At 35.4% G+C, this 121,896-nt stretch overlaps 2 protein-coding genes across 3 annotated transcripts in view; one reads left to right on the top strand and one right to left on the bottom strand.

Annotated features, from left to right (window-relative positions):
- Positions 1-1,633: 1,633 nt before the first annotated feature.
- Positions 1,634-96,864, bottom strand: LOC145283580 (uncharacterized). Its single transcript, XM_080132500.1, has 10 exons — positions 96,343-96,864; positions 69,146-69,277; positions 53,716-56,283; positions 41,165-41,298; positions 30,532-30,650; positions 17,475-17,618; positions 12,616-12,761; positions 8,049-8,203; positions 6,317-6,461; positions 1,634-2,796 (listed from the first exon to the last, which is right to left on the bottom strand). Exons 1-10 carry the CDS (start codon positions 96,689-96,691, stop codon positions 2,600-2,602), a joined length of 4,089 nt encoding a protein of 1,362 aa, XP_079988626.1. The 5' UTR covers positions 96,692-96,864; the 3' UTR covers positions 1,634-2,599.
- A 15,669-nt stretch (positions 96,865-112,533) lies between these two features.
- Positions 112,534-121,896, top strand: part of LOC145283578 (eukaryotic translation initiation factor 2-alpha kinase 3-like) — a 131,824-nt gene continuing 122,461 nt past the window's right edge. Inside the window, exon 1 of one of the 2 annotated variants that reach the window (XM_080132496.1) lies at positions 112,534-113,579. In XM_080132496.1, coding sequence (XP_079988622.1) covers positions 113,335-113,579 — 245 coding nt within the window. In that variant the 5' untranslated portion in view covers positions 112,534-113,334. The remainder of the gene's footprint in view (positions 113,580-121,896) is intronic. The other variant, XM_080132495.1, reaches the window with a different exon arrangement.

Raw genomic sequence — 121,896 nt, 5'->3', positions numbered from 1 at the left:
TCACAAGTACAAATTTGATTACAGATATTGTACATCTGGCTGCAACTGCCACCTCCAACCTTTGCCAGTCTGTCGTGTAGTTACATCCCATAGAGAGCATCTTGAATTGATCAATGTCAGTAAATGAATTTAACTTGAACTCAAAAGAATTAGAAAAAAATATTTTTCTACTGAAAGACCCATGGCATAGAAGATAAATTACTTGGTAAAAAGTTACACCGTTTTGAAGGTTGAATGTTCAAAAAATACAATTGTGAATTACTTAGAACTTTTATCCAGTCATGTCCGACAGAATGATATCATGCTACCTCTGTGGATTAAATACAGGGTTTCATTCAAAATTCTTTGCTGATTCCATGAATTGGACAAGGTACACTTGAAGGTTGGAGGTTACATTGACTGAAATGCTGTGCGAACAACAACAGTGGTCTGAATAATACAAATAATACAAATAATAATATTTCTGTTCATTAAAAATAAAAAAATATTAAAACAAGAAAAAAGAAATTCATTCAATTTATTTTTTACATTAACGAAAATATAAATTTAATTTTAAGCTTAAAAAAATATTTTTTAATACATAGAACGTAATTTGGCAATACATACCTAAAATTGATGATGAGGCTTCTTAATTGTATTACATTTTTTATTTTAATTGATTAATTAAAAATCAAATTTTCATTACAAATCAGATTTTGAGGAAATCTGGATATCTATGCAGAATAAGAACTGTGCTATCGTCAGAATTTTCTGGACAGTTTATGTAAAAGGCTGAACAGTGATGAAACACTGATTGGTTTATTATATGAAAAAAAAATAACTTAATATTTATTATGATTTGAACAAAAAATTTATATTCATGAAACTTACCTTAGAGTGAGTGATTTTTTGTTCTTAATTTGAATTTTCTTAAAGTTTATCAAAAAAATGTCCAATAATTATTCAATGCATTTTTGTTAACAAAAAATATTTTCACTTTTTAATTAATCTTTCATTAAATTATATTTGTAATATATTTTTCATTAAAGAAAACAAAAAACTGGCCAGTGTTTGTGAAAAAAAAAAAAAAAAAAAAAAAATCACGAAATTTTTATCCAGCACATTCCAGAAAAAAAAAAAAAAAAAAAAAAAAAAAAATTCACAAAATTTTTATCCAGCACAGTCCAGAAAATTCCAACTATTGTACGGTTCTTATATGGTTCTGTAAGACATATGGAAGTAAGTCCCAATCCTACAACTTCAATAGGTACTTGTCCAGAATCCTCCTTCCCTATAAAAAACCAAAAATAAAGCATAATCTGTATGATGTACATACACATGATGGAAAAAAAAAAAAGATATCAAACACAAAAAAAAAACATGGAAATTAATCAAGTAGTTATTTTTATAAAGAAAATCATTTTCAAAGAAATCTGAGTTTTTCCAATATTCTACCCTCCTCCAGATAGCTTTCTAAATCTTGAAAGTTAGAATTATTTGGTGTTATTTCCTTTGTTCCTTCAAGATGGTATCACATAATCGTTGCTGTCTGAATAACCAGGATATTTGATTTTCTTATTTAAAAATAAAACTACTTGATCAATTTACATTTACAATTTTTTTCTTTTCATCATGGGTACATACATCATACTGATTTTTCTTTATTTTGTTTTTGTTTTTTTTTCATGGGAAATTCTAGACAAACGCGCTTCAATGCTGAAGATTTTAACATCAAATCACAAATTTATTATGCCATTTCATCGGATTATTTCGCTTTCCACATTCCAGAATTCTTTTCAGTTGATTTAATCAGAGGAGTCTTACTTGTATTTGTTTCAGCATTCAACCTAGAGTGGTTGGCTTAGTTTCATTCAGAAAATTTGTTGCATCCCAAACAAATGCTGATCAGGCACAACAGTAGACACAAGTGTTAACCAATCACAATTTCATTGGTAAACCCCACAGAAGCGAGTGCCTAGGATCTGCTCAGTATGTTTCACTGTTTAGAGCCAGATTTTTAGCCGATCTCTTCATAATTTTTTCCAACCATGAGGAGGGGTTGGTTCAATGACTTTGTGGATGAAATTATCTGGGTCCCTCCTAGCCTAGATTTCACAATCATGCAAAATCATTTACACATCCACAAAATCATTGAATTGAGTTGCTTCTCAGGTTGGAAAAAACAATACAGACATCAGTAGAAAACCTTGCTCAGAACATTGAAACATGATACCGAGAAGATCTTGGGCGTTCATCTCTATAGGGCTTGCCACTGGAATTGTGATTGATTAACAGTTTTATCTGCTATTACGGTTAACTGTCGTGTCTAGTCAGCATTTGTTCAGCACACAGCAAATTGTCTGGATGGAGCCGGCTCAACCGCTCCAGGGTGAATGCCGAAAATAGTAAGAGTAATCGCTAATGAAAAGTTTTAAAAAATGTTTCTAAAGGAAATTAAAAGTTAACATTTATTTGTTAAAAGATGAAAAACAAGAAATATCTTGTCTAAAATGATGAACAGAGAAGATTTGAGGGAACCGTTGAAGAACTGCTGGAAGTGGTTTGCTAGAAGTCAAAATTGTTGTCAATTCATTGGATATTTGGTTAATCATAAGAAAAATTAACTTTTGTTAAAAGATGGAAAGAAATTTTCCATGACAGTTGGTTTTTTAGAAAGCCAGGATTTAAAAATCTCATCCATGGTTTTTCGAGCAGAAGGCTTTCCGTTGTTTACAGTGGGAATAATTTTGTCTGGTTGCACAAATTGCACAAATCTTTTCAGTTCTAAAAAGCTGCTGTGCTCGCTATAAGGAAGGCCTGAAAAAGAGGGGAAAAATACACATAATTAAAAACATAAAAATCAAAAACTTTTTTTTTTTATGGTCAAGATAGCATGTTCAACTGAGAGAGAAAGGCCAAGAAAAACACGAGAGGTGGTAAGGATGGACTAAAGAGAAAAAGAGATAAAACCTAGCCAAAGATAGGTTAGTTTGAAAGTTAATTTCTAAAAGTTGAAAAACATGTCAGGATGTAAAAAACATTAAAAAATTATTAGGTGCTTATTTAAAATCACAATTAAAAAAAAAAAAACCCCAAAAAACAGAAATTTTTTTATTACGTGCACACCCATCACGGAAGGAACAAAGATATCATATTCCAAAAATCATAAATTGATCAATAGTTTGTTTTTTACATAATAAATCCTTTTTTTTTACGACTTAACAAGTAAATTGTAGCTATTAGAAGGTCTGGTAATTCAACATTAGTTGTCTTCCCACTTATTTAGAGTGGATCAAACAAAAAATAGCTAATCAAAAAAATAGCAACTTAATTTTTTAATAAAATTTAAATTTCCTTAGTTAAAAAAAAAAAAAATTCATCAATTTATGAGAGTTTCCATGACGGGTACGTACACCAAAGTTTTTTTAATTTTTTTAAATTAGGTTAAATTCTAAATAAGAACTGATTATTATAGTGATGATTATCTATCTCTACTATTATATAAGAGGAAATTTGTGTGTCTGTGTGAGTTCGTTCTATATGAACTCTGAAACAGCAGGGCCAATTTTTATGAAATTTCACACAGAGTGTACTTTATGTATCTGGCAGTATTCTTAGATAGGTTTTGTATCGGAATGTCTTTGATAAACATTATAATCGATAATCAAAATAATCTAATTGAAGAAAGAACAGTCGATTTTGACCAAAGTTAATATTTTACACAGCCAAACATCACAAATGCATTTGAGAAGTTTTATTACCGTACAAGCCAAAATGCCAGAGACATACAATCAACAATTGATATAATAGGGATGCGTTCGAAATGCATGTTTCTGTGTAGAGCACAAGTGAAACATGATACTTGACCTTTTCATTTTAAGCTTTAATTCAAGCAATTATATATAAAAATAATTTTAGAAAAACAGTAAATTCTCTACAGTGCAATGTAGACTACAATGTATTGTGGATTAGGTCACTGTGAGGGTGCATGTGAAGCTTCTTCCCAGTGTGGGTCCCCAACTAGAGCAGGCAATCAATCGATTTGATTGAAAAAGTGGATGATTTCACTGATTTCGATGACAATAAAAATATTAGTGTGAAACATTTGTTGATCATCAGGTAACGTTGGATCTTCCTGCTAGGGATTAATATAATGATGATGATGATGATGATGATGATACAAGATACAAGTTGGGCTTTAACAATATTTTGAACTAGTGAACAGTTGAAAATCCTCAGTAATCAAATCAATTCTACAAGTGAAATGGAAAAAAAGTTTTTATGAGAGGCATTCCAAAAGTTATGCTCTCTATTTTTTTTGTTATTCTGCCCAAATGAATGAGAAGGGATTACAAATTGCATTGTTATGATGACTGAACTTATGCATTCATGACCTGAAACTTTCATCTCTCTGTTGCAGATATTGACGGTGTAAAACTCTAAGAAAGCAAGCTGTCATGGACGTGCGTCAGAAGCAGAAATGTGTCATAAATTCTTGACAAAAGTGCATTGAAAATGGTGGTGACTATGTAGAAAAATAAACTCTGGAGCACAAAAGGTCGCTCATTTTAATGGTATCACTTGCGTCTTTGTAGCTCTTCAACATTGAGTTAGAAAAAAAATATAGGAATTTTGGAATGACCTTCATATCAATGCATCTATCTGAAAACAGCATGATTGCTAAACACGTTACTAACCAACATTCTCGTACCCGCTCCCAATTTATAAACCTTTTAGTCGACAGCACATCTATTCTTGAACATACCACTACCAAGCATAAACTTCATATACTAGAAGCATTACTAATTAAAACTAAGAAACCAAATATTAATAAAATAAATTTCCATAATAGCAATGCCTATAAAAGTGACATAAATAATTATATTTAATAAGTGATTTACTGAAGAAAAAAAAAACAAAACAAAAAACAAAAAAAAACCCTTCTATAAATATCCTAAAATCAATTCAGTGTTAATTATCCCTGATGATGGATCTAGACAGATCTGAAAGTACTTGGGTCAATGACAATGACAGCAACATCAGCCAGTTCTCAATAAGAAAATTAGAAAAGTTTAAAAAAATATGAAGACAGAAATTGTCTGCGTCATTTAATGAAACATACCTAAATGAAAGAATGCTGCCTATATATGTGTGTGTGTGTGTGTGTGTGTGTGTGTGTGTGTGTGTTATTTTTGGTAAAATATGTTTTTTTAATTATATTTCACTTTTTGTGTATATCAATCCTTTTTGCTTAGAAGCTTAATGTATGTTAAATATAACAGAGCATACTTAAAATAACAGTATAGTTACATCCCAGGACCCAAATATTAATTTTTCATGCAAAACAGCTCCTCCAGCATGTTAAAATTTCAGGACATATTTTACAGATCCTTTTCATTATGCAGAAACAAACCGTTATTATTATGCCAATACCGCCTCTTTTCGTGCATATACTCGTCAGAAAAATTAGAAATTCTTTGTTTAGAAAGAAAAAAATGCATGACAATATCATGTCAGAAAAAAGAAAATTCATAGAAGACTTAACATCGTGTTTGTTCTGGCAGCCATCTGGGTTCATATGAATAGATGTTCTTAGATATATACATATTTTATAGAGGGAATTAAACCTGGAGTCTAAAGAGCAGAGTTTATTTTAATGTATTAGTAAATGTATTAAACAGTGTCCAATGTACTGTAGATATATAATAAGCTCAATAGATATAGGTATTATGTATATTTACATTGCGAAAACTACTTGCAAATATTTCTAGGAATATCTGCCTTACTCGCGACAAAAATGCTAGTTTTATTTTGATGTCTTTAACTTCTCCCCACCCCTATTTTTGCTGATGAGGAGACTATGTTCAAAGGGCAAAACCTTCGTCAAATTATTGTCAATACTTATTGTCAATTTCAATAAAATAAACATCGTTTCCGAAACGATCGTACAATCGAGTTGATTTTGTTTGTTTTTCCTTTTGAAACCAAATTTTTAATTCACAATTATGAATCGTTTTACTCAGTATATATAAGGGGAACATCTTTCTGTCTATCCTTAAAAAAAAAAGCTTAGCTTTTTTAAATTCGATCTGTAAGTATCTATTACAGATGTAGTGTACATGAAAAAGGCATGAAAACATTTCTCCCTGTGCCTTATTTCAGCATTCAAGATTTATCAATTTTCAAAAATATTACTTATAAAAGCATCCTTTCAGATGTTTTCAGTTTTATTTTGATTCAAATGTTTTTCTTTTTAAATTCTAAAAGTTCTAAGAACAAAAAGCAGGCATTAAAATATTCAGAAAAGAAATCATTTTTTTTTCTAAATCCATCTTACCATATAAAATAATATTGTCAGTCTTGATAGATGGTTTGATATCAGACAAGGTGTTATTTTTATCCGAATGGGTCCAACCAGTTGGTTTGAAGGCAATAATGCGATCAAATTTGTTTTTATATCTGATCAAGTGTTCAGACAAATTCTGCAAGAAATGAAAAGATTATGAAAAATACAGAAAATGAAGGCTTTTTTATTGTGATGCTTGTAAGTTAAAATGGGATTTTAAAACAAGTGCATTTTAAGTAAAAACATTATTACATATTTACGTCTTATGTCAAAATTAGTAAAAATTTATGTTTTAATTGTGCAAAAATGATCAAGTAGAACATTAAGTAAAAATAAAATAGATATCCAGCATATTTCTCGAGGCATTTCAGTGTTGCCTTATTCTTGCGTTTTCTAAATGATGATAGCTGATTTTCTTTATTTTTTTATTGCATTTTCACCCTAAACAAGGCACAATGCCATTTTGATGTACGGGGGGCTACTATCTGGGATATAATTGCAGGGATACTATGCAGGGAGTTGAGCAGCAAGATGTCTGTTTACATTACACTTGAACTTTTGCATGTCAGTACAAATGGAGAAGCAGGAACCTGGAAAGGAATTCCAAAGTCTATCAGCTCTTGGGAAGAAATTATTAGAGTAGAAGGGCTTCTTACATCTAGGGATCCCTGTGTAGGGTGGGATTTTGCTGCTTGTCGGGAGTATTTACATCAAGGGGGTAGAAGGGCTTGTAGTTCATTGGAATATCTACCATTAAAATAATACTTGTAAAACAGGAAGAGGGATGCAACATTTCATTGATGGGACAGAGGTTAAAGCCTAGCTAACAGTTTAGGACCTATTAGGTTGACGACTTTCTTTTGAACCATGTCCAGAAGTAACAGATGCACTAGCTCAAATGTGATTTGGCGTCCCCAACGAAACATGTTACAACAGATATTTTAACTGAAGGAATTTATCACACATTTAATTATGGAGATGAATTATTATTACTAGCAGGACATGTTAACCAGTGTTGCCCAGTGTAAGTATCCCCCCTCCCCCAACTGAAAAATTAAAGTATGGCTGTTGTTGTTGCCCAACCCCCAACCTCTTCCTGTTAAGAACGACTTTTGGAATAGACATCCCATTTTGGCAGTTGGGGGGGGGGGGCTGAAGCTGTCAAAATATTTGCCACAAATTTAACCTTAATAATCGCCATCAGGATCTCGACGCGCAAATACTATGAACCAACAAACAAATTTGATGGTTGATTACGGTTAAATTTGTGCTCATTTTTGCATCAAATTACTAATCATTATTAATTCCTAATTGTGTCGAACAGATACCATAATACCTAGTGTGCTGCACCTTATAACAAAAGTCCATACAATATTTCAGTCAGATCGGCCAAGTAGTTTCTGAGAAAAAGTGGAACAGACTAAAAGAAAAATAGATATTTTTATACGTCAGCATTTTACATTATTCTTTTAAAAACACAGTAGAAATACAAGTGGTGATGCATTAATAAATAAAAAGGAAAAGTTTGACAATTCAATTAAAAATATATAAATAACGATGAAAAATATAAGAAAGAATGAGAAATATTTACATTGTTTTTCAAGTTAATTAGTAATAACTTAATGTTTTGAATGAGACAGAAAGGGGAGGGCATATGAAGTGTAAAAAAAAAAAAATGGCAAAAAAAAACCCCAAAAAAACAAAAGAAAAAGATAAAGGTCACCTTGTAAGTAAGCAAATTCATTTTGACAACATGAACTTGGCATTCATTCAGATTCAACGAGACAAGACGATTCAGATGAGAATTCTCTTGACAATCGAGGATTTTTTTCTTTACTTTTGTCACTCCAATTTTACTTTTAATTGCTTTAGCGATTTCTGAAATAATACAAAAAAAAAAACAAAGAAAGTCACATAGAAAGCTTTGTAAAATGATGAAGCTAAACTTATCTTACTGCAGTTAAATGGGCTAGTATTTTGGGAAAGAAAAAGAAAAAGTTCACATAAAATTTGTCACTGTATTTCCTCCTCCTCACAATTTTCTCTCTCAATTTCCAGCACACGTCTGTCCCCCTCATCTCTGCCAACAGGCTTTTTATTAAAAAAAACAAATAAAAAACTGATTGCATTTCATTTGCATGTGTGTGCGGTTGGTGGTGTAATCTCATGTGATTCCACAAGACCACACCTTATAAAGCCACGGCCGCCATCTTTAATTACTCTCTCTCCCTCTCAGAACCCACCTGAAGGTAAGTCGTACAGCCATACAAAGCACACACATATGTAGGCTCTTGCTTCTTTGACTATTACATTCGACTCCACCCCACCCCCTGGTCTCAAGTGCACACATGTGGCATTGTGGACGAAGCTGTTTCTTGCGGACACTCCTACGAAGGAGGATAGGCTAGATTTCTTCATCTTCATCGGAGCTCTCAGAAGGGGTACTGGAACTATCTGCATCAGCATTAGGGTTTGCAGTCATACCATCATGGCTACGGAGAATAGGTCGGATCTATAGGTCATCGTTGGATTATTCACCATTTCTGCTACTCACCAACTGGTTCCTATTTAGGGTGGGTCGGACATCCCTTACATGGCGTGAGGTACCATTGACTAGCATGACCTGCTCACTGATGATGCCAATGATTTCTTCTCTTTGAAAGCTGGCGGTGCATCGGCTTTTGGGAGGCTTCACCCAGACAGTGTCCCCTAACTCATATGGCCCTCGTGTTTCCTTCCGATCAGGCAGACTGGCGTCAATGTCCTTGATATGCACTTGATAGCAATGGATCGCATTGGCGAGTGCACTTGTAGCAGTCACAGCATCCTTTGGTGTTGCATTATATCTATAGACCCCCTCTGTGATCATGCATTGTTTTCTTCTTGCCACGATCCTCTTTCCGCTTTGGTGGTACTACTCTGCTATGCTGTTGCAACTTAACACATATGCACATTGGGGTCTGAGCCAGATTCTCTACTCGTCTATGAAACGCCTGAACTCCCTACTGCAGAAGGCCATGTCGTTGTCTGTGAGGATCTCTTTAGGCGGCTCCCTTTCGTAAAATATGGATACCAATTCACAGATGACACTGGAGGAGTCGTGTCTTATTAATGGGCGCCAGATCACGAACCTTGTCGGTTCACAATCAATCAGGGTGAGGAAGTGTTGCTGCCATAATGGGTTATGTCCATACCCAGTCGGCTCCAAATCGTGTCTACGCCTAGCCAACCTTTTTACCGGGGCGGGGTCAATTGACTGGCATGTTTGGCATTCCTTGACCACCGCACTTTTGGACACTGACGGATTGGTCAACTGCACAAAATAACATGTCAGTCTCACTCCAGGGTGCCCACTGTTGTGGTGTATCTCCCTGATTTTGTCTGCCGCCTCAATAGAGGCAGCACACAGTAATGGTATTGGCTTAGCTTCCTTCTTCATGGCATCATACCATCTCTGTGGCACCCGAATGAGCCTATCAACAAAGTTTGCAATTTGAAATGACCCGTACCGCATCCACAGACAGGTTGTACTATGTTACCAGCTTTCTTACGATCTCCAACCTCCATCTGATCAGTATCTTGGTGGCTGCCTTGGTGCGCATCCTGATCTTGCCTGTCAGTGTGTCTGATATCCAGTGGTACACACATAGCAAATCAGTGTGTATGCGTAATTTCCCCGACTTTCCACTGGAGTGCTAGGTTGATGCCTTTTATCACCGCATCGAGCTCTGCCAAGTTGCATATGAGCAGCATCATTCGCCGTTCGCAACCAGCAGGTGTCCTCAATCGCAGCCCCATTCTTCTCCAAGAGCACACCAATCGCCAGAGAGCTTGCATTCACCCATGTTCAGTTCGTCTCGCTGTACGCATCAGTCTCCTTTTGTGGGGTCATCTTGTTTTACCCTTGCGATGGTCTCCTTCACCATGCGAACCAACAAATCGTCTGTTGTTTCATCATTTGGTGACTGCGCTTGCCTTCCTCTTTATGGTATCTATTGCTGCACAAGTCCATCCACACACTGGTAGGTGCACCACAAGTTTTTCACACAGGAAGAATACAGCTCGCCTCGTGAAGACATTGGGCACTTCAGGAACTGGGGGCATGGAACTGCAGCTCCGCACTCCCAGTTCTAGATCTCACTTGAAGGTAAGTTGTACAGACACACATAGCTTGCTTCTTTGACCATTACATTCAACTCCACACTTACAAAATATATGATCTTGGTATAATTGTAACATATTAGGGAACGTATATCAATAGTAATTAAATTAGCTAGTGTAAAATTTGACAAAGGTCACATTTAATGCATGTCATGATAATCCAGATTTGCAAAAACAGAATCATTCCAAAGGTTGATTCAAAGATAGCTTACATATAAGGCCAAAACTAAACGGCGTAGACAAAACATAGTTATGGGTCGAGATGACAAATGATGTCACGTTATTCAAGCTGAGAGAAAAAGGTTTTATAATGATTCAGTCTGTAGAAGCTATACAACAAAGATCACTAATAATGCAAGTGTGCCAGAAGTTACACAAAGCAGTTGGCCAATAATTTGCAAAATTTTGATAAACGCGGAGTGCAAAATGTTACAGCAATCAAACAGCTGTTCGCATGTCACCATTTCAGTTAACTACTTAACACCTAAACGAACATTAATCTTATTCTCTCCATAATAAAACCTTTAACAAAACTCAGCAAATGTCTCCTTGTGTCTTTCCTGCATGAAAAGAAGCTTATCGTATAGCAACCACTAGATGAAACTGATGATGAAGAGAAGCAAGTGTCAGAGATTATTATTTTGTATGAATATTAATGTGAACACTGGAAAGCATATGTTTATATGCTTTTCCAGTGTTCACGTTAATTCCTTCACCCTGAAATCAATACTTTTCTACAGGGGGGGGGGAGTCAGCAAAAACCGTCCTCTCATGACAAGTTCACTTCTACGCATGCGTCATACGACGTCGTAACCTGATTTACTTTAAATATTTGAAAAAGCGACACAATTTTGTCGACGTCGTTGCTTAGAGCGCGGCCTCATTATCTAAAGGTTTTGGGTTTGAATTGTGGTGTGAGATGTCTCTTTTTTTATTTTTTTAAAATTTTAATATTGAAGCAGCAGGATTATTTAAGACATTTCTCACATATTTTCAGATTTTTTAACATTCATTTTTCTGTTTTTTTTTTACTTCGCTTATTCTTAGGTTTTCATTAACAAACCCCCACCTCCTGCCGACCACACACACCCAAAAAACACCCGGGAAACGCCAGGTACCCCCCGCTAGTATATAAATAAATATACATTACTCTTCATTATAGAGTAGACAATAATTCATAATAGCCCAAAAAAATAAGAAACAGAGGAAACTTAAAATCATTTAAATTTTAAAAATGTGATTCTTGTCTAGAATTTAACCTATATTAAAAAAAAAAAAAATGTGTAATGATGTATGTACCAGTGACGAAGCAAAAATATCTCATGAAATCTGTTTTAATGTCTACAAATTCCCAATAATCGCTTAAAAATTATTTTTGATACTTATTCAGATTGGCACTTATGGCAGCAATTGAAAGTAAAAAAAAGTACAAAAAAAATACAGAAAAGTCTATGATGTACGTACGAGTCACGAAACAAAGATGAAATATTTAAAAAGTCATGTAATTTTATCAAGTATGTTGTTTTTTTATTCAAGAAAATCAAATTTTACTCTGTGTCGATAAGGAGAGAAAAGTAACAGTGATAGCAAACTCAAGGACAGACAACCGATTTTCATTTCAAATGAAATGTAAGATTAAAACCAAACAATAATTAAATGAGATAACGTGAATTTTTTTTTCAAGAAAATAAAATTTTCAAATAATGAAAACATTTTAGAAAAGTCATTTTATATAAGTTTAAAACAAAATTTGAAGAATATTAAAATGGCTTCAGCCTTCACGTACAGTAAAAAAAAAAAGACAAATTCGTTTTTCGAAAATTAAAAAAAAAAAAATTTTTGTGATCTTTGGAATATGCCATCTTCATTCCATGACAAGTAGGTACACAAAAAGTTTTTCTTCATTCTTGTTTATTACGATAAGTGCCAATTTGAATAAGCACTTTATTTCCTTTATAAAAAGAAAACAACTTTATCAATGTATACGATTTTTGGAATATGATATTTTCATTTTATCACTGGTACGTATTTCAAAGATTTTTCTTTATTTTTCTTTTTAAATATAGGAGGAATTCTAAACATGTCTAAATGTTTCTTTTAAATGATTTTTCAAATAAATCAAAATTTACCTAAAAACACTTTCTCTTTGCCAATTGTGTAAGCACCAACAACAATAAGAGTTTTGGAGTTCTCTTTCACAGCTAACTCTGCTAAGGAAACACTTAAATCCAATATGTCTCTCTGACTTGGAAAAGCATAACTTTCATTGCAATACCTGGTAAATAAAAAATAAACAATAAAACAATTTCAAACATAAATTTTCAAATATCCTTCAGCAAAGATTTTTTTAAAATGCAATAAGAACATAAGATTTAATTTTATATCACTACGTCTGCTCCAATATTTTTGCTATAATGAGAGTAGATATTTATATTCTGCTCACGTCAGCAAGATGTGACACAAGGTCAGAAAGTGGGAATGTCCATCCAGCATCCCTAAAGGAAGGGCACTCTGGCCTAGCAAAATCTCATCCTCATCAATATTATAAGGGTATAGCTACAAAAAATTTGAAGATCCTATTTATAAACAGAAGTGATAAGAACTGACCAATCAAATGGAGCCACACTCTGCTAGCAACCAATCAGAAACCGAAATCACTCCATAAATATACTGAATCTCTTCAGAATTCCTGCACCTAATTTTTCATCCCCACGCCGGAAGAAACTTCATCTTTGTCTGCAAGCTTTACAATTCAGGATTTCTTCTGATTGGCTACCTACCAGAAACTGCTGTTCATCTTCATCTGCAAATTTTTACAATTCAAAGCTTCTCTGGGTTGATAATGCCATTTTGATGGAATAGCTATTTTTCTTCTCAAACTAAAATGTTTTACAACTCAAAAATTTCTGAAACGTTGATAAAAAGAATTCTCAAGAATATAACTAAACAATTCAACATTATGTTTCTGCATTTTTGAGATGGAGATTGATAATCGCATTATTTGGATTATTCAGACTATTGATCTCAACTTTAGTGTCATTTTCACATTTTGGTCAGTGTAATCTCTGACCTTCATTAGATATATCTTGTCAAACTCAGGAGTCTGCACAGAATTTTGAATAGAACCCTTTATTTAATCTAAGAGATAGTGTAACACTATGTTCGTTGAGTGCTGGAAGAGGGGTAGGAAAAAAACAAAGCATAGATGACAAAAGAAAAGAAATTAGATTTAGAAAGTAATAGAAAGACTTATCAATAGACAATGGATAGGAATTTGTTGTTAATGGAAACAAAGAGAAATAAGGATAGGGTTTAATTCAGGATATGATGAGTGACCAGGTGACTGAATGGCCAATGGCCTCGTAGAGAACAATGGCTCAGTAGCCGTTTTGAGGGAGAAGGTTACTCTGAATCAAGGGAACAAAAAGAATGACACTTCACAAGGGGCGGCAGTCATGTGACCCAACCATTTGTGATCGTCAAAAATTACATAAGTAACGGTTGAATTAGAGCTTTTCATTATGTGAACAATCCTGATTAATCCCCAGTTGTCTTTCTGATCCAATTTGTTTGGTTGGTGATGCAAACTACAAGAAGGAAAAATAATTTCAGTTGAATGAAGAGATTGATAACATTTAATAAAAATATTGTTTTGTGAAAGAAACCATTGCATGGTGTAGAATAGTAGGCACCATTGTTTTGTCTTGGATATGACCCTGGGTTCGCGGTTGTCAAAGTTGTGTGAGTGGGAAAACTTCTGGTGGAAAGCAGCCTTAACGTAGCACATAGAGGGTTGATAAGAACACGGATATCCAACTGACATATGTGAAGCATCAACATCTGCGTTCTTCCTGTATTGTGTTTTGTTGTATTTTTATACTTGTGGACATGTGCATTCCCATCAATGGTCACTAGTGTGAAAATGACGATGATGGCATGGCCAAAATAAGAAGGTGAAGGAGAAAGCTACAGCACACGTTTTGGGGTCAGTGATTTGTCAGTGGGGTCAATTGGGGTCACAGTAGCATGCTCTTGTTCCATCAGCTGTGACTGAGTAGAAATCCTAAGTAAATTGCAATTGTATTTTGAGTGTCACACGCACGGAGGGTTGAACCATCAACCTCCAGAAGCGTACAAATTAGAAGTGAACTTTACATGAAAATAACACTCAAGGTGAGAATGTAATTTAAATAATACAAATTACCAATCCTGGTCTAAAAAATTCCGAAACATAATACTTTAATATTATTTTTAACAAAATAAAATGAAAGAAAAATATTCTGAGAAAAAATTCAAATTGATAATTTGTGTACATAAAAAAAAATTGTTGCCTATTTTTTAGTAAAAAAAATGTTTACTGTATTATTATTTGATTCTTTTACTTTATTGCTTAATAATGGAAGTGATTCATTCGTTGGAAAAAAGATTAGCATGTGAATTATTGTCAGCATTTATTTAAGTTGTTTTCATGGTTTGTTTAAATGTTGATGAGAGAGAGAGACAGAGAGGAAGAAAGAAAGAAGGGAAGGAAGGAAGGAAGAAGGAAGGAAGGAAGAGAGGAAGGAAGGAAGGAAGAAAGAGAGGAAGGAAGAAAGAGAGGAAGGAAGGAAGGAAGAGAGGAAGGAAGGCGGAGAGGAAGGAAGGAAGAAAGGAAGAAGGAGAGGAAGGAAGAAGGAGAGGAAGGAAGAAGGAAAGGAAGAAGAGAGAGGACGGAGGGAAGGAAGGAAGGAAGGAGGAGAGGAAGGAAGGAAGGAAGAAAGGAAGGAGGAGAGGAAGGAAGGAAGAAAGGAAGGAAGAGAGGAAGGAAGGAAGGGAGAAAGGAAGGAGGAGAGAAAGGAAGAAAGGAGGAGAGGAAGGAAGAAAGGAGGAGAGGAAGGAAGAAAAGAGCAGAGGAAGGAAGAAAGGAGCAGAGGAAGGAAGAAAGGAGGAAGGAAGAAAGGAGAGGGAGGAAGGAAGAAAGGAGAGGAAGGTTGGAAGAAAGGAGAGGAAGGAAGGAAGAAAGGAGAGGAAGGAAGGAAGGAAGAAAGGAAGAAAGGAGAGAAAGGAAGGAAGAAAGGAGAGGAAGGAAGGAAGAAAGGAAGAAAGGAGAGGAAGGAAGGAAGAAAGGAGAGGAAGGAAGAAAGGAGAGGAAGGAGAAAAAAAGAGAGGAAGGGGAGAGAAAGAAAGAGGAGCAGCCAGAGAGAAAGAAATAGAGTTATGTAATGGAATAACCTAACATCCCTTCATAGATGAAATGAACTATGGATATATTGACCCTATCACGTGACTGAGACAGAAGGAAAAACACAGTAAGAGAATAAGAAAATATGTCGAGTAACTCTTATGTCACATGTATTCCCTTATGAATAAACCCTTTTGTCTTTCGCCCATAACCCCGTGTTTCTTGTTGTATTCTTATTTAAGTAAGGATATAACAAATGGCGACAGGATTCAAATTCACAAAATGGAAACTTTAAGCCAAAAAGATATTGGACAACAAATGGAAAAAATACTGCATGGAAAAATTCAACTACTGAAAAAAAAAAAAAGAAAGTTATCCATTTCAAATTTCTTTTGTTTCATAAGAAGAAAAAAAATATGGTGGAAAAGAATGCATGTATGCTGTTGGTTCGGTGTCAATTTTGTGTGTTTCACCCCCCCCCCCTTCAAAAACCTTATCTATAAAAGAATGTTTTTTTTGTGGTTTAAAAAAAAACAAAAAAACTATTCAGTGAATTTATTTTATGCTTTTAACCTTTTGTTTTATTACTGTGTTAAAAAAAAAAGAAAAAATTCTTCAACATGGAACAATTAGCCGAGTTTACAAAAACTATACAATTAGCACTGGCTGCCCAAAAAAGCCAGATGGAATTTTTACAAAAAGAACAGTTAAAACAAAATGAAGTACTAAAAACAATATTAATGAAACAAGAAGAAAAAAAGGATTGTTGGTTCACTCCGGAAGGAATTGCAAATTCGCTGACAGAATTTTTATATGAACCAGCTAATGGCTCAACGTTTCCAGCATATTATCGTAGATACGAAAATATTTTTTCCAAACGATGTCAAGTCTGATCGGATGAAGAAAAAATTATTTTACTGTTGCAAAAACTGCGTTCCCATGAAAATATCAAGTATACCAATTTTATACTCCCAAAGAAACCTGAAGATATTTCTTTTAAAGAGACTATAGAAATTTTATCGAACATTTTCGAGGAGCGGGATAGCTTATTTTATACTCGTTCTAGGTGTTTAAATATTTTGAAACAAGATGATGAAGACATTATCGCCTAGTCTGGGAGAGTAAATGCCCAATGCGAGTTATTTAAGCTGAAAGACCTAAAAGAGGACATGTTTAAATGCTTGATATTTGTACAAGGGTTAACATCCTTGAAGAATAAAGAGATTCGTTCTAGGATATTATGCATTATGAACCAAGACATAGAAATAACCTTACAGAAAGTTACTGAGGAATGCCAGAAACTTAAATTTAAAATAAGATAATACTAGTATCGAAGAAAAAAATGTTGACAAAATACAAAGGATAAAGCAACATGACCACTATGTAAAAAATACTGTAAGACGTGTGGAGGAAAGAATCACTTCACAAAAGAGTGCAACTTCAAAAGATTGGTGGATTGAACCAGCTTCCTCCAAAGGAGGAAGTGTGAAGGGAATATTAAATTCACAGGCGGTTCTTAATTGCCTGTATATACCAATTCTGTGGGCTTTTGTTCTGTTATTTCTGATTTTAAGCCAGACCTACAAACAAACCACTGACCTTCATATTATAAATGCAAATATCTCATCACACGCAAAAGAGGCAGCATACACCATCTCTTCTAAAAAAAAAAAAAAGAAAAAAAATGGAGCGTAAAACTCTAGCAATTTAGTAAAAATCAAATTGCTTTCTCCGATTTACAAAAAATGAGGAGGTCTTATATCCCTGACATCAGGAGCGGAACATTTTTTTGTTTAACAAAGACAAACACAAATTTTTAATACTTACGTTGTATCCAAGAATAATTGGTGAATTTTAATATTTTTCAAAGCAGTATATTCTTCCATGATGGAATCGGCACGGAAATCGCCAGTGTGCAAAATAACTTTGTTATATTTTGTTTTGAACAACATCAATACGGCACCGGGACAACTGAAAAGATTTGGTTTGTACAAAGTTTTTTTAATATTTAAACATAAACAATAAAAAAAAATCTTGCTTTAATCTGCCATTTTTTTGTTAATTATTCACATGACTAATAGTAGCATTAATTATTAGCTTTTTCAACTTTCTGCAAGATGATCTCAAATTATTTCCTTTTCTAAAAAAAAAAGAAAGCTCTTAAAACTACAAAATCTTTTAAAATATTTCTCTTTTTTACTCAAACATCCTTACCTAAAAATATGTAAGAGGGAAACATAGCTTCAATTTTCTCTGAAAGAGACTAGAAAACTTATTCTGGTGCTTGTAAAGTGACAGTCGACAGATCAAATTTTTAAATGCATTGCTTTAAGCAAAAATAACATTACTTAGTTTATAGTTATCTTGAAAAAAGTAATATATCCCAAAATTATGATAATCCATTGAGTAGGACAACCATTATTGTGTTTTTTATAAAAATAAGTCTATCTATCTAGAGGTGAAACAGTACAGCAGCCATTAGCAAAGGTGAAACTGATGGAAAGAGAGATAAGCCAAGTCGGTTTAAGCAGAAAGGAAGATAATGCAGCTTATCAGTTTTCTAGTTTTTTCAGAGTTTCAATTTTAGAGAGCCATATTCAAATGTTATTCAAACGCATGTGCATATATTGCTTTTTGTTTTTTCATTAAAAATATATTTTTGATACAAATTTATGAAAACAGAACTGAAATTAATGTTTCTGTTTTGTTATTTAATTAAATTACCTTTTCTTGTTAAAAAAAAAAAAAATATATATATATATATATTTTTGATAAAATTTTTTTATATTTATGTAAATTAATTTTATCTAATTTAAATAATTTACTGTTTTTTGCTTTTTTGGGGAGGGGGGGTTAAACTGCCTTATCTCTCTTTCTACCTAAACTGACTTGGCTTATCTCCCTTCCCGCCAGCTTCTCCCATTCCTAATGGCTGCCGTACTGTTTCACCGGTAGTGCTAGACATATTTTTACAGAAAACACAACAGCAGTTGCCCTACTCAATGAATTATCATAATTTTTGGCTAGATTACTTTTTTCGAGATGACAATAAGTTAAGTAATATTATTTTTGCTTAAATCGACATATTTAAAAATTTGATCTGTCAACTATAGTTTAACAAGTACCTTTATTCTAAGTATATACTGAATTTATTGTAAGAAGCTGTCTATAAAAGTTTGTGTCATGTTAACTATGTGTATTTGAGAAAAATTTAGGTAAATCGATTATTATTTATTATCAAAAGTTAAAATATTAGATAAAGAACATTATTATTTGTCGGTATGCAAAATTAGCTTCTGTGCAATGACAAATATGTTTATAGATTTGGGAATTTAGAACGGGTTTTAAAGAACAATAAACAAAAGAATCAGAAATGCAACCATGACGATGTGAATATTAAAAATACTCAAATAGGTTTCAAAATAACAGGGAATAGAGAAAACGTGATTAAAAGTCACATGTTAAAAGATGTGAGTTGAATGACGTAATAGCAACCAAGAGTTAGATATATGCAGAATTAGTCAGTGATCAGGTAGACAGACAGACAAACAGTTGGAAATGGGGTCAGCTAGTGACACGGCCTTATGGCCCTGTATGCCAGGGGAAGTAGAATCTAAGATGCATGCAATCTTCCAACAGGAAAGCATTTGGAAAAGTTGTCTGAAAATATAAACAGAATGTCGATTGTTGTTCGTTAGGATGAATCATCTTTGCAGCTCTCATCAATCTCATCAATCAAGATCAACCGATAGACTAGGTATGTTCTCCTTTTGGCCTGAATAATTCCTAAGAAAGATGTTCTGTCCCTTTGTTTTAAAGAACTGTTTGTTTATAAAACACAGTATATCCTGTTGAAGCTGTATCTACATGTGTAATGTATATTTGTAAACAGTGATACACCCATCTACAAGGAACATTATGAAACACTAGACGACACAAAGAAGCTCATTATATACACATCCTTACACACCCACTACATAACATATAGTTAATTTAGTGTCATGCTCCCTTTCAAGGGAGTACAACGTAACATACTCTTTCTGGTGTCTACATACCAATGTGTCATTTTGCATGCGTTTGCATACACGAGTCTGTACTATGTTACAGTACAAATTCAATATCATGCAATAATGGCTGACTGTCTGGGAATGCTAAATGTAATTTTCCATAGAATAATTATCATTTCTGATGATCTAAAGAAAAACAAAATAACTGTTTAGCTTTTATTTTGAGTTGAAGCTTATTTATAAAAAATTTTATTTGGATTTTTGGTTCTTGTCCAGAATTTCCCTTACATTAAAAATAAAGAAAAATCTGTATGATATACTTGCATGTGACAAAACAAAAATGTCACATTCCAAAAATCACAAACTGATATGTAGTTTCATTTTTAACTAAGAAAATCAAATTTTATGAGTAAGTAAAAAGGAACCATCTTGCGTTGCAATCTTCAACAAACAAAGTGTGTTCGGCAGTGACATCACACAGACAGGAAGCTGCTGATCTTGCATGGGGAATAAGCACAAAAGATCTTTCATTTTTCACAGATAACAGGTTGAGGTTTTGGGTAGTTGTTTCTCTCCTCTATAGAAGGGGGGGTGGACGATATTTTATGAGTGTACAGGTTTGTATAGTACAAAGAAAAGTATAAAACCCCAAAGAGAGTTTTGAAACATATTTGCATATTATCTGAACTCAAAAACATACGCCTTTTTTTTTCTTCTAAAGTATGCACTACTTCTAGCTAGTCTAAAGTTAATACGTAACCCTAAAGGTATTACTTTTTGACCAAATTTTTAAACGAGTTAAAAATAACCAGACTTTTCAATTCGATAAAAGTTCCATTATAGCATATTTATTATGGGGTGGTCGAACATTCTGGCATTAGATAGATAAATCAATGTTGAATTTAAAAGAAATAAATAAAAATACAAAACTCACCAAGACTCCCCCCCTTACCACTGCCACCCAACATACCCTTTAAATATCGGCATAAAAGCAGACTGACTGGCTGGCATTCCTCCTCTTTACGCTATGAATTCCAAACTAAGTCGAACTCTATGGTCCCAAAAGCTAAGGAACTTTTCTGTTCGTAACTTTTGCAGCCTACTAATCTAAAAATACTAACATGTTTACTTTTTTATTTTTTCTCTTTTTCCTTATCACAGGTTTGATTTTAATCCTGAATATTTGTCTTGTTTTCTTATCATTTTCCTAAATCGTTTTTTTTGTCAAAAATACTATTATTAACCAATACTTTTTCTTATATTTAAAACGAGAAAAAAAAAAAAAAAGTCTCCCATGAAATTGAATATTTCCCAAATTATATTTGCATATTATCTGAACTCAAAAACATGCGGCCTTTTTTTCTTTTTCTAAAGTATGCATTACTTCTAGCTAGTCTAAAATTAATACATAACCCTAAAAGTATTACTTCTTAACCAGATTTTTAAACGAGTTAAAAATAACCAGACTGTTCCATTATAGCATATTTATTATGGGGTGGAGCTGGAACGGTCGAACATCTCAGCATGACCTAGATAAAGGCAAAAAGTATTCATGCATTAACATGGGAGGGGACTATCTTCAAGTACTACCCTAACCCGGGAATCGGGCAACTAAGTAGATATTGATAAGTCCTCTTCCCCCCCCCCTTTTTTTTTTTTTTTTTTGCTTTTACCATTTTTATTTATTTATTTATTTTTCTCAATGGAGAGTAGATAATGCATATGGATGTGTTATCGGCAGCTCCAGTAACTCTCGCTTCTCCTTTTTTGTCCTTCAGTCCTCATTTCCAATGAATGATTTTTCTGACAAAGGGTGAAGAAAAAGCTGCTTTCCAGGTCGGTAGTACTTTGTAAAGAGTAGCCTGAGATGTTGGAAAAATTCTATTTCTATGTCTATCCTTGTGGTCATGTCACTAGTAAGGGTGCTGGAGGTAAATGTTTCATCTGGGCTGACGTTACCCGCCTGATAGTCAGGGACCCGAACCTTGGATTAACCACTTAGGAGGCTGTCCTATCAGCAGGTGCAAAGTACCAGGGCTGCTGTATTGCCATTTGGTGAATGGATTCTGGACCATACAGTAGTTTCTGGTAGGGCCTCTCGATGCCATACTAGTGGGTAATTGTTACGGCTTTACCTTATGTGCTACAAAACAAAAATAAATAAATTTTCTTGTCTTTTTCGCTCTTATTTTCCCTCTGTCCTGTTCCAACCAAGTCTACCGACCTGCTCCACAAACACCAAAACCTCAACAATCATGACAAATCTCCAAAAAAGAAACACGAATAAACCTAGAACCCCATCTTCCAACGTAGACCCCTACTACCAGGTCTCCTTCTCCAACCTTCCAGAGGTTGAAACACAATTACAGGAGACGAAACTGAACATATTCTTTCTAAGTGAAACTGGCACAGGGCCAACCACTTCTCTAGACGAATTCATAATTAAAGGATACTCTAACTTAACATCTAAATCTGACCCCCAAGATCGCCATGGGCATGGAATATGTGTCTACATCAATGATGGCTTTCCATGTGGTAGGGATATCTCCAGAGAAGACCCTAATTTACCTTATATGTGCTTCCAGGTTGCACAAGCTTACACCACTGCATTTATATTTGCCCTCTATCGCCCCCAAAACAGTGGGGGTTACTATCTTTAAGAGCATATCTGAGAAAATTGACCACATCCTGTCTGCTCATCCTTCGGCTAACATTCACATTTGTGGTGACTTCAATGTTCATAATGTGGAATGGCTGACCCACTCAAATAAAACCGATGACGAGGGGAGGTTTTGTCATGATTTTTCCATTGCCTATGACCTTACTCAGATTGTTCCCGAACCCACCCGTGTGCCCGATGTTACCGGTCAATATGCAAGCCTTCTAGACCTTTTCTTCACAACTTCCCCTGAGCTATGTTCATGTTCCGTTCTATCTCCTCTGGGATCCTCTGACCACTCTGTTGCAGCAGTTAAGATAAAAATCTTCAGACGTACCTCTCCACCGTACTGTATAGCGATACTCTATGGCTGACTGGGATAGCTTCCGTACATTCATATCTGACCTACCTCTGCATTCCATGTTTAAAAAGGATGTGTCCTCTATAGTATCAGACCTGACCGAATGGTTAATTGTAGGCATAGACGGATTCATACCATCTGAAAAATTCCAACAAAAACCTAACAGCCAGCCATAGTTCTCCCCTGAATGTGCTGCTGCCATCGCGCACAGAAATCACTTTTTCCATAGCTACCAACGTAATAGATGTACTGAGACTAAAGCTGCTTTCAGGACTGCCAGCAACCACTGTAAAAGAGTAATAAAAAATGCAAGAGAGCTATATGCTCAGTCTGTTAAATCCAAAGTAGCTGAGCAGCGGCTTGATTCCCACCAGTTCTGGCAAATAGCAAACAGGATCTTGAACAGAAACGTGCGTTCTATCCCAACTATCATCAATGGACCTGAGATCATCTCGTCAGCATCAGACAAGGCCAAACTATTTGCAAAGAACTTTGCAGCTAATTCTACCCTATGCGACAATGCCCATCAACTCCCTGTATTTCCTCCTATAAAAGACAACACGCTATGCAACATACAAATATCTGTGAGTGAGGTCGCCAAGCTAATCAAGAACCTTGATTCCAGTAAAGCAACTGGCCCTGAGAGCATTCAAGTTATAGTGCTGAAAAAGCTCCAACCAGAACTTGCCCCCATACTTACAAAACTGTTTAAGCGTTGCCTTAAGGAGAAGTGCTTTCCAACACCCTGGAAAACCTCATCAGTATGCCCTGTATTTAAGAACTCAAGTGATAAGTCATCTCCCTCTCAGCACAGACCAATAAGTCTCCTGTGTGTCATGAGTAAGTTGTTGGAATCCATATTAAATAAAGAAGTAGTCAACCACCTCAACAGAAACAACCTTCTTAGTGACATGCAATATGGTTTCCGCCCTGCAAAATCTACAGCAGATGTGCTAACAGTTATATCACATGAGATTAGTGAATCTCTTGACAAAGGTTTCCTTTTCAGGTCAATTGCTCGACATATCAAAGGCCTTCAATAAGGTATGGCATAAGGGCCTACTTCACAAGATTTCCAGCTACGGTATTACTGGAAATGTTTTCTCGATCATTAAATCATTTCTCTCTGATAGGCTCATAAGAGTAGTGGTTGATGAGCAGAAATCAGAGGTCCACAGTATAATGCTGGAGTCCACAAGGGGTCCATCCTGGACCCAACTCTCTTCCTGATCTACATTAATGATCTTCCAAAACGCATACTTAAATCATTCGTTGACATCTATGCTGATGACACAACCATCTATGGCAACACATCAAAGCCAATGACAAAGTTCTCTCTGATTCTCCTCTGATCTTGAGTACGTGGTACAATGGGGGAAGAGGTGGCTGGTTACCTTTAATGCATCTAAAACCAAGCTCATCAACGCTCTGATCCCCATCTGGCATCAATTGAAATGAATGGCTCTCGTATTGGGGAGGCTCCATGTTTTGACAAGCTTCTGGGCTTGACCATTACTCCTGATCTGAAATGGAACACGTACATCAAATTTGTTGCCAGGGACGCTGGGAAAATTGTGGGATCCTTCTACCGCTCCAGAAGACCTCTCACTACTGATGCAATTCTCTATCTGTATAAAAAGTCAAGTACGTCCAAAGATGGAGTACTGCTGCCACATCTGGGCAGGAGCTGCTAAAAACAGCCTATCCTGCCTTGACAGAGTATAAAATAGACTTCATGGTTTGGTGGGAGATGCCTTTTCTCTTCCCTGCAGCCTCTCCCACAGAAGAGACATTGCGAGCCTGTCTTTGTTTATCGTTATTTCCATGGCAAGTGCTCGTCTGAGCTCCAATCTCTCGTCCCCCTTTGCCAATCTTTCACAAGAAACACTCATCTGGCTGAAACTACTGTCAATAATTTTCCCCACTCTTTATCTGTGCCTAAATCCAAACGTAGATTCCATGAGCAGAGCTTCTTTTTTTTTTTTTTTTTACACAGGCATCACCACATTATCAAGGCCAAGAGGCCACTCAAGGATAAGGGTTAAAGAGTGTACAGTAGAAATTGGAAAATATAGTAATCATTAGGAATGAAAATTTGGTAAATTTGATAACTTCTATGGAACGGCTCATCAAGAACTTATTTACGTTAGACTTGAACACAACCATATTGTAGTCAGCCGGAAAGCAGGAAAATGGAAGACAATTCCACAGGCGTGCAGTTCTAAGAAAGAACCTTTGTTCATGGAATTTACGTTTAGGTTTAGGCACAGATAAAGAGTGGGGGGAATTATTGATAGTGTTTACAGCTAGACGAGTGTTTCTTGTGAAAGTTATGGAGGGAGGACCATAGACTGAACCTCAGTCAAACACTTTCCATGAAAATAATGATACATCAGAGACAAACTCGCAACATCTCTTCTGTGAGATAGAGGTTGCAGGGAAGAGAAAAGGACATCTCCTACGAGGCTACGAAGTCTATTTTGAACTCTATCAAGGCAGGACAAGTCCTTTCTAGCAGCTCCTGCCCAGATGTGGCAACAGTATTCCATCCTTGGACGTACCTGGCTCTTATATAGAGAGAGAATTGCATCAGCAGTGAGATATCTACCGGATCGATAGAAAGATCCCACCATTTTTCCAGCGGCCTTGGCAACAGATTTGATGTACGTGTTCCATTTAAGATCAGGAGTAATGGTCAAGCCCAGAAGCTTGTCAAAATTATAGGCCTCCTGAAGACGAGAGCCATTCATTTCAATTGATGCCAGATGTGGATCAGAATGTTGATGATGTAAAGAGAAGCTTGGTTTTAGGTGCATTAAAAGTAACCAGCCACTCCTTTCCCCATTGTACTACGTGCTCAAGATCAGAGGAGAGAGAATCGGAGAGAACTTGGTCGTTTACTGTCTTAGATGTGCTACCATAAATGGTAGTGTCGTCAGCATAAATGTCTACAAATGATGTAAGGAACTTCTTTCTCAGAAGTGCACGATTATGGAACTCTCTTCCGTTTGCCTGTTTCCCCACCTGACTACAACTTGGATGTCTTCAAATCCAACATAAAAAAATTCCTAATAAACCACCCCCTTAAGGAAGACACCTTGTCAAATCTCCAATACTAATGATTACTACAATACTATCGCATTGATTACTGTACACGCAATAATCCTTATCCCTGAGTGGCCTCCGGGCCTTGGTAAGTGGTGACCCTCATGTAAAAAAAAAAAAAAAGTTTATATAACATATCTTTAGGAATATCTATGAAGGTCTATTCATTCATTTCATATAAATTAGAGGATTATATTGTTAACATTGGTTTCTCAAATATTTTTCTAGCTAAAATTCTTGGTTTTTGTCCAGAATTACCCCCATATTAAAAAGCAAAAATAAATTAAAATATGCATGATGAACATAACCTGTGACGCAATGAAAATATCATATTCCAAAAATTACATAAATTCATCAAGTAGTTTTCATTTTTAACTTAGAAAATCAAATTTTATGAGTAAGCAAAAGGGGACCGTCTTGTGTCGCATTGTTTGAAGAAACAAGGGCAGATAATTCTAAAACAATTCAAAATTGCAAGATCAGCCTTGTAATGCCGATGATTTCCCATTAATTAAAATTGTTCAAAAAGTATTTTCTCTATAAAAATAAAACCACTTGATCTATGATTTTTGAAATGATATCATTTCATTCCATCAAGATACATATGACATCATAAAGATTTTGACATTCTGAACATACTGAAGTTAAAATCAACTTAGCATTATGTATGAAATAGGAAGAAAACTTTTTAAATTAGTAAACATGCTAGTATTATTGGCTTATTTCCAATATGGCGGCCAGTTTTATTTGCATAGATGAATCTAGTAGTTGATAATAATTTAGTTAAAAATAATTTAAACATTTTAAAGACTTAAAATAATTTTTTTTATTTGTTCCACAACATTTCAACATCCCAGAATTTTATTTTGATAAATTTTCACAACCAATTAACAGATGTGACGATATGTCCCAGTTGAAAAATCCCCAAAAGAAAATCTGTCCTCAGAACGTATCATAAAATAAAAATGTGTACATGCCAACCGTAAAATCATAGCACTTTATCCAGATTCTGGACAGTAATTCCATTCCGTCATGGAATGTTCTCATGAGATTCACGGTTGACGAAATACCAGGCAATGAATAACGGAACAACACGGTCATATATGTTATACACACATTTATTATGCGTTAAAATTCAACAACCAAGACAAAATATTCAAAGGAAATAAGAATTAACGGAAACATGCAAATAGTGTCCAACGGATAAAAAATAAAGCGGGGGGGAGGGGAACAATACAAAACTGTTCAGATAAACATAGCCTCTTTTCTTTCCTTCTTTTCTTTTTATCTCCTTGTTTTCATGTGAAATAATGGTTGAGTCATATGAAGCAATAGAAATTATTGAAAATGAGAAAAACAATTCAGTCCAGCGAGTCAACATTTATGAAGTACGAGGGGGGGGGGGCAGACAATATTGAACGATACTTAGCTGTGAGGATGTACTTCGATGTTTATAGTGTAAGGCAGTCCCGCTAACCGATGTGCAATTCGATGTCCTTCGAAGTTCGTTTTTCCTTCTCGCTTATTTCTCAACCATCAACGTTCGGACGTCTCATTCCCACATATCTGAGCCAAGGGGCATTCGTAATTTTTATGTATTTCCTTTTCGGCTCCAGGAATAAGACTCAGTTGAGAGAGTCGCCATTTCACTGCATAAATCGTTGCTGATGTTCATTGCATCTTGTTGTCCTCCCCATTCGGGCATGTATCCTATTCCAATATCTCTTAGCCAAGGTGTATTCGCAGTCTTTGACATATTCCCTTTTTGGCTCGAGGAATGAGATTAAAGTTGAGTGACCTTCTAATTTACCAAGCGAATCATGTTGGCTGACATCAATTGCATTTTTATTGTCGACATTCGTTTGCCGATGTGATCAGCTCCATTTCTTCAGACTGACTCCTGTTTCTTTCTCCTTGCACATAATCCCTGCTAAAAGTCTTTTTTCTTCCTCCTTTTTCTCTGCACACTGCTTCGTTTGGGGTGGAGGTGGGGTTTCTTGTCGTGGCCTTGGCACGTGTCTCGACGAATGACTTGGTGGGAGAGGGAATGGGGATGGGGGTGTAACTCACTTCCTTTCATAGGTTCACGCGTGGATATTTCGTTGCCGAATGTTTCGATAGCAATGGGGTGGGGTGGAGGTGTCTGACCGATAGATATTCAAAATAAAATTTAAAGAGAGGGAGGAGGACGGCCACTTCTGCATCATGCCCTGTTTTCTTGTAACACAGAATTCTATTTTTTTAGACTATCACATATGAAGATCCTAAAAAGACTAGGGGAGGGGATTTAGAGTGAAATTTCCCATATAAATTTGACAAAAAATGATCCCCCTTCCTTTCTGTATCACTAACTTTTAAGGCAGTTTCCCCCTCTTAATCATTTGAAAAATTTTTCATACTGAAAATTTATTTAAAAAAAAAAAAAAAATTCTAGTGACTAACCCTACCACTAATTCTAGGTCCAAGTGACTAGCTCCATTCCAACAAACCTTCTTAAAAACCACACAATTGCTTCAAAAAAAAAAAAAAACGCAAACTAATAAACACTTAATTTTGGAAGATTAGATGAGAGCAATTGTAGATCAAACAAAATTTAATGCGGGTTTGTTATAGGTTTTATTAAAAATGTACCACTAAAAATTATGTATGATCAATGTACGACTAATTGCCCCTGCTGGTAAAAACAAAAAACAACTTTGACAGACAATAAACTGGGTCCATCAGCGTAAAACAATCTTGTAATAAACAATAAAATAAATTTACTCAGAAGTTTGGAGAGGTTATTTTTAGCAAATATCTTTTTAAGTCCATACCTAAAAAGTTATTTACTAAAGAAAACTCCTGACTTATTAAATACTAGCGAGGGGTACCCGGTGTTGCCCGGGTGTTTTTCAGGGTATGTGAAAGAACCCTGAAAATGTGAAAAAAAACAAAAAAACAAGTGCCCGTGAAAAAAAAACCGAAGCCTTCACGACGCGCAGTTGGAAAATAGTAAAGTGTTAAAAAAAACAGGTGCGCGTTTTTGATTGACATAACGGCGATAGGTATTCAGCAGTAAGCATTTTGTGCGGGACAGTTTTGAATGAGGTGAATAAATCGGTTTGTTTGTTTTTAAAAACCCGCTCCCTGTTTATTAGGAGGAGCGAAATGAAAGCTACAGTCTGATATGACAAAGTCGACATTGAACAAATGTTACTTAGCTCTCTTGAGACAACTGGCTTTCGGCCTGTGATTAGAGTCGAGTTTCGCTTTTTTTTATACCGAAAACCGAATGTAACGCGTGCCAATGCGGGAAATGTCGAATAATTGACGTTTGAAAGTCAATAAAATTAAATAGACAGGCGAGCTCCGTGGGTAACTCTGAGATATTACAATTTATAGATGATATAAAAAGTTTTAAGTTGTGAACCAAGTAAGCGCTTCTCTGAAAGAAGCCTTTTGTGGACATTGAGGAAAAGCGTACATACATACATACATTTTCGCTTTTATATATATAGATTACCTCTTAAAGGTGATCTATTGAGTCTGTTAGCACAAAAAAAAATGTTATTAAAATAAACAATAAAACAACCTTAGTAACAGTTGCGATTATTTTTGGCAAATTCTTAAAGACTAGGATTTTTTTTTTTCAACCTACTGTGCCACTGTTTTTTTATTTTTTAATCTTTGTAAAAAAATAATAAGTTTATTTCTTTATTACTGAAATAAAAAACAAACGAATTTAGTCACAGTCACAACTTTCAGCCGAGTTTGTTTTTATGGCAAATTAAATTTTACAAGTGACCTTTTTCTTTAAAATTTTAAGTTTGTAACACAATAACAATGTAACAGAAAATCTTTGTAAATAGAAGACATCCTTATTATCAAGTATTGCTTGTTCTTTAAATTAACTTGAAACTGTCAAAGTTGCTTAGACAAATTAAACCCTTAATGACTGAGAATTATTTTTTCCAATACAGTGTGCTAAATAATTGTCTCAGTCCTTTAAGATTTAATTAGACGTACATAAAATCGTGTTTAATTTTGAGTTGTGCATAATTAGTAAAATCAAGGCACGACTAATCTAAAAAATAAACTACTTTTTACAAAGATTTTTACCCTCCCCTCCCAAAAAAAGTGGCATACAGAATTGAAAAAAAAAAAATTGTTTCAGTCTTTAAGTTCATTATGTAAATAAATAGTTATATATCTATCTACTTTCTGCCTTAACAGAGAATATTTTTTAAAATAATTAAGTTTATGTAAATACTTTTTATATGAATGTAAAAATATATTGGCCAAAAAATAACCTCTCGACTGAAACTTGGGAGTAAATTCATTTTATTATTTATTTCAATAATATCACAACAGATTTTTACAATATTTTGTGCTGACAAACCCAGAAGTTCGTTCATGTAAAAGTTGCTTTAAAAGCAAATCAGCAGCAGGAGCAAATAATTATACGCTATTTAGTCGTACAATTTTAGTAAAGAGCCTATGTATGACTAAAATCCAGCATGACTAAATGTCTAATTCAGCTCCTGCTGATTCAAGCAACTTTACACATTGTTTCTATATGACAAACAGCAGGAGCAGTCAGTCATATATTGATTGGGCATAAGTTTGGTCAAACATTTTTAGTAAAACCCGGGTTGTGCCGCTCAAATGTTGAGCTATTTTCTTTTTAATGATTTCATGATATTCAACAGAAAATTTTAAATAGCAGATATAGTAGTAAAATATGTTTTAAAATAAATTTTTTAAAATTCTTACTGATTGGCATCCAAAAGCGTCACATTAACTCCTTCGATCACAACAGGACAGTAGAGAGGAAGTGGATGAATATATTCAGAGGCAATACCAATTGTGACTTTTAGCAAATTAGCAGTGACCTATAAAGAATCAAAATAATAGTTTCACATATAGTCAAAAACTTTTATATTTTAATGGAAATCGCACCAGACATTCATAAAGCCACTTATGTAAGGAGCTAAAATAAAAAAAAAACACTTCAAGGCAAAACTTGTCAATGTTAAATGAATAGCTTCCAACCCAGAAAACAGAAATTATTGCCCCCTTGATCAGAAATATCTCTCATAGAATATGAGGACTAAAGGACAAAACAAGGGAAGCAAGAGTTACAAGCATGTCAAAAGTAAACAAGGTTCACTTTCTACTCTCCATTATCATTATCTGGTTTTAGTATTCAAGGTGTTGGACAACACCAGGCAACATATCAGCCCTACTCTCCATACTGTCCGATCCATAAGGTTGATGCTAGTCATGGTGCATGCAGTCAAATCACTTCATATGCACTCAAGACAGGTTTTCCTTGATCTCCCATGCACCCTTGTACCTGGAGTATCTGTGTGTGTTGATGTGGGATGTGACACATTGCACATAGCCAAACCACTTGAGAAATCAAACGTGTAAAGCATTCCAAATCTGGAGCATGGCTGAAGGAAATTTTCTCCTCGCGTTTGCTACCAGACATCTGCCTGATCATTGCATGATCGTTATGCTGAAGGCATCTGAGGCTCATGCTTCACTACTGTGCAAGATGGTGGAGTAAACACAGACTGAAAAGACCTTGCCACAACTCCTGAAGGAAATGTGTCTAGATTAGTGACTTCCAACCAATGTGCCACAAAATGATTACTGGTGTGCCGCAAAGAACTTACAGGTAGAAGTTACAAGTTGCAATAGGTGAAAAATGGCTTTCACATTGTTATAACTGGAGTTGTTTGTATTAAATATTCACATATTACTTACATAATAATGTTTAAATATAATTATAACATTTGCATCAGTCATAAATAATCACTCTGATAATTTCATACTTTCTGAACTTAGCATGGGTAACTTCAAATGTTTAATATTTGAGCAAGGTCTTGTATCTGCTAAAGACGCAGAAATTAGACAAAGAATGCGAACAAAGTCTGGACAACCAAACGTAACATTACAAAACTTAGCTGAAGACTTATAAGTATCGAGTTACACTCTAAAAATATTGAAGATTAGATATTGCTCACATAATGGCTTCATGGTCGATCAAATGCTGTACAGTTTTCTTGTATCACCAACTGATTAAGTTTGCTTCATGTTTTCAGTAATTTTCTGCTAGGAAATGTTATGATCAGTTCTTATCACTTTTGCAATGCAGTTCACAGAAGTTATCGGAGCTGGAACATTGTTTGTTTTGTTTGGTTTGAAAGCGCCATTGTGCAGTCTGGTATCCAATCTTGGACATGTTTTCTGATGGTACCGAAAATCTGATGTGTCACTTCGTTGACACTGCTTTGAAAGGTTCTCAACATTTGTGTCAGTCAATAGAAATGCTTCAAAACTGTCTACACAGTCGAATAGATAGATTTAAAAGAGTTTCAAGTAACATTACAAAACTTAGCTCAACATAGGAGTTGTGGTAGATTTCAGCAGTCAATGAATCTTCCAATTTGCTTTTGCCGTAGACATAGTTTTGCACGACCCAGGACATGATTTTCATCACCAGTTTCTACCCTGCAATATGCATGACAGTCGAGCACACTAACGCCCAGAGAGACTTGATAAAGGTTGATTCGGTTCTGAGTGATACCGTCATTGGAGTACCAAATCACAAGGTAGCATTTGGGATGTTGGAAACGGGTGCTCAAAATTGAAAGCTTATTTGTTGTTGCAAAATCAACAAGACATTCTGCTTGAACAACGATTCCTGTTGGCAAACTAGCCAACGATGTGTCTCATATTGGTGTCTATAATACCCATGTGGCCATTGAAAACCACTTGCAACTATCACAAGACCTCATCATGATGGGATTTTACCCATAACCGCCAAGAAACTATTATAGAAGGCATCCAATAATGTCATCATCGGCATCCAGAGTGGAGGCAAAGACTGTGATGATGAATACGTTAAACAGTGTGGCACGTAAATGCATCCCAGCCAAGGAGTGTAGCATGTATTTGATCGCTCAAAGCAAGTACAACACAACAGTTGTCAATAGGACTGCTGTGGTAGATATGTTATGAAACATTTGGTTGAAGGATTTTAATAAATCTACTGCCTGGGTTTCCGAGTCCAACTTCTGAAAGCCAGATGATGGAAGGCAAGATCTATAAGTACTTGCAGTCTTCAGATTTCATCATTCTGGTATTCCAGCATGCAAAGTCGTGGAGTTGGCGGTAATAAAACAGTTATTTTATTATGGAAAAAAAAAAACCCAGAAAGCATAAATCAGGGAAAAAAGATAAAGATAAAAAAAAAGAAAAAAAAGAAAAAAAAAAGAAACGGCATAAATAACCTTGTATGATTCCAAATTGGTGTGTTTCCTCATAGTGTTCCTTGTGAATGCATCCGCTGTGGTGTAAATGGGGAGAGGGAAAAGGAGGAATCTAATAGAGAGAAAAGATGTTGCAACTTCCATTGAATCTAAGCGATTTTGGCAGTGGACTTTCACCGGAAAAAATATAGGAATGTACCATTGTCGAGGAACTGTAGAGGTGATAGGCCTATAGCAAACCTCAGATAATGTGGTACAGTCTGTACGCATTAAATTTGCATGTAATATCATAATTTTTAATCCTATTAAGGTCAAAGTTGGAGGGGAAAAAATGAGTTCATTTTATTTCTATAGAGATGAATATTTTTAAATAAAAAAAATAAATATAATATGAATAAATATTTTCAAATAAAAATATAAATATATATATATTTTTTTACATGGTAGTCACCACTTATCAAGGTCCAGAAGCCACTCGGGAATAAGGGTTATTGCATATACAGTAATCAATGGGATAGTATCGTAGTAATCGTTAGTATTGGAGATTTGATAAAGTGTCTTACTTAAGGGGGCGGTTCATCAGGAATTTGTTTATGTTGGACTTGGAGACATCCAAGTTGTAGTCAGGTTGGAATCAGGCAAACGGAAGAGAGTTCCACAGGCGTGCACTTCTAAGAAAGAAGCTTTGTTCATGGAATCTACGTTTTGATTTTGGCACAAATAAAGAGTGGGGGAAATTATTGACAGTGGTTTCAGCTAGACAGGTGTTTATCGTGAAAAAATTGGCGAGGGGGGGACCAGAGTTTGGAGCTCAGACGAGCACTTGCCATGGAAATAACAATAAAACAAAGACAGGCTCGCAACGTCTCTTCTGTGGGAGAGAGGTTGCAGGGAAGAGAAAAGGGCATCACCCACTAAGCCACAAAACTTATTTTGTACTCTGTCAAGGCAGGATAGGCTGTTTTTAGCAGCTTCTGCCCAGATGTGGCAGCAGTACTTCATCCTTGGACGTACTTGGCTTTGATATAGATAGAGAATTTTTTTTTTTTTTTTACACAGGCATCACCACATTATCAAGGCCAAGAGGCCACTCAAGGATAAGGGTTAAAGAGTGTACAGTAGAAATTGGACAATATAGTAATCATTAGTAATGAAAATTCGGTAAATTTGATAACTTATATAGAACGGCTAATCAAGAACTTATTTACGTTAGACTTGAACACAGCCATATTATAGTCAGCCGGAAAGCAGGAAAACGGAAGACAATTTCACAGGCGTGCAGTTCTAAGAAAGAAGCTTTGTTCATGGAATCTACGTTTAGGTTTAGGCACAGTGCATCAGCAGTGAGATATCTTCTGAAGTGATAGAAGGATCCTACCATTTTTCCAGCGACCTTGGTAACAGACTTGATGTATGTGTCCAATTTCAGGTCAGGATTAAAGGTCAATCTCAGAAGTTTGTCAAAACATGGAGCCTCTCCAAGACGAGGGCCATTCATTTCAATTGATGCCAGATGGGGATCAGAGTGTTGATGATGTAAGGATAGGAGCTTGGTTTTAGATGCATTAAAGGTAACCAGTCACCTCTTCCCCCACTGTACCACGCGCTCAAGATCAGAGGAGAGAGAATCAGAGAGAACTTTGTCATTTACCGCCTTGATGCTTTGCCATAGATGGTTGTGTCATCAGCATAGATGTCAACGAATGATTTAAGTATGTGTTTTGGAAGATCATTGATGTAGATCAGGAAGAGAGTTGGGCCCAGGATGGATCCCTGAGGGACTCCAGCATTAATACTCTGGATCTGATTTCTGCCCATCAACCACTACTCTTATGAGCCTATCAGAGAGAAATGATTTAATAATTGAGAAAACATTTCCAGTTATACCGTAGCTGGAAATCTTGTGAAGTAGGCCTTTATACCATACCTTATCGAAGGCCTTTGATATGTCAAGAACAATTGCCCTAGAAAGGAAGCCTTTATCAAGAGATTCACTAATCCTATAACCGTTAGCACATCTGCTGTAAATCTAGCAGAACAGAAACCATACTGCATGTCACTAAGAAGACTATTCCTGCTGAGGTGGTTGACTACTTCTTTATTTAATATGGATTCCAGCAACTTACTCATGACACACAGGAGACTTATTGGTCTGTACTGAGAGGGAGATGACTTTTCACCTGAATTCTTAAATACAGGGCATACTGATGAGGTTTTTCAGGGTGCTGAGGAGCACTTCTCCTTAAGGTAACACTTAAACAGTTTTGTAAGAATGGGGGCAAGTTCTGGTTGAAGCTTTTTCAGCACTATAATTGGAATACCATCAGAGCCAGTTGTTTACTGGAATCAAGGTTCTTGATTAGCTTGGCGACCTCACGCACAGATATTTGTATAATGCATAGCATGTTGTCTGTTATAGGAGGAAATACAGGGATTTGATGGCCTTCGTCGCATAGGGTAGAATTAGCTGTAAAGTTTTTGGCAATATACTATGAATAAATATTTTCAAGTAAAAAATAAATATAATATGAATAAATATTTTCAAGTAACAAATAAATATAATATGAATAAATATTTTCAAATAAAAAATAAATATAATATGAATAAATATTTTCAAGTAAAAAATAAATATAAGATGAATAAATATTTTCAAGTAAAAAATAAATATAATATGAATAAATATTTTCAAATAAAAAAATAAATATAATATGAATAAATATTTTCAAAGAAAAAATAAATATAATATGAATACATATTTTCAAATAAAATACATATAATATGAATAAATATTTTCAAGTAAAAAATAAATATAATATGATTAAATATTTTCAAGTAAAAAATAAATATAACATGAATAAATATTTTCAAGTAAAAAATAAATATAATATGAATAAATATTTTCAAGTAAAAAATAAATATAATATGAATAAATATTTTCAAGTAAAAAATAAATATGAATAAATATTTTCAAGTAAACAATAAATATAATATGAATAAATATTTTCAAGTCAAAAATAAATATATGAATAAATATTTTCAAGTCAAAAATAAATATATGAATAAATATTTTCAAATAAAAAATAAATATAATATGAATAAATATTTTCAAATAATAAATAAATATAATATGAATAAATATTTTCAAGTAAAAAATAAATATAATATGAATAAATATTTTCAAGTAAAAAATAAATATAATATGAATACATATTTTCAAGTAAAAAATAAATATAATGTGAATAAATATTTTCAAGTAAAAAATAAATGTAATATGAATAAATATTTTCAAGTAAAAAATAAATATAATATGAATAAATATTTTCAAAGAAAAAATAAATATAATGTGAATAAATATTTTCAAGTAAAAAATAAATATGAATAAATATTTTCAAATGAAAAATAAATATAATATGAATAAATATTTTCAAATGAAAAATAAATATAATATGAATAAATATTTTCAAATGAAAAATAAATATAATGTGAATAAATATTTTCAAGTAAAAAATAAATATAATATGAATAAATATTTTCAAATAAAAAATAAATATAATATGAATAAATATTTTCAAATAAAAAATAAATATAATATGAATAAATATTTTCAAGTAAAAAATAAATATAATATGAATAAATATTTTCAAGTAAAAAATAAATATAATATGAAATATTTTCAAATAAAAAATAAATATAATGTGAATAAATATTTTCAAGTAAAAAATAAATATAATATGAATAAATATTTTCAAGTAAAAAATAAATATAATATGAATAAATATTTTCAAATAAAAAATAAATATAATGTGAATAAATATTTTCAAGTAAAAAATAAATATAATATGAATAAATATTTTCAAATAAAAAATAAATATGAATAAATATTTTCAAGTAAAAAATAAATATAATATGAATAAATATTTTCAAATAAAAAATAAATATAACACGAATATTGTCAAGTAAAAAATAAATATAACACGAATAAATATTGTCAAGTAAAAAATAAATATAACACGAATAAATATTGTCAAGTAAAAAATAAATATAATATGAATAAATATTTTCAAGTAAAAAATAAATATAACACGAATATTGTCAAGTAAAAAATAAATATAACACAAATAAATATTGTCAAGTAAAAAATAAATATAACACGAATACATATTTTCAAGTAAAAAATAAATATAATATGAATACATATTTTCAAGTAAAAAATAAATATAATATGAATAAATATTTTCAAATAAAAAATAAATATAATATGAATATTTTCAAGTAAAAAATAAATATAACACGAATATTGTCAAGTAAAAAATAAATATAAAACAAATAAATATTGTCAAGTAAAAAATAAATATAACACGAATAAATATTGTCAAGTTAAAAATAAATATAATATGAATAAATATTTTCAAGTAAAAAATAAATATAACACGAATATTTTCAAGTAAAAAATAAATATAACACAAATAAATATTGTCAAGTAAAAATAAATATAATATGAATACATATTTTCAAGTAAAAAATAAATATGATATGAATACATATTTTCAAGTAAAAAATAAATATATGAATAAATATTTTCAAGTAAACAATAAATATAATACGAATACATATTTTCAAGTAAAAAATAAATATAATATGAATAAATATTGTCAAGTAAAAAATAAATATAACACGAATAAATATTTTCAAGTAAAAAATAAATATAATATGAATAAATATTTTCAAGTAAAAAATAAATATAATATGAATAAATATTGTCAAGTAAAAAATAAATATAATATGAATAAATATTGTCAAGTAAAAAATAAATATGATATGAATAAATATTTTCAAGTAAAAAATAAATATGATATGAATAAATATTTTCAAGTAAAAAATAAATATAACACGAATATTGTTAAGTAAAAAATAAATATAACACAAATAAATATTGACAAGTAAAAAATAAATATAATATGAATACATATTTTCAAGTAAAAAATAAATATATGAATAAATATTGTCAAGTAAAAAATAAATATAACACGAATAAATATTTTCAAGTAAAAATAAATATAATATGAATAAATATGTTAAAGTAAAAAATAAATATAATATGAATAAATATTGTCCAGTAAAAAATAAATATAATATGAATAAATATTTTCAAATAAAAAATAAATATAACACGACTATTGTCAAGTAAAAAATAAATATAACACGAATATTGTCAAGTAAAAAATAAATATAATATGAATAAATATTTTCAAGTAAAAAATAAATATAATATGAATAAATATTTTCAAATAAAAAATAAATATAATATGAATAAATATTTTCAAGTAAAAAATAAATATAATATGAATAAATATTTTCAAGTAAAAAATAAATATAATATGAATAAATATTTTCAAGTAAAAATAAATATAACACGAATATTGTCAAGTAAAAAATAAATATAACACAAATAAATATTGTCAAGTAAAAAATAAATATAATATGAATACATATTTTCAAGTAAAAAATAAATATAATATGAATAAATATTTTCAAGTAAAAAATAAACATATGAATAAATATTTTCAAGTAAAAAATAAATATAATATGAATAAATATTTTCAAATAAAAAATAAATATAACACGACTATTGTCAAGTAAAAAATAAATATAACACGAATATTTTCAAGTAAAAAATAAATATAATATGCATAAATATTTTCAAGTAAAAAATAAATATAATATGAATAAATATTTTCAAATAAAAAATAAATATAATATAAATAAATATTTTCAAGTAAAAAATAAATATAATATGAATAAATATTGTCAAGTAAAAAATAAATATAATATGAATAAATATTTTCAAGTAAAAAATAAATATAATATGAATAAATATTTTCAAGTAAAAAATAAATATAATATGAATAAATATTGTCAAGTAAAAAATAAATATAACACGAATAAATATTTTCAAGTAAAAAATAAATATAACACGAATATTGTCAAGTAAAAAATAAATATAACACAAATGAATATTGTCAAGTAAAAAATAAATATAACACAAATAAATATTGTCAAGTAAAAAATAAATATAACACGAATATTGTCAAGCAAAAAATAAATATAACACGAATATTGTCAAGTAAAAAATAAATATAACACGAATAAATATTTTCAAGTAAAAAATTTAAGCACTTTCACCGATCTGTTTCGAAAATAATTTTTTGTTTTGTTTTTCAGTGGGTTTTTTTCATTAGTTGAACTTTAAAAGGCACAACTTACCTTATGTTAATAAATATTTTAATTTCTAGAAAGAGCTGGCATTCAATAAAGTCTCTTTTGGGAATGAGACAAAACTGAAAATGATACAAACGTAACGTCAAACTAAATTTAAATATACTCATCATCATCATCTGTCTAACATCAGTTTCAGATGCTAAATAGATAGAGTAGCTCTCCTTAAGGTTACCTAAGAGTTATGGCTTCTGTACTACCAGTCAGAAACAGCAGCCAGACAACCTGTTAAACCTGTACCGTCAATATAAACATATATAATTATAGATTATTGAGTAGAAGGCTTTCTAGGGATCTCAACAGTAAAGGGGTGGGATTTTGCTGCTTGTCAGATTTGTTAATATAAACTAAGTTTGGATTCCAATTATATCAACTCTCAGATTCATTAAACAGAGAAACAGGACAAATTCTAAGCAACAAAATTAATTTTCTAAATATCAAATTGAATTACTCAGAGCAACTCGAGGGATTAATTGGAACAAATACATTGAGGTAATTGCCAAGGCTGCTGTGAAGAAAGTGGGCTCTTTCTACCATGCTAGAAGCTTACTTACAACTGAAAGTATTCTATATCTCTATAAAACCACTATTTGCCCATGCATGGAATATTGTTGTCACATCTGAACTGGTGCATCGGCCACTAGTTCCTTACTCATAGATAGGGTTACAAAAAGAGCAGTCAACCTAATAATAATAATGTCACACTGTTGGTCAAACTCCAACCTCTGTCCCTTAACTGAAATGTGGCATCCCTGTCCCTGTTTTACAAGTATTTAATGGTAAGTGCTTGGACGAACTCAAAGTACTAGTACTCCCTTAATGTAAATACCCTTGACAAATCTGACAAACAGCAAACTCCGACCCCTTCACTGTTGAGACCCCTAAATGCTTAAATAGCTTCTTCCCTCAAACTGCTAAACGTTGGAATTCTCTCCCAGGCCTCTGCTTTCATGACTGTACTGATATACAGAAGTTCAAATGCAATGTGAACAGACATCTTGCTGCCCATCTCTGTACATAGAATCTAGGGGTAGGTTGTATGAGAGCTTATCTGCAAATCCAGGCATACAGTCTCATTTTGGATGCAGTTTGGGATAAGAAATATGAATCAAAAAGAATTTTCGAAAAATAGCCACTTTTGACAGTTAGCACCCAAAAATCTGCTAAAATAGCCATTTTTGGCTATAATTGTCAAACAAAAATCTGCTAAAAAAGCCATTTTCGGCTATAATTGTCAAACAAAAATTTGTAACTCCTCTCCTCCTTTTCATGCACTCATTGTTAGAATTATTTTTAAATGACTTGCGTTGCAACATATCATAAATAGCTTTCAAAAGCAATTTCACTTTGAAAATCACACCAAAAAAATGCAGAAAAAGTTCAAATTTTGATGATTTTTCAATAAATTTGTACACGTTATTGGTTTCATTGCGCCCCTTATGATTGGGTTACATCAAGGAAGACATTGCAAAAAAGAAGGTATTCTGATGTGTTGCTGAACAACGTGTGGGAGCATACGTTTGGGAGCGACTTTGTAATAAGCAGAAATGTTGTGATTGATCACATAGACGGATAGAGAGAGAAGGAGAGAGAGATAGAGAAAGAGAGAGAGAAATAGAAAAAGAAGTAAAAAGTAAAAGAGTGAGAGAGAGTGAAACGGAGAAAGTGAAACAGAAAAAGAGAAACAGAGAGAGAGAGAGAGAGAGAGAGAGAGAGAGAAAGAAACAGAGAGAGAGACATACACAGATTATATATATATATGAGAGAGAGAGAGAGAGAGAGAGAGAGAGAGAGAGAGAGAGAGAGAGAGAGAGAAGGGCAGAGGGAGAGAGAGAGAGAGATGTTCTCACCTGACTGCAATAAATTGGTTGTCGAAAATTTTTCGTAATTCCCTGGTAATGGTCATAATGGAAATGACTAAGAAAATAAGCTCGGCAACCGGGAATCAAACCATACTTAAAAGCATCGACAGTAATTGCTGTATCTGAGTAAAAGAAGAAAATTTCATTTACAAATAATTTATAGACATTTTTCACATTCGTGTTCAATTTACATTTTCAAAGTTTTCAGATGAGGATTCATGATTTGGATTATTTGGATCATTCAAATTATTGTTTTCATCTTGGATGTTATTCTCACAAAAAGTAAACCATTTACATATATCCGGGCTTTATGTCACGAATGAGACAATTGCAAGCGATTTTTTTCCAAGTGGCAACTAGAAAAAATAACACTTATTTTTTTGGCAATTATGTTTTTTCATCAACAATCTTACAAAGCTCATTTGTGAAAAATGTTGTTTCAAACTTTATTTGTTTTTTAATAAAACAAAGAAAAATTATTGATACAATAAAAGGTTCAATAGAAGACTATACGCTTTTTTAATGAAGGCTGTTCAAAAAAGCATCTGTAGAAATCTTAACATAAAATCCAGTGCATACTCAGAATTACACTTATTTAAAATTAAATTTTTTTAAAAATCTTTGATATATGTACCTGTTATGGAATGAAAATGTCAGATTCCAAAAATCACATGGGTTTGGCTAGTAACTTTTCTATGTGGCTAGTAAATGAAAATAATTGTCAAAGGTTAACTAAAGATAAATTTGTTTGTAGAGCCCTGCATATAGGACAAAGTAAAAGTTATACACAAAATAATGGTGAAGAATATAAAGATTCAAAGGAGTACATATACGAGCGGCGTGCAATAAGTAATGCCCCTGACCCACTTCCCATAGCAGTAGAGCAACGAAACTTGGCACAGTTATTAGTCTTTCTCTACATAGGAACCACCCAGAGATATGCATTTCTCCCATCGTTTGATGCAGCTATGGAGACCGTTTTTGTAGAACACCCCAGGTTGGTCCTCCAACCACGACGTGACTTCAGAAATCAAGGCTGCATAATCTGGGAAACGCTTTCCTTTCAAAAACAACCTTATGGCTTGGAAGAGGTGAAAGTCAGAGGGTGCAAGGTCAGGAGAGTAAGGAGGATGGAGAAGGATTTCATAACCACACGCCTGTGCTTCTGATCTGGCGACATTCAAGTTGTGGACAGGAGCGTTGTCCTGCAGGAGGAGGGTACCTTTGCTGATCTTGCCCCGCCTCTTGCTTTTGATAGATTTCCTTAATTTCCTCAAAAGTGAAGCATAATAGGCTCCTGTAATTGTGGTACACTTTGTCAGGAAATCTGTCATCACTACTCCGTCCTGGTCCCAGAAGACTGTGAGCATGACCTTGCCAGCGGAGGGCTGCACCCTTGCCTTCTTTGGAGGTGATGAGTCCAAGTGCTTCCACTGCATTGACTGGGCTTTGGTCTCTGGATCATAGTGATAGACCCAGGTTTCATCCTGTGTAATCAGTCTTTTGAACAACTTTGACTCATCTTCTTGGCACATCTTCTAAAGCACTCGACACGTTCTCGCTTCTGGAATGGCGTGAGCAACCTGGGAATCCATCTAGCAGACTCCTTATACATATGCAAATGGTCATGAATGATAGTTTCCACAGACCCTGTACTAATCTTGACATCTTGGGCTATTTGACGAATAGTAATGCACCGATCTTCCAAAATGGCAGCCTCAACTTGACGGACAGATGCCAGAAGGGGAGGGGGGGGCGACCAGGTCTGGGAGCTGGTTTTACAGACTTTCGACCATGTTTGAATTCACAATGCCAGCGTTTTACAAGATCATATGATGGGGCATTATCACCATAAGTTTCTTTCATTTCATCAAAAGTCTCCTGTGGTGTGTGCTCTTTCAAATACAAAAACTGGATCACTGCTCGACATTCAACAGGCTCCATTTCACACCTGACTCAGTTCAAACACCTGTAAAACAGAAACCACAATTAGTTCAGAGCTGTAATTTGCTACATAACCCATAGAGATATAAATCATTGCACATGCAAAAGTTCAGCTAGATCAGACAACTGGAAGTGGGTCAGGGGCATTACTTATTGCACGCCCCTCGTATATTTTTTAAAGGTTTGATGTTTAAATGTTTATAACACATGTTTCAAACATGTTTGTCTCTTTAGATATTATTTTGAGAAAAAGATTTTAGTTTTGAAAAATATGATTTTAAGGAGAAAAAAAAAGGTTCAATCATCTGAAGAGAGCTATACAAGCTTGAAACGTGTTATAAACATTTAAATACCAAACTTTTTTTTTTAATGAAAAATAAACAAAATTTTTTAAATTAATAAATGTTGATAGCTCCACTTCTTGGTACTTTTGCATTTACCAACCTACAATTTCCACAAAGTTACTCGAGTGTACCAGGCAGATGATGGAGAGACCTAGAAACAGTCAATAAGTAGTTTTCTGGATATTAAGACACTTTTTTTCCAATATATTACTTAATGAATTTCAGTGGTTATCGCCATTCTTACATGGGGAGTGGGGTGTAACAATTTGTGTTTTTTGTAATAAGGCTCGACCAGCTGTTTCCGGTTATTCTCGTCATCTGCCGAGTACACCCAAGTAACTTTGTGGAAATTGCGGGTCAATAAATGCAGAAGTACTCACTTCTTTAAATATAAACTTTACACAACTAAAAGCAAGAACAGGCTCCTAAAATGTATACTAAAATTGTACACAAATATTCATTGTGCAACTGATATAAGTGACAGTTTTCTGGAGGTTGAAGGTTTAATTCTCAGTTATGGCAATACTAAGAATATAATTATGAATTACTTAAGACTTCTACCTGGTAATGTTTGACAGAATAAGAGCAAGCTAGCTCTGGGGATGTAATAAAAGATTCCGTTTAAAACTCCATACTGATTCCTAAGTTTGACAAAAACCTGAAGAATGTTCCTGAATTTTTTAGATAAGGATTGGTTATTTGCATCATTTAGATTCATTGGACTGTTGGTCCATTCTTGGGTGCCATTTTCACAACGTTTCGGTCAATGTAACCTTTAACCATCTTCAAATGTATCTTGTCAAACTCTGGAATGTTTCTGTCGAACTTGGGAATTTGGATGGAATTTCGAACGGAATCCTTTATTTACGTCATGAGGGTAGCATGCTCTCATTCTGTCAGCCATGACTGGATAAAGGTCCTAAGTAATTCGCAATTGTATTTTTTGGTCACCCACACTGCACAAGGACTTGTAATGCAGTGGTTAGAGTACTTGGAAAAATCAATTGTAAAAGTGATATTTTCCTAAAGGTTGAAGGTTCAATTCTCAGTGTGGGCAATTGAAAAATACTATTGCGAATTACTTAGGACCTCTATCCAGTCACAGCTGATGGAATGAGAACATGCTTCCTCCGTGAAGTAAATAAAGGGTTCCATTCGAAATTCTGTCCAAAATTCCTGAGTTCGGCAGAAACATTTTGGAGTTCAGCAAGATACACCTAAAAGTCAGAGTTTACATTGACCGAAAGATTGTAAAAATGACACTCAAGATGAGAACAGTAGTTTGAAGAATTCAAATAATACGAAGCCTGAAGGAGGTTACATGAAACTAATATTTAAGAGTACACTTTTGCACTTTGCACACCGGATTTCTGCAGATGTTGGCTCAGGCTCAACCGGCAACAGATGTAAATTACCAGAATATGCCAAGTGCTGATCAAGTTGATTAGCCAATGATAAGGTCATAACTAGGGCTGTGACAAACATAATATTTTTTTCATTCTTTTTACTCTCAGGTATATATCCAACCCAGTTATACACACTTAATCAACCAAGAATCACATCCGCCTACATATAAAATATATGCTATTGTCAGAACCCTAGTAATAACAAATGTGTTTAGCCAATAAAAATCGAAGCAGATGACTTCATAAATTGGAAGAAAAAAACAAACTTAATTTTTAATCACGCATAAATTTAATCAGTCTAACCAAATAAAAAAAGTTTCTGTTTATTTAAAATAAAAAAATAGTTATTCATGAAACTTACAGTAGGTTGTTATATTTTATTATTTTTCCATTTTTGTTTCATTGTAATTAATATTCGATAAATGTTAATTGTTTCCTAGTGTTTTTAAATTTGATCCGCACTTGGCATATTCTTGGCTGCAAATCGTGCTCGAGCCAACATCACAGAAATCCAGTGCACAAAGTGCAAAAAACTCATTTTATATTTTCAAATAGAAAAAATAATTTTAACATTAAAAAGAAAAACGAATTTGAACAAATGATTAAAATTATGAAATTGTTCGCTTTTACAATAATGCCATTCAATAGGTGTTTACTGCCAAAATTGCATGATAGACCACGGAAAATGCTATTTAAAACTTTTTCATAAGTTTAAATAGTATTTCCAATGGTCTGTTATACATAAGTTTGAAATAGAATTTTTATTGGTCTGTCATGCGTAAGTTTGAAATAGGATATTCACTGATAAACAAGCTGATTGAATGGATCAATTTCAGATACATCCAAGTATTTCTATAAGGAGGCTCTGTCTGCCAGTTTATCGCATTTACATCTAAAATAACATTTGTCAATCTGTGATACCAAAGTTGTAAATAACATTTTTGTATTTTTTGTACTGCACTATTTTTTAATAGTTTTTCAGGTTAAATTCAAGTTTCACAATATCTTTTTTTTATTAAATTGTAAGATGGAAACACAGAATAGTTACAAAACACCCTCCCTTTCGTATGTTAAGAATGGTTTTCGAAATAATGTTATTGTTTCAGCATGGTACCAAAAATACATAAGTACCAAACTTTTTAAATATTTTTAATCAAAAATTTTTTTTTTTTTTTTACATTTTTCATGTATTTTTTTTACATACATGAAAATAGACTTTATAGATCTTTTATAATATAAAATTTTAAAATTTCTTTAATGAAAGGTTTTGTTTTGTTTTTACATTTTTCATGTATTTTAATCAAACATCATAAAAAACATTTTTGTTTTTTTTAATAATTAAATCTCATTTCCAAACAAGACTATTGAAAAATTCTCATTTCCTAAAAAACGGGGATGATTTTTCAGCATATATTTTGGTTAAAGACATTTACAAACTTTATGTTATAAAAGATCTATAAATTTTATTTTTTATGTATGTAAAAGTTAGTTAAGAAGTTCAAATAAAGTTTGTAATGTAATTGAAAAAAATAAATAAACACCTTGTTTTTTTATTAAAAATAAAACATTGACGTTTGACTTAAAACATTGCCGGGGACTGCCATGTTCGGTTTTGCAGAAATAACGGGGATGCCAAAATAAATCAAAACCTAAAGTTTATTTAAAGGAGACCTATTTACTGCATATGTACTGAAAGACATGGACCAAGAAAATATCTGTGGAGACAGTCAAATTTATTAACACTGGTGGAATCCCCTGTTAATACTATGGTGGTTTCAACATCAATCTGTATAATTTATTACTAATATTACTTTTGAAATATTAAATGGCTGATAGAGTCAATACCATTAAGAAATAAAGCCTTTTTATTCTGTAAAAATACATTAAAATGCTCTCAGGGCTAAACAGGTAAATTTACCTTTAGTTGATATTTGACAACTAAATATTCTTGCTTATTAGCCAAATAGAAAAGTTACTAGGCAAACTCATGCAATATTATTTCACTCTAATGTTATGAATCAAACAATTTCAGATAAAGTTTAAATTCTTTAAAATGATACAGACGAAATTTGTGGGACAAATTCAAGAACAATTACATTCAGTGGTACTGTTACCTGGCAAATATCACAATTATTCCATCAACAGACAAAAGCCAGTTTGAAGATCTCAACAGTTTCAATATTAGTTGCTAAATTTGAATCAACCATCTAATAAAAACATTACATTCACTTTTGCAAGTGTCATTTAAAAAGTAACCATTAAACTTACTGACAAAATGTGCAGTTTTTTACGTTTTTGCAATAATATTTATGTTTATCAGTGTTTCTATACTTTCACCGTCACATTTTTTATTTCAGTTTTGTTGTTTGATCAGCTAATCTAAAATGTTTACCTACTTATAAGAACATACACTTCTTTTATGTTGACGAATATTTTTTTCTGAATTTAATAAAGAAAATTCAAAATAAAGAAAAGTCTTAATAGTCCCAATAATATAAAATGAACCATCAATCCTCATCTCAAAAATATACAAACATCATATCAAAAAAATCGAATGGATCTGGATTTATTGAAAAAAAGAAATAGATTTGGTGCTATTTGCGTTTTGAATTATTTTTGGATATGTTCGTTGGGAAAGCAAAAAAGCTAAAGATTTTTCACCATTTACCAATAACATCCAGTGTGAATGCACTTGAAGATGGTCGGAAGTTACATCGGCTGAAACATTTTAATAAAAAAAACAACCAAGTTGAAAAGAATAGTTCTAACAATTCAAATAATACAAAAAATAAAGTAAAATATTTTTGATTAATACAAAAATGTTAGTTTATTTGAAAAAACAAAGCAAAAAAAAACAAAAAAAAAACAGGAGTATATGCTTTAAAAAGTTATTTTTATAAATACATATATAAAACATTTACTTGACTTCTATTTTTGTATCTTAGAAGAAATAAATAAAGCAAAGTGTAGTATCTGTTCTGATACTACACTTTATCTTTTCTGTCCTCAGCTCTAAACTAGAGCAATTTTTAGTTTTGTCCCAGAACAACAAGCTTATTTTATTAATAAATGTTAGTTATCGCCCTCAGATAGGAGACACTTCAAAGAAACGCTATTTTTTAGGTTGATTTCAAAAAATTTATTTTATTTATAAATTTGTGGAAATAGTTTTTGGATTTAAATACTTGTTAAACATTAATTTCTAACAAATAATATTTCAAATTATGAAGAATTTTAGGTTCTTATTTTGAATTACACATTAAAAAAATACAAAAATACAGAATAATTAGACAAATTTCTGATGTACGTACTTGTCACAAAACTAATATGTCATATTCAAAAAAATCACATAACTTGGATCAAGTAATTTTTTTTTTTAAATAAGAAAATCCAATTTTACGAGGAAGTTAGGAGAGGATTGGGAGTGGCCATATTGTTTTAGAATGCGTTAAAATTCAAAGGCCGACAACTCCATTTATGGACCAGGCTATTTTATTAATTGCTAAAAAAATCGTAAAATTTTTTCTTTATTAAAAAAATACTTGATCAATTTATGTGCTTTGGAATATGTCATCTTTGTTCAATAACAGGTACGTACATCATAATGATTGTTCTTAATTGCATTTTTTAAGTAAGTGTAATTCTAAATATCCACTGAATATTATGTTAAAACTTGAAAGTATATAAACATTCGGATTTCTTCAAATGTTTTTTAAACAGCTGTCATTAAAAAATGAGTATATTGTTCTATTATTGTTTAAATAATCTGACTTTGCTCGTTTTATTAAAAAAAAAATAATAATAGTTAAAAAGACATTTTTTCACTCAGTAATGAGCTTTGGAAGATTGTCAATAGGTACCTCCAACGCACACCAGTTTTACGCCCCCCTCCCCATATGTAACATGATGTAACTATAATTTAATATTATCATCCTACCTTTTTTACCATTTAAAAGAAGAAGCTTCAAATAAACTGCTAATATTTTTTTTTTAATTTTTACAGCAGACAAAAATAATGAAAATGTGAAACAAAAATTGTGTTTACATTATTGACGCTTTAAAACGACGTTCCTATGTAGTGACGTTGTTTAAGCCGTAAACATACCCATGTTTTAAAAATCTAGCAAAAATCAAAATCATATCTTCCTGAAATTTTTTATATTTATTCATTACTAAATAAACTCACATAATAAAAGTAGGTTTCGTTAAATATATTAGAGGAAATATTTTTTTTAGGTATTCTACCCTCCCCCACTTATATCTCATGTTATGAAAACTAAACAATAAATGTAGGTCGATAAAAATTGCAACATTTTTTAAAGCTGAAAAGATCAAACAATTAAAAAACAGTTATTTTTTTATATATAAAATCCCATTATTTCACTTACCTTAAAGTTGTAAATAAAATTGGACATAAAATCAATATTATTATGTTAAAAAAAAACTTAATTTTTTTTCTCAGTAATATAATTATTTGAATTAGGTTACAAGTAAAAAACAGAATTCTAAAAAATAATTAATTTTAAAAAGCTTTAAATGATTTTAAATTCAAATATTACATGATATGAAGTTTAAACAAAGATTTTTTTTATAACGCGTTTCCAATAATAAAAAATATATTCATATAAGAGATATATAAACTATTGAGATAATAAAAATTGCAAATCCAAAATTGGCCTAAAAAATTTTTTACACCTTTTTCAAATAAAGTATAGAATCCTGAAAGCAACATTATCTTTGAATAAATAAGTGTCAACAGAAGATGTTAAAATTAATTTTACTTTATTAACTCTTGTCTGTGCAGCTCGTTAATAAAAATCTATTTGTTTTACAAAAGGTAAGTCTTATATCGTTTTTTATCCATAGCAAAAAAAAACATTACTTCCATTAACATTATAACGCGAATGTCCATCCATAGAAATTGACACAAACACATGAAATGATGCCGTTGCTGTTAATGTGTACAATGCTGACGTTTTACACACCGCCATGGAGATAGCTAATTGTCAATGACAAAAAAAAATATCGCCAAATGATGAGAGTTATATTATTTCTAGTTGCGACTGGGAAAAATCATTTGCAAATGCAACTCTTTCACTTGTAACAAAGACCTGGATCTTTAAATAAATAAAACTAATGTTTCTTCTTCATTTATTAACTATTGAGAGTATCCTAAGTCACAATTCACTCATGAATGGAGTACTGTTGCCACATCTAGACTGCATCTACCACAAATATCTCACTCTGAGGCAAGGTTTCCAATCGAATAGGTTCCACACTATCGGCCAAGCTCCAACTTCTGTCCCATCACCCTAATGTTGCATTCTTGTGCTTGTTTTACAATGTACAAATGGAATGTCCTCCGATGAATTCATTGCACTTGTGTCCCCCGCTCCTTTGAAGTACATACTCCTGACCAACTTGACGAACAACAAAATCCCACCCCTTCACTATTGCAGTCCCTAGATGCTAGAAAGCCTTTTACACTAATAGTTTTTTTCCTTAGACTGCTAGACTTGTTTCTTGCTTTCCTGGTTGTACTAACATGTAGAAATTTAAAGATAATATGAACAAACATCTCGCTGCTCAACTCAGCACAGTACCCCTGTTAGACAAGATCCCAAATAGTAGCCCCTTATGTTCCAAGTGACAATATGCCTTGTTTGAGGATGAAAAAGAATTATATAAGCGAAATAAGACACAGATTAAAAATCAGGTGAAATATCCTGATAGATATTACTAGAGGCAATACTTTCAGGGTGATCTTAGCCAAAAAAGAGAAGCTCAATATTTAACAATAGAGCAATATATATTTTCATATAATTACTAGCAAGGGGTACCCGGCGTTGCCCGGGTGTTTTTCGGGGTATGTGAAAAAAAGCCGAAGCGTTGATGACGCGCAGTTGGAAAATAGTAAAGTGTTTAAAAAAAAAACAGGTGCGCGTTTTTGATTGACGTGACGGCGATAGGTATTCAGCAGTTATTTTGTGCGGGACAGTTCGGTTTGTTTGTTTTTAAAAACCCGCTCCCTCGTCTCGAAATGAAAGCTACAGCCTGATATGACAAAGTCGACATTGACCAAACTAGCTGTGAGCCTGTGATTAGAGTCGAGGCTCGCTTTTTTTATACCGAAAACCGAATGTAACGCGTGCCGATGCGGGAAATGTGGAATAATTAACGTTTGAAAGTCAATAAAATTAAATAGAGAGGCGAGCTCCGTGGGTAATTCGTAGATATTACAATTTATAGATGATATAAAAAGTTTTTAAAAGTTGTGAACCGAGCAAGCGCTTCTCTGAAAGAAGCCTTTCGTGGACATTGAGGAAAAGCAAACATACATACATACATTTTGGCTTTTATATTTATAGATTATTCACCACTGAACATTTTGCTAACCGCATTTCATTTCCTCTGATGATATGAGATAGTATTGAAAATCCATGGATTAAAGAAATTAACATAACCCCCTTCTATATATTCCTTTCGTCAAACAAATTCTTAACTCAAATATATGTGTCTATATTTTTATTTTAAGAATTTAACTTTAAGCACTAAACTTTTATATGTGGGTGTTTATTTTACATAATATTGCATTATAATTTGGCTTATAAGCATTTCATACACAATTTATTTTAAAATCTAAAAAACACAATTTTCACTTACATATCATGCTTGCCAAGTGTAATCTTCCCACACTAGAAAAAAACAAGTCGATTCTACACTAACTGTATTCTTCCACTTACCACCATGACGAGAAAAAAAAAAAGAAAAACAAAGGAGAAAGTGTAAAAATTCTGATGACAGTGTATCTCACCAAAATATTAATTTTAAATAAATAAATATGTGTTTATTTTACATAATACTGTGTTGTAATTTGGCTTATAAACATATTTTAGACGCATTTTATTTTAAAATTTAAACAACACTCATATCACGGAAAACACAATTTTGATTATATATATATCTCACTCCTTAAACAGTAAAAATACCTCCTTTAAATGTCTATGTTGTCTATTGATTCAAGGAAAATAACTCCTGTTACTCCTCTTTCATCAATTATGCTGCACATTCTTCAAAAATACTTTTTTTCCTAGTTTTCAAACAATACAATCATAAGAAACATTCTATAAGAATAACTAAAACTGAAGCTTATATATTTAATTATTTGTAAATAAAATGTAACATGTTATACAGGGTGCAATGATAAAATTGACACCCTAGAAAAGACAACATGATTCCATTTCTATTTGATGAAAACCGGCTTTCTTTTTTTTTCTTTATTACAGTCCATTTATTAGTTGGCCAGTTGTATACAAATCCCAAGAGCGATAGGAGCGTTCTATCATGTTCGAAAGTGATACAATGTTCAACGAGCGAAATTGGAGATTCACCGCTGTACAACTCTTGCTCTCTACTGATCCAAGTTATGACAACAGGACCATTGCCAGCACTCTCAAAATGCAAATCCAGATGATTCAACGCTTAAGAACACAGCTCAACAAAGTTTCCGGCCACGGTTATGGTCTTTGGTGTGGTTTCAAGTGAGAACCACATCATGTAACCTCACATCTTCAAAGTCGGTTTGAAAGTAAACACGAAAGTGTATCTGGATGTGTTAAAGGGTGTGGTAATCCCCTAGTGCAATCAACTGGCCGCTGGCAGATTCTGGGTGTGGCAGCAGGACCTGGCGCCGGCCGACAAGTCCAAAGAGACCCAGGTTTGGCTTCAGAAGTGCTATGACTTTGTACCCTTTTCTCACTGGCCCCGCCCCTCTTTTCCCAACCTGAACATATGTCAATGTCACAATAGCAAAGCCAGCCTGATCACTGCCGAATATTCACCAAGCTCCTACCGATGTTTGTGAAAAAGACATGCTCCCAGTTTCGGACCCGTATCGGGGCAGTGATTGAAGCTGAAGGCGACTACATTGAATAGATGTCAGCTCAACTACATAATCAAGTTACCTGTTCATCAATGAGCGATCGTACATGTTCTGTTCTTACTCATGAGTGATCAAGAACCAAATTAAATAATTTCTTTTCGGTTATAGTCAGTTAACGTACTTCCTAGCTTCCGGAGTGGCTGCTACCAGAAGCGATGACCAGGCAAATCAGTTCCTTCACATTTATTGTTATTCAGTATTTCTAATGTGAAGTGACTTATCGACATAAAAGGTATGAAAAAGACATTGAAAAATATACCATAAAAATTAGCAAAATTATACAAATAGAAATAACAGTCTTTATTTGCACTCTTAATAACAAAATTTTAAAAATAATTTTTATTTTATTTAAAATTTTATAAGAAATGTTTTTAAAATTATATAAAAAAATTTTTTTTATTTTAAAAATCAGGGGTTTTTATTCGGATTTATATAATATGTTAACGAAAATATAAAAATATCAGAAAAATGTAATAAAAAAACAAAAAAAAAGTAAATGCACAGGGGAGATCTAGGTGTGAGAGAAAAAGTGAAGGAACTGATTCGCCTTGTCACCGCTTCTGCTAGCGCTACGCTGGAAGTTAGGAAATATGTTAATTGACTATAACCGATTAGTTTTAATGATTCAGAGGCAGATTAAATCTTTACAGGTTAGCGAAATATGTACAGAAGACTTCAATGGTATTTGAAAGAATAGATGAGGATTGTTTGATTGTAAGTCATAGAACAATCAAGGTAGCAGGTTCACAGGGGAAGGCGAAGCAAACAGATCAAGTGATAAAAAATGAACTTGATGGAAAGAGGTATAAATAAAGAAAAGCTGTCCAAATCGATGATGATGTAAAATAAAATAAAAATAAAAAAAGAAAAAAACCATCAAGAAAAAATGATTTCTAAACTTACCTGGGATCTTTTTATAAAATGGACATGAAGTGAATTTCTGACCATAGCTGTCTGGTTTGACGGATTGAACCTCTGGTATGACCTGAGGAAGTTGCTCTGATTTAAAAGTGGATAGACAATTTTTCGGAGAAGATTTCTTGGCAAACATATTTTTAAACTGCTCTAGTTCCATCACAGGTCGTCTTGGGTTTTCTTCAATAGAAAAACGAGTTTTATTCTCGTGAGCAGGGTTTGAAAGAACGGTGGGTTTTGACTTGGTTTCATTTGAGTCTACGTTCATAGAAACTATAGATTGCTTATCAAGAGGCTTGCGTGTAAAAATTGGCGCTAAACGCATTTGATTTGTTGAAAGCGAAGTAACATTTTCACTTGCTTTTTTGGAAGGGCTACAAACTGGAAGCTTCAACGGAACCGGTAACAATGGGGAAGATTTTGAAAACAAATGATTATTTTTTACTTCAACAGCATTCGTAGATGGATTGACTTCTTCTGGTATCAAAAGAAGGTTTAATTCATCATCACTGAAATAATATTCCGACTCGATTGAAGGAGAGTTAGAAGCAGTATGTAAATGAATCTGATCAGAGTCACATGTAGAAAAGCTTTCGGCTTTTTTGGAAGAACCTTGAGAACTTAGAGATACAGACGTCTCATTGGAATGAGTGAAAAAAATGTCTGAATTATCTGATGGTTGTGTAGATGACGAATTACTTTTAGAATCTGAAGATTTTCTGCTTGATTGGCTACATACTTTTTGGACATCACACTCATCCTCAGAATTAGACAATACAAACAAAACAGTTACATCACTTTTATCACTTTTCAGTTTACTCCGAGAAGAGTCGGACAACTGTGGACGCTCAGAAGACACAATGTTAGACGGACCAGCATCAGAATCGCCAATATTAAAAGTGATGCGCGATTGGAGTTTTTTCCTTTGTAGATTTGGACTATTCTCTATACTGCTAGAAGAAAGTGAATTCTCTTTAGTATGCACAGACAATCGGTGAGAGTTATTGCCTGAAGCATTTGTTTTCCTGATAGATAAACCTTCCGATTTAGACGAAAAGTCTAAATTATCTGTTGGTTGTGTAGATGACGAATTACTTTTAGAATCTGAAGATTTTCTGCTTGATTGGCTACATACTTTTTGGACATCACACTCATCCTCAGAATCAGACGATACAAACAAAACAGGTACATCACTTTTATCACTTTTCAGTTTACTCCGAGAAGAGTCGGACAACTGTGGACGCTCAGAAGACACAATGTTAGACGGACCAGCATCAGAATCGCCAATATTAAAAGCGATGCGCGATTGGAGTTTTTTCCTTTGTAGATTTGGACTACTCTCTATACTGCTACAAGAAAGTGAATTCTCTTTAGTATGCACAGACAATCGGTGAGAGTTATTGCCTGAAGCATTTGTTTTCCTGATAGATAAACCTTCCGATTTAGACGAAAAGTCTAAATTATCTGTTGGTTGTGTAGACAACGAATTACCTTCAGAGTTTGAAAATTTTCGGCTTGATTGGGTATATGACGTTTTTGTTTGGACATCACATTCATTCTCTGAATCAGATGATACAAACAAAACAGTTACATAACTCTTATCACTTTTCGGTTTCAACAAAGATTTACACTGAGGAGAGTTGGACAACTGTGGAAGCTCAGAAGACACAAGAATGTCAGATGGACCAGCATCAGAATCGCCAATATTTAAAGCGATGCGCGATTGGAGTTTTTTTCCTTGTAGATTTGGACTACTCTTTGTACTGCTACAAGAATGTGAATCCTCTTTAGTAAGCGCGGACAACAGGCGAGAGTTATTGTTTGAAACGTTTGCTTTCCTGATAGATAAATTCTCCCATTTACATGAAGATTCTGGTTTCTCGGTTGTGTCATTTAAGGACATTCTCTGGGATTTTTGCGGTGTAAGCATTAATGCCTTTTTTGTAGAATTGTACATTAAAGTCTGCCGAATAGAGTTTTTAGATACTGGAGACGGAGTGGGGGATTTTTGTGGGGTAAGAACCATTGCCTTTTGGTTAGGATCATATGTAAAAGTCTGTTGAGTCAAGTCTTTGAGCAGTGGAGATTTACTGGACAAACTTTCTTTCAAGGTAGATTTTGCAGGAGACTTAGTTATACCTTTTTGGGGAGTTTTAAAGGGATCCGATAATTTAGAGGCACTTCTTTTTCTCGGGGTAGATTTTGCGGGAGACTTGTTCACACCTTTTTTTGGTGTTATAAACGGATCTGACAATTTAGTGGTGCGTTTTTTTCTCGGGGTTGATTTTGCAGGAGACTTGGCTGCATTTTTGGGGGATGGTTGTGAGGAAAATATTTTAAAAACTTCAACGTCAATCTTTTTTTCCTTAGCATGACTCTGTTGAAAAGGTAACTGATTATAACTATTTGTTAAGGGTATATTGTCACTTTTCACAGGTGTTACAGATGTGTCTTCTATTTCCACATGTGTTCCTTCAGATATTGGTAATGAAACAGGATTGGTTTCTTTGTTTCTTTCGTTCAAAAACTCCTTTGTCATCGAATATTTTTTCTCCTCTACAAGAAACAAAAACAAAAAAATTAAAGCTTAAAATGAAAATAAAGTTATAATTACACAAATAATATAGAATATTAACACAGATCCTATATTATTAGGTTTAATGAATAACAATACATTTTAAAACAAAATACCATGTATACATTCACTGCCAATTTTTTCTCTCATCTTGCTGAATTATATCATTTTCTTTGATGCCAATGTTTTTTTTTTTTTACAAAGGAGTCACCACTTATCAAGGCCCAGAGGCCACTCGAGGATAAGTGTTAATGGGTATACATTAGTTATGGGATTATAGCATAGTAATCATAAGTAGTGGAGATTTTGTAAATTTGATTACTTAGAGGGACGGTTCATCAAGAACTTGTTTACATTGGACTTGAAAAATTGTAGTCAGCTGGAAAGCAGGCAAACGGAAGAGAGTTCCACAGACATGCATTTCTAAGAACGATACTTTGTATTTTTCCTGCTCTTCTAAGTTCTTGATGTCAGTATCTTTATCGAGCTGTATGTTTTCCGTTTGAACTTTCTTCACAGCTCTGATAGGGCACTTAGCACATTTGTCCAAACCAAACTGCATTCCAATATCACTGGAGAAGTTATGTATGACTTGCAAAAGTCAAATTAAGTCAGTGCATACAGCTTGAGGTCATCTATGAAGAGCAGGTGGTTGACTCTTCTGTTTGGGTCTTATTGGCAGCCCAGGCTCAGATTGTAGGCACTCTAGTTTTTGTTGAGTAACTTGTTTGACAGATCTATTAGTGAAAAGGGATTATTTTGACGTCATAAAACTTTCAAATCTTCCAAAAATTGATGCGGCACCAAGCTTAGCATTACACAAAGAAGGACTGGCTAATGTAGGAGAAATTGGTGCCTTGCAAAAAACAGAATGTCATCAACGACCCTCTCGTAGACAGAAACAGAATACTCTTCCAACCGCTGTACTTAACTTGACTTAAGGAGTTCACCAAGGGTCTGGACAAGGATGATGACTGCTTCACTTACTTATTCCAGGCTTTTCCAGGATTGACCATAGAGAAGTTGAAAGCTGACATATTTCACAGTCCTTAGATCCAGCAGACCAGAGATTCAAAGTTCGAAAACTCAATAAACAAAATTGAACAGTAGACATGGAAGGCATTTGTTCTGTAGTGTAGTGTAGTGGCGACAATAAGAAACTACACAAAACTTGTCAACAACATGCAGACGGCTTTCAGAAACGTGGGCTGCAAGATGAGCATCAAGATGCACTACCTATTTTCACATATGGATTGGTTTCCTTAGAATCTGGGTTCAATGAGTGACAAGCAGAGGAAGAGATTCCATCAGGACCCGAAAGAGATGGAGACCAGGTATTAGGGTCAGTGGGACACAGTCATGATGGCTGACTACTGTTGGAGTCAGAAGAGAGTCGCCCCTGCTGCTTAGCATTACAGAAGTTTGAAGACACCAAAGTTCAAGCCCTGAAGATTAAACAATGATGAAGCAACATCCAATTTACATGTACTTAACTTTTTTCAATGTCCGCCATTCAGTTTACAGTCATCAATGTTTCTATCAGGTAATCAATATATGTTGTTAGCAAAACATTTTTTCTATTAAAAACATTTAGGATGATATGTGTTAACAAAAATCAGCTGATAATACCACAAAAATGTAATCGATTTTGTTACAAGATCCGATTTTTTTTTTCAAATCAACTTAGCACAAAAAGCTCACCTGATGAAGAGAAACAGACGCCCTTTAATGATTCAGCAGTGCTAAAATACTCTAAATCAGTTGTAGAAATTTAAACACATTCAAAAAGTAAAAAAATTGTTGTCCAATTTTATAGATTATCCTAAAGGGAAAAAAAAAAATTATTATTTTGTTATATGCATCAATTTATTTGTTGGCAGATGATCTGATTAGTTTTGAATAGACATTCGATAGAATTATCTCTCTTTGAACGCCACAGAATTAAGTTATTAAAATTAGGGAATATGTACCTTAACCGACTTCACTGCGAGAAAAGAAAAAATGGACACCTTTTTCCTCAATATCAGTTTAACCTTCACCTTTGCAATTCACACACATTGGCTCTGTAAACAAATATCGCAACAAGAAAACTTTTTAAATCAAACTTTGTATTGATATATTTGTTTAAATAATAAAAACAAGTTCTTTTGTTTTTTTTTTCATTTTAACCCCAAACAAGGCACAGTGCCACTTTGATGTAGGGGGTTACTATTGGGGATATACGTTGCAGGGATGCTATGTAGGGAGTTGAGCAGCAAGATGTCTGTTCAAATTACACTTTAACTTCTGAATGTCAGTACAGTTGGGAAAAGCAGGAACCCAGAAGGGTGTTCTAAAGTCTAACAGTTCTGGGGAAGAAACTATTATAGTAGAAGGCTTTCTTACATCTAGGGATTTCTACTGTGTAAGGGTGGGATTTTGCTGCTAGTTGGGTTTGTCGGAGGTATTTACGTTGAGGAGGTACAAGGGCTTGTAGTTGGTTGGAGCATCTGCCATTAAAATACTTGTAGAACAGGTAGAGGGATAAACATTTTGTCGATGGGACAGAGGCCGAAGCCTAGATGACAGTTCAGGTTGGCAACTCTTTCAAACCCTGTCTAGGAGCGAGAGACTAGTAGTGGATGCACCAGCCCAAATATGACAAAAATCCTTCATACATGGGTGAATGGTGGCCTTGTGGAGGTACAGGACACTTTCAGGCGTATGTTGCTTTCTAGCACGGTAGAGTGAGCCTACCTTCCTAGCAGCGGCCCTGGCAATGCTCTCCATGTATCTGTTCCAACTCATATTCCCTGTGAACGTTAAGCTGAGGAGTTTGAAAAAAGTACTTCCAGGTAATGTAACATTAGCCACAGCTAATGGTGGTTGTCCCCCATTCAATCACAGGTTGGAGGTCTTTCTGTCATTTCCTTAGATATGTATTCATTTGTTTTCCCCTCTTGCCTGTTATAGAGCGTGGTGTCATCAGCAAATATACCCATCTCCGAGACAATTTTATTAGAAAGGCCATTTATGAATAGTAGGAATAATAAAGATCCAAGGATAGACCCCTGAAGTACATCCGCATTTATATCATTGTTTAAATGTATGACCGTCGAGGACAACCTGGATTTTTCTTTTATTTAAGAAGGATTTAATTATGTTAAATATTCGTCCAGTGATACCGTATGATCTGATTTTCCTGAGAAGATCATTGTGTCAAACCCTGTCAAAAGCCTTAGATATATCTAGGGCTAAGCTCTACCGTCCCCTGCTATCTCCAGTGTATGGTACATACGTTCAGAGATTACAGTTAGGATATCTGCTGTAGAATAGGCTTGCCTAAAACGATATTGTTGGTTGGTTAGAAGTTTAGTAGCTCTTAGGTGATGGAGTATAGCTTGGTTAATTATGGACCCAAATATTTTGGTGAAAAGTGGGAGGAGGCTAATGGGGTGATAATTTAATGGGTCAGTTCTTTCGCCAGAATTCTTGTAAACTGGTACCACAGAAGCAGTTTTCCAGCAGTCAGGAAAGCAAGAAAAAGGTCTATCCTGCCTTGACAGAGTACAAAATAGACTTTGTGGCTTGGTGGGGGATCCTTTTCTTGGTTGCCTTGCAAACAACCTCATAATTGTTGGATAGCGGGGGAATTGCCGATTGCCCATTATTTACTACATTATTGAAGATTTTCCAGAAATCACAGGTTCCTAATTTCTGTGCTTCGATGCATTTTGTGGTGGTTTCAGTATATTCTCTCTTAGCTGTTGCTATTTCTCTCTTACAATTACTTCTAGCTTCTATAAATTTTTGTCTGTTTGTACTGGACTTCTGTCAACTAAATCTGTGGTATGCATGCTGCCTTAAGTAAACCATTGAGGAGAGTGGGGTTTTCTGTAGAATTTCCGTGTGGGAACATGTGCTTCAATTGCTATTTTGAACCATTCAGTGGTTTCACTTGTACACTGTTCAGTGGGAAGAGAAAAGATATTTTCCCATGAGGCATCTCTAATGAGGTCCTTGATGGCTTCCTAGTCAGTCTTCTTATAATACCTTGTCCTTTTGAGCAATGGCTCTTCAATGTTGGGTTGAGAATTTAGGGCAATTTCTACCATTATCACAGCATGACCAGCAGTCCAGAGTAGGCTATGGGCATTTGTTACATAATCGAGAACTGTGGTCAGAAATAGATCTAGAAGTAATGCATGTTGCGGTTGCTGACCTGGGAAATGTGTCGAAAACGTAACCATCTGTGATAGGGAATGAGATGTAGAGACGCTATGTGTTATGCTAACAACTGCATCTGTGTAAGTAGAAAATCCAAACCAATTACTGTGGTGGGCATTGGAGTTACCAAATACATGTACTTGTGCGCTAGTATCGAGGGAAAGTGCTGTATCTATGCTGTCAGAGACTTATTTGATTAGGGTACAGGTCTGGGTAGAGAGAGAGCAGCAGAGAATAAGTGGCTAATGTTGTGTTGCATGCTAAGTCAAAAGCACATAAAGGCCTGGTCGTCTGATTCTAGTTTTGTTTCTGCAGTCAAGGGAAGGGTGTTTCGAATATAGCCTCCAAGTCCGTGCAAATGTCTGTCTGAGTCCTTATGGCAAAATGGGGAATAACCAGGCATGTTAAAGTGGTTAGAGGGGATAGGGGAGTATAGGTTATTTTCACTTAGTGCTAAGATTTCTGGGGTGTTTGCTAGGAGAAATGATTCAACATCATCTAAATTAGTTCTAAGCCCGCAGATATTCGTGAATGCAAGCCTCAAGGGAAGAGGCAAATTGGTTTTGTTTGAGTTTAAGCTTGGTTCAATGGTAATTTTTGATTGAACTGCCATTTTATTTTATTTAAAAGTTATAGTTTTGGGGTGAGAGGTGCTAGACAAAGTGGATTGTACAGAATACCAAACATCTCGACAATAAAACTTTTAAAACCAAACTTTGGATTGCTTTTTGGTATTTATGCATCCTTTGAATCTGACGTAATCCAGCTTTTAGCTTGGCTTTTCCTGGAACATGGCGTCAACAGCTCAGGTTTAGCTGCTGTTTGACGTAACATGGCGATCAGCTAATCACAACGCCACGTGCCGAGTTTCAACTCCGAGCAGCAAGGAGAATTTGGATACCAATTGGAACAAGAAAAAAAAAATCCACTATTACATGCAAGTCAGGAAATGTAGAGAGAAAAAAATTTGTATTTGACAATCTTGGTACAAACAGCTCCAGACAACAAACGCTGTAATAGATTTTTGTCAACAGCAGCTACGAATGGCAAAAATCCCTAAAATGTGCAACCTGTAGCCACGAGTGCATTCTAGCAAAAAGAGGGAGCATAATAGATGGCTATGGCTGGAGATGTAGGAATGTTAAATGTCAACGGTGGACAACAATCCAAACTGGAACCTTCTTTGCAAAAATCAGAGCTGAAAAATCACAGAAACCCTAACCTTTCCACTGAATAAAAAAAAAAACATATTCTGCCGGGGATCATGGTCATATCAGACTGTTGGAAGGCAAGTGGGAGGAGAGGGTATCACCATTTAACATTGAACTACAGCCTTCACTTTGTAAATCCTGAAATGCAGGCAACTACGAATCATGTGGAACGAATGTGGAAGGAGGCCAAACAGTACAACAAACAAGAATGTGGAACCAGCCAGGATCTTTTGGACACATATCTTCAGAGTTTATGTGGAGGTAAAAATTTGGTAGTGATCTGTTTGTCTCCATATTAACTCACATCGCCTAAAGCTATCCAGTTGGTGAAGAACTTCATTACATGTCCGCAATCTCTTCTCTGCCCACTTTGCCGTTGTGTGATGCTGTCCAAAAGTCTGAGGAAAAAACATTTTCCTGAGGAAGTTTTCCTGGCATTGGAAGTCCATAACAATTAAACGACAGTCACTCAAATGTAAGTGTGACACACAAAATAAATAGCACACACGCTATCCTATTAATATATAGATAAAAACATGTTATATTATTGTATTGCAGCAATAAATTTTTTTTTTTTTTAAACTTTGGATTGCTTTTTTATTATTATATTATTTACTTGTGGCAAATATTGATTTTTTTTGTAGAGTGCATTTATATATTTACAAAACTTTTTTACAAAACATTTTGTGGGCAAGAGGATTTTCCCTACATTAAAAACTGACCACTGACAGAAAAGATCAGCATCCTGATAATCAATATTAATAAAATACATGATTTTATTTAGAAATGTTTTTATAACCTTTAATTTTTTGTCCTTGTGAGGAGGTAAGCAAATAGCATAGTTGTTTTTTTTATAGAAAATAAAAGTTATAAAAAGATTTGTACGTTGTGATACTACACTTCATTTTTATAAAAATAAACGTTATAAGAAAATAATGTAATTTTGAAATCTTGATTGTTACTCCTGACAGGAGAGATGAGCATCTTAAATTCTCAATTCTTATGTTAGTTTTTTGTGAAGGGAAAATCCTGTTCCCCACAAAATGTTTTGTAAAGAGTTGTGTGAATATATGAACGCAAAATCAATCTTGGCCACAAGTAAATAATATAACTCATTATTACCATTTAATAAAAAAGCAATCCAAAGTTTGTTTTTTTTTTCAAGTTTTATTGTCACTATGTAATAATACAACTCGTTTTTATTATTATTTAAAATGTATATATATATCAATCCAAAGTTTGTTTTAAAAAGTTTTATTGTCACTATGTAATAATACAACTCGTTTTTAGCATTTAAAAAATATATATCAATACAAATTGTCTGTATTTTTGAGATGAGGTGTTTTCATTGATTGAGATTGTCGGACTGACTTCCTCATCTTGTTTGTTAACGTCTTAACGTTCCCCAGTTCGATACACCTGATGAAGGCCGGAGGGCAAAACGGTAAAAACGTTGTGACGTTAACAAACAAGATGAGGAAGTCAGTCCGACAATCTTAATCAATATCAATACAAAGTTTGGTTTAAAAAAATTTTCTTGTCGTGATATTTGTTTACAGAGCCAATGTGTGCGAAGGTGAAGGTTAAACAGATGTCGAAAGAAAGGTGTCCTTTTTTCTTTCTTCGCAGTGAAGTCGATCAGGGTACATATTCCCTACTTGGTCTAAAATTGGTCCAAAAGTGTGATGGCTTTGGAAAAATATTAACCCTGCAGCCTTATCCTTCTTCATTTTACAGCTTCTGATAAATCTTTCAATTCTTATAGATGAACCAGATACTGCATATGCAACTTCAAATGCTATATCACATGAATCAGTGTTAATTTGAGATGACCAAAAGAACATTGATAGGAGGCGGGGGGGGGGGGAGAATAAATAAGTAGCCATTAGAGTTACAATGAAGAAGCTTTAGTGTATTCTGTCAATTTATATTTTTATTTTAGTCACTTTGTCTGATGCAAATATTTCATAAAGCTGATAACACCTTTCCCAAGGGTTCAAACTCTTTGACCAAATGTGTGTGTGTGTGTATATGTATATGTGTGTGTGTGTGTGTGTGTGTGTGTGTGTGTGTGTGCTAGAAAATGCTACACAATTATGCAGAATGTAGAAAATATGCATAAATAGAGCTGCACATAATAGTTAAATGAAATCAATCATCCAATAAGAAATCATAAAAATGATTAAGGAAAGTTTATTTTTCATAGGAATATGCAAATTTGTTAACGTTTATGAAGTTGCTCGCATATCTATAAGTGAAGTTTGTTTAAATTTTTAACAGAAAAAGTAAAGTAGGCTTTTAATATCAATGTCAGTGCGACAAATAACATCCATATACGTGTATATATATATAAGATTATCTGTCTGAAACAGGAATAGGTTTAAAGCTCTTAAATTCATACCAGAATTATTTGCAAAGACTTGTGGTGCAACAGATACAAGTGCTAACTAACAATCAATTCTAAGTGACAGTTTTCTGGAGACTGAAGGTCTAATTCTCAATACAGACGATACTAAGAATACAATTACAAATTACTTAAAAAACTTCTACTCGGTCATGGCTGATAGAACAAGAATAAGCTACTCACCCCCAGATTATAGAAAAGATTCCATTCAAAGTTCTGCAGAGATTTAAGAGTTCAACAAGAAACACCTGAAGAAGGTCAGAGGTCACATCAACAATATGCCTGTTAATAATATTTACCTTCCCTAACCCACTTATATTTGGCCAACCAAGCATGATTAAATGTCGTTTTTACTCATTGCAGATTGATTTATGCTGTGTTTATTTTACTTTTAAATTTGGACGATGTTATTATATGGAAAGGGATGTAACTCTTGCATCCACAATAATACAATTTCAGAACAATGTATTTCAATTTTATTTCCAGTATTTAAAAAATATTCTAATGGTATTATTATATTTTTTATTAATACTTGAAAAATAATAGTATTTATTACGATCTTATTTCTAATATTTTCACACAAATTTTTACTGGACATAAAGAATATGATTTTCAAGGCCTTTTCAAGACATTTTTCATATTTTCAAGGATTTTTCAAGATAATAAAAATAAAGCCTTTTCAAGGCAAAAGTCACAATTCAAGGACTTTTTAAGTCTGTATGAAACCTAGGATTATATAAAACACTAGTGTCGTATGCTCAGTCCATCAAATCAAAAGTAGAAAAACAGAGGCTTTGTTCTCATGAGTTTTAGCAAATAAGAAAGTCCTGAATAGATGCATGTCTTTTATCATGATCATCATTAATGGACCCGAGGTGATTTTGTCAGCATCTGACAAAGTCAAACTCTTTGCCAAGAGCTTTGCAGCAAACTCCACCCTATGCAATCAGGGCAATGTACCGCCTAATTTTCCTTCCAAGACTGAAAATAATCTGAGTGATATCCACAAATCTGTTTGTGACATTGCCACACTTATCAAGAACCTTGATGACAATATTCCAGAATTTATTATTAAATGATTGCATTCAATGCTCATTTACTCAAAAAGAAAACCGAGATCCTAATTTTTTTTTTTTTTTTTTAGTAAAAATAAATAAATTAAACAAAAAAAAAAAAAACTTAAACTTTAGAGTGGGGGAATCATGATTACCCACTTCTAAACCAGATCACAAAATGATGAAAGTGTTACATTTGTAGGTGACACAAAAATCGGACATTCAACGAAGATTGTCAGTTCCAACATACTGTGATATGTTATCTTGCCTTTTATATATATATATATATATATATATATATATATATATATATAACTGTTCTGTGACCGTGGCTATGTGTGTCTTTCTCTAACGTGTGTGTGTGGGGGGGGGGGTGTTCTAATGGCCTTTTTTGTGATCGTCTCTTTAAGGCAGCTCGTCTGCATCCATCTTTCCCATTCATTTATATATGTCTTATATACAGTTGTGTGTATTTACATGCAGTCAAGTTTCTTTTAAAGACCCTCAAGTTGTGTAGCTACCTTAGTAGTTCTTAACTGCGTGTGTGTCCATATATATGTGATAAAGTTCACCATACTTTTTTTTTCTGTTATCCTGTTCTAACTCTTCTGGGATGCGATTCTCCATGTCACTGGTCGATGAGCTGTAAAGAACATCTAGGATGAAAACATGCTGATTTTCTTGCAAGAATCACTTTATTTCGTCAACAAATGAACTGCAGAATCCCTTGCATTGCTGATTCAAGTTTTTTTATGTTTCCGTTGATGCATCCTTCTTTCAACCTTTCTGATCTTGAAACTAATTCAAGTCTTACTCTCTACCAACTTTAACTCCAATCAACTGTCTATCTCTTCTACTCTACTAAAAATCCTCACATGCGTTTTTGTTTTTATATGGGTGCATGAGTGTGGGGTGGTAACCTCTATTAACCAGACTGCACCTATAATGTACCACCTCACTTTTTAGTATGTAGGTGCACGCTCTGTCAATGGAAGTCACCGAGTTTGATGTGTCACCCCTTGACCTTTCTGCATCTACTCGACACAAGTAAGCTTGGTACTTCAGTACCGTGTTACTGACACACAACAATACAAGGGATGATGTTTCTGAACTTTTGAGATGACGATTGGTTATTCGTATTATTTGGATTCATCAGACTACTGTTCTCATCTTGAGTATCATTTTCACAACGTTTCTGTCAATGTAACCGTCGACCTTCTTTAAACAATCCAACTAAAACCTAACAGCCAGCCATGGTTCTCCCCTGAATGTGCTGTTGCTATCGCGTACAGAAATAAATTTTTCCATAACTACCAACGTAATAGATGCAGAGACTAAAGCCGCTTTCAGGAACGCCAGCAACCACTGTAAAAGAGTAATAAAAAATGCAAGAGAGCTATATGATCAGTCTGTTAAATCCAAAGTAGCTGATCAGCGGCTTGGTTCCCACCAGTTTTGGCAAATAACAAATAGGATCCTGAACAGAAGTGTGCGTTCTATCCCAACCATTATCAATGGACCAGAGGTCATTTCGTCAGCATCAGACCAGGCCAAACTATTTGCCAAGAACTTTGCAGCTAATTCTACCCTATGCGACGAAGGCCATCAACTCCCCATATTTCCTCCTATAACACAAAACACGCTAGGTAACATACAAATATCTGTGCATGAGGTCGCCAAGCTAATCAAGAACCTTGATTCCAGTAAAGCAACTGGCCCTGACGGCATCCCAATTATAGTGTTAAAAAAGCTTCAACCAGAACTTGCTCCCATACTTACGAAACTGTTTAAGCGTTGCCTTAAGGAGAAGTGCTTTCCGACTCCCTGGAAAACCTCATCAGTATGCCCTGTATTTAAGAATTCAGGTGATAAGTCATCTCCCTCTCAGTACAGACCAATAAGTCTCCTGTGTGTTATGAGTAAGTTGCTGGAATCCATATTAAATAGAGAAATAGTCAACCACCTCAGCAGAAACAACCTTCTTAGTGACACACAATATGGTTTCCTCCTGCAAGATCTACTGCAGATGTGCTAACGGTTATATCTCACAGGATTAGTGAATCTCTTGACAAAGGCTTCCTTTCTAGGGCAATTGCTCTTGACATATCAAAGTCCTTCGACAAGGTATGGCATAGGGGCCTACTTCACAAGATTTCCAGCTACGGTATAACTGGAAATGTTTTCTCAATCATTAAATCATTTCTCTCCGATAGGCTCATAAGAGTAGTGGTCGATGGACAAAAATCAGAAGCCTGCAGTATTAATGCTGGAGTCCCTCAAGGGTCAATCCTGGGCCCAACTCTCTTCCTGATCTACATCAATGATCTCCCTAAACACATACTTAAATCATTCGTTGACATCTATGCTGATGACACGATCATCTACGGCAACACATCAAAGGCTGTAAATGACAAAGTTCTCTCTGATTCTCTCTCCTCTGATCTCGAGCACGTGGTTCAGTGGGGGAAGACATGGCTGGTTACCTTTAATGCATCTAAAACCAAACTCCTATCTTTACATCATCAATGCTCTGATCCCCATCTGGCATCAATTGAAATGGATGGCTCTCGTCTAGAAGCTCAATGTTTTGACAAGCTTCTGGGTTTGTTCTTTACTCCTGATATGAAATGGAATACGTACATCAAGTCTGTTGCCAAGGTCACTGGAAAGATGGTGGGATCCTTCTACCGCTCCAGAAGGTATCTCACTACTGATGGCATTCTCTATCTATATAAAAGCTTAGTACGTCCAAGGATGGAATACTGCTGCCACATCTGGGCAGGAGCTGCTAAAAACAGCCTATCCTGCCTTGACAGAGTACAAAATAGACTTCATGGCTTAGTGGGGGATGCCCTTTTCTCTACCCTGCAACCTCTCTCCCACAGAAGAAACGTTGCGAGCCTATCCTTGTTTTATCGTTATTTCTATGGCAGGTGCTCGTCTGAACTCCAATCTCTGGTCTCCCCTCACCAATCTTTCACAAAAATCACCCGTCTAGCTGAATCCACTGTTAAAAATTTCCCCCACTCTTTATCTGTGCCTAAATCAAAATGTAGATTCCATGAATAAAGCTTCTTTCTTAGAACTGCATGCCTCTGGAACTCTGTTCCGTCTGCCTGCTTCCCACCTGACTACAACTTGGATGTCTTCAAGTCCAACGTTAACAAATTCCTAATGAACTGCCCTCTTAAGTAAACACTTCATCAAATCTCCACACTAACGTACTATACTTGCAATAACCCTTATCCCTGAGTGACTTCCGAGGTAGCACGTTTGTTCCATAAGCCATGACTGAATAGAGGTCCTAAGTAATTCACAATTATATTTTTCGATCGCTCACACTGAGGATTGAACCTTCAACTTTCAGGAGAATATCACTTTTTACAATTGATTTTTCTAAGTACTCTAACCACTGTGCCAGGGGTCCTTGTCTGCAAGGACCCCTGGCACAGTGGTTAGATAAGTTCTTGTTGAGTCATCCCCTTTAATAATCAAATTATACTTGATTTCCACCATTAACAATTACTATGTCGTTGTCCTGGTAACCAACGTATACTAATTAACCCTTATCCTTGAGTGGCCTTCGGCCTTGATAAGTAATGACTCCCTAGTGTAAAAAAAAAAAAAAAAATGGTCGATGTTAGCACAGGAGATGAGTTTGTCGATTTCAGAGTGGTGATAGATGTGAGCGACAGACAAAATGCACTCCAAACTTTTACGACTGAGGTATCAATCATCATTGTTAAAAGTGCATTGAGAAGGGTGGTATCTATGTAGAAAAATAAAATCCAGAGCAGAAAAGTCACCCATTTTAATAGTACCACTCCCGTCTTCATCTTCATAGCTCTTTGACATTTTAGTGTTTAAGTTAAAATATAGGAAGCCTTACTTTTGGAAATTACACTCATATTTTATAAGTCTCGGGGGCGGGAGAGAAACTGAAACAAAAGTAAGTTCCATGACTTACCATTTTCTGACGACGAAATCGATGAATATTTATACAATAACACATTTCCTCGTAATGAAGCTAAAGAACTATGTTGAAATTTTCTGTAATGATCGACACTTTTAACATTGCATGACATTCCACGGGGGCATTCTGTCGATAAAAACAAAATTTTAAAAATTAAACAAAACTTTGAATTATTTATTTGCAAAATATATATGAAAACATTTTAAACAAATACACAAAGCCATTTGAAAGATGTTTTTGGTCATCTAGCCTACACTTAGCTAGAATCATCAATCACCATAATACCATATTTACTCCAGAAATTTCCCAAATCATTTTTAAAATTTTACTGAAAATAAATAACGTTTATGTAGTCATTTCATTTTAATGAAACAAAACTTTGAAAAATTTATTCATTTTAGAAAATTTTACAATATAAAATGCTCATAAAATAAATTAGGCACAAAGCTTCGAGAGGAGGAGGGGGGTATGTGGTCATTCTCGTACTAAGGGTTGTCTATGTTTTTCCTAGCAAGGATGCAGACACCATAATACCAACATTCACTCAAGAGGTCATCCTACTTAAAATTCCCAAATCTATTTCAAAAAAAGGTAAATTTTTACCTGGTTTCCACCTTAACATTTTCTTTCAAAAATTACGATTTTACTAGGTTTTCAGGTATGCTGAAAACGAATATCTCATTTAAATGTTTGGCAAATAAGTTTTCCGGATATTAAGCAATGCAATTTCTTATGTTATAGTGGATGGCTATCTTGGAACATGTGAACACATGCTCCTGCGTGTAAACGGGACGTGTAATCGTAAGCATTTTCTCAAGTTTGATAGTGGGGGAAGGAAGCGGGAAGAGTCATAAGTTCCAAACATTTTAAAACCATGTAGAAACACTTCAAACAATGTGTCAGGGTGGGTGTTTAAGATTTGCATTGAAAAGATCTCACTATTAAATATTACTTAATCAATTGATTATTTCCTGATATTTTTAAGGCTGTTAACACAAAAAGCTAAGGTAGACCTATACAATGCACACTCCTTTTCTTGTAATTTTTTTCATTTAGTCTTTTTAAAATGTTATTCAACAGATTATTATCGATTGGACACTAATCTAGTATATTATAAAAAAAAAAATTAAGTAAATAAAATAAAAATTCAATATTTCTAAGGGGGTGCTCGGTTTCTAGTAAATCAATCCCTCATATTGGAACCACTTGAGGAGAATATGCACCTTTTCCAGAATTTTATTTTTAGCGTTATCAGCCATCAAGCAGTGCCGGGATGCAGTGTGGGAGTTCGACCCTTTTTGCTATTAATCTGGTGTGACTGACATCATCATCACTATCCTGCTGTTCAACTTCCTTGCCCTGACAAGAGTGAGGGGGTGAGAAAGGGCTCTTTGCCCGATTACTTTAGTTTGAGCGTAGCTTGCCTGAGAGAAGGAAGCTGACTTTGTGCTCCATCAAAAAAGTTTTTAACATTAAACAATTTTCCGGGTTTTTCTCTTTTAGAGAGAGATGTTTCAATTTCATTCCAAGTTAATTACAAGGCAACAAGGTCTTACTAACTGGGAAACCATTAATCTCAAAGGACCAATGGAAAAAAACAGTTATTTTGTGGGATATTTTTCTGTAAGAGAAAGAAATAAAATTTGCCAGCCTGTCTGACAAGACGACAAGCAGATTCACTGGGGAACAAATTTTCAGTAACTGAGTTGCATTGGATATTTTAACTGATTCTGAAGGAGTTTTAAGCTCTGATTTCAAATCTAAAATTTTTTTCTCTACAAGCTCTAGTTTGTATGCAATTTGAGGTTAATAAAATTGTACAAATGTGAACTTGTGTAAACCATGTATAAGCATTTTCATGTTCACATATATAGATAGCCCATCCACACACACGCACATACATATATATATATATATATATATATACATATATATATATATATATATATATATATATATATACCCAGTACAGACATAAATCCTGCAGATATTCGTGCAACAAAGATTTCCTAGAATAGAATAAAGCATCAGACAGCGTAGAAAGTGATAATATGTTTCGATTAAACAGGAAAGGAAAACCAGAGATTTTTAATGAGACACCCCTAAAGTTGATATTGACCAAATTTTGTGGTTTGTGTCAAATTCAGGATTGCAGAGTCTGATGGTAAAAGTTTGACTCTGGCTCTTAGAATTCCTAGGATGCAGACTCTGACTCCTTGATGGAAATCTATTCTGCAGATCCATATACCAGCCTCCCACATCTATTCAGCATGCATTTTATAGTTACTTTTCATGTATATTATTTTTGACGTTTAACATTCATTTGTATGATAAATATACTCACATATACACTATACCAGCTTTATTTATTTAATTTTTTACTTACGTCTACCCCTAACAAAGTATATCACCACTTGGATGAAAAAGGCTACTTTTTGGGACCATGTCTCATCATCATCATCATCATCATGACGGGCTCCCTACCCGGACCAATGTGACTCTTCCTCTCCAGAGTTTCCTGTCTTCCATCAGTTGCTTCAGATCTTCAGGTTCACAGTTGGCGTTGTGTGCTATTTGGATGTACGTGGATCTAGGTCGTCCTCTGCTTGCGCGTCCGTGTCGTGGAGTCCATAGCAATACATCACTTACCAATTCATGCTTGCTCCTCAGACAATGACCGGCAAATCGTAGGCGTCTTTCTCTGATGGTATTAGATATGGCAGGTAGATTACCATAAAGTTGCTGCTTTGTGGGATGATTTTACCAAGATATATTTAATATTGTTTTTAGCATACGGGTGTATGTGCCGTCTAGTTTTCTTTCCAATCTTTTGGTGAGTGTCCAGGTTGTAGCACCGTAAACAAGGACAGACTCTACCACTGCCCTGAAGAATTGCCTTTTCAGTTTGTCAACCAGTCTCGAAGTCCATACTGAATGTAGCCCATCCATTGCAGCCCATGCTTTTGAGATGCGAATTCCGATATCTCTCTCTGTGGAAACTATGTTGCTGCCCAGATACGTAAACTCAGTGACTTCTTTCAGTGTTGATCCAACCAAAGCCCTGATCTCTCCCTTCACATTGAAAGTCAAACTTTGTCTTATCCGCATTTATGTAGAGACCAATGTCATTTGCAGACTTTTCTAGCTTACATAACAGTGTTTGCGCATCAGCAGTGTTGTTCGCGAACAAAGCAATATCGTCTGCGTAATTTGCATCAGTTATGTGTGCTGATTGATGATGTCTGTTTCTGGATTCATCTAGGGTGAAGCCTAGCATGTTGTGTATATCAACAGAGGTGCGAAGTACAAAGTCAAGACAGACAATGAAAAGAAAAGGGGCAAGAGTATCTCCTTGTAGAACCCCAGTGCGGATGTCGAAAAATTCAGTGTCCCCGTCTGGGGACCTGTCCATTGCTCGAGTATGCTCATATAACATCATGATAGCATTAATGACTTCATTTGGAATGCCATATGCTTTTAATATGCTGGCCATTTTTCCTCTATGTACAGTCGAATGCTTTGGAGAAATCTACAAAGATCATGACTGCCTCAATGTTTTTTGCTTTGACTCCTTCAATCAGTCTCCTAACAGTAAGTATTTGACTAGTAGTAGAGCGATTCTTTCTAAATCCATTTTGGTTCTTTCTGAGCACTTCTTCAATCTTTAGTTGGATACGGTTGAGAAGCATGGCATTGTAGATTTTTGCTGCATTTGGAGTGAGTGTTATTCCTCTGTAGTTGCTTGGTATGCTTAGGTCACCCTTCTTGGGGAAGGGAAGTATGCATCCTTCCCTCCATATATTAATAATTTTTTAATTATATATAGAATTGCATGAATTAAGAAGTATGTCATTGAAACCACCTGTCTTCCATACTTCAGGAGGTATGTTATCTAAGCATGCAGCTTTACGATTCTTGGTCTTCTTTAGTACATTTAGAAGTTCCTCCATTGTAAAATCACCCTTCTCAATATCGAGTTCCTGTACAACAATCGGCTGAATTGGTTGGTCTGTTACTCCTGGTTTCTTTCTGGGTAACTTTTCAAAATGTGCTTTCAATTTCGAACATGCATTTTCCGGAGTGTTTGCTTTTAACTTAGCTTTGGCAGGTCGTTTGCACCCAGATATCTCATTTACTACTTGCCAAGCCAGATAGGATTGTTTGTTATCTGCTGCATTCTGGATTCGATCTATTTGTTCTTGAAAATATTTATGTTGTTCTGATAGATACATCATACTAAGCTCTTGAAGCGCCTACTTCCTTAATTTTGTATTCTGTCGAGTGGGGTATTTATGTTGCTTTTTGATTATGTTTTTTAACTTTTCTCGTTTTAATATTATTTTATCATTTTCCCACGGTACTTTTCGCTTTACCTTGGGCTTCAGAGGTATACACTTCTTTGCTGCTTCTTGGTGCGAACTAACAAAGTTTTCATAGGTGGTATTAGCAGTTGGTTCCTGCTCTTGTGCTTGTAAAGCATCAAATCTGTTTCGCAGTTTGAAGATGAATCTCTGATCTGATTGTCATGTGACAACGTTGACCAGTTGTAAGGCTGTCTAGATGATTTTTTAGTTTTATTCGATCGTAGGCTTAACTTCAACTTAGAGGTTACAATCCTATGATCAGTAGGCACACCATAGAAACTGCTATAAGCTTCACAGTTATGACAGCTATTGATCCACTTCTTATTCATAAAAAGATAGTTCAGTTGTGCCTTGTCTTCATCTGGGGATTGATAGGTCCAGACCTTACTGGGTCTTTTCTGAAAACGTCTAGAAAAGATAAATAAGATGTTGGTTTATGTAACATTTTAACTTCTGCATATCAGTCAGTACGACCAGGGAAGCAGGTAGCAGGAAGGGAATTCCAAAGTCTAGCTGTTTGAAGGAAGAAACTATTAGAATAGAAAGCTTTCTGGCATCTAGGGACCTCAACAGTGAAGGGGTGAGATCTTATTGCTAAACGGGTTTGTCGGGGATATGTATGGTGAGGGGTACAAGTGCAATGAGTTCATCAGAACACATTCTATTAAAATATTTGTAAAACAGGCACAGAGATGCAACATTGTGGTGATGGGATAGGGGTTGGAGCTTAGTTGATAAAGTGGGACCAATTAAATTGACAACTCTTTTTGGACCCTATACAAGAAGGAGAGGCTAGTTATAGACGCATCAGCCCACATGTACCCACAATACTCCATTCATGGGCGAATAGTGGCCTTGTAGAGGTACAGGATACTCTCAGGTGTGAATAGTCTTCTAGCTCGATAGAGGGAACCCACCTTCTTTTAAGCAGTCTTTGCAATGTCTCTATGTATTTGTTCCAGTTTGTATTGCCTATAAATGTTAGGCCGAGGAGTTTGAAGGTAGAATTCTCAGGTAGGGTGTTATTTGTCATCGATATAGGCAGTTGGAGAGGCGTCTTATAATTGTTAAAAGAGAGCAGCTTAGTTTTACTAACATTAAATATTACCATCTATTTGTGGCTCCATTCTATAATGGTCTGGAAGTCATTTTCTAACGATTCTGCCATTGTTTTATGCATATCCATTCTACCCTCATGCATGTTATAGAGCGTTGTATCATCAGCAAATATACCCATCTCGGACACAATATTATCAGGGCAGTCGTTTATGAATATCAAGAATAATAATGGTCCAAGGATCAACCCCTGAGGCCTCCTGAATCAATGTTATGCTGCTTGGATGCACGTCCATCAATGACAACCTATATGCTTCTATTGTCTAAGATGGATCTAATATTTAGTATACAACCAGTTATAACATACAATTTAATTTTCATTAACAGCTCTTTGTGCCAAACTTTGTCAAAGGCCTTGGATATATCAAGGGCTACAGCTATGGCTTTGCCCGCCTTATCCAGGACATGGTAAATGTGTTCAGAGACGAATGTTTAAATATCTGCAATAGAACAACATTGCCTGAGTCCATACTGTTTGTCAAAGAGAAGATTTGCTTTTGCTAGGTGGTGAACTAATGTTTGATTAATTAAGGTCTCAAAGATTTTAGCGAAGAGGGGGAAGAGACTAATGGGGCGATAATTGAGACGGTCTGTTTTTTCACAAGAATTCCTGTACACTGGTACCACAGAGGCAATGTTCCAGCTATTAGGGAAGCAAGATTCAGCAAGGCATTTATTATAGAGCTTGGAAAGTACAGGGGCTTGCTCGGCTGAACATTTCTTAACTGGTGTAGCAGGGATGAGATCAGGCCTTAGAACTGTCTAAGTTTTTTATGATATTGTGGACATGAGAAGGGGTGATTTTTACATCATCTAATGTGGCTTCAGTCTGGATAGGGAGTTGTTTGTTGGCTCTTCATTGCTGTGCATGCAACCTTCTGATTGTTGCTCAGTAGAAGAATTACTGATTGTTGCCTTTTATTCACTACACTATTATAGATTTTCCAGAAATCATGAGTTCTTTTGCAATTCTATGCGTTCCCTGATTATTTCAGCATGCTTTCTTTTGGCTGTCGCAATTTCTCTCTTACAATGATTTCTTTCCTATTTATATTTGACTTATGACGTACAAACCAGTGGAATGCATGCTGTCCTTGTGCAATGGCAACTGCACAATCTGTAATGAACCATGGAGGTGAGTGGGGCTTACTATATTACTTCCGTGTGGGAACATGTGCTTCAATGCTCGCTTTGCACCATTCAGTTTTCTCATTGGCACACTGTTCTGCAGAAAGCAAGAAGATATCGGTCCATGGGACATCCCGGATGTGTTCTCTAATGGTTTCCCAGTCAGCCCTGTTGTAGTACCTTGTGGTTTTGAATAATGATTCCCCACCTTGAGGTTAGGATTTAAATGTGATGTCAACTGATGCCACTAGGTGGTCTGCATTTCTAAGTGGACTGTTGGCATTAGTCACACAATCCTCAGTTACTGTGGTGAGGAATAGGTCTAGAAGTGAAGCCTACTGAGGTTCACAGTCTGGTAGGCAAGTTGGAAACATTACTGTCTGTTTAAGGGAAATGGGCTATAGAGAAGCTATAAGTAGAGCTGCATCTGTGTAACCAAAGAAACTAAGCCAATTTTTATGGTTGAAATTAAAGTCACCAAAAACATGTATTTGGGCGTTACTATCCAAGGAGAATGCTACATCTATACTATCAGAGAAATGACCGATTAGGGTACAATCCTGACTTGAGGAAAAACGGTAGAGAAAATATAACTAACTGTGATGAAATGTTAGTCGAAAGCACATAAAAGCCTGGTCATCTGATTCAAAATTTTTCTCTCTAGTTAAAGGAATATAGACTCTAAGCCCGTGCATATATATATCCGAATCCTTACAGCAAAGAGGGAGGTATCCTGTTATGTTAAACTAGTTAGAGGGGGATTCAAGAGTGTAAGTTTGTTTCACTTAATGCTAAGATATCCAGGGAGTTTACTAAAATGTAAAACTTCTAAGCCATAAGCTGTAAAAGCCAGCCTCAAGGACGGAGGCAAATTGGTTTTGTTTGGGTTGTTATCTGGTTTATCGTGATATTTGTTTGGGTTGCCATTTCATTACATTTTTGTTTAATGTCAGGTTACAGAAAGAGTGTTGAGCAAAGTGGGCCAGTTTTGACACCAAGTATACACACAGTAGCCCGTTAGTCGAGTTCTGTCTAGAAGTTATGGTCTTGTGAAAGCCCACCAGATATAGCAGCAGAGCATGTTTCTATGGACGACATGGCACTACAACTATCCTGATATTATACAACTGATAACAGAGCAGTCGGGCTAAGCATTACCAAAGAGTTAGAGCTCCTGTACTGTCAGTCAGAAACAGCAGCCAAACAAACTTACCCTCAATCTCTCAGACAAGACCGGTCCAAATAAGTCATGTGAGCACAGTGGCATGCAAGCAAACCCAATTTTTCTCAGTTTCTGAGAAAAAGAGTAAAATTTAAAATAGGGAATAGGGGAATGGCGTTCAATGTCCTAATCAGAAAACAAGACCAAGTACAAGGTGGCTTTTGTGAGTTCCTTGTATTGTACCTCTGGTCTGGCTAATAGACAAAGAAAAAGTGTGAAAGCCAGCAATAGGCAGAGCCTATCTACTCCTTAGGCAAGTTAGGTTTGCAAACCAGGAATTTGTTAGTCACCAGCTCCAGGAAGGTTACCGACTATGACTGAGGAGGCCTTGCTCTGCCAGTTTAATTTTCAGTTTTCTTTCTCTTAGATGGATGATCTGACAAGATTTATGGGTCCATCACACTGAGAGGTAACCATGCGCCTGGTTTCTACACTAAGTATTTTTGCACCCCCGCATGAATGAAAATATTGAGTATCTTACTTTAAAGTTTTTCTCTATTCTACATAAATAAGCATAGGATTAGAGATAGATTCCCCTCTTACATTTACAAGAAATTGTATCTTTCAAGTACTGTGAGAGAATCAATCTGCTCTAGCGACCCAAAGTTGAAGAGCTTGACGTACAATGGGGGGGGGGGTTCACCTCAAATACACAAACGGAATGTTCAAGAAAGATTATCGCTACAGTCCTCTGTCTCTTCTCTCTTGGCTGGCCGGGAATCATCTCGCAGCACCCAGAAATGAACATTGTTTTATAGGTTCCATCTTCACGCACACACGAGATTATGCGAGAACGGACGAAATAAAAATGCTGGCCGCCATGTTTGTTCTTCCTTTTCTTCGCCTGTACTCACTCGCTGAGCACCCACGGTAAGACTTCTCTTTCTTGCTTCTAACCACAGAGCTATTGCTCCAAATGACAAAGTACTACAATAAATCTGACTAGGATGCCATCAGAGACACCTTATGGGGAGATATCATTTCTCTTCCTGCAGTGTGTAAATGAGACTACTGAATGGTTCAAAGCAGCAACTGAAGCACGTTCCTACACAGAAGTTCTATAGCAAACGCCACTCTCCCCAATGATTTACTTCTACTTGCACAGCTGCCATTGCTCAGAGGCAATATTTATACCATAGATTTATCTGGCATAAGTCCTGTACAAACAGACAAAAGTCTATAGAAGCTAGAAGTAATTGTAAGAAAGAAGTAGTGATAATTAAGAGTGAATATATTGAAACCACCAGGAAACACATTGAAGTGCAGAAATTAGGAACTCGTGATTTCTGGAAAATCTATAATAGTGTAGTAAATAATGGGCAATCAACAATTCCCCCACTATCCAACAATCATGAGGTTGCTAGCACAGCAACTGAAAAACCTAACATGCTTGCCAGTCAGTTTGCCTCAAATTCTACCTTGGACCCAGCAAACCATTCCCTCCCTGATTTTCCTTGGCGGACAGAAACCACATAAGATGATCTGAAAATCACTCCTTCTCAAGTACATGATATCATAAAAAAACCTAGACACCTCAAAAGCATGTGGACCTGATCTCATCCCAGCTGTGATATTAAAAAAATGCTCTACTGAGGTTACTTCAGTTCTCTCTAAACGCTTTAACAAATGCCTTGACGAATCTTGCTTTCCTGACTGCTGGAAAACTGCTTATGTGGTACCAGTTTACAAAAACTCTGGCAAAAGAACTGACCCATTAAATTCTCACCTAATTAACCTCCTCCCTCCTTTCCCCAAAATATTTGAATCCTTAATAAATCAAGCTCTAGTCCACCACCTTACAGCTGCTAAACTTCTGGCTGACACTCAATATGGATTTAGACAAGCCCATTCTACTACAAATATTCTAACTGTAGTCTCTGAACGTATATACCAAGCACTGGATAAGGCAGAGGAAGGAAGTCGCCTTAGATATATCTAAGGCTTTTGACAGGGTATGGCACAATAGTTTTCTCATGAAAATAAAATCCTATGGTATTACTGGATGAATAATTAAATACTTCTTAAATGAGAGAAGAATCCATGTTGTCCTCGATGGGCATACGTCCAAACAATATGATATAAATGCAGGTGTACCTCAGGGATCGATCCTGGGTCCTTTACTATTTCTGATATTCATGACTTACCCGATAAAATTGTCTCAGATGGGTATATTTGCCGACGACACCACGCACCATAGCAGGCACGTGGGGAAAACTAAGGAGTACATATCTAGGGTAATGGCAGAAACCCTAGAAGTCCTTCAGTCTGTAGTGAAATGGGGGTCAAAAATGGATAGTAACGTTCAACGCTGCAAAGACAAAGCTCGTTTCCTTTATTAATTACATGAAACCTTACCAAGCACCAATAGCTATGGCTAAAGATACATTACCTAAAAGTACTTCCTTCAAACTCCTCGGCTTAACGTTCACAGGAAACATGAGTTGGAATAGATACATTGAGATCATTGCCAAGGCTGCTGCAAAGAAGGTAGGCTCTCTCTACCGTGCTAGAAAATTACTCATGTTTGAAAGTATCCTGTACCTCTGCAAAGCCATCATTCGCCCATGTATAGAGTACTGCTGTCACATTTGGGCTGGTGCATCTGCTACTAGTTTCTCGCTTCTGGACAGGGTTCAAAAGAGAGTTGCCAACCTGATACGTCCTGAACTTTCATCTAAGCTTCAGCCCCTGTCCCATCGATGAAATGTTGCATCCCTCTGCCTGTTTTACAAATATTTTAATAGTGGCTGCTCTGATGAACTACAAGCCCTTGTTCCCCCTCGACGAAAATACACCTAACCAGCAGCTAAGTGCGACCCCTACACAGTAGAAATCCTTAGATGTAAGAAAGCCTTCTACTCTAATATTTTTTCCTCAGAACTGCTAGACTTTGGAATTCTCTTCCAGGTTCCTGCTTCCCCAACCGTACTGACATACAGAAGTTCAAGTGTAATGTAAACAAACACCTTGCTGCTAAACTCTCTACATAGTACCCCTGCAACTTAGGTCCCTGATAGTAATCCAGTACATCAAAGTGGCAATGTGCGTTGTTTGGGGTAAAAATGTAATAAAACAGAAAAAAAACTGGTAAAACCAAACAGGAAAACTATGTAAAAAAATTAATTTATTGGGCACAAGGAGTTGGAGTCGGATACAAAATTCCAACTCCGACACCTAGTACTTTTAGAAATCCGACTCAGACTCCAGGTAAAACCTCCGACTCCGCAACCCTGGTCAAATTATCTTCTTGCTCAGGAATGTAAACAAGAATAAGGGTGTCATAATACATCATTCAGAAGCTAAATAGATAAATAGATAAGGAAATGAATGGGAATGCTTGTTATGTCATAAGGATTCTATGAAAAATTCAAGTGACATTGCATGCATATTTTTTTACCAGTCGGGAATGGTTGCAAATTTTTTACCCTCCTTGGCTATAATTCTTTTGTTTCAGTTCAAACATGACTTCCATAATTGCAGAAACAAGCCTGATGCCTTCGTCTACATATGCGGATGCTACACACTCAATCGTCAGAGATGTAATATATCTACCACCAATAGCAATGCCCAAAAACATTACCTGAAAGTACTTCTTTTAAACTCCTTGGATTGCCAGGGCCGCTGCGACGAAGGTAGGCTCTCTTTACCGTGCTAGAAAGCTATATATGCCTGAAAGTATCCTGTAACTCTATAAGGCCACCATTCGCCCATGTTTAGAATACTGTTGTCACATTTGAGCTGGTGCATCTGCTACTTGTCTCTCACTCCTGGATAGGATTCAAAAGAGTTATCAACCTGATATAGGTCCTGAACTGTCATCTACACTTCAACCTCTATCCTATTGATGAAATGTTGCATCCATCTGCCTATTCTACAAGTATTTTAATGGTGAATGCTCTGACGAACTACAAGCACTTATACCACCTCGACATAAATCCCCCAGACAAATCCGACAAGCAGCAAGATCCCACCCCTACACAGTAGAGATCCCAAGATGCAAGAAAGCCTTCGACTTCAATAGTTTCTTGCCCAGAACTGCTAAACTTTGGAACTCTGTTATGGTATTCTGCTTTCCCAACCGTACTGACATGCAGAAGACCAAGTGTAATGTGAACAGACATCTTGCTGCTCATCTCCCTACATAGTATACCTGTAACTTATGTCCCCAATAGTAGCCCCCAATATCAAAGAGGAACTGTGCCTTGCTTGGGGTGAAAATGGAATAAAAAAAAAGATGAAAATGCCTTTTCACATATGTTGTAGAAAATTGAATCAAAATTTTCCTTGCTTTCTCACTCAGTGATGGGTATTCATTTTTTTGCAAAGAGTCAGAAATGAGGTCTTGATAATGACTTAAATTTAGCTTTGAGACAGTTGTCACAAGCTAGATCGATAAAGCTTTTTTTTTCATTCATGCTTTCTTCAATGTTAGCTACAAATGGCTCTATTATCCACATACTTCCAGGCCTAGGATCTTCTTCACTTGGATAATTAAAATAAAAATATCCTGTCAGTGACTGTAAATGCTGTTGAATAATAGATACCACTTGCTGGTTGAGATCCTTGCTCCTATACATTCATCAAAATTTTTTAAACATTTGTAGATCTCCTACCAAATATGTTTGTCACTGATATTTTCATTCGAATAGCATCTACTTGTACCTTGTACTGTGAACAGGTCCTTAAGTTGTCTTTGCAAAGATATACTTAGTTCATTTAGCAGAGAAAAACATCTGTCAGATATATAAGCTTGGCTAACCACTCGTCAGACATGAGTTCTTAAAATTTCTAATTATTTTGCTGATGAAAAAATTATTTCTTCACGCAAGACAAATAGTCGTGTCAGTATTTTGCCCCTTGAAAGCCCTCTTACCTCAGTGTAATAAAGAAGGTGAGTATACTGGGAGCCCATTTCTTCGTAGAGGGTTTTAAATATTCGAGAATTGAGTGCTTTGTGTCGAATTTCATTTATGATTTTAAGAACATCTGATAAAACTGTAGTTCTAGAAACGCTTTTCATCACAAGATGCTCACAATGTATAATGCAGTGCATAGACAGAATGTCTGGGTGACTTACATTTTTTACCTTTGTAACAACTCCTGAGCGATGTCCAGCTATGTTTGCAGCACCATTTGTACATATACCAATACATTTTTTCCATTCAATTCTGTGTTCCTGGAAATAACTATCAAGTTTTAAAAATCTCAAAGCTAGTTGTTCTACTTGGCAGGTTGAATGAGCAAGGAAGTTCTTCCTGTAATTCTCTTTCACAATCAACCCTCACAAAACAAAGGAAAATTGCCTTGTTACTGAGGTCGGATGATTCATCAAGTTAAATTGAATAAAATGGTGAATTTTTTACCATTTTTATAACTTTATTTTCAATATCATTGGCCATTTCTTCAATTCTGTGCTTAAAAGTGTTAGCAGACATAGGAATTACCTTCAATCTTTGAACAGCTTGTTTTCCCAAAACTGCTTCACAGGCTTAAGTCTTCTCTAATTGTATAAAGTTTTTTATTTTTTGCAATTTGAAGTGATATTAAGTAGGAAGCCTTTAATAGAGATTTATCTTCAACAACCATATTTTTTAAGGCAGTTATTTGTTTTTCATACCTTCATGCATTCTTTGAAAATATTCAAGTGATTTCTGAGTGAAATCTTGTGTTTTGATTGCAAGTGTCTTTCAAGTTTTGACGGTTTCATGACATCATTAAATAAACTCTCACAACATACAATACAAAGAGGTCGAATTGAATAAATCCAAATTTCAAGTAGCTTGAATCATATTTTCTTAATATTTTACATTTTTTTCTTTTCGCCTCCAGTTTGCATTTTTTTTCTAATACTGTCTGATGAGGACTGTGGATGCTGTGATTCATTGATCAGCTCACTATTAACTGAAGTATTATTTTCATTAGTTATTTCATTTTTAGCTTTATTAAAAAAATGCAAAATATTCACTTGCTTTTTCTCACTCATTAGGGGTTTATTACCTATTTTATTTGAATCTGAAAAAGAAGAATTAGTAACTTGGAGTAACAGTATGTGTGTTTGTATATGTATATATATATTTAAAATACAAGCAAAAAATTTCTTTGTTTTTAAGTTGGCCAGCTAGCCTCTCACAAATAGACTAGTTCAGGGGACGCCAACTTTGTAATTGTAAGAGGTAGGCTATACCCAGTTTAAATGAATAAGTTTTCGGGTATGAATACTTAGGAATATGAGCTGTCTGATTACTTACGAATATGTATCTAATGGGTATGATAATGCTCAGTATATATATATATATTTATTTAGTATCAGAAGAGAATACAACTAAAATACAGTAGGCCTACAGTAAAAAATAGATGTCTTTTGTTACAAAAATTGCCTATTGGCCCATTTCAATCAGTTGCATGTACTCAGTGATGTTTTAGCTTCAAAAAGTCAAATTTATTCTTTATATATCTGTGCACTTTCATTCACTTAAGGATACCACACATGCTTGGACAATTTTTTTTATATTTGCTAAAAAAAAAAAAAAAAAAAAAAAAAAAAAAAAAAAGTAGTGTTAGGATGGTGAAACTTTTTCTGCCTATAACAGTATAGTATATTCTAGGATACATTTTTTTTTTTTTTTTTTTTTAATTCTGAATGGTTATGAATTATAAATGACCCATTTTTTCTGCGGACCACATAAATATTTCCATAGACCACAGGTTGGCAACCACTTATATAGAACGTGTAAAGTTGTTTGAATCAGCAGGAGCCTTGAGCCCCTAACTTTGTAGATGCTTTTGTAGTGACTAAGTTCTTTTTACGGTGTGAGGGTGTTGGCCCCATGCCCAACCTTCCCAAAAGGTACATACAGCACCTAGCCTTCCCAAATGGTCACCCATCTGGTACTGGCTAGGTTCAACATTGCTTAACTTCAGTGATCTGGCATGAACCGGTGTCAACATGATTGTGCCGTACATGAATCGGACATTTAGTCGTGCCAGATTTTAGTGGGGCATAAGAGGGTTTACTAAAGTACGACTAAATTATGTACGATTATTTGCTCTTGCTGCTGTTTTACTATTAAAGCAACTTTGACATGGACGAACTACTGGGTTTATCAGTGCAAAACATTGTAAAAATTTGTTTAATAGTACACGCAAATTCATTCATAATTGTGAAATTCAAAATTGAAGAAACAAAACAAAAACGCAACTGAAATTTTTTTTTTTAATAAGTACGCAACGCTTTAAATCATTGAGAATTTATTCAAACGGTCCTTTGGAAAAAAAAATATGTAAAATAAAGTGGTACTTATGCACTTATGTTACCATGCTATTTTTTAAAATAATACTTTCAAGTTAAATTCAAGTTTTACGCTATCTTTTGCTTTATTAAATTGTTAAGTGAAAGTACAGAATAGTTACAATACACCCGCCGGTTCAGTAACGTAAGTGCACGCAACTGAAAACCATTTTTTTTTTCTTTTATAATTACAAATTTAAATTATCATGAATTTATTCAAACGGTCCTTTATCTCTCCAAGTCACCCACCCCCTCCAAAAAAATATATATATATAATAAAATGTTATAGGCAGGATTGGAGTTTAGGTGGCAATTAACCTCGAACCCAAAATAACCCAAACCAAAAACGAAAGGGACACAAATCTCGATTCACCGGTTTGTATCCATGGAAACAGTGACCATATCATTCAATTACAAATAAGCTAAACTTATTTTTCAAAATTAATATAAACAGGATTTTTTTCTTTTATTTTAAACAATCTAAATTTCTTTTAATATTGACCTATTTTAATATTAATCTTTTTCTTTATCGAAGATGTATCGCTAAAAGGCATTAATATTAATTTAATTCAATTTTAGTGATATTTGTTTACTCCGTTAACGTTGTGCAAAAAAACGCTGGAAATGAAAAAAAAAAAAAAAAATACAGATTTTTTTAAATAAAAAACGAAACAATTTTTATTTACATTATAAACATATAGAAATAGAACTTGGGTCATTCCATGTCAAAACACCAGCAAAAAGTTGAAATCTGCACCCACAGACACCGAATTACTTGAAATTTGGCACAAATATTCCCCTTCATGAGTTAGGAAAATTTGCCAAATTATTTGGTCCTAAACCTTACCATTCGAATTGGGGGGGGGGGTAAAATCTGCATATTTTGTTTATAAATTTATGCTGCGAAACATCACAGAATTTCAGTGTTTTATAAAATTTAAAAAAAAAAAATACTTTTCTTCATTTTGATTAAAAAGGAGGAAGTTGAGGAAGCAAGGAGAAATCTCAATTAGATTTGAAAATGCTTGCACAGTTCCAAGGACAAAAGTTTTCATCAATTTATTCCACTCGACAGAGATAAAATAGCCATGAAACAATGTAGTGAAGATGAAAACTATAAATTGATATATGACTTCTCTATTGAGGTTGAAGAAAAACAAATGATTGTTGCAGGTATGATAGTAACGTTTGGATTAGTATGGTCCTAGAAAATAAGGATTTGCTGATTAAGTTCATGCATCCAGCTCTTCCATCACATTCATTTTATTAGAAAGAGGACTTTAAGGATATATGCTTTGTGCGATTAGCAAATATTCTGTGCACTATTGATGTCCCTACAACACCAAATGGTAGAGTTTATCATTTGTCCAAAGTGGATAAATTATCTGTGCAAAAAATTGTGTACAAAACAATTTAATCCTATGTACACAACAAAATTTGGTGCACAGCGTAGTTTAAAATGTGTATATTTTCATCGCTTTCTTTTAAATGAAAAAAATTTTAGATTAATGAAAATAACTTTTTGAAAACTTGTAAAAAATATAAATAATTTTTAAAGTGATGAAATTGAAAGCATTTCTTATGGATAAAAAAATATATATGTTTAGTGCCAATTACAAATATTCTAAGTTTTAAAAATTCACATGCATTGAAAAAAAAAAAAAAAAAAAAAAAAAAAAAATCAAATTTCTACAAAAACTCTATAAAGTGTTAATCCTAATGCATGAGTCAATGTTTATCACTTGTTAAAGACAATCTATCCATACCATACAAAATTCAATATCTGCAAATATTTAAATTATTTTCTTTTTAAATTAACAAAGACTATCTTATTGAATAGTTTAAGAAATTACTTAACACAATATGAACATTTGAGGAGTTTGGGAGCATTAGGATGATTGTCTTTATCAATCTTTCACTGAATTACTGCGCGTACATAATAAAAAAAAAAGATAAACTTCGCAGGGCCATATCTTTTCAAGTAGGCTAAAAACCCTCACAATTTTTGTTTTTGATAACTTAAGCAGTCATAGTAGATGCTATAAAAAAAAATATTATGAAAATTGAAGAGGACATATTTTCTCTAGACTGACCGTAAGCTACATAGGTAAAAAATTGTGATGATTTGGGGGATATGCTTTTAGGTGAGCAAAATTTTATTTTCTACCACATATGGAGTTAAAATAATTGAATATTCGGATTCTGCAGTCCCTAAATGCCCTTCCTACCAAATTTCAGAAATATTGAATGTGTGGAAATATTTTTATTTTAATTTTATAAAACACTGAAATTTTGTGATGCTTCGCGGCATAAATTTAAAAGCAAAATATGTAAATTTTACACCCCCCTAAAATCTGAATGGTAAGGTTTTGGACCAAATTATTTGGCAAATTTTCCTAACTTATGAAGGGAATATTTGTGCCAAATTTCAAGTAATTCGGTGTCAGTGGGTGTAATGGCCTGGTGAATTGACATGGAATGATCCACTTTTGATAATTTAAAAATTTTTAAATAATACGAACATAATTGTTCTTGTACTTGTGGTTGGGGTGAAAGTACAGAATATTTGCAAAACACCCACACCAAAAGTACCAGAACAAATATCACTAAAATTGAATTAAAATTAATATTAATACCTTTTAGCGATACATTATTCATTAAAAAAAATGATTAATATTAAAATAGGTCAATATTAAAAGAAATTTAGAATATTATTTAAAATAAAAGAAAAAAATTCTGTTTATATATTGTTTAATTTTGAAAAATAAGTTTAGCTTATTTGTAACTGAATGATATGGTCACTGTTTCCATGGATACAAACCGGTGAATTGAGATTTGTGTCCCTTTCGTTTTTGGTTTGGGTTGTTTTGGGTTCGAGGTTAATCGCCACCTAACCTCAAATCCTGCCAAATCCATAACAAGCGGTACTTGAATGAATGGTTTATTTTATTAACGCTACACCGTAATCGCGTGATTAAAATTTTAGCAGAGGAAAAATTGGGAGGCAAAAAAGTTACAAGTTCCAAACGATTTTATGTACATCTAATTAAATACTAAAAGATTGAGACAATTATTTTGCCCACTGTACTGGAAAAAATAATTCTTGCTCGTTAAGGGTTTAATTAGTCAAAGCAACTTTGAAAGTATCAAGTTTAATTTAAAAAACAAGCAATACTCGATAATAAGAATTTCTTTTACTATTTACAAAGATTTTCTATTGGTATATTGTTATTGTGTTACAAAATTAAAATTTTAAAGAAAAAGGTCATTTGTAAAATTTAATTTGCCAAAAAAACTCAGCTGAAAGTTGTGACTGACTAAATTTGTTTGTTTTTTTATTTCAATAATAAAGAAATAAACTTGTCTATTATATATATTTTTACAAAGATTAAAAAATAAAACATGGCACACTGGGTTGACAAAAAAGTCCAAGTCTTTAAGAATTTGCCAAAAATAATTGCGACTAAGTAGTTTTATTGTTTCACAACATTTATTGCACTAACGGACTCAGTAAGTAGATCGCTCATGTAAGAGAATATTTAATAAAAATCGGGAATTTTCTTTAGTAAATATCTTTTTAGGGATGGACTTAAAAAGATAAGTGCCAAAAATACCCCCCCCCCCGAGACTTCTGTGTAAATTTGTTTTATTGTTTATTACAAGATTGGGCCGACATGCACATCGGCTTCGATGTTGTACGTTGTTCGACTTAGGGAGCCGTTATTTTTACAAGGAAAGAATTTTTGCGTGTTGTGACCAATTTTTTTTTTTTTTTTAAAATTTATTTTGGCTTGAACTTTGTGCATGATTTTGTTATGATTTTATGTTTTTTTTTTTTTTTGGATGGATATTTTTTTTTTTTTCCTTTTTTTTGCCAGAGTTTATCGTTATAGGTAATTATTAACAGGAAAATTGGTGAAAGTCAAAATCAATAAGTTTTGGGAAAAAAAAAACATGTTTTGAACAATTGAAATTTTTATTTTTGAATAAAAGATAATTATTAAAACAAAAACAGTAGTGTTCTCATGGAGTAGTTTTTATTTTATTCAAGAAAATAAAAGGTACTCATGCACTTATTGAGCCGTGCTGAAATAATGACATTTGAAAGCCATTCTTAACATGAGGACAGAAGGGTGTTGTGTACCTATTTTGTACTTTCACCTAACAATTTAATAAAAACAGGTATCGTAAAATTTTAATTAAACTAGAAAATACTATTTAAAAATAGCGCGGATCAATAATTGCACTAGCACCAAATAACATTTCACTGTGTTTCAATTGATGACATTCCATGAGAGGTACGTACACGCTAAAGCTTTTTGTTTATTGCTCATTTTGATTTTCACCAATTTTCCTGTTAATAATTACCTATAACGATAAACTCTGGCAAAAAAAAAAAAAAAAAAAATATCCATAAAAAAAACAAAAAAAAACAGATAAAATCATAAAATAATGTGCAAAGTTCAAGCCAAAATAAATAAAAAAACTAGGTCACATATGCAAAATTTTTTCCTTGTAAAAATAATAACGGTTCCCTAAGTCAGACAACGTACAAAATCAGAGCCAATGCGTATTTCGCTAGAGGGGTAGCATTCATGTATGTCCGCCCAAGATTGTTTTATATTTTACGCTGACGGACCCAATCGATCTCCTGTCAAAAATGCTTTAATCAGCAGTGGCAATTAGTTGTACATTAGGTGTGTCAGAATTTTTTGGGAATTTTTTGACACCCTTAACACAAAACTGCGTATAAAATATACAAAATTCGTAATTTCTTTTTTTTTTTAAAGTGGGTTATTTAATTTCTTTATGGAATATACTTCCAAAATAAACTATTAAAGTGTTTTTATAAAAAATAATAGAAATATTATTTTTTTATTTAAAAAAAAAAAAAAATTGTTTACAAAGTGCATGCGCGGACTCATGCAACCATTTTTTCTTCGTAATGAAATCTATTTTACGAGTTAAATTTTTTTCAATTTAAAAATCTATCAAAATTTTTCTATTGGTTCAATTTTTAAAATATTTTCAGGTTTAAAGTGAAATTTTATGCTCTTTCCAATAAACCGAATATAATATTCTAGACAAACGTTTTTTTTTTTTAATTCACCCCCCCCTCCCCATTTTGAAATGTCTATTAAAAAGAAAATAATTTTCTCACCTAAGGTTTATATATCACAAATTGAAGATAAAAGATCAATAAATAAAATAATCTAATTTAAAACAGAAACAAAAGAATAGTCATGTGCAAATTTACCTGTAAAGTCAAAAGTTTAAAACCTTTTTTAAAAAAAACAAAAAACATGTTGATTTTTTTTTTTTTTTTTTTTTAAGTTAAACCTCATATTTTGAAAATATTGTCCTGTAAAAATTGAACACCTACATCAATTTTTTCTATTTCATTCAATGTTTTTTTTTAGATTTTTGAAAAAAAAAAAAAAAAAAAAAAAAAAAATTTCATTGCATAAAGAAATAAAATTTTTTAAATCAAAAACTCATGAAATTCTGTAAGAGAATAAAAAAAAAAATGGAAAATTTGTGGGCGGGTTTTTTTTTTTTAAAGTAAACTTAATTATTCAACTGAGAATGAAATTTGTATCATTTTTCAAATACGGTGACATATAATTGACTAACATTATTGACTACATTGATTACTGTACACGCAATAACCCTTATTCCTGAGTGGCCTTAGGGCCTTGATAAGTGGTGACCCCCATGTAAAAAAAAAAAAAAAAAAAAAACTACAGCAAACACGTCAGAAATTCAAAGGGGAGATAAGACATATCAACACTTCAAATGTTTGTTTATGTAGTTATTACCATGAAATATATTTGATCTAATGTGTTGTTTTTACGTTTTTGAAATAATTAATTATGGCAGTTTTCAGCCTTCGTATTTCTCAACTGGAAGAAAGAGAAACAATTCCGTTTGTGAACCTCTCATATGACAATTTAAAATCGCAATATTTTTTAATCCTTGCTTAAAAAATTCTTTTATTTAAAAAGTACATGGAATATAAAATATAATATGGATAAATTCTTAACAATGAAGAATGGAAGCACCCATTGATTATTTTTTTATGGGCAAGTGATTTTTTGGAATTTATATACATTTTTATACTCAAAGTAAGTTAAAATTTGTGGATTTTCTTGAAATCTTTTACAGATTAAAAAAAAATATTGCATATTTTTCTATTAAACCTTTTATTTTAAAATTTGGTCTTTGCTTCTTTTATTGCAAAAAATTAGGGTTTAAATTACATTTTTCAAGGAGTTATAAGCGTCGAAACAGTCTAATTATTCAAATTTTTATCACTCATTTTTAATGGCGACATCTGACACTGCTAGTTATACATACATTGATCGTACATAATTTTTAGTCATACATCAGTACTTCTACAGTTTATCACCGAAAATGGAGACGCCATTTGTTTTCAGGCACCTGTTGTTAAAATCAGAGGGAGAAATCAGTATTTTAAATTATGACCGAAGCATGAAATAAATAAAAAAAAAAGTTTAGGTATTTTTTTACGACCTGCCCCAGCGTAATTTAAACACCCTTCCAACCTCCTGATGTTAAGAACGGCTTTCGCGGTTGGGGATGTTTATTCCGAAAGTCGTTCTTAACATAGGGAAATTGGGGTGTTTATAATACGCTAGGGCACGTAAAAATTTACCAAATATTTTGTTAATCTTTCCTAGACATGGACCCAAATAGTAGCCCCTTACGTCCAGGTGGCGATATGCTTTGTAAGGGGTGAACATGAGTAAATAAATAAAACTAAATAATGATTACTTCCGTAAATAACTAATTACCACGTGCCCCAGAGTAGTATGAACCCCCCCCCCCAAGCTCCCTATGTTAAGAACGGCTTTCGAGGTTAGGGGGTATTCCGAAAGCTGTTCTTAACATAGGGAGGTTGAGGTTGTTTGTACCACTCTGGGGCACGTAGTAATTAGTTCTTTACGGAAGTAATCACCTTATTTATTTACTCATGTTCACCCTTTACAAAGTATATCGCCACTAAGACGTAAGGGCTTACTATTTGGGGCCATGTCTAGGAAAGATTAACAAGATATTTGTTTATGTTACATATCAGTACAGCCAGAGAAGTAGGCAGCAGAAAGGGAATTCCAAAGTCTAGCTGTTCGAAGAAAGAAAAAAAAAAAATTTCCTGTCTTTTTCTCTCTTACTTTCCCTCTCTGTCCTGCTCTAACCAAGTCTGTCGACCTGTTCCACAAATCCCAAAACCTCAACATGAAATATCTAAAAAAAAAAAATAAATAAATAAATAAATAAATAAACCTAGAACCCCATCTTCCAACATAGACCCTTACTACCATGTCATCAGGAGTCTATGTTCCAACCTTCCAGAGGTTGAAACCCAATTACAGGAGATGAAACCGGACATATTCTTTCTAAGTGAACTGGCATAGGGCTGACCACTTCCCTAGATGAGTTCATAATTAAAGGATACTCGAAATAACATCTAAATCTGACCCCCAAGACCGCCATGGGCATGGAATATGTGCCTACATTAAAGATGGCTTTCCGTGTGGTAGGGATATCTCGAGAGAAGACCCTAATTTACCTTATATGTGCTTCCGGGTTGCATTTGCTTACACGACCGCATTTATATTTGCCTTCTATCACCCTCACAACAGCAAAGTTACCATCTTTAACAGTATATCTGAGAAAATTGACCACATACTGTCTGCTCATCCTTCATCTAACATTCACATTTGCGGTGACTTCAAATCCATAATGTAGAATGGCTGACCCACTCAAATAAGACAGATGATGAGGAGAGATTCTGTCATAATTTTGCCATTGCCTATGATCTCACTCAGATTGTTCACGAACCCACCCGTGTGCCCGATACTACCGGTCAGTATGCAAGCCTTCTAGACCTTTCTCTCACAACTTCCCCTGAGCTATGTTCATGTTCCGTTCTATCTCGCCTGGTATCCTCCAACCACTCCCTTGTATCAGTTAAGATAAAAATGAAATGTAATAAGTCTTCAGACGTACCTCTCCATCGTACTGTATATAGATACTCTATGGCTGACTGGGATAGATTCCGTACATTCATATCTGATCTACCTCTGCATTCCATGTTTAAAAAGGATGTGTTCTCTATAGTATCAGACCTGACCGAATGGTTAATTGTAGGCATAGACCAATTCATACCATCTAAAAAATTACAACAACCTAACAGCCAGCCATGGTTCTCCCCAGAATGTACTGCTGCCATCATGCACAGAAATCACTTTCCATAGCTACCAATGTAATAGATGTACTGAGACTAAAGCTGCTTTCAGGACTGCCAGCAACCACTGTAAAAAAGTAATAAAAAATGCAAGAGAGCTATATGCCCAGTCAGTTTAATCCAAAGTAGCTGAGCAGCGGCTTGGTTCCCACCAGTTTTGGCAAATAGCAAACAGGATCCTAAACAGAAGCGTGCGTTCTATCCCAACCATCATCAATGGACCTGAGGTCATCTCGTCAGCATCAGACAAGGCCAAACTATTTGCCATGAACTTTGCAGTTAATTCTACCCTTTGCAACGAAGGCCATCAACTCCCCGTATTTCTTCCTATAACAGACAACACGCTATGCAACATACAAATATCTGTGCATAAGGTCGCCAAGCTAATCAAGAACCTTACTTTTTAATAAACATTTCAAAATGGGAGGCGTGAATTATTCGACCAACTGTCTTTCCAAGCTTATAACTACTCGAAAAATGTAATTCAAGCCCTAAGTTTTTTTCAATTAAAGGAGTAAGGATCAAGGTTTCATTAAAAAAACAAAAAAACAAAAGAAAAAACAAACAACGTGGTTTAAAAAAAAAAGGTTTTAAACTTCGAAGTTTACAGGTAAATTTCTAAAAAACACTTGTTTTAAATTTGAATATATTATTTATTGACCTTTTCTCTTCAATTTGTGATATATAAAACTTCGGTGAGTAAATTAATTATTTACTTTTTAATAGACACTTGAAAATGGGGGGGGCGTGAATTAAAAAAAAAAAACGTTCGTCTAAAATATTATATTCGGTTTATTGGAAAGAGCATAAAATTTCACATTGACCATGAAAATATCGTAAAAATAGAATCAATAGAAAAATTGATAGATTTATAAAGTTTAAAAATTGAAAAATATTGAGTTCGTAAAATTCATTAGTTTTTTAAAAAATGGGTTTGTATTACTGTACACAGATTAGAAAAAGTTGTCAAAAAACAAATATATAACAAATAAATCTTATCAAAAGCAAGATAAGTTACTTTTCTACCTAACTGGATATGTTTTCGGTGTTTTTATTTAATGTAACATGTTTATTCAGCTCGAAAAACATACTGTGTTTACCGATGTATTGGAAAATTGAAGATGTCACCCGACTCTCTTTAACACGGTAAGTTTGGGAAAAGGTGCTATAAATATAAAACTAGACAAAATACTGTTAGAAACTTGCTCAATATATGCTACCGTGACATAGGTTGACATATATTCGGTGTTTTTTAATAGTATTTTGTCTAGTTTATTATTTATAACACCTTTTCCCAAACTTACCGTGTTAAAGAGAAAGTCGGGCGCCATTTTGAATCTTCCAATACATCGGTAAACACTGTTTTTCGAGCTGAATAAACATGTTACATTGAATAAAAAAACGAAAAATATATCCAGTTAGGTAGAAAAGTAATTTATCTTGCCTTTGATAACATTTATTTGTTATATATTTGACAACTTTTTCGAATCTATGTGTACAGTAATACAAACCCGAAAATAAACAACCCACTTTTAAAAGAGAAATTACGAGTTTTTTATATTTTATTCGCAGTTTCGTGTTAGGGGTGTCAAAAATTCCTACAAAAATTCTGATACACCTAGCGGATCACTCTCTGCACTAGCACCTTTTTTTGTTTTAATTTACAATATATGGTACTGGTCGCGGTAAGAGTTCCCTGCCGAACACCCTCAAAAAACAATGACTTCTCCCCACGCAGACGCAAAGGACATGTTTTAGTTGCCATAGTAACAAAACGATCCTTAATTTTTATCGACATTGTTTTACTGTTTATGAATATTGAAATAAAATACATTACTACACATTTATTAATAATATCTCACTTTTAATCACTTTTATCGACTTTTTTAAAACTTTTTTTTTACTTTATAAAGATTATAAAAAAATTGTTTAGTTACTTTTCTTTTTAGTTTATGGGTTTGTATTACTGTACACTACACAGATTCGAAAAAGTTGTCAAAAAACAAATATATAACAAATAAATGTTATCAAAGGCAAGATAATTTACTTTTCTACCAAACTGGATATATTTTTCGTGTTTTTATTCAATGTAACATATTTATTCAGCTCGAAACCCATACAGTGTTTACCGATGTATTGGAACATTCAAGATGGCGTCTTATTCTCTCTTTAACACGGTAAGTGGGAAAAGATGTTATAAATAAAAAACCGGATAAAATACTGTTAAAAACTCGCTCAATATATGTTACCGTGACATAGGTTGACATATATTCGGCGGGTTTTTAATAGTATTTTGTATAGTTTTTTATTTATAACACCTTTTTCCATACTTACGGTGTTAAAGAGGGTGTGAGAAGACGCCATCTTGAATTTTCCAACATCGGTAAAGACTATGTTTTTCGAGCTGAATAAATATGTTACATTGAATAAAAACAAAAAATATATCCAGTTTGGCAGAAAAGTAAATTATCTTGCCTTTGATAACATTTATCTCTTATATATTTGTTTTTTTACAACTTTCTCGAATCTATGTGTACAGGAATACAAACCCGAAAATGCTATTAAAAAGTAAAAAAGGTTTTAAAAAAGTCGATAAAAGTGAGATATTATTAATAAATGTGTAGTAATGTATTTTATTTCAATATTCATAAACAGTAAAACAATGTGGATAAAAATTAAGGATCGCTTTGTTACTATGGCAACTAAAACATGTCCTTTGCGCCTGCGTGGGGAGAAGTCATTGTTTTTTGAGGGTGTTCGGCAGGGAACTCTTACCGCGACCAGTACCCAATATATTATTTATTGATTTTTTATTTTCAATTTGTGATATAAAACTTTGGTGAGTAAATTAATTATTAAAATTTTAATAGACATTTCAAAATGGGGAGGGGTGAATTTAAAAAAAAAAAAAACGCTTGTCTAAAATATATTCGGTTTATTGGAAAGAGCATAAAATTTCATATTGACCCTGAAAATATCGTAAAAATTTAACCAATAATAGAAAAATTGATAGATTTCTAAAGTTTAAAAATTGGGTAAATTTATACAAACACCGTGACAGCGAATTAACCCTAACCCTAACGCTGTCACGGTGTTTGTATAATAATACCAAAAATTGAGAAAAAAAAAAAAAAAAAAAAATCAACTCGTAAAATTCAATTCATTTCATTACGTAAAAATAATGGCTGCATGAAGGCGCACCGGCACTTTAAAACTTCAATTAAATGTGGAAATATGATTTAAAAAAATAGCGCGGCCGCGGCGCGGCAGTCGGCACTCTCTGCATTTCGGCACTGTGCGGTAGTAACCGTACATATTTAGTAAAACTGCTTATTTGCGGAATTCTTAAATGTAATATTCGGGGGTTTTATTACAATCCCCAGAGATACGAATAGTTGCCAAAAATATAACAAATAAAGGTTATCAAAGACAAGATAAGTTACTTTTCTATATAATTGGGGAAGTTCTTAGCGTTTTTATTTAGTATAAAATGTTTATTCCGTTCGAAAAACAAGTAACATTGAACGTTATCGAAGAACAAGAAAAAAATCTTTCGTACCTCTGGGAATTGTAATAAAAACCTAGTTTTTTTTTTGTTGTTTTTTTATTTTCCTTTAAATAAGCAAACAAAAATAAATTGATAACTCAATTTTTTGTTTGTTTATTTATATTGAAAAAATAAACTCGTTTCATTCTGCAGATGACACCTGCGCGCAAAGCCAGCACGGTCCTTAAACTGCACAAGTACCTGAACACTCTGACATGGCAAAATGGGAGTTTTTAAATTTATAAACCCAAACAAACCTTTCAGTATTTTTTTCGGAAACTTATCCAAACATGTTGAAAGGTGATCGGACCATTTTTTAATGTTTCGTGCGTTGAGGAAGAAAATGTCAGAGGAAATCTGACAAATGGGACAATAAGTCAGCGAGTCATTCTTTTCTGTCGACGAAATATTTGAGGTTTGTGAGGTTGCTTCCACTTTTACAGTTGGTGTTTCTTCCCAGTGAGAAAGCGAAGGTGCACTTTTTAAATCATCAGATATTCGTCCTTCGTTCGGAATAATATTCACGATTGGTGAAAACCTTCCCGCAGAAACGGACTTTTTTTGTCGTTTTAGGGGTTGATAATCAAATATATCGTCCGGATCCATTTTATTTTATTTTAAAATATTCATAAATTTGTCGAGTAAGCAATAAAACTTCATCCACTTAAACGCAATACACACACATAAAAATGAGTAGAACATGAAAACTTCTAACGTTGAAAATTCATTTTAAAGCGCGCAAGACAAATACGAAACTAAGCTTTAGTTTCAAAATAAAATATGAAAAATAATTAATAAACATTATTTTATAACAATTATTCAATAATAATAAAAAAAGCTTTATTGAAAGTTTTAATATAAACATTTGATTTTTTGTAAAAATAGAATTTTTTCATTTACAGTTGATGAAAATACGAAACTTTAAACGAAGAGTACCTATTTACTATGCCTCCCCACGAGACAGAGTTAGACACAAGGGTCGTTTTTTAACGTGGAGAAAAGGTACAAAAATAAAAAATTGTCTCAGTCATGAAGGACTGCTCCTCCACCGAAAGAGAAACAGAAATGGAAGTGCAGCATCTGAAGAACAGATACTACACTTTGATCTTGTTTATATATTTTATTGAGAAAGAAAAAATTGAACATAAAAAACGTACAAAAAATTCAATTCAACAAAATTAGGCACAAGGCCCTACAAGAAATTGGGAGGGGGAGGGTACAGGGTCTTTTTGACTATGTAACAGATGAGACTTTGAAGTCTTACTCTTGACTGGCAACATTTACCAAAATACCTCAATCACTCTGTGGATCCTAATCTAACTAATAACCCCAGCGTTCAATGTAAAATTTAACTATGTACAACTTGTATATTCATTTCTGTATGTTGTGTGGTACATTTTTTTTTTTTTTTTGTGTGTATGTGTGAGAAAATAAAGTTCGATTTCATTAGAAAGAGTTCTTGAATTAATTGGCATAAAATGTTCGTGGAGTGGGAAAAAACTAATGAAAATGTTCATTTCAAAAATAAGGAAAAAACTACTAATGTGTTGTTAGTAAGACCCCCCTGAACTATTCTATGTGGCTAGATCCCCCACTGTTTTCCGGGGAACCGAAAACAAGCAGAGCATCCCTAATGGGGTTTGGGGAAGTGGCCTTAATGGAGGTGGGAGAAAATAAAGCAACGGATGGAGGAGGTAGGAAGGTGACCTCTGAGTAGGGGGATGACCGGGGGCATCAGAGAATAAAGATGAGGAGCAGGGGGGTTGGGCAGACTCAGAGGTTCTCTAATACCAAAAAATAAAATCAGGAACAGGATCTCATTTGTACCACCAGTCAAGAGTTACTTTACTGAACTTATAATGCTAACCTAGGCGGGATGGGTTCCGTAGGACCCAGCACCGCCCATGCCATGCCTAAGGAGGGAACACGTATTGAAACTTGGCTCCTCGACGGATGCACAAACTAGTGCTGTGCACCCACCTCTTGTCAAATTCCACTCTAGGCAACCTCTTCCAATCGCATCTGATCTTTACTTTAAGCAAATGTTTAAAGTAAACGATCAGATCCCGATCAGGAACAGATGTCCCTTCGTGGACCAACATGAGGCGCGCGATCCAAATGGTCATGCGCGCTACTGCTAGGATCGCCAGGAAAACCAAACTTTCCTCCCTGGGGAACGGCGGCTCCATGTTGTACACAAAAGTTCCTACGTCGAGATCGAGCAGACACTCGGCATCGATGCGAGCTGTTACCCCCTCGACGTACCTTAATAGGGGCTGTATCCGGCTGCAACTAAAAAACGCGTGCTCGATTGTTTCGGGCTCGCGTTCGTCACAGCACGGACAGAAGCGACTGGTATGTTCTTTATACCGGAAAAGTACGTCGAAGAGGGGCAGCGCATTTCGGACCAGTCGCCAAGTCAGGGAGAATTCCGAGTTATTCAGAACCTCCCGTCCCGGCGCCCAACACCATTGAGAACGGACAACCTCCATCGACCATCCCATCCGCCTACAAAGTGGATCCTTCGCGGTCCCCTCCACTAAATCCCGATACAGTTTCTTCCTTGGCTGATCGAGGACATTGGTCCCCGGCAAAGCTCTAAGAGCGGTTCGGCATTCGGAGAAGAACTTGGACTCCCCCTTCGGTCTACGACGACCTTCTACCGAAGGGTTGGGTTTGAGATTGGGAAACGAGTTCTCAACCACAGGGACCCAAGGAGCGTCTCCTTCAAGCGAACGACCCAGGAAAGCCAATCTCTCAGCGTTTCTATGACACAAGAGACTGGGCTGACCCAGGCCTCCCTCGCTCGGACTTTGAACACAGACCTCTCTGCAGACATAATGCTTACCCTCGTTCCACAAAAGTGAATCGAGGCGCCCTTGTAAGCGGGTTAGTCGTTCTGCAGGGAGAGGAAGTACAGACAAACGGTAAAGGATGAGTGGAAAGACGTATGTAGCACACGCCTCCGCCCGACCCTTCAAGGACAATTTCCTTCCAATCCAAGTCTTTACTGACGATTTGACCTTAGACTGTACTTCCGACCAATTCTTTTCCAGCTGAAGTCCCGGTCCAAACCAGACACCGAGAATGCGGACCGGTCCATCGGTCCAGCTGAAAATACCTGGAAGCGAGTTTACCCCGGTCCAGGCCCCCAACCGCAGGCCAACAGACTTGCTACGGTTGAAGATGGCCCCTGTTACTTCTTCGTATCGAGCGAGCGCCTCGACCACCGCTTGAACGTCCGTGAGGCAAGACACGAATACGGTGACGTCATCGGCGAACGCGGAAACCCTGGCTCGTGTGCCTCCAGGGAGAGCTATTCCGCGCAGGACTGGTGTAGCCGCCTCGTCCCTTAACTTGCGAAGGAGGGGTTCCAACGCCAGGACATACAACAGAGGCGACAGCGGACAACCCTGTCGCACCGACCGAGAGACAGCGAATGACTCCGACAGCTTACCGTTGATCTGCACTGCTACCCTCGGCCTGTCATACAGAACAAAGATCCACTTGCGGAAGTCCGGATTAAATCCGGCGGCCTCTAGCACAGATCCTAGGAACCGATGGTCGACCCTATCGAATGCCTTGGACTGATCCAAACTGATCAGCGCGGCTTCGGCGTCGTCTTCTGTCCCCTCTATGATCGAGCGTATCAAGTGCAAATTGTCTTGAATCGATCTCCCCTTCACAGCATAAGTCTGGTCCGGTTCGATCAAGTCAGTGATGACAACCTGCAAGCGATTCACAAGAATCTTTGCCAAAATCTTTAACTCTGTGTTTAGCAGAGTCAAGGGCCTAAAATCATCAAAGTTTTCCCTCCCACCATGCCGTTGACCTTTCCTCAGCAATGTGATCACACCCTTGGTCACCTGTCCAGGGATGGAACCCTGGGCAAACCAATGGTTGAACATATCCTTCAGAATAGGGACCAACATGGGCGACAGCCTCAAGTAAAACTCGTAGGGTAAACCATCAAGCCCCGGGGATTTGTTATAGCCGACCTGCTTCAACGCAGTAATGACCTCATGTTCAGTAATAAGACCATCACAGCTAGCCGCCCGAGCCGCCGTGAGGCGAGGCGAGTCAGCCAAATAGCTGCCAAACTCATCAACCCTGAGTCCGGGTAGTTGGGTGAAGCGCACCGATAGATGCTCCCGAAACCCCTCGCAGATCTCCCGAGTCGATACTAAGGGCTGTCCTTCCAGGTTATGTACTTTACGAATGTACCCATCCGAACCGCGCCTTAAAGCAGCCTTACGCTCAACAGCGTCAACATTCACAGCCTCGTTAGAAACTTTGTTTAACCTAGCCCTAACTACTTGACCTTCATACCGCTCGCTAGCCAAGCGGTTGAGATCTTGTTTAGCTAGTGCTAACTCTAGGGGGTCCCCCCCCTCCACCGCCCGGGTCAGCTTATCCTCTAAACGCTTCTTTGCCTTAGCCTTATCTATCGCGAGGCGTTGGCTATACTGGACAGAGAAGCGCCTAATTTTGGCCTTGAGACTAACCCACCACTTACTCCCTGTAACCGCCCCCACTAAAGCCCGCTGAATTAGCTCAGTGACCTTCAACCGGTAGTCCTCCAGCTCCAACAAGGTGCTGTTGAACTTCCAGTATCCGGCCAGTTTAGGCCTAGCGCTTAAGCTCAAACGGGCCATAACAAGTTTATGGTCCGAGTGTCCTAGCAAGTGGAACGTGGGGCAAGATAGGAAGTCTACATCGCCTCTTCTAACTAACATCCGATCCAAGTAAGTGCTTGGATGGGAAGGCACTACAGGATGCCACGTCCACATCTCCCGCCCCGGATGATCCAGACGAAATCTGTCGACGAGATCGCACGAGGCCATCAGGTCAGACAGACTGCTGTCACACCACGCCGACCCGCTAGTCCCCCCGACCTTATCTATTTTGGGATCAAGGATTGCATTCCAATCCCCCATTAAAACTAACCGTTCCGGATCCACTAAGAAGCCCTCCAACCGTCGAAAAAAGGTTGCCCTCTCTACAGCAGCATTGGGAGCATAAACAGCAACAATCCGAAAAACACTACAATTAACAGCAACATCAACAACAAGCGCCCGCCCGTCCTCGCCTGCGTGAACAACATTCACCGACGCTGACAGGGTGCGACTCACTAGCAAGGAGATTCCACGACTATAGGTATTGCCATATGCTGAGTAGACATCGTAATCGTTTACCAGCACCTGACAATCCGCGTCACAAACAAAGTGGGTCTCCTGGATAGCGGCAATATCTACCTTGAGGGACACCAAGTCTCTCACAACGCGCGAGGCCTTGCTTCGACACCTGATGCCCCTCACATTCAATGTAGCCAAGTTCAAAGACATGATCACTTACCTCAAGCACTGTCACAGACGGGTCTGAAATCCTGGGCAGTGAGGACATGGCAGGCCTGGCCAAGGCTGCCGGTAAGTAAATCCGATGAAGGTGATCCATCCTTGGCCACGCCCCCCACGTCCAGGGGGAAGGTTAGTTTGAGTGCCCTGTATAGCGATGGGTGTACATACATGGGGATTCTACCCTCACATTTAAAGAAAATGTTGGTCAGTGAAGGATGGTCCCTATCCACCAGCTGCTGGCCTGGGATCGCATTCTTCGCTGCCTTAATCATTGCCCACATTCCTCCAGTCCTAGCGTCCTTGTCGACCCTAACGAAAGTGGTCAACAAGGGAGCGTCCTTGAATTTAGTGGGGTCTGTTACTAGGTCTCCACCGACTTTTTCAAAGTTTTTAAGTTTATTGTACCGGACCTTCTGTTGTCCTTTAAGGTCCGGAGCCGGTTGGAGAGGGTCTGTTTCACAAATCCTGCTTCCTGGCAGGAAGGGGAGCTTTTTGGTCCGTTCAGTGCGGACTTTGGGAGTGGGGGAGGGGACCTCTTTTGGTTGATGGGGAGGCTGAGCGCTTGGGGAGGGGGTAGCCTGCTCGTTTTCTTCTTTTTGGCTCCTGTCACGGGATGAGGGGCGGGAAGAGTTTCTTGGGGCCTTTATAGGAGAGGGGGAAGGTTGTTCGGGTTGCTGGGGTGTTGGGATCACAGGGGGCTCATCCTGTGTTGTTGTTGCGAGGGAGTCCTCCTCAGTCTTAGTGGGGGTAGGAGGGTTTGCGCGTGTCTTGCGGCTTTTCTTCCTCCTGGCCCTCCTGATCTCTGTTGCGCTCAGGGCCATAGAGACTGTTGTTGTCTCTTCCTCTGCCTCTAACGCGGCCTCCTCCTCAGATTCTGGTAGTTTCCTCTTGTTTGAGGAGGAGGGTGTCCGTGTGTCCATTTTCTCCGTCTCGCTCTTCGGTTGTTCTTGGTGTTGGGTGACCGTCTGCAAGGATGGCTGTTTGTTGATCTTGCCTTTCTTTACGACCGTCACCCAGCCTGTCGGTGCCTCTGGAGGATTTGCGGCCGGCGCGGGAGCAGCGGCTTGATTTGTTGTCACGCTTGTTCCCGCCGCTTTTGTCGGCTTCTTCCCTCCATTCCTCTTTGGACAGTCCTTCGCCATATGCCCTTGTTGTGTGCACAGCCAGCAATGAGGCCTCCTCCCTTCCACTATAAGGGAGAGTGTCCACTCTCCGAACTTGAGTGTGGCTGGGATGGCGTAGAATCCAGCCTTGTCCAGGACCATCTGGACTTTGTAGTCCCCAGTCATGATGTTTCTTAATCCGCGGACCGGGGTGACTTCCTCTACGTCTCCATACTGGCTTAGGATAGCCCCCAGTTGTTTGGCCTCCATATAGCAGGGGACGTTTAGAGCAGAAACATTTGCTCTCCTCTTGTTCATATAGATGGGTTGGAGCTTTATGTTCCTGCTCTGATGGCAGGTCCTGGACAGCCTGACTGCGTCTTCGGAGGTGGGGAGCAGAACATCCCACTGTGCGTAACTCCTTCTACAGATGTAGTTGGCGGGAATGTTCTGCTCCAGCAACACGTTCATCATGGTGTCCTTGTTGACACCCGTCAGACCCCTTGTCTTGGTGTCTGAAGTTATCAGCGAGAGCACTCTTTTCTCCAGAACTTCCACTTGACCCGGGAGGGGTTGGATGTTGTTCCCCTGGGTATACTCCTTGTAAGTGGAGTCGAAGAGTGCTCTGTAGTCTTCGGGCGTCAACTTCCCTTGCTGCTCTTTGGGGCCCCATGCCGGTCCTCCATCCTGGTGGGTGTCAGCTGGACTCGGGTTGGGGGGCGTAGCTGGTGTTGTGGGGCTCTCTCCTGTTATGGGCATTTTTGGCTTCGGAACTGGGCCGTTACCAGGCAAAGTAGGCCATTGTGTCTTTGGCGTTGTTTCGTCCTGGCTTGGTTTGCTCTCCGGGCCGCTCCCCTTTCTTATTTTCTTTCTTTCTGGGTGGCTGTCCCCTTGGGGGATGGAGGTGTCTCCCCTTCTGGTGTCGTGTTCCCAGCTGGAGCCTTGGTGGGTACTGTCAAGGGTGTCTCTCCTTCCAGCTTGCTTTTGTTACCACTGGCCGGAGAATCACCCCTTTTCCGTATTTGGTCCTCTTGGGGAGTGTTGGGGGGCCAATCACTGTCTTCCCCGCCGAATAGTGAGCAGATGGAGGCTATTACATCTTCATCCAGCGCCTCGGTTTGGTCCGCGGTGCTGTTTTCCTCCTTTTCTGTTGGGGAGTCGCCCTTAGGGGGAGCGGGGGATGGGTTCCCCGGTCTTCCTCCCTTGGTTCTGCCGTCCTGGGGTGCAGCTGGTTGGCTGAGTTCTGCACTTTCCCCAGCTAGTGACTTAACGGCAGCTTTTTCCGCTGGGTTGCCCTCGTGGGGAGCGGTTGCAGGTGCTTTTCGGGGGGTCGCCGCGGGCTGCGGCCCTACCCTCCCGCTTTCTTCCAAGGTCGCCGCGCGCCGGGGCCCTACCTTGTTTCCTGGCGCCGTCTCGCCGGGAGATGCATCAGCTCCCTCACATAGGGAGTCGTTCGCAGTTGAGATGCTGCGCATTTGGGGTGACGTACCCCTCCTGCCTGGCATCGTGGCGGTTGCACTGGCCGCTGGCGCGGACCAAAGTGTAGTGGGGGAAAAGAAAACCCAGGGGAATGGAGGGGGAGGAGCGGACTTTGAAGAAATTAGAGTTTTTGACTTCCCCTCACGGGGATGTCGGGTTAGCAGCTCAGATCCCCCCGCGAGGGGGGAGAGCAGAGAAGAAAGACGCAGTGGGTGCTAGCGGGTCAGAGTGCCGCGTCGCAATTAAGAGAGAGAGGGGATAGGCATCCCTGCCCACAGAGGGGAGCAGAAACGAAGCACCCGCCCTACCCCACGTCACCCTACCCACTAACTTACCCCAACGGAAGCGAGAAAGAGAACCCTGTCTGCTCGATCCACTGGGAGAGCAGCGAAGATAGACAAAGTTTGGGCCTGGCAGGTCAGAGTGCTGCTCAGGCAATTAAGTGTGGAGGAATTAGACCATCCCCTGTCTCTAGAGGGAAGAGACCGGAACGAAGAAAAAACGCATGCAAAAAAAACTACAAAAGCAGGTCTCAACTACCAGCTAGTGGTGCTGGTCCCGAGATTCCAGTCTCCCAAAAAAGGGGATCGGTTTCCGGGTCCAAGCTCCCACAAATGTGGAGTCGGTCCTTTAGGTCCTGACTCCCCAAAGGAGGGGGTCGGTCCTTGCTAACCAAGGTTAGTATGAAAACACCTTAACCTAGCCCGAAAGCCCGGTGGCGGAAAGTTTAGTAACTGAGAGAACAGATACTACACTTTGATCTTGTTTATATATTTTATTGAGAAAGAAAAAATTGAACATAAAAAACGTACAAAAAATTCAATTCAACAAAATTAGGCACAAGGCCCTACAAGAAATTGGGAGGGGGAGGGTACAGGGTCTTTTTGACTATGTAACAGATGAGACTTTGAAGTCTTACTCTTGACTGGCAACATTTACCAAAATACCTCAATCACTCTGTGGATCCTAATCTAACTAATAACCCCAGCGTTCAATGTAAAATTTAACTATGTACAATTTGTATATTCATTTCTGTATGTTGTGTGTGCATTTTTTTTTTTTTTTTTTTTTTTTTTTTGTGTGTGTGTGTATGCGTGAGAAAATAAAGTTCGATTTCATTAGAAAGAGTTCTTGAATTAATTGGCATAAAATGTTCGTGGAGTGGGAAAAAACTAATGAAAATGTTCATTTCAAAAATAAGGAAAATCTACTAATGTGTTGTTAGTAAGACCCCCCCTGTACTATTCTATGTGGCTAGATCCCCCACTGTTTTCCGGGGAACCGAAAACAAGCAGAGCATCCCTAATGGGGTTTGGGGAAGTGGCCTTAATGGAGGTGGGAGAAAATAAAGCAACGGATGGAGGGGGTAGGAAGGTGACCTCTGAGTAGGGGGATGATCGGGGGCATCAGAAAATAAAGATGAGGAGCAGGGGGGTTGGGCAGACTCAGAGGTTCTCTAATACCAAAAAATAAAATCCGGAACAGGATCTCATTTGTACCACCAGTCAAGAGTTACTTTACTGAACTTATAATGCTAACCTAGGCGGGATGGGTTCCGTAGGACCCAGCACCGCCCATGCCATGCCTAAGGAGGGAACACGTATTGAAACTTGGCTCCTCGACGGATGCACAAACTAGTGCTGTGCACCCACCTCTTGTCAAATTCCACTCTAGGCAACCTCTTCCAATCGCATCTGATCTTTACTTTAAGCAAATGTTTAAAGTAAGAAACGAAGAGTAATTGTCATCTGCAGTAGTCTAAAGCACTTCTGGCTGCACTCGTTTTTCAAAAGAACATCCGGGTTTGTATTACTGTACACATAGATTCGAAAAAGTTGTCACAAAATAAATATATAACAAATAAATGTTATCAAAGGCAAGATAAGTTACTTTTCTAACTAACTGGATATGTTCTTAGTGTTTATATTTAATGTAACATGTTTATTCAGCTCGAAAAACAGTCTTTACCAATGTATTGGAAAATTTAAAATGGCAGCTGGCCGACTCTCTCTTTGAGGCGGTAAGTTTGGGAAAATGAGTTATAAATAAAAAAACAGACAAAATACTGTTAGAAACTAGCTCAATATATGATACCGTGACATATGCCGACATATATTCGGCGAGTTTTTAACAGTATTTTGACTTTTTTTAATTTATAACTCCTTTTCCCAAACTTACCGTCTCCGAGAGAGTGAGGCGAGCGCCATTTTAAATTTTCCAATACATCAGTAAACACTATGTTTTTCGAGCTGAATAAACATGTTACATTAAATATAAACACTAAAACATATCAAGTTAGGTAGAAAGGTAACTTATCTTGCCTTTGATAACATTTATTTGTTATATATTTGTTTTGTGACAACTTTTTCTAGTCTATGTGTACAGTAAAACAAACCCGAACATCCATACTTCTTTACATTGGACTTGAAACCTACTATATTGTAATCGGCTGGGAAATATGCGGGCAGTTCTAGAAAAGAAGCTTTGCTCAAGGAATCTGCATTTAGAATGTCGGAAATTTATCTGTTTTCAGATAAATTCGACAAGAAATGATAGCCCGCAAAAAATAAAAATAAATAAATAAAGGGGGGGGGGGTAAATGAATAAAGTCGAAAGAGGCCTTGCCCCTTGCTTACAACGAAGAAAAGATTTTATTTACAGAGGTTGCACAATACAGCAGTCCTTCATAAAACAAACTTGTTTATAAATTATAAACGTCACTTCAACGAACGACTACAATTAAATTGATAATTAAGAACGAGTACTTCCAACATAACGCATACAATAAATTCAATAAATTGAATGGAATGTACTCAAGTCCGTACCATACAGTCATTGCCCCCCCCCCCTTTTTTTTACTGTCAGTTTAAAAGCTTTCAAATGAATTCCTTTCCCTCAAAAAGCGCACATACTGCAGTCACTTATACAGGATGACCCCAAAAAAACAGAGGACATTCAATTGTTTTTCTGAGCATTTTACAGTCAACGGAGAAAAAAAGGCCAAAGACCCTAGTGTTTTGATGTGATATTTTGAATATAATAAACTAGTTATGACCAAAGTTTCATTTCATTCGGACAAAACACTAAGAAACGGGGCCTAATTATAGTTGGGGTCTGTTTTTTTTTTGGGGGGGGTCACCCTGTATAAAAGTTGTAAGGAAGTATTTGCCCCATCTCGACCCGTTTTTTCTTTTTGATAGGTTTTTCCAGAAAGAAAGGCTCAGGAATCTTTGACCACAGTAGATAATAAAACATGTGTCCACTCTCCTAGTCAGTAGGATTCAAAAAGAAAGATTTATGCCCTCCATTCTGTGATGTCAGTTCAAAGGAGCTGGCATCGTAGCTTCGCTGTAGTCACAGCGAGTTCTACTCAAACAGTAACTGTAAAACCCAGTCGCATGCGCGACTGTTTAAAGTTTGTTTCAGCTGCGTGTACATCGCCTTTTTACACCCACACAAATTTAGTGGCCATATAAACTAAACTCTGTCTTTTCATATGGATGTCTTTGGGGGCATCTTACGTCACAAAGATATTTTTTTTCATCCAATTGGATTACAAAGAAAACAAATTTCAAAAAAATATTTTTTCAGACAGTGTTCATGGAACTGGTTGGAAATATGCAAAAAGTGCATTTTGCACCCAAACCAATCAGTCGACCCCCAACCAGCACGCTGTAGACATCGTCATCGACTCCGTCCACAGGACATTAACATGTGTGCAACCGATAATCCATTTTTCACGGAAATGGACTTTTCCCCTTTTCTATCTCCCTGCTAAAGTAAGCGATGAACTTTTATGTTGGTTAATTATTCCTAAAAGAAAGGACTGGTTATTTCTAATCGAGTACTTTTACTTTTCTACTTCATTTCATTTTATTACCTCAGTTGCAGGAAGAGACTCAATTAAGAAGAAACTTTCTTGTCTTCTCTTTTCACTTAATATCGATTCTGAGAAAATAAATTTTGTATTAAATTTATTCTCCGCCTAGGTCATCTTTGCTTGATTGTTCAACTCCATTTTACACTTTATTTTCATTTATATTTTTTGGAGCCTGTGGGACTAACAATGGCACCTATAGTCCCGCAACACTAGCATTTGTTTTTATTCAAAAATTCAAAATGAATGGTAGTTTTGTATGATATCAACGGGTATAAAATCAAATTCAATAAAGTATAAAATACAGCAAATAAAATGTATGAATCAGAATGAAAACAGAATACAAAAATATGCATGGAGTTACATAACTGTTGGTACAAAAATTTCCAACAAGAATTAGGCACAGATAAAGAGTGGGGAAAATTGTAGTGGTTGTAGCTAGTCGAGTGTTTTTGGTTAAAGTTTGGAGAAGGGGGACCATGGAGCTCAGCCAAGCACTTGCCATCGATAGAACAGAGACAGGCTTGCAACATCTCTTCTGTGGGAAAGAAGTTGCAGAGAAGAGAAAAGGGCATCGTCTACTAGGTTTTGAAGCCAGTTTGGAACTCTATCAAGGTAAGATAAAGCGTATTGAGCAGCTCCTGCCAGATGTGACAACAGTACTCCATTTTAGGACGTATTTGGCTCTTATACAGATAGAGAATTGAATCTGCAGTGAGATACCTACTGGAGCCGTACAATGACCCAACTATTTTCACAGCAATCTTGGCCACAGATTTGATGTATGTGCTCCATTTCAGATCAAATATAGTTTTATAAATTTAAGGCATCCGAGTTTTGCTCGCATGACCCAGAAAGTCTTTTGTTCCATTTAAGCAACATAATCCTCTTCAAACCTAATGTCAAAAAATACTTGTCAATAAACCTTCTCTGGGTATGTTTTACAATCCACAGACATTGGAAAAAATGGCCAAAAATTCAAATATATAACAAATAAATATTATCAAAGACAAGATAACCTATCTGGAAAAAATTTTAGTAGCTTTACTCACTTTAAAACGTTTATTCGATTTGAAAAACATTATGTCAAGTGTTAGGTGTGAACAAGAAAATTGCTGCAAATTGCCACCTAAATATTTAAAGTTTTGATAATGACTTAAAAATAAACTAATATACAATATATTGTTAGAAACCCACCCAAGATATGTTATTGTGACATATATTGTGATCATGTAACGCTTGACACTATGTTTTTCGAACTGAATAAACGTTTTAAAGTAAGTAAAACCATTAAAAACTTTTCCAGATAGGTAGAAGAATAACTTGCCTTTGATAACATTTATTTGTTATATGTATTAGAATGTTTTACTACTTTTTTTGATCTCTGTGAATTGTAAAACACACCTCTTCTCCCATTAGCCATCAAACATAATCTCATTACATTAATTGGTGCTTATTCAAATTGGCATTTATAGTTTTTTAAGGTTTTTTAATATAGATCCACAGAATATTGTGATAAGTGTTTCAATGTGAACAGGTATGGTATAATAAATTATGGGGTTTATCTATTTTATTTTTACTTTCATCATATTTTGCTTTGGTTTTGATACCCCCAAATTCGAAGCTATCTCTTTACAACCCTTCCTTTTCATAAACTATCATACTTTCATAAATCAGAGTCCATTTTCTGTAGGCTGTTTTTGAACCCAGTCAACGACGGGTACTTTTGCTAGTATATATATATATATTTCTCATAAGCTTTGGTTTCGGTTTTGATTAAATCGCAACTTTATCTACATATCTATAAAAGTGAACGTGTCCGTGCATGTATCTATTTCCCTACGCAATAACTTTGTCAGGGTGGGGATAAATCTTCTTCTTCTAAGATGGCGTTGTGTCCCCTGGAGTCTGATCGAGAAAAAGTCTCTCCAGATTTCTAGTACTGACCACCTCTTTATAACATTTGCAAATTAATTTGCGTTATCACAACAGCTGCTTAACCACTGATTTCTCATTGGTAGCGACCACTGGTTTTCACTGGAATTTAGGTGGCAATAAGCTTCCCTAAGATCCAAGTCCTCTTAGCACTCATCCAGTAGAAGTCTGGATAGTGCTTTCTCCTCGAGTATTTATTGTGGTATCAATTGATGCCATTACTTTTTTTATTGGGGGAATGGGAGGGGTAACTTATAATTATTCTATTTTAATAATAATTATTATTATTATTATTAGCAGGACCCGTGGAAATTCCACAGGGGACTCATTTATATGTAATATATTGATGTTGGCATTCTATAGATGTTCAATGTAGGCAATACAAAAGTATTTATCTAAGCTAGCAGGAACACACGGCATAGCCCAGTGGTAAAATATGCTTAAATACGATATATTAATTTTTGCAGATTTCGTATGTATTATTATAGAGTTAATGTTCTATCAATTTTGGTAAATTTTCAGATTAGGTCCACCTCCACAATTTTCTTTTAAATGACAACTTTAATAGGTTTTCGACTATGCTGAATAGGAAAATCGCATTAAAATTTTGCAGAAATAAGTAGTTATCGAAATATAAAAAGTTGTATTATACATTGTATTCTTTGGCGGCCATCTTTTTTACGCGCGTGCACGCGCGCCATAAACAAATCTACTCATCTATGACTGAGTGCACTGCAGCACTGCCCACTGCACGCGCGTGAAAAAAGATGGCCGCCAAAGAATACAATGCATAATATATTTTATATCTCGATAACTAATTATTTCTGCAAAATTTCAATGTGATTTTCGTATTCAGCATAGTCGAAAACCTTTAAAAGTTGTCATTTAAAAGAAAATTGTGGAGGTGGACCTAATCTAAAAAATACCTCAATTTTTATATATTACTAGCATTTCAGCACGGCGTTGCCCGGGTGGGTGGATGTGTGTGTTGAGCAAAAAAAAAAAAAAAAAAAAAAGTGGTAGTAGGAAGGCAGGCCCGAATCCGTACCGTGAAGGAGGAAAAGAAGAACGGGGAAAAAACCTGACGTCTTTGCTGTTATGACCACCGCCAAACCGGAAGTGACGTACGTTTTAATTAAGGCTAGACAATCGAAAGGAGAGGATAACTTTCAAAAATATCGGCGGAAAAAAGCGACCCCCCCCCCGTAGAAAAGTGCCCAGTTTAAGTTGAACATATTAATGAAGAAGAAGAAGAAGAAGAAGAAGAGGCGTGATGGGGAAAAAATAAACAATTTAAAATTTGGATTGTTTGATTTGAAATGTCAGTGATCTCCCCTCTCCTAAAAATGTCAACAGAAAACCTTCTTAAACATGAATTCTTTCAATTTGTTCAAATTCTTTTTGGAATTAATTTAGAAATCATGGAACGCAGTTGGTAAATATATACCAAATAAATGTTACCAGAGGTCTGTAATTATTTTTATGTAATCCCAAGAAAAGAATAAATATTACATTTTAGAGCAAAGACGGACGATAACACGGAAAGTCCAGTATTTTGAGATTGCAGTCGCATTTTCTTCGCGTCATTATTACAAATATCGGCTCGGTAAAATTACGGCTGCTGGTAGCCGTAGTAAAATCCAGTAACGAAATCTAAATAGTTGAATGGCAACCATACAAAATTAAACTCGAGTACATGAAAGAGGAAAAAAGCATTTACTGGTTTATTTATGTTTTATTCTTTGGAAACAGCTTTATTATTTTGTTGTAATTATCGTCTTCTAGTGTCATTTAAAAGTTAGTCACTTATTTTTGTTTTGGTCTTCGATACTCAACTCAACTAATGATCTACCTCCACCTTCTAACAGTCACCGTGTGACTGAAATAAAAATAACAGTACAAAAAAAGAAAAGATTACGATTACAAATAAAAAAAAACGATAAAAATAAATATAATTTAAAATGCAAATATTTACTTCAAAAAATGTAAAAGTTTATTTTTACGACCAACGTTTGGCCAGGCTGCCTTCACGCTAAGTTTTAATCAAATCTTAACTTGAAATGTTTTTTTTTTCTAATATTGTAGTGTTAAAAGATGTTTTTCTCGCAAATAATAAATAAATAAATAATAATAATAATAATACGTAAATAAAAAATCAAATCATTGAGTTTAACAACACGTCTAATTTTTTCGGTTATCTAAACTAGTTATCTTGAATTTACGAAGTTATAGAATTTAAAATTATTTAACTTTTCAGAATTAAAAGAGAACGGAATTTAACTTTGATTAATTGGTTTAAAAAAATCTGAAATAAGACAAAGCAAAAAATGATTCATCGCAAATTTCAAACGTGGAAATCACGTCACTTTTTCCACGTGTAACTAAAAGTTCTGTCTTTTAGAGTGGGTGAGGGGTTGTTATGAAAATGAATTTTAGTTTTGGGGATAAATCTTTCGCTTGATGTAATCAAGTCTTATGTCCGTTATATCACTTCAAAGATAAAAGGAAATTTGTTGGATGTAAACATAAAATTAAAATTTCTTTTGAGAAAAACAATAAATAAAATTAACCATATTTTTACTTTCATTAAAGTAACGTTTATTTTTTTAGCGGAAATGACGAAATTTTGACACGTTTCGCGCGTGTCATTTTTAACCAATCAAATTTCAAATCGATTTATAAATGCAACTTCCTGTCATGTGACTTCCGGTTTTGCTTTATCTCTCGTCCGCTTCGCCTTGCCGATTTTATCACGTTTATTGCCATTTTTTTTTTTTTTTTAACATAAACAAAACAAACAAATGACATTACTCTTAATTTAAAAACGGACATACATATTTTTCTGTTCTGAAATAATTATATTTAAATCTTGGGATTTACTTTATAAAAGATTAAAAACAACAACAACAAAAGAAAGGTGATTTTTACCCAAGTTTGAAATCATAACAACAAAAGTTTTTATTATTTTTTTTAACATGAAAAGAATCACAATAACGAAAAAATGTCTCGAAAATAATTTTTTTCTTAAAAGTGACTTTTCTATTTCTAATTAAAAAAATACTTTAAAAAAGTAATTTTAATTAGGACAAGCCTATATTTACTTGAACAGACTTAGACACAAAGTCTGGTTTCAATGCGAGGAAAATCCCGCTTTCCCCCAAAAGGGGACAATCAAAAATAAACATTATCTCAGTCAAGAAGGATCTCTGCGACTAGTTTTCATTTCTATACATGTTTACATTTTTCATCGCTCTTGATAGAGAAAAATGTAGATTGATTAAAATGTCAAGGTGATTATTATTTTTATTTTTTAGAATAAAAAAGAAAGGAGGCAAATCCTTAATATTTTTTTTTATTGACAACAAAATTGTGAATCTTTTACGAAAAGATCCGAAGTGAGAAACAAATTAGAAAATACCTTTTTCCCCTTTTTAAAATTCTATCCGAATTTTTTGCGGGGTGTCTGACAAAAAAGGACATGTGCCTCAGACCACCTCGATGGGATCCCCAAACTGTCTTCAATCCAGCTCCCCTCGAATGATTGCAATCTTTTGGACGTTGACGGTGGTCATCGGATTGTCATTATGTGAGGCCACACTAGGACCAAACTCGTACACTACCAGCAACAACAACCATAAACAAAATAATAATAAACCCCATGAGCAATCATCAACCCCACATTCTCCATCTTCAGGATTTCAACATCATCATGGCCTGAAAAGAAATAAACATTGTCCGAAAACGTAAGTAGTTTTGCAAATATTTTCTCAAAAACAAAGCACTATACTTCTACAGAATTTAAATCGAACTGTTCTTTTTTTTTTTTTGTACCTTAAGAAATGTAGGGTTTAGATTTACTTCATCAAAAGTCAGTTATTTGGTTCAAATTCTGTAGAAGCACAAAATGGGTGGGGTGGAGGGAGTAATATAGACAAAAAATCTGGCTGCTTCACTTATTGTACCGCACTATTTTTTAAAGATAGTATTCTTGGCGGAAGTGAACGAGCACCCCCCCCCCGCACCAAAGAACGGCTTTCGGAATAAACAATCCAACCACCCCATGTTAAGAACGGATTTCGATTCTTCGCAATTTTTTCAGTGGATTATTATTGATTTAATACTAATATATGGGGTGGGGGCGATTCTAGTTTAGGCCCGCCCAAAACACCCTCCCCTCCCCATATTAAGAATAGGTTTGTAAAAAATAACTATTTCAGCGCGGTACAATGAGTGCACTCACTGCATGAGTACGTACCACAAACTTAAAAAATGGTAAAAAAAAAACACACACACACAGATCAAATGGTCGATGTGGCCTGATTGTCTCACTAAAGACTTACCTGCAAAAAGTTGCTTTTTAGGAGTATTACCTCAACCTCTCCATGTTAAGAACGGCTTTCGAAATAAACACCTTTTATAGTTAAGTCTTCAGTGCGACCACCAGTCCACATTGACCGTAATACCCTATCTACCTAAATAAGTTTTTGATGTTTTTAACTTATCTTGAAGTGTTTATTTAAGTTAGAAACATAAGTAGTGGTGAGACTCAACACTACTTATGTTTCTGCTGAGTTGCTAAGTTAAAATGACAACACGATGGCGAACATGAGGCTGTCATTTTTAGTGTCTTGAAAATCAGCCAAAACTTGAAAATGAAACTACTGACAAAAGAAAACACCCAATAAAAGTCATGCTGTTCTAACATGAAAAACTTATCCATGTAGGTAGTGTGAGAATTTTATTCTCACATAGTTTAAAAGTCCGGCAGAGCGAAAAATAGACACAACATCGGAAAGCGCACTTACCTGGTTGATTAAGGCAGGTCTGTTCATCTTCTCGATTGCAATGGACGTCGGTGGGTTCTGGTATGTGTAACTGGACGTTGGTGGGCACTGGAGCAGGTAGCTGGATATCAGTTGATGCTGGAGCAGGTAACTGGTCGTTAGTAGAGCTGAGGAGCCGTTAGAGGTGCTTCAAGACTGAACTGGATTTGCTGGGAGCCGCATCTTTTTCAGGTGCATCAATTATTTTTATACTTGAGAATATGTCAAACTTGTCAATCTGTAAAGAATTTGGAACTGAATCCATTTATTATTTTTCAGAATTTTTTTAGATAAGGATTAATAATTTGCATTGTTTGGGTCATTCAAAATACTGTTCTTATCTCGCAGTCTGGCTAATGTAACCTCTGATCTTCTTCTAGTGTATTTTGTTGAACTTGGGAATCTGCACAGAATTTCTAACTGAACCTTTTTATTTAATTAATGGGGATAAATTGTTACCATTCTGTCAGCCATGACCAAGTAAAAGTGTGAAATTATGTTATTATTGCCTTTAGCAAGGATTAAACCTTCAAAACACTCACACTTGTTAACCAATGCTTTTAGTTATTTTTTTTAGGAAGTCACTAATAATCAAGATCCAAAAACCACTCGAGGATAAGGGTTAATGGCTAGTGAGATCATGTGGTAGAAACTGAGCAGAATTTGATTAAGAGGCTAGCTCAACAAGAACTTGTTTACATTAGACTTGAAAAGAAAGCCAGGTATGCCATTAGTTCCATGTGGCAGTCTTCTGGAGGTTAAAGGATCCTTACCACTTGTACTTGCAACGGCATTCACCCAGGCGTGGGTTGAGCCCACTCCAAGTGAATTTGATGCATCATGAGTCAAGGCAGTCCGCCCATGTTTGGTCTGTCTGCTGTTGACTCTTATGCATACTTTCTTTCTTTTTTTATTTTACCTTTATCAAGCCATGGTCATAAGACGATTAACAATAGACAGAGGCTACTAAGCTAATTAGAGAATACATAAAACTTAGGAATATCACAATAGTTAGCCAATACAGAACTCCTAAAATGTGATAGTGATACATGTTCATTCACACAATTCTGAGGCAGCACGTTCAGGATTGCAGAACACAATGCGAAGGTTTAGTCTAGCCACTGCTGACTTCTCAGCATACTTCAGCCATTCACGATTCCATCGTCACACACTGGTCATAGTTCCAAATCAGCTTTGATCGTTGCAAACCACATCCTCAGTTCACCACCATGCGCCATCACAATAGAAGTGTTGGTGCTATTGCCTTGTAAATCAAGTCAATTGGTGGACAACAAATAGTATGCCCAAATAAGAAGATCAAAGGTTACATCAACTGAAACATTGTGAAAATAACACTCAAGATGAGAATAGTAGTACAAATAATTCAAATAATACTAATAACCAATCCTCATCTCAAAAATTCAGAAAAAAAATGTTTTACACTTCTTGCACACAAACTGATTATCTTTAATTCCCTTGCGCTTCTTGTGTATATTTCCCCCTTTATTAAGCCATGGTCATAAAACTGTTAGCAATAGACAAAAGCTACTAAGCTAATTAGGGAATGCATAAAACTTATGAATATCAAAATAGTTACACAATACAGAACTCCGAAAATGTTACAGTGATACATATTCATTCACACAATTCTGAGGCAGTACGTTCAGGATTGCAGAATACAATGCAAATGGAGATCGCCAGTACATCTACAAGCAAACACCAATGTGATTATGCAGAGGGTCTATTGTGAATGTATATCGTTGCAGGTTTAGTCTGTTCAGACACAGCACAGAACAGTATTTAAGCATTGTAGTAGGGAAAGAACCATGAAATTATCTGTAGGTAACAGAAGCAATTGTTATATTCCGGCAAGTAGACAACAGATCTAATCCAAGCAGATTAAATACTCCAAAGGGAACAGAATCGTAGCAGGGAATATGTAGTATATATCTGATAGCACGACGCTGTAGACACAAGAGAATCAGTGAACACCTTGCCAACTCCGGCAAACACTATTCCAAGTGGGGACAAATCATTGCCTTGTAAAGTCCAGTTAGCAAATTCCATTCATGAGGAATTTGGTAGCTCAGGGTATGCAACACAAAGTTCACTATTAACCCTGTTGGATACATAAGACAAGTGGTCATCAAACCTGAGATTGCTAAATATTATTACACCCAGATAGTTATGACATTTTGAGAATGGCACAAATATATCTTGACACCAAATCCCATGGACAGGAGCAGGAGAGAGATATCTAGAGGACAATAGCTAAGTTGCATCTATTACAAAAAATAACATCTTATTCCCTTTCCATAAATGAAGGGTGAGTTTGATCATCATTTTGTTCATTGGTAATCTCTACTCTCATTTACTAACATTCATCCAGGTCTTTAGCTCAACAAGTAGCCCCTGTTGCAGGAGACCAAAAGATGGTAGAAGGTGCCAATCTAATAATCATATCGGGATCATCATTTATTGCAGAGGGTCAAAAGGCAGTGTGAAGATGCCAATCAACCATACAACTAATAAAGTAGACAAAAGGCAAAGAGGTAAGGGCAATAGCAAAAAAGGATGACAAATACAGATGTTCGGTTAAAGACAATGTGTATCATGTTTTAATTTTACCAAAAAAATGTAAAATGAACAGCAATGTATTACGGATCAGTCACCCATTCCAGTGCCCACTGATGTTTAGCCACCTGCTCCAGTGACTACTGGCATCCAGTTATCCATACCAGTGTCCAACTACCTGTTCCGGTGCCAACTGATGTCCAGCTACCAGTTCCTACCCCAAGGACTCAAAAGTTTTAACCTCATGAGATGGCTATTCTCGCTTAAGCTGATTCGTAATCACTTGCCATTCATTTCACCCTTTTTCTTGGTAAAAATAAAACACGATACACATTATCTTTAACCGATCATCTGTCATCCTTCTTTTCTATTGCTGTTACCTCTTTGCCTTGTATCTACTTTATTAGTTGTATGGTTGATTGGCATATTCACACTGCCTTTTAGCCCTCTGCAATAAATGATGACCCCGACCTGATTATTAGACACAGGCAGAACGACTGGCAGAGAAGATGACAAAAAAGCCTAATGTGATCCTTAGACAAATGCAAGCAGTTAACAAAGAAATGATATTTCTCCAAAAGTCTTGACTACGACTATCAAGCATCTCAATAAACTCAGCCTAGAACCAATACTGAGCTCTCTACTTCATACTGGATATAAAAAATCAAATTCAATAACACCCTTCAAGGCCTACCAACTCTCTTCAACAACAGACGTGACAATCAAACCCTCATGGACATTCATTAAGCACCATAAAAATCAATGGGGCCCATATCATATTAAATTCAATACTAGGTCTACTTAGTAATTGGTTGTCTCCAGCATATGTGCTGCTTCTTTGAGTCATCTTGTCCCATAATGGTAGATGGTTTCCCTTTTCCCTTCAGATATGGTCAGCTATACCCGATTTTTCAATCTCTCCATGTATTATGGCTTTTCGATATTCTTCTAACTATACTTTTACTTAGGATCTCTATCCAGTTATGGCTGAACGGAACAAGAGCATGCTACCCCGATGAAGTAAATAAAGGGTTCCGTTTGAAATTCTGTGTGAATTCCTGAGTTTGACAGAAACATTCCCGAGCTCTATAGTGCAATACTAAAGCTACAAATACTTTTTATATTACGTCATTTCACTGGGAACAGATACTCATTTTTTACTCATCCAAAAAAGGTTTAATTTATCTATATATATAAAAGTGAAAATGTGTTTGTGTATGTATGTTCACTTTTTATGTATGTCCGAGAAAGGCTTTTTTCCGAGAAACGATTGGTCGGGTCACAACTTCTTAAAACTTTTTATATCACGTCTAAATCATAATATCTACCAGTTAACAATGGGGGGTCACTTGTCTATTTAATTTGCTTGACTTTGAAAAGATAAATATTCAACATCTTTCGATTGCTGCATGTGGATTAGGCTTTTTCGTATAATAACAGCAAAACTAATTCTGGCCGTCATGTTCTCGCGATCGCCGGAAACGTCCGAAAGCAATCAGCTTTGATCAATGTGGAGTTTCTCCTTATATCAAACAATTGCTATTCAATTTGGACAATCCCCTTTTTATGGGGGGGCTGTTTTCGCCCACAACATCTTGGGGGAAAAACAAAAAAATTGCTGCCCCTAAGTAAATAAAATACTGTTCCGCAGTCAAAGTTGACCTCATTAAGTCATTAAGTATGGGCACCTGCCAATTCCTAATACTTAAATAAATTCAAACATGTTTCCGTTACTATTTCGTGGTGGACCAGTGGTTAACGTCGCACATTTTTTTTTTCGCACTTTAATTTCTAACTTTGACTCAAGGGTTCGGGTTCGATCCTTCATACTTACCTACCAAAACTGTTTTTTTTTATTTTATTTTACCCCCCCCCCACACACACAAACACCCGGGTGTTTTGATTTACCCAAAACCACGCACACCTTCAAACACCCAGGCAATTATAGATTATTATACAAGAGACAATTGTTTCACTGTTATTTTTATGAAGTTTTGTTTTAGTAGCAACAAACTTTAAATTTAATCACCCAAAAATATTTTTATTATACAATTATATGACTTATTCCAAATTTTTAGCTTTTATAATTTAAATACAATTTTGGCCATATGCCCCTCACCTCCTGTGGCTTGCATGTATATGGCATAATCTAGAGGTACAATTTTCACGAACTCTATCCATTAAATTAGGGTGTATTTTGAGAATAACACATTGAATGTTGTCTTCCAAGTGGTCTATTGTGTCTGTTTTATCAGCATATGCATGGGGCTTTAAATGTCCCCACCCCCAAATAATCTGAACAAAGTGGCCAGTTCTGACAGGCCTATTTTGTGAAATTATTTGTTTCTCAAATGTTTTCAAAATAAATTCGCACAATTTGCACATGCTGCTTGGGTATCAGTCTCTACATTATGAACTGCCAAACCAAGCTGGACTTAAAATAATTGATAATTGCCAAATTTGCAATCAAAGAAAATTGTTGTCAATTTAAACTTCCCACCTCTAAAAAAACACCCTGTATATAGTTCTCTGTATATATATTTTTTTTTATTAGTTTATTATTATTTTTTTAATTGTGTGTGTGTGTGTATATATATATATATATATATATATATATATATATATATATATATATATATATTTATTGGGGTAGAGAGGGCTCCCGTAAGCCGTGGTGAAGGCAACCTTTCTAGGAGAAGCAAATCTCTGATTTAAAAAACCATAAAGCGGAAGACCAGTACCCGCATTAAGCTGGTCTGCAGTTTAATTTGTTGCTGGCTATCTTGCTCTTGCTTGTTGCTGGATCTCAACATTTTGAACCGAGAGAGAGACTTAGCTGTCGTACAAAGCTAAGACTTTGTAACATGATATTTGTATAGATACTCCCTCAGACATTTGGGCTCATGGATTTTAAATGTCTGAGGGAGTGGCACTCGTCTGACAAGACGTTGCAATCATCATATATATATATATATATATATATATATATATATATGCTCAGTCCGTTAAATCCAAAGTAGCTGAGTAGCGGCTTGGTTCCCACCAGTTCTGGCAAATAGCAAACAGGATCTTGAACAGAAGTGTGCGTTCTATCAAGACCGTCTTAAAAGACAAGACGGACCTGAGGTCATCTTGTCAGCATTAGACAAGGCCAGACTATTTGCAAAGAACTTTGCAGCTAACTCTATCCTATGCGACAAAGGCCATCAACTCCCCGTATTTCCTCCTATAACAGACAACACCCTATGCAACATAGAAATATCTATGCGTGAGGTCGCCAAGCTAATCAAGAACCTTGATTCCAGTAAAGCAACTGGCCCTGATGGCATTCCAGTTATAGTGCTGAAAAAGCTCCAACCAGAACTTGCCCCCATACTTAGAAAACTGTTTAAGCGTTGCCTTAAGAAGTGCTTTCCAACACCCTGGAAAACCTCATCAGTATGCCCTGTATTTAAGAATTCAGGTGATAAGTCATCTCCCTCTCAATACAGGCCAATAAGTCTCATGTGTGTCATGAGTAAGTTGTTGGAATCCATATTAGATAAAGAAGTAGTCAACCACTGCAACAGAAACAACCTTCTTAGTGACATGCAATATGGTTTCCGTTCTGCAAGATCTACAGCAGATGTGCTAACGGTTATATCTCATAGGATTAGTAAATCTCTTGACAAAGGCTTCCTTTCCAGGGCAATTGCTCTTGACATATCGAAGGCCTTCAATAAGGTATGGCATAAAGGCCTACTTCACAAAATTTCCAGCTACGGTATCACTGGAAATGTTTTCTCAATCATTAAATCATTTCTCTCCGATAGGTTCATAAGAGTAGTGGTTGATGGGCAGAAATCAGCGGCCCACAGTATTAATGCTGGAGTCCCTCAGGGGTCGATTCTGGGCCCAACTCTCTTCCTGATCTACATCAATGATCTCCCTAAACACATGCTTAAATCATTCGTTGACATCTATGCTGATGACACAACCATCTACGGCAACACATCAAAGGCTGTAAATGACAAAGTTCTTTCTGATTCTCTCTCCTCTGATCTCGAGTGCGTGGTTCAGTGGGGGAAGACGTGGCTGATTACCTTTAATGCATCTAAAACCAAACTCCTATCTTTACATCATCAATGCTCTGATCCTCATCTGGCATCAATTGAAATGGATGGCTCTCGTCTAGAAGAAGCCCCATGTTTTGACAAGCTTTTGGGTTTGACCTTTACTCCTGATCTGAAATGGAACACGTACATCAGGTCTGTTGCCAAGGATGCTAGGAAAATGGTGGGATCCTTCTACCGCACCAGAAGATATCTCACTACTGATGCAATTCTCTATCTGTATAAAAGCCAAGTACGTTCAAGGATGGAGTACTGCTGCCACATCTGGGCAGGAGCTGCTAAAAACAGCCTATCCTGCCTTGACAGAGTACAAAATAGACTTCGTTGGTTAGTGGGGGATGCCCTTTTCTCTTCCCTTCAGCCTCTCTCCCACAGAAGAGACGTTGCGAGCCTGTCTTTGTTTTATCGTTATTTCCATAGCAAGTGCTCGTCTGAGCTCCAATCTCTGGTCCCCCCCTCGTCAATTTTCACGAAAAACACCCGTCTGGCTAAAACTACTGTCAAAAATTTCCCCCACTCTTTATCTGTGCCTAAATCCGAACGTACATTCC

Source organism: Euprymna scolopes, chromosome 8 (genome assembly GCF_053919585.1).
Source record: "Euprymna scolopes isolate OS-2025 chromosome 8, ASM5391958v1, whole genome shotgun sequence".
In the NCBI taxonomy this organism is placed as follows: Eukaryota; Metazoa; Mollusca; class Cephalopoda; order Sepiida; family Sepiolidae; genus Euprymna; species Euprymna scolopes.
Note: the sequence above shows the minus strand (reverse complement) of the source record. Positions and strands in the feature narration are given on the sequence as shown.

Excerpts from the sequence above, each read along its gene's own strand:
- LOC145283580 (XM_080132500.1), bottom strand. The coding sequence starts at position 96,691 with ATGGATCCGGACGATATATTTGATTATCAACCCCTAAAACGACAAAAA. Across the intron at positions 69,278-96,342 it reads TCCGAAAAAAATACTGAAAG|AATGCCCCCGTGGAATGTCA; the intron begins GTTTGTTTGGGT and ends TTTTATCGACAG. Across the intron at positions 12,762-17,474 it reads CAATTATTCTTGGATACAAC|GTATTGCAATGAAAGTTATG; the intron begins GTAAGTATTAAA and ends TTTATTTACCAG.